The sequence below is a fragment of the Stegodyphus dumicola genome, chromosome X2 (genome assembly GCF_044657685.1).
Source record: "Stegodyphus dumicola isolate Sdum_Otavi_A_Nest chromosome X2, ASM4465768v1".
NCBI lineage: Eukaryota > Metazoa > Arthropoda > Arachnida > Araneae > Eresidae > Stegodyphus > Stegodyphus dumicola.
In genome coordinates this window covers 90,185,328-90,329,506 of record NC_140781.1, presented here as the reverse complement: position 1 = coordinate 90,329,506, position 144,179 = coordinate 90,185,328, and the positions used below count along the sequence as shown (strand labels likewise).

At 32.2% G+C, this 144,179-nt stretch overlaps 3 long non-coding RNA genes across 4 annotated transcripts; 1 reads left to right on the top strand and 2 right to left on the bottom strand.

Moving 5' to 3' along the window:
* Positions 1–28,576: 28,576 nt before the first annotated feature.
* Positions 28,577–62,406, bottom strand: LOC146992819 (uncharacterized). Of its 2 annotated transcripts, XR_015039038.1 has the most exons (6): positions 62,282–62,406; positions 57,896–58,013; positions 53,448–53,565; positions 40,973–41,090; positions 32,935–33,013; positions 28,577–28,694 (listed from the first exon to the last, which is right to left on the bottom strand). It is a non-coding gene; the product is annotated as an uncharacterized LOC146992819 (long non-coding RNA). The 2 variants fall into 2 exon arrangements; XR_015039039.1 differs by lacking the exons at positions 28,577–28,694; positions 32,935–33,013; positions 40,973–41,090 and adding an exon at positions 45,401–45,479.
* A 4,292-nt stretch (positions 62,407–66,698) lies between these two features.
* On the bottom strand, positions 66,699–107,888 carry LOC146992818 (uncharacterized). Its single transcript, XR_015039106.1, has 5 exons — positions 107,746–107,888; positions 86,206–86,323; positions 79,187–79,304; positions 74,740–74,857; positions 66,699–66,777 (listed from the first exon to the last, which is right to left on the bottom strand). It is a non-coding gene; the product is annotated as an uncharacterized LOC146992818 (long non-coding RNA).
* Positions 107,889–125,417: 17,529 nt separating this feature from the next.
* On the top strand, positions 125,418–125,965 carry LOC118195328 (uncharacterized). The gene is made up of 3 exons (XR_015039211.1): positions 125,418–125,601; positions 125,724–125,781; positions 125,888–125,965. It is a non-coding gene; the product is annotated as an uncharacterized LOC118195328 (long non-coding RNA).
* The last annotated feature ends 18,214 nt before the right edge of the window (positions 125,966–144,179 follow it).

The following is a 144,179-nucleotide window of genomic DNA, read 5'->3' as shown; positions in this document are numbered from 1 at the left end:
CAAAGGGGAAAAAAAAACTCGCAGAAAAAATGCAGTGTTAAATTTCACATTAAAATATGATTTCCCTGTATTTAACTTTCATCTTGCTGAATTTTTTGTAAATAATACAAAGATTATACCTTTTCTATAACATATTATATCACACACTTTTATACTTTGTGTAATGCATTTTCTTTAACATATTTATATCACACATTTTTATACTTTGTGTAATGTGAATGCAATTTTAATTCTTTGTCTGTATTTGGTTTCATTTTCATATAAAAAGAGTTAAAAATAGGGTTATCTAATTTTGCTATCTAGGTAACATAATTTAAACACACATTTTCAGTAAAAATTGCAGAATAACAGCTTCTATTTCCCTGAAGACGTAACACCTCGCTATTCCAGCTATGATACATACTGCATACTGTCAGAGAGAAATTCCTTTCTTAAACAGGGAATCCATATACTTTAATGTGTTTTGACAAAAGTACTGTTTATGACTAGTCCATGGTCCAGGAATAAAATACTTCATAGTAAATCCATCTAAATTTTTATTATTTCCAGTCATCTGTATAGACTGTTTATTTATCACGACTAAACTCCCAAACTGCATTCTCCATACCTCATATGATTCTTCAAGTCACGTTTCGTAGCCTATCGTTTTTACCACAGCAGTTAATTGCTGAGGGCAGACCTGTAAAGTGTGATTTCGCGTATAGCAGTACCTTAAAGGATTCCATTTAATTTTTCCACTCCTAGAATTTCATTCATACGTGGTTCAACATTCATCCATCAACACCGGAAAGAATTTATCTCCTACTTTAAACAGTTTCCATCGACTGAAAATGAAGTCCAAAAAATCTTACAAATGTCAAAAGCAAAGGATGCCCAAGAATTTTCACATATGGATGATAGAAAAGTCAAACAATGAATCAGAAAATTACAAAAGAAGAATTAGGTGCTTATAAAACCCCTTGATAATAAAAGCGCTCATTACGAAGAAGAGCTTTTAACTGAAGAGAAGATGAAGGAATTGTTAAACAACAGAAAAACAATGTCTGATCTTCTAGCGGAGATTGACCAAATTAAAGAAAAAAACCGGACACTTTAAAAGAGCTACTGGGAAACATGTGCTCTTTACAGCAACACGGTTACAGTTGCATCAGTCATTCTTATAAGCAAAAGACATCAGCTTTTTCAAAAAAATAATTCTGTCATGTATTGGCCAAGACAACGGAAATTGTCTTGGCAAATACATGACAAGTCCAAAAGAAACTTTCAGAGTGCTTCACAAAACAAAGTTGAAAGTTAATCTGCAGAATCTTACTTCTATAATAATAAAACATCTCTGATTTGATTTCAAGATGAATTTTTATTTATCGAATCAATTTTAAATAGATCTTTGCAAATTGGTCCATAAAACTTCACAATATGTCAAAATAGTTCAGATTAAGGAAAACATATAATAAAGTATGCTTAAAACAACTAAGAAAAAGCACATTTTGAGCATCCCTTAAGAGAAGACAATTCGGTTCCAATAACTTTCTTTAGGAGTACTCATTAAATTTTTATTTACATTTCTTTTTTGTTCAACATTTAACTCTCAATGGTTTTAAGATAAACAGCACTTGACAGAGAGACTCTAAATTCGGGAAAAATTGAAACCAAATTGGTTTATACACAGGCAGTGCAATTACACTGGCCTGTTGGGAACAGAAGACCCCGTTGGACAGGGAAAATATTAGGAAAGAGAGAGAGGAAAATGTTTAGCCTCCTCCTCGTAATGCGAAAGGAGGCCACTTGGGAGAAAATTACACTACAGCAGTAATTCTGAAACAACTACGAAGCAACAAAACTCTAATAATTCTCAGACTTCTGATAATTATAGTGTGATTAACAGTTCAATCTCACTTCGAATATTACAATACAATATAAAGAAAAAACCAATTCAGACACTTCAATATGGAATTCAAAACCTAAGAAATTAATGCATAAATGCTACCCTAAACATTAAAATATAATGTGAAGCGTTTATGTAAAATAAATAACTAGTAAAACGCCAATACAAAGCAACATGTGAAAAGGGACATACAAATTATAACATTAAAGCATTTCTAGTTAAAATAAAGTTGATATAAAACAAGAATTACCAGCCACAGATGTCTTTTTGCTCTCCACTATTTCTCCATTCTTTTCATCATCGTTCTTTTTCTTTCACGGTATCATGTTCTGCAATCCAAGAGTGCACAAAAATGATGACAAATTACAATAGAAGAGGCCAAGGGGGAAAAAAGGAACCATTATATTTTAACTACTTTGATATTAAAGAATAATTATACACAAAGAGAAATATATAATATTGTTTCTTAATATATAAAATTCAAAAGTAGCCTTCTTTGTTTTAAACTCCAGCAATGTGCTACGTTCTTACTAAAATCATGAATGCAGTTGATAGAAAAGCAAATGATTTTCCTAATACGACAGAAGTACAGTAAGCGAAAGGGGTTTTTCATGTATGGGTACAACATGAATAATGAAAGAAAAAAAAAAATTAGACAGTTATTACGGATACACAGAATAAGAGGGATAATGATCTTCGAGAAGAGTAAATAATTTCAGTGCTGGTAGAAAGATGGAACCAAAAGACAATAAGCAGGCAATTTTAAATCACAAATAAACAAAATAAAATTTACTGTTAGCTTTGAAGCAGGTGTTATATATTAAACTACCTTAATTCACACACATAATTAGTCAGATAACAGATCAAAATAGAGTAAGAATCAAACTCACAATATATTAACATTGAAAGAGCTATACATATAGACTTTTAAAAAATTTTTAAAAAAAAAAGGGCACAAAAGCACCATTCTAAAAACAGATTTCGAAGACCATCTTGGAAACAAAAGTCATATACCATAACGAAATATTTCATTCAGAATTTTAACGTGAATACCGTTTCTAAATTTAAGTTCTTTACTTAGGTACTCTCATCCACGAGAGAGGACAGCTTAGTCCGATGTACAAAAAATTACCCTGAAATATTACCAGGTCACTTTAATGAAATTATAGCAATATTTCACTCAGGGAAAGAACATATTGTTTAGCTGCCCGGGTTTGAGCTCAGCTTTAACACAGCACGCCAAAACACATCAAATGCCATTGAATGATAGAGCATTTTGAAATGTTGCAAAAAATTTAAATGCAATTTCGTGGAAGAGCTATTGCAATTACCTACATACTAAAATTTTGACCACAAATTCAAGAAAACTAAGATACTACTTTTTCTTTCGAAGGAATCAAAGTCATATATTAATGTAAGGATGCTCAACTTATTGTACTATAAAACCTAAACATAGGAATGACATTTTGTCAGCTATGTGAGATGTCCAATACTGAGAAATTCCGTTAAATTGCAGAATAGAACCTGCGTCTGAAAACAGACGAAAGGTAAAACATAATCCAAATACTTTACTTTTAGCCTTGATGCAGGTATTCTATATTAAACTGTCTTAATTCACATACAGAATTAGTAATATAATAGCTCAAAATATTGTAAGAACCAAACACGCATTATATAAACATTAAAAAATTGATATACATTTATTAGTATTACGAGGATTTATTCTGAAATATCATAATGTCACTTTCAAAGAAACGATAGAAATTTTCACTCAGGGAAGGGACATTCTGTCTGGCTGCCCGGGTTCCATCCCAGCTTCTCTTACAAAAGTTTCATAGAAGAATTTTAAAAATCCAGAAACAAAACTTATGAAGAAATTTTTGAACATACAGGGTTCTATGATTTAGCCATTCTTACAGACATAATAACTAAATCTTAAACTTCAGGGGGGAGAAGAACTAAACTAAAGTCTTTGAATTAAACGGTATTACAAATTCATTTTAAATCAAAATTAATTTTGTGAAAATATTATACAAATATAAGGAATATACATTTTTACCATAATGTAATGTACGTTTTGCTACTCTGAAAATCTGGAGAACTGAAACACTCATTTGTTAAATCTCATCGAGCTTAAAGTAGTTTCTAAATTAGATGTTTTGAGTGCATTTAAAATTAGGCCAAATACTTCATTCACTTCAGACCCATTACATAATACTAGTATTTAAGAAAAATGGTAAAAGATTGCAAATATGTTAAATAACAATTCTATTGATCTAGTAATCGAAGTAACTTATTTTTATCCTAATTAAGATCAAGAATATCACAAAAAGCCAAGCCATTTGAATAGTCCTAGATAAAAAAAATCATGAACTGTTAAACTTTTAAAAAGAAAAATTCCTCTTTCCAATCTACTTAAAGACGTGAAAGAGGATTTTCAACAATGAACTTGTTAAAATCAATGTTAAGATACAGGATAACAAATCAACATTCTAACGACTGCAAGGATTTAGCCATAACATCGCATGTACCAAAGGGGAAAAAAAAAAACTCGCAGAAAAAATGCAGTGTTAAATTTCACATTAAAATATGATTTCCCTGTATTTAACTTTCATCTTGCTGAATTTTTTGTAAATAATACAAAGATTATACCTTTTCTATAACATATTATATCACACACTTTTATACTTTGTGTAATGCATTTTCTTTAACATATTTATATCACACATTTTTATACTTTGTGTAATGTGAATGCAATTTTAATTCTTTGTCTGTATTTGGTTTCATTTTCATATAAAAAGAGTTAAAAATAGGGTTATCTAATTTTGCTATCTAGGTAACATAATTTAAACACACATTTTCAGTAAAAATTGCAGAATAACAGCTTCTATTTCCCTGAAGACGTAACACCTCGCTATTCCAGCTATGATACATACTGCATACTGTCAGAGAGAAATTCCTTTCTTAAACAGGGAATCCATATACTTTAATGTGTTTTGACAAAAGTACTGTTTATGACTAGTCCATGGTCCAGGAATAAAATACTTCATAGTAAATCCATCTAAATTTTTATTATTTCCAGTCATCTGTATAGACTGTTTATTTATCACGACTAAACTCCCAAACTGCATTCTACATACCTCATATGATTCTTCAAGTCACGTTTCGTAGCCTATCGTTTTTACCACAGCAGTTAATTGCTGAGGGCAGACCTGTAAAGCGTGATTTCGCGTATAGCAGTACCTTAAAGGATTCCATTTAATTTTTCCACTCCTAGAATTTCATTCATACGTGGTTCAACATTCATCCATCAACACCGGAAAGAATTTATCTCCTACTTTAAACAGTTTCCATCGACTGAAAATGAAGTCCAAAAAATCTTACAAATGTCAAAAGCAAAGGATGCCCAAGAATTTTCACATATGGATGATAGAAAAGTCAAACAATGAATCAGAAAATTACAAAAGAAGAATTAGGTGCTTATAAAACCCCTTGATAATAAAAGCGCTCATTACGAAGAAGAGCTTTTAACTGAAGAGAAGATGAAGGAATTGTTAAACAACAGAAAAACAATGTCTGATCTTCTAGCGGAGATTGACCAAATTAAAGAAAAAAACCGGACACTTTAAAAGAGCTACTGGGAAACATGTGCTCTTTACAGCAACACGGTTACAGTTGCATCAGTCATTCTTATAAGCAAAAGACATCAGCTTTTTCAAAAAAATAATTCTGTCATGTATTTGCCAAGACAACGGAAATTGTCTTGGCAAATACATGACAAGTCCAAAAGAAACTTTCAGAGTGCTTCACAAAACAAAGTTGAAAGTTAATCTGCAGAATCTTACTTCTATAATAATAAAACATCTCTGATTTGATTTCAAGATGAATTTTTATTTATCGAATCAATTTTAAATAGATCTTTGCAAATTGGTCCATAAAACTTCACAATATGTCAAAATAGTTCAGATTAAGGAAAACATATAATAAAGTATGCTTAAAACAACTAAGAAAAAGCACATTTTGAGCATCCCTTAAGAGAAGACAATTCGGTTCCAATAACTTTCTTTAGGAGTACTCATTAAATTTTTATTTACATTTCTTTTTTGTTCAACATTTAACTCTCAATGGTTTTAAGATAAACAGCACTTGACAGAGAGACTCTAAATTCGGGAAAAATTGAAACCAAATTGGTTTATACACAGGCAGTGCAATTACACTGGCCTGTTGGGAACAGAAGACCCCGTTGGACAGGGAAAATATTAGGAAAGAGAGAGAAGAAAATGTTTAGCCTCCTCCTCGTAATGCGAAAGGAGGCCACTTGGGAGAAAATTACACTACAGCAGTAATTCTGAAACCACTACGAAGCAACAAAACTCTAATAATTCTCAGACTTCTGATAATTATAGTGTGATTAACAGTTCAACCTCACTTCGAATATTAAAAACAATATAAAGAAAAAACCAATTCAGACACTTCAATATGGAATTCAAAACCTAAGAAATTAATGCATAAATGCTACCCTAAACATTAAAATATAATGTGAAGCGTTTATGTAAAATAAATAACTAGTAAAACGCCAATACAAAGCAACATGTGAAAAGGGACATACAAATTATAACATTAAAGCATTTCTAGTTAAAATAAAGTTGATATAAAACAAGAATTACCAGCCACAGATGTCTTTTTGCTCTCCACTATTTCTCCATTCTTTTCATCATCGTTCTTTTTCTTTCACGGTATCATGTTCTGCAATCCAAGAGTGCACAAAAATGATGACAAATTACACTAGAAGAGGCCAAGGGGGAAAAAAGGAACCATTATATTTTAACTACTTTGATATTAAAGAATAATTATACACAAAGAGAAATATATAATATTGTTTCTTAATATATAAAATTCAAAAGTAGCCTTCTTTGTTTTAAACTCCAGCAATGTGCTACGTTCTTACTAAAATCATGAATGCAGTTGATAGAAAAGCAAATGATTTTCCTAATACGACAGAAGTACAGTAAGCGAAAGGGGTTTTTAATGTATGGGTACAACATGAATAATGAAAGAAAAAAAAAAAATTAGACAGTTATTACGGATACACAGAATAAGAGGGATAATGATCTTCGAGAAGAGTAAATAATTTCAGTGCTGGTAGAAAGATGGAACCAAAAGACAATAAGCAGGCAATTTCAAATCACAAATAAACAAAATAAAATTTACTGTTAGCTTTGAAGCAGGTGTTATATATTAAACTACCTTAATTCACACACATAATTAGTCAGATAACAGATCAAAATAGAGTAAGAATCAAACTCACAATATATTAACATTGAAAGAGCTATACATATAGACTTTTAAAAATTTTTTTAAAAAAAAAGGGCACAAAAGCACCATTCTAAAAACAGATTTCGAAGACCATCTTGGAAACAAAAGTCATATACCATAAACGAAATATTTCATTCAGAATTTTAACGTGAATACCGTTTCTAAATTTAAGTTCTTTACTTAGGTACTCTCATCCACGAGAGAGGACAGCTTAGTCCGATGTACAAAAAATTACCCTGAAATATTACCAGGTCACTTTAATGAAATTATAGCAATATTTCACTCAGGGAAAGAACATATTGTTTAGCTGCCCGGGTTTGAGCTCAGCTTTAACACAGCACGCCAAAACACATCAAATGCCATTGAATGATAGAGCATTTTGAAATGTTGCAAAAAATTTAAATGCAATTTCGTGGAAGAGCTATTGCAATTACCTACGTACTAAAATTTTGACCACAAATTCAAGAAAACTAAGATACTACTTTTTCTTTCGAAGGAATCAAAGTCATATATTAATGTAAGGATGCTCAACTTATTGTACTATAAAACCTAAACATAGGAATGACATTTTGTCAGCTATGTGAGATGTCCAATACCGAGAAATTCCGTTAAATTGCAGAATAGAACCTGCGTCTGAAAACAGACGAAAGGTAAAACATAATCCAAATACTTTACTTTTAGCCTTGATGCAGGTATTCTATATTAAACTGTCTTAATTCACATACAGAATTAGTAATATAATAGCTCAAAATATTGTAAGAACCAAACACGCATTATATAAACATTAAAAAATTGATATACATTTATTAGTATTACGAGGATTTATTCTGAAATATCATAATGTCACTTTCAAAGAAACGATAGAAATTTTCACTCAGGGAAGGGACATTCTGTCTGGCTGCCCGGGTTCCATCCCAGCTTCTCTTACAAAAGTTTCATAGAAGAATTTTAAAAATCCAGAAACAAAACTTATGAAGAAATTTTTGAACATACAGGGTTCTATGATTTAGCCATTCTTACAGACATAATAACTAAATCTTAAACTTCAGGGGGGAGAAGAACTAAACTAAAGTCTTTGAATTAAACGGTATTACAAATTCATTTTAAATCAAAATTAATTTTGTGAAAATATTATACAAATATAAGGAATATACATTTTTACCATAATGTAATGTACGTTTTGCTCCTCTGAAAATCTGGAGAACTGAAACACTCATTTGTTAAATCTCATCGAGCTTAAAGTAGTTTCTAAATTAGATGTTTTGAGTGCATTTAAAATTAGGCCAAATACTTCATTCACTTCAGACCCATTACATAATACTAGTATTTAAGAAAAATGGTAAAAGATTGCAAATATGTTAAATAACAATTCTATTGATCTAGTAATCGAAGTAACTTATTTTTATCCTAATTAAGATCAAGAATATCACAAAAAGCCAAGCCATTTGAATAGTCCTAGATAAAAAAAATCATGAACTGTTAAACTTTTAAAAAGAAAAATTCCTCTTTCCAATCTACTTAAAGACGTGAAAGAGGATTTTCAACAATGAACTTGTTAAAATCAATGTTAAGATACAGGATAACAAATCAACATTCTAACGACTGCAAGGATTTAGCCATAACATCGCATGTACCAAAGGGGAAAAAAAAACTCGCAGAAAAAATGCAGTGTTAAATTTCACATTAAAATATGATTTCCCTGTATTTAACTTTCATCTTGCTGAATTTTTTGTAAATAATACAAAGATTATACCTTTTCTATAACATATTATATCACACACTTTTATACTTTGTGTAATGCATTTTCTTTAACATATTTATATCACACATTTTTATACTTTGTGTAATGTGAATGCAATTTTAATTCTTTGTCTGTATTTGGTTTCATTTTCATATAAAAAGAGTTAAAAATAGGGTTATCTAATTTTGCTATCTAGGTAACATAATTTAAACACACATTTTCAGTAAAAATTGCAGAATAACAGCTTCTATTTCCCTGAAGACGTAACACCTCGCTATTCCAGCTATGATACATACTGCATACTGTCAGAGAGAAATTCCTTTCTTAAACAGGGAATCCATATACTTTAATGTGTTTTGACAAAAGTACTGTTTATGACTAGTCCATGGTCCAGGAATAAAATACTTCATAGTAAATCCATCTAAATTTTTATTATTTCCAGTCATCTGTATAGACTGTTTATTTATCACGACTAAACTCCCAAACTGCATTCTCCATACCTCACATGATTCTTCAAGTCACGTTTCGTAGCCTATCGTTTTTACCACAGCAGTTAATTGCTGAGGGCAGACCTGTAAAGTGTGATTTCGCGTATAGCAGTACCTTAAAGGATTCCATTTAATTTTTCCACTCCTAGAATTTCATTCATACGTGGTTCAACATTCATCCATCAACACCGGAAAGAATTTATCTCCTACTTTAAACAGTTTCCATCGACTGAAAATGAAGTCCAAAAAATCTTACAAATGTCAAAAGCAAAGGATGCCCAAGAATTTTCACATATGGATGATAGAAAAGTCAAACAATGAATCAGAAAATTACAAAAGAAGAATTAGGTGCTTATAAAACCCCTTGATAATAAAAGCGCTCATTACGAAGAAGAGCTTTTAACTGAAGAGAAGATGAAGGAATTGTTAAACAACAGAAAAACAATGTCTGATCTTCTAGCGGAGATTGACCAAATTAAAGAAAAAAACCGGACACTTTAAAAGAGCTACTGGGAAACATGTGCTCTTTACAGCAACACGGTTACAGTTGCATCAGTCATTCTTATAAGCAAAAGACATCAGCTTTTTCAAAAAAATAATTCTGTCATGTATTGGCCAAGACAACGGAAATTGTCTTGGCAAATACATGACAAGTCCAAAAGAAACTTTCAGAGTGCTTCACAAAACAAAGTTGAAAGTTAATCTGCAGAATCTTACTTCTATAATAATAAAACATCTCTGATTTGATTTCAAGATGAATTTTTATTTATCGAATCAATTTTAAATAGATCTTTGCAAATTGGTCCATAAAACTTCACAATATGTCAAAATAGTTCAGATTAAGGAAAACATATAATAAAGTATGCTTAAAACAACTAAGAAAAAGCACATTTTGAGCATCCCTTAAGAGAAGACAATTCGGTTCCAATAACTTTCTTTAGGAGTACTCATTAAATTTTTATTTACATTTCTTTTTTGTTCAACATTTAACTCTCAATGGTTTTAAGATAAACAGCACTTGACAGAGAGACTCTAAATTCGGGAAAAATTGAAACCAAATTGGTTTATACACAGGCAGTGCAATTACACTGGCCTGTTGGGAACAGAAGACCCCGTTGGACAGGGAAAATATTAGGAAAGAGAGAGAGGAAAATGTTTAGCCTCCTCCTCGTAATGCGAAAGGAGGCCACTTGGGAGAAAATTACACTACAGCAGTAATTCTGAAACAACTACGAAGCAACAAAACTCTAATAATTCTCAGACTTCTGATAATTATAGTGTGATTAACAGTTCAACCTCACTTCGAATATTACAATACAATATAAAGAAAAAACCAATTCAGACACTTCAATATGGAATTCAAAACCTAAGAAATTAATGCATAAATGCTACCCTAAACATTAAAATATAATGTGAAGCGTTTATGTAAAATAAATAACTAGTAAAACGCCAATACAAAGCAACATGTGAAAAGGGACATACAAATTATAACATTAAAGCATTTCTAGTTAAAATAAAGTTGATATAAAACAAGAATTACCAGCCACAGATGTCTTTTTGCTCTCCACTATTTCTCCATTCTTTTCATCATCGTTCTTTTTCTTTCACGGTATCATGTTCTGCAATCCAAGAGTGCACAAAAATGATGACAAATTACAATAGAAGAGGCCAAGGGGGAAAAAAGGAACCATTATATTTTAACTACTTTGATATTAAAGAATAATTATACACAAAGAGAAATATATAATATTGTTTCTTAATATATAAAATTCAAAAGTAGCCTTCTTTGTTTTAAACTCCAGCAATGTGCTACGTTCTTACTAAAATCATGAATGCAGTTGATAGAAAAGCAAATGATTTTCCTAATACGACAGAAGTACAGTAAGCGAAAGGGGTTTTTCATGTATGGGTACAACATGAATAATGAAAGAAAAAAAAAAAATTAGACAGTTATTACGGATACACAGAATAAGAGGGATAATGATCTTCGAGAAGAGTAAATAATTTCAGTGCTGGTAGAAAGATGGAACCAAAAGACAATAAGCAGGCAATTTTAAATCACAAATAAACAAAATAAAATTTACTGTTAGCTTTGAAGCAGGTGTTATATATTAAACTACCTTAATTCACACACAGAATTAGTCAGATAACAGATCAAAATAGAGTAAGAATCAAACTCACAATATATTAACATTGAAAGAGCTATACATATAGACTTTTAAAAAATTTTTAAAAAAAAAAGGGCACAAAAGCACCATTCTAAAAACAGATTTCGAAGACCATCTTGGAAACAAAAGTCATATACCATAAACGAAATATTTCATTCAGAATTTTAACGTGAATACCGTTTCTAAATTTAAGTTCTTTACTTAGGTACTCTCATCCACGAGAGAGGACAGCTTAGTCCGATGTACAAAAAATTACCCTGAAATATTACCAGGTCACTTTAATGAAATTATAGCAATATTTCACTCAGGGAAAGAACATATTGTTTAGCTGCCCGGGTTTGAGCTCAGCTTTAACACAGCACGCCAAAACACATCAAATGCCATTGAATGATAGAGCATTTTGAAATGTTGCAAAAAATTTAAATGCAATTTCGTGGAAGAGCTATTGCAATTACCTACATACTAAAATTTTGACCACAAATTCAAGAAAACTAAGATACTACTTTTTCTTTCGAAGGAATCAAAGTCATATATTAATGTAAGGATGCTCAACTTATTGTACTATAAAACCTAAACATAGGAATGACATTTTGTCAGCTATGTGAGATGTCCAATACTGAGAAATTCCGTTAAATTGCAGAATAGAACCTGCGTCTGAAAACAGACGAAAGGTAAAACATAATCCAAATACTTTACTTTTAGCCTTGATGCAGGTATTCTATATTAAACTGTCTTAATTCACATACAGAATTAGTAATATAATAGCTCAAAATATTGTAAGAACCAAACACGCATTATATAAACATTAAAAAATTGATATACATTTATTAGTATTACGAGGATTTATTCTGAAATATCATAATGTCACTTTCAAAGAAACGATAGAAATTTTCACTCAGGGAAGGGACATTCTGTCTGGCTGCCCGGGTTCCATCCCAGCTTCTCTTACAAAAGTTTCATAGAAGAATTTTAAAAATCCAGAAACAAAACTTATGAAGAAATTTTTGAACATACAGGGTTCTATGATTTAGCCATTCTTACAGACATAATAACTAAATCTTAAACTTCAGGGGGGAGAAGAACTAAACTAAAGTCTTTGAATTAAACGGTATTACAAATTCATTTTAAATCAAAATTAATTTTGTGAAAATATTATACAAATATAAGGAATATACATTTTTACCATAATGTAATGTACGTTTTGCTACTCTGAAAATCTGGAGAACTGAAACACTCATTTGTTAAATCTCATCGAGCTTAAAGTAGTTTCTAAATTAGATGTTTTGAGTGCATTTAAAATTAGGCCAAATACTTCATTCACTTCAGACCCATTACATAATACTAGTATTTAAGAAAAATGGTAAAAGATTGCAAATATGTTAAATAACAATTCTATTGATCTAGTAATCGAAGTAACTTATTTTTATCCTAATTAAGATCAAGAATATCACAAAAAGCCAAGCCATTTGAATAGTCCTAGATAAAAAAAATAATGAACTGTTAAACTTTTAAGAAGAAAAATTCCTCTTTCCAATCTACTTAAAGACGTGAAAGAGGATTTTCAACAATGAACTTGTTAAAATCAATGTTAAGATACAGGATAACAAATCAACATTCTAACGACTGCAAGGATTTAGCCATAACATCGCATGTACCAAAGGGGAAAAAAAAAACTCGCAGAAAAAATGCAGTGTTAAATTTCACATTAAAATATGATTTCCCTGTATTTAACTTTCATCTTGCTGAATTTTTTGTAAATAATACAAAGATTATACCTTTTCTATAACATATTATATCACACACTTTTATACTTTGTGTAATGCATTTTCTTTAACATATTTATATCACACATTTTTATACTTTGTGTAATGTGAATGCAATTTTAATTCTTCGTCTGTATTTGGTTTCATTTTCATATAAAAAGAGTTAAAAATAGGGTTATCTAATTTTGCTATCTAGGTAACATAATTTAAACACACATTTTCAGTAAAAATTGCAGAATAACAGCTTCTATTTCCCTGAAGACGTAACACCTCGCTATTCCAGCTATGATACATACTGCATACTGTCAGAGAGAAATTCCTTTCTTAAACAGGGAATCCATATACTTTATTGTGTTTTGACAAAAGTACTGTTTATGACTAATCCATGGTCCAGGAATAAAATACTTCATAGTAAATCCATCTAAATTTTTATTATTTCCAGTCATCTGTATAGACTGTTTATTTATCACGACTAAACTCCCAAACTGCATTCTACATACCTCATATGATTCTTCAAGTCACGTTTCGTAGCCTATCGTTTTTACCACAGCAGTTAATTGCTGAGGGCAGACCTGTAAAGCGTGATTTCGCGTATAGCAGTACCTTAAAGGATTCCATTTAATTTTTCCACTCCTAGAATTTCATTCATACGTGGTTCAACATTCATCCATCAACACCGGAAAGAATTTATCTCCTACTTTAAACAGTTTCCATCGACTGAAAATGAAGTCCAAAAAATCTTACAAATGTCAAAAGCAAAGGATGCCCAAGAATTTTCACATATGGATGATAGAAAAGTCAAACAATGAATCAGAAAATTACAAAAGAAGAATTAGGTGCTTATAAAACCCCTTGATAATAAAAGCGCTCATTACGAAGAAGAGCTTTTAACTGAAGAGAAGATGAAGGAATTGTTAAACAACAGAAAAACAATGTCTGATCTTCTAGCGGAGATTGACCAAATTAAAGAAAAAAACCGGACACTTTAAAAGAGCTACTGGGAAACATGTGCTCTTTACAGCAACACGGTTACAGTTGCATCAGTCATTCTTATAAGCAAAAGACATCAGCTTTTTCAAAAAAATAATTCTGTCATGTATTTGCCAAGACAACGGAAATTGTCTTGGCAAATACATGACAAGTCCAAAAGAAACTTTCAGAGTGCTTCACAAAACAAAGTTGAAAGTTAATCTGCAGAATCTTACTTCTATAATAATAAAACATCTCTGATTTGATTTCAAGATGAATTTTTATTTATCGAATCAATTTTAAATAGATCTTTGCAAATTGGTTCATAAAACTTCACAATATGTCAAAATAGTTCAGATTAAGGAAAACATATAATAAAGTATGCTTAAAACAACTAAGAAAAAGCACATTTTGAGCATCCCTTAAGAGAAGACAATTCGGTTCCAATAACTTTCTTTAGGAGTACTCATTAAATTTTTATTTACATTTCTTTTTTGTTCAACATTTAACTCTCAATGGTTTTAAGATAAACAGCACTTGACAGAGAGACTCTAAATTCGGGAAAAATTGAAACCAAATTGGTTTATACACAGGCAGTGCAATTACACTGGCCTGTTGGGAACAGAAGACCCCGTTGGACAGGGAAAATATTAGGAAAGAGAGAGAGGAAAATGTTTAGCCTCCTCCTCGTAATGCGAAAGGAGGCCACTTGGGAGAAAATTACACTACAGCAGTAATTCTGAAACAACTACGAAGCAACAAAACTCTAATAATTCTCAGACTTCTGATAATTATAGTGTGATTAACAGTTCAACCTCACTTCGAATATTACAATACAATATAAAGAAAAAACCAATTCAGACACTTCAATATGGAATTCAAAACCTAAGAAATTAATGCATAAATGCTACCCTAAACATTAAAATATAATGTGAAGCGTTTATGTAAAATAAATAACTAGTAAAACGCCAATACAAAGCAACATGTGAAAAGGGACATACAAATTATAACATTAAAGCATTTCTAGTTAAAATAAAGTTGATATAAAACAAGAATTACCAGCCACAGATGTCTTTTTGCTCTCCACTATTTCTCCATTCTTTTCATCATCGTTCTTTTTCTTTCACGGTATCATGTTCTGCAATCCAAGAGTGCACAAAAATGATGACAAATTACACTAGAAGAGGCCAAGGGGGAAAAAAGGAACCATTATATTTTAACTACTTTGATATTAAAGAATAATTATACACAAAGAGAAATATATAATATTGTTTCTTAATATATAAAACTTCAAAAGTAGCCTTCTTTGTTTTAAACTCCAGCAATGTGCTACATTCTTACTAAAATCATGAATGCAGTTGATAGAAAAGCAAATGATTTTCCTAATACGACAGAAGTACAGTAAGCGAAAGGGGTTTTTAATGTATGGGTACAACATGAATAATGAAAGAAAAAAAAAATTAGACAGTTATTACGGATACACAGAATAAGAGGGATAATGATCTTCGAGAAGAGTAAATAATTTCAGTGCTGGTAGAAAGATGGAACCAAAAGACAATAAGCAGGCAATTTTAAATCACAAATAAACAAAATAAAATTTACTGTTAGCTTTGAAGCAGGTGTTATATATTAAACTACCTTAATTCACACACAGAATTAGTCAGATAACAGATCAAAATAGAGTAAGAATCAAACTCACAATATATTAACATTGAAAGAGCTATACATATAGACTTTTAAAGATTTTTAAAAAAAAAAGGGTACAAAAGCACCATTCTAAAAACAGATTTCGAAGACCATCTTGGAAACAAAAGTCATATACCATAAACGAAATATTTCATTCAGAATTTTAACGTGAATACCGTTTCTAAATTTAAGTTCTTTACTTAGGTACTCTCATCCACGAGAGAGGACAGCTTAGTCCGATGTACAAAAAATTACCCTGAAATATTACCAGGTCACTTTAATGAAATTATAGCAATATTTCACTCAGGGAAAGAACATATTGTTTAGCTGCCCGGGTTTGAGCTCAGCTTTAACACAGCACGCCAAAACACATCAAATGCCATTGAATGATAGAGCATTTTGAAATGTTGCAAAAAATTTAAATGCAATTTCGTGGAAGAGCTATTGCAATTACCTACATACTAAAATTTTGACCACAAATTCAAGAAAACTAAGATACTACTTTTTCTTTCGAAGGAATCAAAGTCATATATTAATGTAAGGATGCTCAACTTATTGTACTATAAAACCTAAACATAGGAATGACATTTTGTCAGCTATGTGAGATGTCCAATACCGAGAAATTCCGTTAAATTGCAGAATAGAACCTGCGTCTGAAAACAGACGAAAGGTAAAACATAATCCAAATACTTTACTTTTAGCCTTGATGCAGGTATTCAATATTAAACTGTCTTAATTCACATACAGAATTAGTAATATAATAGCTCAAAATATTGTAAGAACCAAACACGCATTATATAAACATTAAAAAATTGATATACATTTATTAATATTACGAGGATTTATTCTGAAATATCATAATGTCACTTTCAAAGAAACGATAGAAATTTTCACTCAGGGAAGGGACATTCTGTCTGGCTGCCCGGGTTCCATCCCAGCTTCTCTTACAAAAGTTTCATAGAAGAATTTTAAAAATCCAGAAACAAAACTTATGAAGAAATTTTTGAACATACAGGGTTCTATGATTTAGCCATTCTTACAGACATAATAACTAAATCTTAAACTTCAGGGGGGAGAAGAACTAAACTAAAGTCTTTGAATTAAACGGTATTACAAATTCATTTTAAATCAAAATTAATTTTGTGAAAATATTATACAAATATAAGGAATATACATTTTTACCATAATGTAATGTACATTTTGCTACTCTGAAAATCTGGAGAACTGAAACACTCATTTGTTAAATCTCATCGAGCTTAAAGTAGTTTCTAAATTAGATGTTTTGAGTGCATTTAAAATTAGGCCAAATACTTCATTCACTTCAGACCCATTACATAATACTAGTATTTAAGAAAAATGGTAAAAGATTGCAAATATGTTAAATAACAATTCTATTGATCTAGTAATCGAAGTAACTTATTTTTATCCTAATTAAGATCAAGAATATCACAAAAAGCCAAGCCATTTGAATAGTCCTAGATAAAAAAAATCATGAACTGTTAAACTTTTAAAAAGAAAAATTCCTCTTTCCAATCTACTTAAAGACGTGAAAGAGGATTTTCAACAATGAACTTGTTAAAATCAATGTTAAGATACAGGATAACAAATCAACATTCTAACGACTGCAAGGATTTAGCCATAACATCGCATGTACCAAAGGGGAAAAAAAAAACTCGCAGAAAAAATGCAGTGTTAAATTTCACATTAAAATATGATTTCCCTGTATTTAACTTTCATCTTGCTGAATTTTTTGTAAATAATACAAAGATTATACCTTTTCTATAACATATTATATCACACACTTTTATACTTTGTGTAATGCATTTTCTTTAACATATTTATATCACACATTTTTATACTTTGTGTAATGTGAATGCAATTTTAATTCTTCGTCTGTATTTGGTTTCATTTTCATATAAAAAGAGTTAAAAATAGGGTTATCTAATTTTGCTATCTAGGTAACATAATTTAAACACACATTTTCAGTAAAAATTGCAGAATAACAGCTTCTATTTCCCTGAAGACGTAACACCTCGCTATTCCAGCTATGATACATACTGCATACTGTCAGAGAGAAATTCCTTTCTTAAACAGGGAATCCATATACTTTATTGTGTTTTGACAAAAGTACTGTTTATGACTAATCCATGGTCCAGGAATAAAATACTTCATAGTAAATCCATCTAAATTTTTATTATTTCCAGTCATCTGTATAGACTGTTTATTTATCACGACTAAACTCCCAAACTGCATTCTACATACCTCATATGATTCTTCAAGTCACGTTTCGTAGCCTATCGTTTTTACCACAGCAGTTAATTGCTGAGGGCAGACCTGTAAAGCGTGATTTCGCGTATAGCAGTACCTTAAAGGATTCCATTTAATTTTTCCACTCCTAGAATTTCATTCATACGTGGTTCAACATTCATCCATCAACACCGGAAAGAATTTATCTCCTACTTTAAACAGTTTCCATCGACTGAAAATGAAGTCCAAAAAATCTTACAAATGTCAAAAGCAAAGGATGCCCAAGAATTTTCACATATGGATGATAGAAAAGTCAAACAATGAATCAGAAAATTACAAAAGAAGAATTAGGTGCTTATAAAACCCCTTGATAATAAAAGCGCTCATTACGAAGAAGAGCTTTTAACTGAAGAGAAGATGAAGGAATTGTTAAACAACAGAAAAACAATGTCTGATCTTCTAGCGGAGATTGACCAAATTAAAGAAAAAAACCGGACACTTTAAAAGAGCTACTGGGAAACATGTGCTCTTTACAGCAACACGGTTACAGTTGCATCAGTCATTCTTATAAGCAAAAGACATCAGCTTTTTCAAAAAAATAATTCTGTCATGTATTTGCCAAGACAACGGAAATTGTCTTGGCAAATACATGACAAGTCCAAAAGAAACTTTCAGAGTGCTTCACAAAACAAAGTTGAAAGTTAATCTGCAGAATCTTACTTCTATAATAATAAAACATCTCTGATTTGATTTCAAGATGAATTTTTATTTATCGAATCAATTTTAAATAGATCTTTGCAAATTGGTTCATAAAACTTCACAATATGTCAAAATAGTTCAGATTAAGGAAAACATATAATAAAGTATGCTTAAAACAACTAAGAAAAAGCACATTTTGAGCATCCCTTAAGAGAAGACAATTCGCTTAAAATAACTTTCTTTACGAGTACTCATTAAATTTTTATTTACATTTCTTTTTTGTTCAACATTTAACTCTCAATGGTTTTAAGATAAACAGCACTTGACAGAGAGACTCTAAATTCGGGAAAAACTGAAACCAAATTGGTTTATACACAGGCAGTGCAATTACACTGGCCTGTTGGACAGGGAAAATATTAGGAAAGAGAGAGAGGAAAATGTTTAGCCTCCTCCTCGTAATGCGAAAGGAGGCCACTTGGGAGAAAATTACACTACAGCAGTAATTCTGAAACCACTACGAAGCAACAAAACTCTAATAATTCTCAGACTTCTGATAATTATAGTGTGATTAACAGTTCAACCTCACTTCGAATATTACAATACAATATAAAGAAAAAACCAATTCAGACACTTCAATATGGAATTCAAAACCTAAGAAATTAATGCATAAATGCTACCCTAAACATTAAAATATAATGTGAAGCGTTTATGTAAAATAAATAACTAGTAAAACGCCAATACAAAGCAACATGTGAAAAGGGACATACAAATTATAACATTAAAGCATTTCTAGTTAAAATAAAGTTGATATAAAACAAGAATTACCAGCCACAGATGTCTTTTTGCTCTCCACTATTTCTCCATTCTTTTCATCATCGTTCTTTTTCTTTCACGGTATCATGTTCTGCAATCCAAGAGTGCACAAAAATGATGACAAATTACACTAGAAGAGGCCAAGGGGGAAAAAAGGAACCATTATATTTTAACTACTTTGATATTAAACAATAATTATACACAAAGAGAAATATATAATATTGTTTCTTAATATATAAAACTTCAAAAGTAGCCTTCTTTGTTTTAAACTCCAGCAATGTGCTACATTCTTACTAAAATCATGAATGCAGTTGATAGAAAAGCAAATGATTTTCCTAATACGACAGAAGTACAGTAAGCGAAAGGGGTTTTTAATGTATGGGTACAACATGAATAATGAAAGAAAAAAAAAATTAGACAGTTATTACGGATACACAGAATAAGAGGGATAATGATCTTCGAGAAGAGTAAATAATTTCAGTGCTGGTAGAAAGATGGAACCAAAAGACAATAAGCAGGCAATTTTAAATCACAAATAAACAAAATAAAATTTACTGTTAGCTTTGAAGCAGGTGTTATATATTAAACTACCTTAATTCACACACAGAATTAGTCAGATAACAGATCAAAATAGAGTAAGAATCAAACTCACAATATATTAACATTGAAAGAGCTATACATATAGACTTTTAAAGATTTTTAAAAAAAAAAGGGTACAAAAGCACCATTCTAAAAACAGATTTCGAAGACCATCTTGGAAACAAAAGTCATATACCATAAACGAAATATTTCATTCAGAATTTTAACGTGAATACCGTTTCTAAATTTAAGTTCTTTACTTAGGTACTCTCAGAGGACAGCTTAGTCCGATGTACAAAAAATTATCCTGAAATATTACCAGGTCACTTTAATGAAATTATAGCAATATTTGACTCAGGGAAAGAACATATTGTTTAGCTGCCCGGGTTTGAGCTCAGCTTTAACACGGCACGCCAAAACACATCAAATGCCATTGAATGATAGAGCATTTTGAAATGTTGCAAAAAATTTAAATGCAATTTCGTGGAAGAGCTATTGCAATTACCTACATACTAAAATTTTGACCACAAATTCAAGAAAACTAAGATACTACTTTTTCTTTCGAAGGAATCAAAGTCATATATTAATGTAAGGATGCTCAACTTATTGTACTATAAAACCTAAACATAGGAATGACATTTTGTCAGCTATGTGAGATGTCCAATACCGAGAAATTCCGTTAAATTGCAGAATAGAACCTGCGTCTGAAAACAGACGAAAGGTAAAACATAATCCAAATACTTTACTTTTAGCCTTGATGCAGGTATTCTATATTAAACTGTCTTAATTCACATACAGAATTAGTAATATAATAGCTCAAAATATTGTAAGAACCAAACACGCATTATATAAACATTAAAAAATTGATATACATTTATTAGTATTACGAGGATTTATTCTGAAATATCATAATGTCACTTTCAAAGAAACGATAGAAATTTTCATTCAGGCAAGGGACATTCTGTCTGGCTGCCCGGGTTCCATCCCAGCTTCTCTTACAAAAGTTTCATAGAAGAATTTTAAAAATCCAGAAACAAAACTTATGAAGAAATTTTTGAACATACAGGGTTCTATGATTTAGCCATTCTTACAGACATAATAACTAAATCTTAAACTTCAGGGGGGAGAAGAACTAAACTAAAGTCTTTGAATTAAACGGTATTACAAATTCATTTTAAATCAAAATTAATTTTGTGAAAATATTATACAAATATAAGGAATATACATTTTTACCATAATGTAATGTACGTTTTGCTACTCTGAAAATCTGGAGAACTGAAACACTCATTTGTTAAATCTCATCGAGCTTAAAGTAGTTTCTAAATTAGATGTTTTGAGTGCATTTAAAATTAGGCCAAATACTTCATTCACTTCAGACCCATTACATAATACTAGTATTTAAGAAAAATGGTAAAAGATTGCAAATATGTTAAATAACAATTCTATTGATCTAGTAATCGAAGTAACTTATTTTTATCCTAATTAAGATCAAGAATATCACAAAAAGCCAAGCCATTTGAATAGTCCTAGATAAAAAAAATCATGAACTGTTAAACTTTTAAAAAGAAAAATTCCTCTTTCCAATCTACTTAAAGACGTGAAAGAGGATTTTCAACAATGAACTTGTTAAAATCAATGTTAAGATACAGGATAACAAATCAACATTCTAACGACTGCAAGGATTTAGCCATAACATCGCATGTACCAAAGGGGAAAAAAAAAACTCGCAGAAAAAATGCAGTGTTAAATTTCACATTAAAATATGATTTCCCTGAATTTAACTTTCATCTTGCTGAATTTTTTGTAAATAATACAAAGATTATACCTTTTCTATAACATATTATATCACACATATATATTTGTGTAATGCATTTTCTTTAACATATTTATATCACACATTTTTATACTTTGTGTAATGTGAATGCAATTTTAATTCTTCGTCTGTATTTGGTTTCATTTTCATATAAAAAGAGTTAAAAATAGGGTTATCTAATTTTGCTATCTAGGTAACATAATTTAAACACACATTTTCAGTAAAAATTGCAGAATAACAGCTTCTATTTCCCTGAAGACGTAACACCTCGCTATTCCAGCTATGATACATACTGCATACTGTCAGAGAGAAATTCCTTTCTTAAACAGGGAATCCATATACTTTAATGTGTTTTGACAAAAGTACTGTTTATGACTAATCCATGGTCCAGGAATAAAATACTTCATAGTAAATCCATCTAAATTTTTATTATTTCCAGTCATCTGTATAGACTGTTTATTTATCACGACTAAACTCCCAAACTGCATTCTACATACCTCATATGATTCTTCAAGTCACGTTTCGTAGCCTATCGTTTTTACCACAGCAGTTAATTGCTGAGGGCAGACCTGTAAAGCGTGATTTCGCGTATAGCAGTACCTTAAAGGATTCCATTTAATTTTTCCACTCCTAGAATTTCATTCATACGTGGTTCAACATTCATCCATCAACACCGGAAAGAATTTATCTCCTACTTTAAACAGTTTCCATCGACTGAAAATGAAGTCCAAAAAATCTTACAAATGTCAAAAGCAAAGGATGCCCAAGAATTTTCACATATGGATGATAGAAAAGTCAAACAATGAATCAGAAAATTACAAAAGAAGAATTAGGTGCTTATAAAACCCCTTGATAATAAAAGCGCTCATTACGAAGAAGAGCTTTTAACTGAAGAGAAGATGAAGGAATTGTTAAACAACAGAAAAACAATGTCTGATCTTCTAGCGGAGATTGACCAAATTAAAGAAAAAAACCGGACACTTTAAAAGAGCTACTGGGAAACATGTGCTCTTTACAGCAACACGGTTACAGTTGCATCAGTCATTCTTATAAGCAAAAGACATCAGCTTTTTCAAAAAAATAATTCTGTCATGTATTTGCCAAGACAACGGAAATTGTCTTGGCAAATACATGACAAGTCCAAAAGAAACTTTCAGAGTGCTTCACAAAACAAAGTTGAAAGTTAATCTGCAGAATCTTACTTCTATAATAATAAAACATCTCTGATTTGATTTCAAGATGAATTTTTATTTATCGAATCAATTTTAAATAGATCTTTGCAAATTGGTTCATAAAACTTCACAATATGTCAAAATAGTTCAGATTAAGGAAAACATATAATAAAGTATGCTTAAAACAACTAAGAAAAAGCACATTTTGAGCATCCCTTAAGAGAAGACAATTCGCTTAAAATAACTTTCTTTACGAGTACTCATTAAATTTTTATTTACATTTCTTTTTTGTTCAACATTTAACTCTCAATGGTTTTAAGATAAACAGCACTTGACAGAGAGACTCTAAATTCGGGAAAAACTGAAACCAAATTGGTTTATACACAGGCAGTGCAATTACACTGGCCTGTTGGACAGGGAAAATATTAGGAAAGAGAGAGAGGAAAATGTTTAGCCTCCTCCTCGTAATGCGAAAGGAGGCCACTTGGGAGAAAATTACACTACAGCAGTAATTCTGAAACCACTACGAAGCAACAAAACTCTAATAATTCTCAGACTTCTGATAATTATAGTGTGATTAACAGTTCAACCTCACTTCGAATATTACAATACAATATAAAGAAAAAACCAATTCAGACACTTCAATATGGAATTCAAAACCTAAGAAATTAATGCATAAATGCTACCCTAAACATTAAAATATAATGTGAAGCGTTTATGTAAAATAAATAACTAGTAAAACGCCAATACAAAGCAACATGTGAAAAGGGACATACAAATTATAACATTAAAGCATTTCTAGTTAAAATAAAGTTGATATAAAACAAGAATTACCAGCCACAGATGTCTTTTTGCTCTCCACTATTTCTCCATTCTTTTCATCATCGTTCTTTTTCTTTCACGGTATCATGTTCTGCAATCCAAGAGTGCACAAAAATGATGACAAATTACACTAGAAGAGGCCAAGGGGGAAAAAAGGAACCATTATATTTTAACTACTTTGATATTAAACAATAATTATACACAAAGAGAAATATATAATATTGTTTCTTAATATATAAAACTTCAAAAGTAGCCTTCTTTGTTTTAAACTCCAGCAATGTGCTACATTCTTACTAAAATCATGAATGCAGTTGATAGAAAAGCAAATGATTTTCCTAATACGACAGAAGTACAGTAAGCGAAAGGGGTTTTTAATGTATGGGTACAACATGAATAATGAAAGAAAAAAAAAATTAGACAGTTATTACGGATACACAGAATAAGAGGGATAATGATCTTCGAGAAGAGTAAATAATTTCAGTGCTGGTAGAAAGATGGAACCAAAAGACAATAAGCAGGCAATTTTAAATCACAAATAAACAAAATAAAATTTACTGTTAGCTTTGAAGCAGGTGTTATATATTAAACTACCTTAATTCACACACAGAATTAGTCAGATAACAGATCAAAATAGAGTAAGAATCAAACTCACAATATATTAACATTGAAAGAGCTATACATATAGACTTTTAAAGATTTTTAAAAAAAAAAGGGTACAAAAGCACCATTCTAAAAACAGATTTCGAAGACCATCTTGGAAACAAAAGTCATATACCATAAACGAAATATTTCATTCAGAATTTTAACGTGAATACCGTTTCTAAATTTAAGTTCTTTACTTAGGTACTCTCAGAGGACAGCTTAGTCCGATGTACAAAAAATTATCCTGAAATATTACCAGGTCACTTTAATGAAATTATAGCAATATTTGACTCAGGGAAAGAACATATTGTTTAGCTGCCCGGGTTTGAGCTCAGCTTTAACACGGCACGCCAAAACACATCAAATGCCATTGAATGATAGAGCATTTTGAAATGTTGCAAAAAATTTAAATGCAATTTCGTGGAAGAGCTATTGCAATTACCTACATACTAAAATTTTGACCACAAATTCAAGAAAACTAAGATACTACTTTTTCTTTCGAAGGAATCAAAGTCATATATTAATGTAAGGATGCTCAACTTATTGTACTATAAAACCTAAACATAGGAATGACATTTTGTCAGCTATGTGAGATGTCCAATACCGAGAAATTCAGTTAAATTGCAGAATAGAACCTGCGTCTGAAAACAGACGAAAGGTAAAACATAATCCAAATACTTTACTTTTAGCCTTGATGCAGGTATTCTATATTAAACTGTCTTAATTCACATACAGAATTAGTAATATAATAGCTCAAAATATTGTAAGAACCAAACACGCATTATATAAACATTAAAAAATTGATATACATTTATTAGTATTACGAGGATTTATTCTGAAATATCATAATGTCACTTTCAAAGAAACGATAGAAATTTTCATTCAGGCAAGGGACATTCTGTCTGGCTGCCCGGGTTCCATCCCAGCTTCTCTTACAAAAGTTTCATAGAAGAATTTTAAAAATCCAGAAACAAAACTTATGAAGAAATTTTTGAACATACAGGGTTCTATGATTTAGCCATTCTTACAGACATAATAACTAAATCTTAAACTTCAGGGGGGAGAAGAACTAAACTAAAGTCTTTGAATTAAACGGTATTACAAATTCATTTTAAATCAAAATTAATTTTGTGAAAATATTATACAAATATAAGGAATATACATTTTTACCATAATGTAATGTACGTTTTGCTACTCTGAAAATCTGGAGAACTGAAACACTCATTTGTTAAATCTCATCGAGCTTAAAGTAGTTTCTAAATTAGATGTTTTGAGTGCATTTAAAATTAGGCCAAATACTTCATTCACTTCAGACCCATTACATAATACTAGTATTTAAGAAAAATGGTAAAAGATTGCAAATATGTTAAATAACAATTCTATTGATCTAGTAATCGAAGTAACTTATTTTTATCCTAATTAAGATCAAGAATATCACAAAAAGCCAAGCCATTTGAATAGTCCTAGATAAAAAAAATCATGAACTGTTAAACTTTTAAAAAGAAAAATTCCTCTTTCCAATCTACTTAAAGACGTGAAAGAGGATTTTCAACAATGAACTTGTTAAAATCAATGTTAAGATACAGGATAACAAATCAACATTCTAACGACTGCAAGGATTTAGCCATAACATCGCATGTACCAAAGGGGAAAAAAAAAACTCGCAGAAAAAATGCAGTGTTAAATTTCACATTAAAATATGATTTCCCTGAATTTAACTTTCATCTTGCTGAATTTTTTGTAAATAATACAAAGATTATACCTTTTCTATAACATATTATATCACACATATATATTTGTGTAATGCATTTTCTTTAACATATTTATATCACACATTTTTATACTTTGTGTAATGTGAATGCAATTTTAATTCTTTGTCTGTATTTGGTTTCATTTTCATATAAAAAGAGTTAAAAATAGGGTTATCTAATTTTGCTATCTAGGTAACATAATTTAAACACACATTTTCAGTAAAAATTGCAGAATAACAGCTTCTATTTCCCTGAAGACGTAACACCTCGCTATTCCAGCTATGATACATACTGCATACTGTCAGAGAGAAATTCCTTTCTTAAACAGGGAATCCATATACTTTAATGTGTTTTGACAAAAGTACTGTTTATGACTAATCCATGGTCCAGGAATAAAATACTTCATAGTAAATCCATCTAAATTTTTATTATTTCCAGTCATCTGTATAGACTGTTTATTTATCACGACTAAACTCCCAAACTGCATTCTACATACCTCATATGATTCTTCAAGTCACGTTTCGTAGCCTATCGTTTTTACCACAGCAGTTAATTGCTGAGGGCAGACGTGTAAAGCGTGATTTCGCGTATAGCAGTACCTTAAAGGATTCCATTTAATTTTTCCACTCCTAGAATTTCATTCATACGTGGTTCAACATTCATCCATCAACACCGGAAAGAATTTATCTCCTACTTTAAACAGTTTCCATCGACTGAAAATGAAGTCCAAAAAATCTTACAAATGTCAAAAGCAAAGGATGCTCAAGAATTTTCACATATGGATGATAGAAAAGTCAAACAATGAATCAGAAAATTACAAAAGAAGAATTCGGTGCTTATAAAACCCCTTGATAATAAAAGCGCTCATTACGAAGAAGAGCTTTTAACTGAAGAGAAGATGAAGGAATTGTTAAACAACAGAAAAACAATGTCTGATCTTCTAGCGGAGATTGACCAAATTAAAGAAAAAAACCGGACACTTTAAAAGAGCTACTGGGAAACGTGCTCTTTACAGGAACACGGTTACAGTTGCATTAGTCATTCTTATAAGCAAAAGACATCAGCTTTTTCAAAAAAATAATTCTGTCATGTATTTGCCAAGACAACGGAAATTGTCTTGGCAAATACATGACAAGTCCAAAAGAAACTTTCAGAGTGCTTCACAAAACAAAGTTGAAAGTTAATCTGCAGAATCTTACTTCTATAATAATAAAACATCTCTGATTTGATTTCAAGATGAATTTTTATTTATCGAATCAATTTTAAATAGATCTTTGCAAATTGGTTCATAAAACTTCACAATATGTCAAAATAGTTCAGATTAAGGAAAACATATAATAAAGTATGCTTAAAACAACTAAGAAAAAGCACATTTTGAGCATCCCTTAAGAGAAGACAATTCGCTTAAAATAACTTTCTTTACGAGTACTCATTAAATTTTTATTTACATTTCTTTTTTGTTCAACATTTAACTCTCAATGGTTTTAAGATAAACAGCACTTGACAGAGAGACTCTAAATTCGGGAAAAACTGAAACCAAATTGGTTTATACACAGGCAGTGCAATTACACTGGCCTGTTGGGAACAGAACACCCCGTTGGACAGGGAAAATATTAGGAAAGAGAGAGAGGAAAATGTTTAGCCTCCTCCTCGTAATGCGAAAGGAGGCCACTTGGGAGAAAATTACACTACAGCAGTAATTCTGAAACCACTACGAAGCAACAAAACTCTAATAATTCTCAGACTTCTGATAATTATAGTGTGATTAACAGTTCAACCTCACTTCGAATATTACAATACAATATAAAGAAAAAACCAATTCAGACACTTCAATATGGAATTCAAAACCTATGAAATTAATGCATAAATGCTACCCTAAACATTAAAATATAATGTGAAGCGTTTATGTAAAATAAATAACTAGTAAAACACCAATACAAAGCAACATGTGTAAAGGGACATACAAATTATAACATTAAAGCATTTCTAGTTAAAATAAAGTTGATATAAAACCAGAATTACCAGCCACAGATGTCTTTTTGCTCTGCACTATTTCTTCATTCTTTTCATCATCGTTCTTTTTCTTTCACGGTATCATGTTCTGCAATCCAAGAGTGCACAAAAATGATGACAAATTACACTAGAAGAGGCCAAGGGGGAAAAAAGGAACCATTATATTTTAACTACTTTGATATTAAAGAATAATTATACACAAAGAGAAATATATAATATTGTTTCTTAATATATAAAACTTCAAAAGTAGCCTTCTTTGTTTTAAACTCCAGCAATGTGCTTCATTCTTACTAAAATCATGAATGCAGTTGATAGAAAAGCAAATGATTTTCCTAATACGACAGAAGTACAGTAAGCGAAAGGGGTTTCTAATGTATGGGTACAACATGAATAATGAAAGAAAAAAAAAAATTAGACAGTTATTACGGATACACAGAATAAGAGGGATAATGATCTTCGAGAAGAGTAAATAATTTCAGTGCTGGTAGAAAGATGGCACCAAAAGACAATAAGCAGGCAATTTTAAATCACAAATAAACAAAATAAACTTTACTGTTAGCTTTGAAGCAGGTGTTATATATTGAACTACCTTAACTCACACACAGAATTAGTCAGATAACAGATCAAAATAGAGTAAGAATCAAACTCACAATATATTAACATTGAAAGAGCTATACATATAGACTTTTAAAGATTTTTTTTAAAAAAAAGGGCAAAAAAGCACCATTCTAAAAACAGATTTCGAAGACCATCTTGGAAACAAAAGTCATTTACCATAAACGAAATATTTCATTCAGAATTTTAACGTGAATACCGTTTCTAAATTTAAGTTCTTTACTTAGGTACTCTCAGAGGACAGCTTAGTCCGATGTACAAAAAATTATCCTGAAATATTACCAGGTCACTTTAATGAAATTATAGCAATATTTGACTCAGGGAAAGAACATATTGTTTAGCTGCCCGGGTTTGAGCTCAGCTTTAACACAGCACGCCAAAACACATCAAATGCCATTGAATGATAGAGCATTTTGAAATGTTGCAAAAAATTTAAATGCAATTTCGTGGAAGAGCTATTGCAATTACCTACATACTAAAATTTTGACCACAAATTCAAGAAAACTAAGATGTACTAATGTAGGGATGCTCAACTTATTGTACTATAAAACCTAAACATAGGAATGACATTTTGTCAGCTATGTGAGATGTACAATACCGAGAAATTCCGTTAAATTGCAGAATAGAACCTGCGTCTGAAAACAGACGAAAGGTAAAACATAATTCAAATACTTTACTTTTAGCCTTGATGCAGGTATTCCATATTAAACTGTCTTAATTCACATACAGAATTAGTAATATAATAGCTCAAAATATTGTAAGAACCAAACACGCATTATATAAACATTAAAAAATTGATATACATTTATTAGTATTACGAGGATTTATTCTGAAATATCATAATGTCACTTTCAAAGAAACGATAGAAATTTTCACTCAGGGAAGGGACATTCTGTCTCGCTGCCCGGGTTCCATCCCAGCTTCTCTTACAAAAGTTTCATAGAAGAATTTTAAAAATCCAGAAACAAAACTTATGAAGAAATTTTTGAACATACAGGGTTCTATGATTTAGCCATTCTTACAGACATAATAACTAAATCTTAAACTTTAGGGGGAAGAAGAACTAAACTAAAGTCTTTGAATTAAACAGTATTATAAATTCATTTTAAATCAAAATTAATTTTGTGAAAATATTATAAAAATATAAGGAATATACATTTTTACCATAATGTAATGTACGTTTTGCTACTCTGAAAATCTGGAGAACTGAAACACTCATTTGTTATATCTCATCGAGCTTAAAGTAGTTTCTAAATTAGATGTTTTGAGTGCATTTAAAATTAGGCTAAATACTTCATTCACTTCAGACCCATTACATAATACTAGTATTTAAGAAAAATGGTAAAAGATTGCAAATATGTTAAATAACAATTCTATTGATCTAGTAATCGAAATAACTTATTTTTATCCTAATTAAGATCAAGAATATCACAAAAAGCCAAGCCATTTGAATAGTCCTAGATAAAAAAAATCATGAACTGTTAAACTTTTAAAAAGATAAATTCCTCTTTCCAATCTACTTAAAGATGTGAAAGAGGATTTTCAACAATGAACTTGTTAAAATTAATGTTAAGATACAGGATAACAAATCAACATTCTAACGACTGCAAGGATTTAGCCATAACATCGCATGTACCAAAGGGGAAAAAAAAAACTCGCAGAAAAAATGCAGTGTTAAATTTCACATTAAAATATGATTTCCCTGTATTTAACTTTCATCTTGCTGAATTTTTTGTAAATAATACAAAGATTATACCTTTTCTATAACATATTATATCACACACTTTTATACTTTGTGAAATGCATTTTCTTTAACATATTTATATCACACATTTTTATACTTTGTGTAATGTGAATGCAATTTTAATTCTTTGTCTGTATTTGGTTTCATTTTCATATAAAAAGAGTTAAAAATAGGGTTATCTAATTTTGCTATCTAGGTAACATAATTTAAACACACATTTTCAGTAAAAATTGCAGAATAACAGCTTCTATTTACCTGAAGACGTAACACCTCGCTATTCCAGCTACGATACATACTGCATACCGTCAGAGAGAAATTCCTTTCTTAAACAGGGAATCCATATACTTTAATGTGTTTTGACAAAAGTACTGTTTATGACTAATCCATGGTCCAGGAATAAAATACTTCATAGTAAATCCATCTAAATTTTTATTATTTCCAGTCATCTGTATAGACTGTTTATTTATCACGACTAAACTCCCAAACTGCATTCTACATACCTCATATGATTCTTCAAGTCACGTTTCGTAGCCTATCGTTTTTACCACAGCAGTTAATTGCTGAGGGCAGACCTGTAAAGCGTGATTTCGCGTATAGCAGTACCTTAAAGGATTCCATTTAATTTTTCCACTCCTAGAATTTCATTCATACGTGGTTCAACATTCATCCATCAACACCGGAAAGAATTTATCTCCTACTTTAAACAGTTTCCATCGACTGAAAATGAAGTCCAAAAAATCTTACAAATGTCAAAAGCAAAGGATGCCCAAGAATTTTCACATATGGATGATAGAAAAGTCAAACAATGAATCAGAAAATTACAAAAGAAGAATTAGGTGCTTATAACACCCCTTGATAATAAAAGCGCTCATTACGAAGAAGAGCTTTTAACTGAAGAGGAGATGAAGGAATTGTTAAACAACAGAAAAACAATGTCTGATCTTCTAGCGGAGATTGACCAAATTAAAGAAAAAAACCGGACACTTTAAAAGAGCTACTGGGAAACATGTGCTCTTTACAGCAACACGGTTACAGTTGCATCAGTCATTCTTATAAGCAAAAGACATCAGCTTTTTCAAAAAAATAATTCTGTCATGTATTTGCCAAGACAACGGAAATTGTCTTGGCAAATACATGACAAGTCCAAAAGAAACTTTCAGAGTGCTTCACAAAACAAAGTTGAAAGTTAATCTGCAGAATCTTACTTCTATAATAATAAAACATCTCTGATTTGATTTCAAGATGAATTTTTATTTATCGAATCAATTTTAAATAGATCTTTGCAAATTGGTTCATAAAACTTCACAATATGTCAAAATAGTTCAGATTAAGGAAAACATATAATAAAGTATGCTTAAAACAACTAAGAAAAAGCACATTTTGAGCATCCCTTAAGAGAAGACAATTCGCTTAAAATAACTTTCTTTACGAGTACTCATTAAATTTTTATTTACATTTCTTTTTTGTTCAACATTTAACTCTCAATGGTTTTAAGATAAACAGCACTTGACAGAGAGACTCTAAATTCGGGAAAAACTGAAACCAAATTGGTTTATACACAGGCAGTGCAATTACACTGGCCTGTTGGACAGGGAAAATATTAGGAAAGAGAGAGAGGAAAATGTTTAGCCTCCCCCTCGTAATGCGAAAGGAGGCCACTTGGGAGAAAATTACACTACAGCAGTAATTCTGAAACCACTACGAAGCAACAAAACTCTAATAATTCTCAGACTTCTGATAATTATAGTGTGATTAACAGTTCAACCTCACTTCGAATATTACAATACAATATAAAGAAAAACCAATTCAGACACTTCAATATGGAATTCAAAACCTAAGAAATTAATGCATAAATGCTACCCTAAACATTAAAATATAATGTGAAGCGTTTATGTAAAATAAATAACTAGTAAAACGCCAATACAAAGCAACATGTGAAAAGGGACATACAAATTATAACATTAAAGCATTTCTAGTTAAAATAAAGTTGATATAAAACAAGAATTACCAGCCACAGATGTCTTTTTGCTCTCCACTATTTCTCCATTCTTTTCATCATCGTTCTTTTTCTTTCACGGTATCATGTTCTGCAATCCAAGAGTGCACAAAAATGATGACAAATTACACTAGAAGAGGCCAAGGGGGAAAAAAGGAACCATTATATTTTAACTACTTTGATATTAAACAATAATTATACACAAAGAGAAATATATAATATTGTTTCTTAATATATAAAACTTCAAAAGTAGCCTTCTTTGTTTTAAACTCCAGCAATGTGCTACATTCTTACTAAAATCATGAATGCAGTTGATAGAAAAGCAAATGATTTTCCTAATACGACAGAAGTACAGTAAGCGAAAGGGGTTTCTAATGTATGGGTACAACATGAATAATGAAAGAAAAAAAAAATTTAGACAGTTATTACGGATACACAGAATAAGAGGAATGATGATCTTCGAGAAGAGTGAATAATTTCAGTGCTGGTAGAAAGATGGCACCAAAAGACAATAAACAGGCAATTTTAAATCACAAATAAACAAAATAAACTTTACTGTTAGCCTTGAAGCAGGTGTTATATATTAAACTACCTTAATTCACACACAGAATTAGTCAGATAACAGATCAAAATAGAGTAAGAATCAAACTCACAATATATTAACATTGAAAGAGCTATACATATAGACTTTTAAAGATTTTTTTAAAAAAAAAGGGCACAAAAGCACCATTCTAAAAACAGATTTCGAAGACCATCTTGGAAACAAAAGTCATATACCATAAACGAAATATTTCATTCAGAATTTTAACGTGAATACCGTTTCTAAATTTAAGTTCTTTACTTAGGTACTCTCATCCACGAGAGAGGACAGCTTAGTCCGATGTACAAAAAATTATCCTGAAATATTACCAGGTCACTTTAATGAAATTATAGCAATATTTGACTCAGGGAAAGAACATATTGTTTAGCTGCCCGGGTTTGAGCTCAGCTTTAACACAGCACGCCAAAACACATCAAATGCCATTGAATGATAGAGCATTTTGAAATGTTGCAAAAAATTTAAATGCAATTTCGTGGAAGAGCTATTGCAATTACCTACATACTAAAATTTTGACCACAAATTCAAGAAAACTAAGATACTACTTTTTCTTTCGAAGGAATCAAAGTCATATATTAATGTAAGGATGCTCAACTTATTGTACTATAAAACCTAAACATAGGAATGACATTTTGTCAGCTATGTGAGATGTCCAATACCGAGAAATTTCCTTAAATTGCAGAATAGAACCTGCGTCTGAAAACAGACGAAAGGTAAAACATAATTCAAATACTTTACTTTTAGCCTTGATGCAGGTATTCTATATTAAACTGTCTTAATTCACATACAGAATTAGTAATATAATGGCTCAAAATATTGTAAGAACCAAACACGCATTATATAAACATTAAAAAATTGATATACGTTTATTAGTATTACGAGGATTTATTCTGAAATATCATAATGTCACTTTCAAAGAAACGATAGAAATTTTCACTCAGGGAAGGGACATTCTGTCTGGCTGCCCGGGTTCCATCCCAGCTTCTCTTACAAAAGTTTCATAGAAGAATTTTAAAAATCCAGAAACAAAACTTATGAAGAAATTTTTGAACATACAGGGTTCTATGATTTAGCCATTCTTACAGACATAATAACTAAATCTTAAACTTCAGGGGGGAGAAGAACTAAACTAAAGTCTTTGAATTAAACAGTATTATAAATTCATTTTAAATCAAAATTAATTTTGTGAAAATATTATACAAATATAAGGAATATACATTTTTACCATAATGTAATGTACGTTTTGCTACTCTGAAAATCTGGAGAACTGAAACACTCATTTGTTAAATCTCATCGAGCTTAAAGTAGTTTCTAAATTAGATGTTTTGAGTGCATTTAAAATTAGGCCAAATACTTCATTCACTTCAGACCCATTACATAATACTAGTATTTAAGAAAAATGGTAAAAGATTGCAAATATGTTAAACAACAATTCTATTGATCTAGTAATCGAAGTAACTTATTTTTATCCTAATTAAGATCAAGAATATCACAAAAAGCCAAGCCATTTGAATAGTAATAGATAAAAAAAATCATGAACTGTTAAACTTTTAAAAAGATAAATTCCTCTTTCCAATCTACTTAAAGATGTGAAAGAGGATTTTCAACAATGAACTTGTTAAAATCAATGTTAAGCTACAGGATAACAAATCAACATTCTAACGACTGCAAGGATTTAGCCATAACATCGCATGTACCAAAGGGGAAAAAAAAAACTCGCAGAAAAAATGCAGTGTTAAATTTCACATTAAAATATGATTTCCCTGTATTTAACTTTCATCTTGCTGAATTTTTTGTAAATAATACAAAGATTATGCCTTTTCTATAACATATATCACACACTTTTATACTTTGTGTAATGCATTTTCTTTAACATATTTATATCACACATTTTTATACTTTGTGTAATGTGAATGCAATTTTAATTCTTTGTCTGTATTTGGTTTCATTTTCATATAAAAAGAGTTAAAAATAGGGTTATCTAATTTTGCTATCTAGGTAACATAATTTAAACACACATTTTCAGTAAAAATTGCAGAATAACAGCTTCTATTTACCTGAAGATGTAACACCTCGCTATTCCAGCTAGGATACATACTGCATACTGTCAGAGAGAAATTCCTTTCTTAAACAGGGAATCCATATACTTTAATGTGTTTTGACAAAAGTACTGTTTATGACTAATCCATGGTCCAGGAATAAAATACTTCATAGTAAATCCATCTAAATTTTTATTATTTCCAGTCATCTGTATAGACTGTTTATTTATCACGACTAAACTCCCAAACTGCATTCTACATACCTCATATGATTCTTCAAGTTACGTTTCGTAGCCTATCGTTTTTACCGCAGCAGTTAATTGCTGAGGGCAGACCTGTAAAGCGTGATTTCGCGTATAGCAGTACCTTAAAGGATTCCATTTAATTTTTCCACTCCTAGAATTTCATTCATACGTGGTTCAACATTCATCCATCAACACCGGAAAGAATTTATCTCCTACTTTAAACAGTTTCCATCGACTGAAAATGAAGTCCAAAAAATCTTACAGATGTCAAAAGCAAAGGATGCCCAAGAATTTTCACATATGGATGATAGAAAAGTCAAACAATGAATCAGAAAATTACAAAAGAAGAATTAGGTGCTTATAAAACCCCTTGATAATAAAAGCGCTCATTACGAAGAAGAGCTTTTAACTGAAGAGAAGATGAAGGAATTGTTAAACAACAGAAAAACAATGTCTGATCTTCTAGCGGAGCAGAGCAACAAACCTGCAACAAAGCAGAGCAGCTTCATACAATTTAGCTGCTCAATTAGGTAAGCAAGGCACTTTTGTTGCCTTAATTCAAGAACCTTGGGTGTACAAGGGTAAAATCCTTGGTAGGCCCATGAACACGCACTTCTTTTCGACAGAGGGACCTGATAAAAGGCCTAGAACTAGCATTTACATTTCTAAAAATATAAAGGCTATGAAATTATCCCAATTTACATCAGAGGACTTAACTGCTATTGTAATTAAGGACATAAACAGTTCACTGAGAGGAAACATTTGTTTTTGCTCGGTTTACATGGCTCATGACCTTAACATTCCGCAAGAATTTATAGATCTTGTGAGCTTCTGTGAAATAAACAATATTCCTATGGTTATTGGTGGTGATGTTAACGCTCACCACCTGTCATGGGGCAGTTCTGATACTAATCCTAGAGGAGAAAAACTCATGGAATTTATAATGAATACCAACCTAACTTGGGTAAATAGGGGAAATCGCCCCACCTTTGTTAACAGAAGAAGAGAAGAAGTCATTGACCTCACATTAACTTCTTCTGATATTTATAACCTTATTGAGAATTGGCATGTAAGTGACAATCCCTCACTTTCTGATTATCGCCTTATACAATTTTGTATTAGAGATGAAATTCCAGCTGAATATTTCAGAAACATTAAAAACACAAATTGGGACCTTTATAAGGATTTCCTGGTTTCTAATGTCATTAACCTTCAGGTTTTAGACAATAATTGTACAGTCGAGGAGCTTGATATTCAAGCAAACAACTTGACAAATATCATTATTGAATCTTATCATGCATCATGCCCTCTCAAACGAAGGAAATACTCTCCTAGCAAGAGAGTTTGGTGGACCAAGGAGCTTGAAAGCCTCCGCTTAGAGGTTCGGAGAGCTCACAGGAAAGCTGTCAGAAATAAATCTGAAGTTAACTGGTCTAACTTCAAAATTCTACAAAGGAAATTTAAAAGGGAAATCAGGAAAACTAAATACAACTCATGGAGATCGTTCTGCACAGATATTCTGTCCTACCATGAGACTGCCAGAGTATATAAGATTCTTAAAAGATCTCAGGAGTCTCAACTCTCATCGGTTATGCGACCTGATGGCAGTTATACTATAAACCCTTTGGATACACTTTCGACCATGTTGAATTTTCATCTGGGGGACAGAAGTGTCACCTCTGACCCCCAGGAAAATCCATTGGAACTACTTCATAATCCATTAGATCTGGATTTTGATAAGACAATTGTGAATTTTGAAAAGGCTAAAGCGGCCCTTGATGTATTTCTTCCCTTTAAATCTCCAGGCAACGATGGCATTTACCCAATTCTGCTTCAGAAAGGCTGGGATATTTTTGGTCACATTCTCGTGGACATATTCAGGTCCAGTTTGATTTTAGGATATGTTCCTAAGGTTTGGAGAACTTCACGAGGTGTGTTTCTTCCTAAACCAGGAAAAGATACATATGAGAAACCAAACTCTTTTAGAATGATCACGCTAACATCCTTCCAGCTTAAGCTGTTGGAGCGATTGATTTTCTGGCACCTCCAGTCAGATAATAATCTGAAACATACCTTTGGCTTAGACCAACACGGTTTTAGGCCTGGCTTCTCCACTGAGTCGGCCTTACACCAACTCATGTGGAGAATAGAAAAAACAATTATAGACACTTTGCCATTGGGATTCTACTGGATATTGTAGGAGCCTTTGATAACATCGGTTTCGAGAAAATACATAAGGCCCTTACTGGAAGTCATATTCACCCTATGATAACTAGATGGGTCATCTTCATGATTAAAAACAGGAATATCTGTGTTAGTCTCGCTGACTATGAAGTAAAGAGAGATATTACTAAAGGGTGTCCGCAGGGTGGTATTCTTTCTCCGTTCCTGTGGAACCTGGTTTTCGACTCACTCTTAGTATTTCTACGGGAGGAACCTGGCATGTCACAGGCTTATGCAGATGACCTTATTGTGTTATTACAGGGTTTCGATATCGGAACCCTACATAATCAAGCTCAGCAGATCTTAAATAAAGTTTCACACTGGGGTGATACAAATGGCCTTTCTTTCTCTGCTGAAAAATCTGAGGTCATAGTTTTCACGTGGAGAAGGAAATGGAAACTGGCAGATTTATATCTGGGTCACCAGATTATTAGGCATAAGGAATGCGTTAAATACCTAAGATGTTACCTGGATAGTAAACTTACATGGATCACCCATATAAAAGAAAAGGCACAAACGGCCACAAATGTTCTAGTACTTTGTAGGCGAACAATGGGGCCTTAACCCAAAATCTACTCTATGGATTTATACTGCCATTGTCCGGCCAATGCTTTCTTACGGATGCGTGGTCTGGATTAATGTTATTAACAAAAGCACGTATTTAAACATTTTACAAAAGGTGCAAAGACTTGCTTGCCTAAGCATTAGTGGGGCTTTAAATAGTACCCCTACTGCTGCATTAGAATTTTTACTGCAAATTCCACCCTTGAAATTATTCTTGAGCAGAGAAGCAATTAAAGCCATGTATAGATTGAATAAAAATGGCACATGGTGCCAAAGGACAGGTTTTGGTCATAAAAGCCACCTGAAAAGCCACATTGACATATGTCTGGACTTGGGCAATGAGATCCCTATAATCTATATGCCCAAAGATGCAATTACTAAAACAATAGTTCCAGATAAACTATTCTCAACTCATATACCAAAAAGGAATGAGATAGAATCTCTAACTGACCTAATTCCAACAGGCTCAATTGAATGTTACACAGATGGATCAAAATCCAACTTCACTGGAGCTGGAGCTATTATAAGGACCAAGGGATCTGAAGAAGATTTCATTAGATTTCATCTATACCTTGGTAAATTTACAACTGTTTTCCAAGCCGAGGTTCTGGCGATCAATATGGTCGCCAGGGAGCTCTTAGCTAAAAATACAGTTGATAAGTATATATATATTCTCTCTGACAGCCAATCAGCCATCCTTGCCCTGGCTAATCGTGTCAAGTTACAAAACTGTGTTTAGAACTGTACTCAAGATCTCAATTCTCTGGCTCAGGCCCATAATACCATTAGTTTAGTCTGGGTCCCAGGTCATTGTGATTTTGCTGGAAATGAACTAGCTGATAAAGTAGCTAAAGATGCTTCGCAACTACCCATGTCTGGCCCAGAACCATTTTACCCAGTTTCATATCAAACGGTTAAAAAAGAAGTAAGAAGCTGGATAAAGAACAAACATGATGATATATGGTCTAAACTTCCAGACTGTGCTCATTCTAAATTGGTGCTCAGTACACTTAACTTTTCAGGTAAACTCATACACCTCAGTAGAACTAACTTACGCCAGGTAATTCAAATTGTTACTGGACATGCTTATCTAGCTAAGCATCTCCACAAATGTGGTCTTGTCGAATCTCCTCTCTGCCCAGCTTGTGGAGAAGAAGAGGAAACACCTTTTCACTTTCTGGGACGATGTCCGGTGTTCTCTGTCCCTAGAAACAAATTCCTTGGGTTTCCCTATATTACCTTTGATCAAGCCCTTTTATACAAAGGGCTCTCTGGCATAATAGGGTTTCTGATGTATACTAAACACCTACAGGTAAGGTGAATATGGAACCACAAGAAACAAGCATTGAGACGCCCTATGAGTTCTTTTTTTTTTTTTTTTTTTTTTTTTGAAAAGAAACTATGCAGGGATTTCCCTCTCATAGCTGTGTTTTGGAATATACTGATATCAAATCTTTATACACTACCTGGCCATTTGGCTTGAGAATGCACCTCTGCCCTCCTTATTTATTTAATTGACTCTCCATCGCACTCTTGTTTGGTCAAGAATTTGCGTTTGGTGGTTTTTGAGGGATTGAATCGGTTTTCCATCCAATAGGCAAGTTTTTACGATCCAGCCGACACCTTGAACTTACAGATGGGATCTTTTGCTGATACTATATATTTGGTGTCAGTTTGAGATCTTATCTATTTACTATTTACCTTTTACGGGAGTTACCATTTAAATCCCTTGATTTAAATGATCAAATGGCGGCAGAGTAATGGGCAATTTTGCCTAAACTCCTTTCCTTCTTTTCATAAGAAGGAAGTGCCCTATTGTTATGTTATGTTATGTTCAATGGTTTTAAGATAAACAGCACTTGACAGAGAGACTCTAAATTCGGGAAAAACTGAAACCAAATTGGTTTATACACAGGCAGTGCAATTACACTGGCCTGTTGGGAACAGAACACCCCGTTGGACAGGGAAAATATTAGGAAAGAGAGAGAGGAAAATGTTTAGCCTCCTCCTCGTAATGCGAAAGGAGGCCACTTGGGAGAAAATTACACTACAGCAGTAATTCTGAAACCACTACGAAGCAACAAAACTCTAATAATTCTCAGACTTCTGATAATTATAGTGTGATTAACAGTTCAACCTCACTTCGAATATTACAATACAATATAAAGAAAAAACCAATTCAGACACTTCAATATGGAATTCAAAAATTAAGAAATTAATGCATAAATGCTACCCTAAACATTAAAATATAATGTGAAGCGTTTATGTAAAATAAATAACTAGTAAAACACCAATACAAAGCAACATGTGAAAAGGGACATACAAATTATAACATTAAAGCATTTCTAGTTAAAATAAAGTTGATATAAAACAAGAATTACCAGCCACAGATGTCTTTTTGCTCTGCACTATTTCTCCATTCTTTTCATCATCGTTCTTTTTCTTTCGCGGTATCATGTTCTGCAATCCAAGAGTGCACAAAAATGATGACAAATTACACTAGAAGAGGCCAAGGGGGAAAAAGGAACCATTATATTTTAACTAATTTGATATTAAAGAATAATTATACACAAAGAGAAATATATAATATTGTTTCTTAATATATAAAACTTCAAAAGTAGCCTTCTTTGTTTTAAACTCCAGCAATGTGCTACATTCTTACTAAAATCATGAATGCAGTTGATAGAAAAGCAAATGATTTTCCTAATACGACAGAAGTACAGTATAAGCGAAAGGGGTTTTTAATGTATGGGTACAACATGAATAATGAAAAAAAAAAATTTAGACAGTTATTACGGATACACAGAATAAAAGGGATAATGATCTTCGAGAAGAGTAAATAATTTTAGTGCTGGTAGAAAGATGGCACCAAAAGACAATAAGCAGGCAATTTTAAATCACAAATAAACAAAATAAACTTTACTGTTAGCTTTGAAGCAGGTGTTATATATTAAACTACCTTAATTCACACACAGAATTAGATAACAGATCAAAATAGAGTAAGAATCAAACTCACAATATATTAACATTGAAAGAGCTATTCATATATACTTTTAAAGATTTTTTTTAAAAAAGGGCACAAAAGCACCATTCTAAAAACAGATTTCGAAGACCATCTTGGAAACAAAAGTCATATACCATAAACAAAATATTTCATTCAGAATTTTAGTTCTTTACTTAGGTACTCTCATCCACGAGAGAGGACAGCTTAGTTCAATGTACAAAAAATTATCCTGAAATATTACCAGGTCACTTTAATGAAATTATAGCAATATTTCACTCAGGGAAAGAACATATTGTTTATCTGCCCGGGTTTGAGCTCAGCTTTAACACAGCACGCCAAAACACATCAAATGCCATTGAATGATACAGCATTTTGAAATGTTGCAAAAAATGTAAATGCAATTTCGTGGAAGAGCTATTGCAATTACCTACATACTAAAATTTTGACCACAAATTCAAGAAAACTAAGATACTACTTTTTCTTTTGAAGGAATTAAAGTCATATATTAATGTAGGGATGCTCAACATATTGTACTATAAAACCTAAACGTAGGAATGACATTTTGTCAGCTATGTGAGATGTCCAATACCGAGAAATTCAGTAAATTGTACAATAGAACCTGCGTCTGAAAACAGACGAAAGGTAAAACATAATTCAAATACTTTACTTTTAGCCTTGAAGCAGGTATTCTATATTAAACTGTCTTAATTCACTTACAGAATTAGTAATATAATAGCTCAAAATATTGTAAGAACCAAACACGCATTATATAAACATTAAAAAATCTATATACATTTATTAGTATTACAAGGGTTTATTCTGAAATATCATAAGGTCACTTTCAAAAAAACGATAGAAATTTTCACTCAGGGAAGGGACATTCTGTCTGGCTGCCCGGGTTCCATCCCAGCTTCTCTTACAAAAGTTTCATAGAAGAATTTTAAAAATCCAGAAACAAAACTTATGAAGAAATTTTTGAACACACAGGGTTCTATGATTTAGCCATTCTTACAGACATAATAACTAAATCTTAAACTTCAGGGGGGAGAAGAACTAAACTAAAGTCTTTGAATTAAACAGTATTATAAATTCATTTTAAATCAAAATTAATTTTGTGAAAATATTATACAAATATAAGGAATATACATTTTTACCATAATGTAATGTACGTTTTGCTACTTTGAAAATCTGGAGAACTGAAACACTCATTTGTTAAATCTCATCGAGCTTAAAGTAGTTTCTAAATTAGATGTTTTGAGTGCATTTAAAATTAGGCCAACTACTTCATTCACTTCAAACCCATTACATAATACTAGTATTTAAGAAAAATGGTAAAACATTGCAAATATGTTAAATAACAATTCTATTCATCTAGTAATCGAAGTAACTTATTTTTATCCTAATTAAGATCAAGAATATCACAAAAAGCCAAGCCATTTGAATAGTCCTAGATAAAAAAAATCATGAACTGTTAAACTTTTAAAAAGATAAATTCCTCTTTCCGATCTACTTAAAGATGTGAAAGAGGATTTTCAACAATGAACTTGTTAAAATCAATGTTAAGATACAGGATAACAAATCAACATTCTAACGACTGCAAGGATTTAGCCATAACATCGCATGTACCAAAAAGGAAAAAAAAAACTCGCAGAAAAAATGCAGTGTTAAATTTCACATTAAAATATGATTTCCCTGTATTTAACTTTCATCTTGCTGAATTTTTTGTAAATAATACAAAGATTATACCTTTTCTTTAACATATTATATCACACATTTTTATACTTTGTGTAATGCATTTAGAACTGAAATATTAAAAGTGCACTAGATAATTGTAGCTAGCTAAAATTTTATAAACTCAAAATTAGCTCTTATTAAGTTAAAGTTGCGCTTATCTGCACTAAGGGAAGGAATGCAATTTTATTTCTTTGTCTGTATTTGGTTTTATTTTCATATAAAAAGAGTCAAAAATAGGGTTATCTAATTTTGCTATCTAGGTAACAAAATTTAAACACACATTTTCAGTAAAAATTGCGGAATAACAGATTTTGTTTCCCTGAAGACGTAACACCTCGCTATTCCAGCTATGATACAGACTGCATACTGTCAGAGAGAAATTCCTTTCTTAAACAGGGAATCCATACACTTTAATGTGTTTTGACAAAAGTACTATTTATGACTAATCCATGGTCCAGGAGTAAAATACTTTATAGTAAATCCATCTAAATTTTTATTATTTCCGGTCATCGGTATACTCTGTTTATTTATCACGACTCAACTCCCAAATTGCATTCTACATACCTCATATGATTCTTCAAGTCACGTTTCGTAGCCTATCATTTTTAACACAGCAGTTAATTGCTGAGCGCAGACCTGCAAATCGTGATTTCGCGTATAGCAGTACCTTAAAGGATTCCATTTAATTTGTCCACTGCTAGAATTTCATTCATACGTGCTTCAGCATTCATCCATCAACACCGGAAAGATTTTATCTCCTACTTTAAACAGTTTCCATCGACTGAATGAAGTCCAAAAAATCTTACAAATGTCAAAAGCAAAGGATGCCCAAGAATTTTCACATATGGAACACAGAGAAGTAAAACAATGAATCAGAAAATTACAAAAGAAGATTTGGGTGCTTATAAAACCCCTTGATAATAAAAGCGCTCATTACGAAGAAGAGCTTTTAACTGAAGAGAAGATTAAAGAATTGTTAAACAACAGAAAAGCAATGCCTGATTTTTTAGCGGAGATTGACCAAATTAAAGAAAAAAAACCGGACACTTTAAAAGAGCTACTGGGAAACATGTGCTTTTTACAGCAACACGGTTACAGTTGCATCAGTCATTCTTATAAGCAAAAGACATCAGCTTTTTCAAAAAAATAATTCTGTCATGTATTTGCCAAGACAACGGAAATTGTCTTGGCAAATACATGACAAGTCCAAAAGAAACTTTCAGAGTGCTTCACAAAACAAAGTTGAAAGTTAATCTGCAGAATCTTACTTCTATAATAATAAAACATCTCTGATTTGATTTCAAGATGAATTTTTATTTATCGAATCAATTTTAAATAGATCTTTGCAAATTGGTTCATAAAACTTCACAATATGCCAAAATAGTTCAGATTAAAGAAAACATATAATAAAGTATGCTTAAAACAACTAAGAAAAAGCACATTTTGAGCATCCCTTAAGAGAAGACAATTCGCTTAAAATAACTTTCTTTACGAGTACTCATTAAATTTTTATTTACATTTCTTTTTTGTTCAACATTTAACTCTCAATGGTTTTAAGATAAACAGCACTTGACAGAGAGACTCTAAATTCGGGAAAAACTGAAACCAAATTGGTTTATACACAGGCAGTGCAATTACACTGGCCTGTTGGACAGGGAAAATATTAGGAAAGAGAGAGAGGAAAATGTTTAGCCTCCCCCTCGTAATGCGAAAGGAGGCCACTTGGGAGAAAATTACACTACAGCAGTAATTCTGAAACCACTACGAAGCAACAAAACTCTAATAATTCTCAGACTTCTGATAATTATAGTGTGATTAACAGTTCAACGTCACTTCGAATATTACAATACAATATAAAGAAAAACCAATTCAGACACTTCAATATGGAATTCAAAACCTAAGAAATTAATGCATAAATGCTACCCTAAACATTAAAATATAATGTGAAGCGTTTATGTAAAATAAATAACTAGTAAAACGCCAATACAAAGCAACATGTGAAAAGGGACATACAAATTATAACATTAAAGCATTTCTAGTTAAAATAAAGTTGATATAAAACAAGAATTACCAGCCACAGATGTCTTTTTGCTCTCCACTATTTCTCCATTCTTTTCATCATCGTTCTTTTTCTTTCACGGTATCATGTTCTGCAATCCAAGAGTGCACAAAAATGATGACAAATTACAATAGAAGAGGCCAAGGGGGAAAAAAGGAACCATTATATTTTAACTACTTTGATATTAAAGAATAATTATACACAAAGAGAAATATATAATATTGTTTCTTAATATATAAAACTTCAAAAGTAGCCTTCTTTGTTTTAAACTCCAGCAATGTGCTACATTCTTACTAAAATCATGAATGCAGTTGATAGAAAAGCAAATGATTTTCCTAATACGACAGAAGTACAGTAAGCGAAAGGGGTTTCTAATGTATGGGTACAACATGAATAATGAAAGAAAAAAAAAATTTAGACAGTTATTACGGATACACAGAATAAGAGGAATGATGATCTTCGAGAAGAGTGAATAATTTCAGTGCTGGTAGAAAGATGGCACCAAAAGACAATAAACAGGCAATTTTAAATCACAAATAAACAAAATAAACTTTACTGTTAGCCTTGAAGCAGGTGTTATATATTAAACTACCTTAATTCACACACAGAATTAGTCAGATAACAGATCAAAATAGAGTAAGAATCAAACTCACAATATATTAACATTGAAAGAGCTATACATATAGACTTTTAAAGATTTTTTTAAAAAAAAAGGGCACAAAAGCACCATTCTAAAAACAGATTTCGAAGACCATCTTGGAAACAAAAGTCATATACCATAAACGAAATATTTCATTCAGAATTTTAACGTGAATACCGTTTCTAAATTTAAGTTCTTTACTTAGGTACTCTCATCCACGAGAGAGGACAGCTTAGTCCGATGTACAAAAAATTATCCTGAAATATTACCAGGTCACTTTAATGAAATTATAGCAATATTTGACTCAGGGAAAGAACATATTGTTTAGCTGCCCGGGTTTGAGCTCAGCTTTAACACAGCACGCCAAAACACATCAAATGCCATTGAATGATAGAGCATTTTGAAATGTTGCAAAAAATTTAAATGCAATTTCGTGGAAGAGCTATTGCAATTACCTACATACTAAAATTTTGACCACAAATTCAAGAAAACTAAGATACTACTTTTTCTTTCGAAGGAATCAAAGTCATATATTAATGTAAGGATGCTCAACTTATTGTACTATAAAACCTAAACATAGGAATGACATTTTGTCAGCTATGTGAGATGTCCAATACCGAGAAATTTCCTTAAATTGCAGAATAGAACCTGCGTCTGAAAACAGACGAAAGGTAAAACATAATTCAAATACTTTACTTTTAGCCTTGATGCAGGTATTCTATATTAAACTGTCTTAATTCACATACAGAATTAGTAATATAATGGCTCAAAATATTGTAAGAACCAAACACGCATTATATAAACATTAAAAAATTGATATACGTTTATTAGTATTACGAGGATTTATTCTGAAATATCATAATGTCACTTTCAAAGAAACGATAGAAATTTTCACTCAGGGAAGGGACATTCTGTCTGGCTGCCCGGGTTCCATCCCAGCTTCTCTTACAAAAGTTTCATAGAAGAATTTTAAAAATCCAGAAACAAAACTTATGAAGAAATTTTTGAACATACAGGGTTCTATGATTTAGCCATTCTTACAGACATAATAACTAAATCTTAAACTTCAGGGGGGAGAAGAACTAAACTAAAGTCTTTGAATTAAACAGTATTATAAATTCATTTTAAATCAAAATTAATTTTGTGAAAATATTATACAAATATAAGGAATATACATTTTTACCATAATGTAATGTACGTTTTGCTACTCTGAAAATCTGGAGAACTGAAACACTCATTTGTTAAATCTCATCGAGCTTAAAGTAGTTTCTAAATTAGATGTTTTGAGTGCATTTAAAATTAGGCCAAATACTTCATTCACTTCAGACCCATTACATAATACTAGTATTTAAGAAAAATGGTAAAAGATTGCAAATATGTTAAACAACAATTCTATTGATCTAGTAATCGAAGTAACTTATTTTTATCCTAATTAAGATCAAGAATATCACAAAAAGCCAAGCCATTTGAATAGTAATAGATAAAAAAAATCATGAACTGTTAAACTTTTAAAAAGATAAATTCCTCTTTCCAATCTACTTAAAGATGTGAAAGAGGATTTTCAACAATGAACTTGTTAAAATCAATGTTAAGCTACAGGATAACAAATCAACATTCTAACGACTGCAAGGATTTAGCCATAACATCGCATGTACCAAAGGGGAAAAAAAAAACTCGCAGAAAAAATGCAGTGTTAAATTTCACATTAAAATATGATTTCCCTGTATTTAACTTTCATCTTGCTGAATTTTTTGTAAATAATACAAAGATTATGCCTTTTCTATAACATATTATATCACACACTTTTATACTTTGTGTAATGCATTTTCTTTAACATATTTATATCACACATTTTTATACTTTGTGTAATGTGAATGCAATTTTAATTCTTTGTCTGTATTTGGTTTCATTTTCATATAAAAAGAGTTAAAAATAGGGTTATCTAATTTTGCTATCTAGGTAACATAATTTAAACACACATTTTCAGTAAAAATTGCAGAATAACAGCTTCTATTTACCTGAAGATGTAACACCTCGCTATTCCAGCTAGGATACATACTGCATACTGTCAGAGAGAAATTCCTTTCTTAAACAGGGAATCCATATACTTTAATGTGTTTTGACAAAAGTACTGTTTATGACTAATCCATGGTCCAGGAATAAAATACTTCATAGTAAATCCATCTAAATTTTTATTATTTCCAGTCATCTGTATAGACTGTTTATTTATCACGACTAAACTCCCAAACTGCATTCTACATACCTCATATGATTCTTCAAGTTACGTTTCGTAGCCTATCGTTTTTACCGCAGCAGTTAATTGCTGAGGGCAGACCTGTAAAGCGTGATTTCGCGTATAGCAGTACCTTAAAGGATTCCATTTAATTTTTCCACTCCTAGAATTTCATTCATACGTGGTTCAACATTCATCCATCAACACCGGAAAGAATTTATCTCCTACTTTAAACAGTTTCCATCGACTGAAAATGAAGTCCAAAAAATCTTACAGATGTCAAAAGCAAAGGATGCCCAAGAATTTTCACATATGGATGATAGAAAAGTCAAACAATGAATCAGAAAATTACAAAAGAAGAATTAGGTGCTTATAAAACCCCTTGATAATAAAAGCGCTCATTACGAAGAAGAGCTTTTAACTGAAGAGAAGATGAAGGAATTGTTAAACAACAGAAAAACAATGTCTGATCTTCTAGCGGAGCAGAGCAACAAACCTGCAACAAAGCAGAGCAGCTTCATACAATTTAGCTGCTCAATTAGGTAAGCAAGGCACTTTTGTTGCCTTATTTCAAGAACCTTGGGTGTACAAGGGTAAAATCCTTGGTAGGCCCATGAACACGCACTTCTTTTCGACAGAGGGACCTGATAAAAGGCCTAGAACTAGCATTTACATTTCTAAAAATATAAAGGCTATGAAATTATCCCAATTTACATCAGAGGACTTAACTGCTATTGTAATTAAGGACATAAACAGTTCACTGAGAGGAAACATTTGTTTTTGCTCGGTTTACATGGCTCATGACCTTAACATTCCGCAAGAATTTATAGATCTTGTGAGCTTCTGTGAAATAAACAATATTCCTATGGTTATTGGTGGTGATGTTAACGCTCACCACCTGTCATGGGGCAGTTCTGATACTAATCCTAGAGGAGAAAAACTCATGGAATTTATAATGAATACCAACCTAACTTGGGTAAATAGGGGAAATCGCCCCACCTTTGTTAACAGAAGAAGAGAAGAAGTCATTGACCTCACATTAACTTCTTCTGATATTTATAACCTTATTGAGAATTGGCATGTAAGTGACAATCCCTCACTTTCTGATTATCGCCTTATACAATTTTGTATTAGAGATGAAATTCCAGCTGAATATTTCAGAAACATTAAAAACACAAATTGGGACCTTTATAAGGATTTCCTGGTTTCTAATGTCATTAACCTTCAGGTTTTAGACAATAATTGTACAGTCGAGGAGCTTGATATTCAAGCAAACAACTTGACAAATATCATTATTGAATCTTATCATGCATCATGCCCTCTCAAACGAAGGAAATACTCTCCTAGCAAGAGAGTTTGGTGGACCAAGGAGCTTGAAAGCCTCCGCTTAGAGGTTCGGAGAGCTCACAGGAAAGCTGTCAGAAATAAATCTGAAGTTAACTGGTCTAACTTCAAAATTCTACAAAGGAAATTTAAAAGGGAAATCAGGAAAACTAAATACAACTCATGGAGATCGTTCTGCACAGATATTCTGTCCTACCATGAGACTGCCAGAGTATATAAGATTCTTAAAAGATCTCAGGAGTCTCAACTCTCATCGGTTATGCGACCTGATGGCAGTTATACTATAAACCCTTTGGATACACTTTCGACCATGTTGAATTTTCATCTGGGGGACAGAAGTGTCACCTCTGACCCCCAGGAAAATCCATTGGAACTACTTCATAATCCATTAGATCTGGATTTTGATAAGACAATTGTGAATTTTGAAAAGGCTAAAGCGGCCCTTGATGTATTTCTTCCCTTTAAATCTCCAGGCAACGATGGCATTTACCCAATTCTGCTTCAGAAAGGCTGGGATATTTTTGGTCACATTCTCGTGGACATATTCAGGTCCAGTTTGATTTTAGGATATGTTCCTAAGGTTTGGAGAACTTCACGAGGTGTGTTTCTTCCTAAACCAGGAAAAGATACATATGAGAAACCAAACTCTTTTAGAATGATCACGCTAACATCCTTCCAGCTTAAGCTGTTGGAGCGATTGATTTTCTGGCACCTCCAGTCAGATAATAATCTGAAACATACCTTTGGCTTAGACCAACACGGTTTTAGGCCTGGCTTCTCCACTGAGTCGGCCTTACACCAACTCATGTGGAGAATAGAAAAAACAATTATAGACACTTTGCCATTGGGATTCTACTGGATATTGTAGGAGCCTTTGATAACATCGGTTTCGAGAAAATACATAAGGCCCTTACTGGAAGTCATATTCACCCTATGATAACTAGATGGGTCATCTTCATGATTAAAAACAGGAATATCTGTGTTAGTCTCGCTGACTATGAAGTAAAGAGAGATATTACTAAAGGGTGTCCGCAGGGTGGTATTCTTTCTCCGTTCCTGTGGAACCTGGTTTTCGACTCACTCTTAGTATTTCTACGGGAGGAACCTGGCATGTCACAGGCTTATGCAGATGACCTTATTGTGTTATTACAGGGTTTCGATATCGGAACCCTACATAATCAAGCTCAGCAGATCTTAAATAAAGTTTCACACTGGGGTGATACAAATGGCCTTTCTTTCTCTGCTGAAAAATCTGAGGTCATAGTTTTCACGTGGAGAAGGAAATGGAAACTGGCAGATTTATATCTGGGTCACCAGATTATTAGGCATAAGGAATGCGTTAAATACCTAAGATGTTACCTGGATAGTAAACTTACATGGATCACCCATATAAAAGAAAAGGCACAAACGGCCACAAATGTTCTAGTACTTTGTAGGCGAACAATGGGGCCTTAACCCAAAATCTACTCTATGGATTTATACTGCCATTGTCCGGCCAATGCTTTCTTACGGATGCGTGGTCTGGATTAATGTTATTAACAAAAGCACGTATTTAAACATTTTACAAAAGGTGCAAAGACTTGCTTGCCTAAGCATTAGTGGGGCTTTAAATAGTACCCCTACTGCTGCATTAGAATTTTTACTGCAAATTCCACCCTTGAAATTATTCTTGAGCAGAGAAGCAATTAAAGCCATGTATAGATTGAATAAAAATGGCACATGGTGCCAAAGGACAGGTTTTGGTCATAAAAGCCACCTGAAAAGCCACATTGACATATGTCTGGACTTGGGCAATGAGATCCCTATAATCTATATGCCCAAAGATGCAATTACTAAAACAATAGTTCCAGATAAACTATTCTCAACTCATATACCAAAAAGGAATGAGATAGAATCTCTAACTGACCTAATTCCAACAGGCTCAATTGAATGTTACACAGATGGATCAAAATCCAACTTCACTGGAGCTGGAGCTATTATAAGGACCAAGGGATCTGAAGAAGATTTCATTAGATTTCATCTATACCTTGGTAAATTTACAACTGTTTTCCAAGCCGAGGTTCTGGCGATCAATATGGTCGCCAGGGAGCTCTTAGCTAAAAATACAGTTGATAAGTATATATATATTCTCTCTGACAGCCAATCAGCCATCCTTGCCCTGGCTAATCGTGTCAAGTTACAAAACTGTGTTTAGAACTGTACTCAAGATCTCAATTCTCTGGCTCAGGCCCATAATACCATTAGTTTAGTCTGGGTCCCAGGTCATTGTGATTTTGCTGGAAATGAACTAGCTGATAAAGTAGCTAAAGATGCTTCGCAACTACCCATGTCTGGCCCAGAACCATTTTACCCAGTTTCATATCAAACGGTTAAAAAAGAAGTAAGAAGCTGGATAAAGAACAAACATGATGATATATGGTCTAAACTTCCAGACTGTGCTCATTCTAAATTGGTGCTCAGTACACTTAACTTTTCAGGTAAACTCATACACCTCAGTAGAACTAACTTACGCCAGGTAATTCAAATTGTTACTGGACATGCTTATCTAGCTAAGCATCTCCACAAATGTGGTCTTGTCGAATCTCCTCTCTGCCCAGCTTGTGGAGAAGAAGAGGAAACACCTTTTCACTTTCTGGGACGATGTCCGGTGTTCTCTGTCCCTAGAAACAAATTCCTTGGGTTTCCCTATATTACCTTTGATCAAGCCCTTTTATACAAAGGGCTCTCTGGCATAATAGGGTTTCTGATGTATACTAAACACCTACAGGTAAGGTGAATATGGAACCACAAGAAACAAGCATTGAGACGCCCTATGAGTTCTTTTTTTTTTTTTTTTTTTTTTTTTTTTTTTGAAAAGAAACTATGCAGGGATTTCCCTCTCATAGCTGTGTTTTGGAATATACTGATATCAAATCTTTATACACTACCTGGCCATTTGGCTTGAGAATGCACCTCTGCCCTCCTTATTTATTTAATTGACTCTCCATCGCACTCTTGTTTGGTCAAGAATTTGCGTTTGGTGGTTTTTGAGGGATTGAATCGGTTTTCCATCCAATAGGCAAGTTTTTACGATCCAGCCGACACCTTGAACTTAGAGATGGGATCTTTTGCTGATACTATATATTTGGTGTCAGTTTGAGATCTTATCTATTTACTATTTACCTTTTACGGTAGTTACCATTTAAATCCCTTGATTTAAATGATCAAATGGCGGCAGAGTAATGGGCAATTTTGCCTAAACTCCTTTCCTTCTTTTCATAAGAAGGAAGTGCCCTATTGTTATGTTATGTTATGTTCAATGGTTTTAAGATAAACAGCACTTGACAGAGAGACTCTAAATTCGGGAAAAACTGAAACCAAATTGGTTTATACACAGGCAGTGCAATTACACTGGCCTGTTGGGAACAGAACACCCCGTTGGACAGGGAAAATATTAGGAAAGAGAGAGAGGAAAATGTTTAGCCTCCTCCTCGTAATGCGAAAGGAGGCCACTTGGGAGAAAATTACACTACAGCAGTAATTCTGAAACCACTACGAAGCAACAAAACTCTAATAATTCTCAGACTTCTGATAATTATAGTGTGATTAACAGTTCAACCTCACTTCGAATATTACAATACAATATAAAGAAAAAACCAATTCAGACACTTCAATATGGAATTCAAAAATTAAGAAATTAATGCATAAATGCTACCCTAAACATTAAAATATAATGTGAAGCGTTTATGTAAAATAAATAACTAGTAAAACGCCAATACAAAGCAACATGTGAAAAGGGACATACAAATTATAACATTAAAGCATTTCTAGTTAAAATAAAGTTGATATAAAACAAGAATTACCAGCCACAGATGTCTTTTTGCTCTGCACTATTTCTCCATTCTTTTCATCATCGTTCTTTTTCTTTCGCGGTATCATGTTCTGCAATCCAAGAGTGCACAAAAATGATGACAAATTACACTAGAAGAGGCCAAGGGGGAAAAAGGAACCATTATATTTTAACTAATTTGATATTAAAGAATAATTATACACAAAGAGAAATATATAATATTGTTTCTTAATATATAAAACTTCAAAAGTAGCCTTCTTTGTTTTAAACTCCAGCAATGTGCTACATTCTTACTAAAATCATGAATGCAGTTGATAGAAAAGCAAATGATTTTCCTAATACGACAGAAGTACAGTATAAGCGAAAGGGGTTTTTAATGTATGGGTACAACATGAATAATGAAAAAAAAAAAATTTAGACAGTTATTACGGATACACAGAATAAAAGGGATAATGATCTTCGAGAAGAGTAAATAATTTCAGTGCTGGTAGAAAGATGGCACCAAAAGACAATAAGCAGGCAATTTTAAATCACAAATAAACAAAATAAACTTTACTGTTAGCTTTGAAGCAGGTGTTATATATTAAACTACCTTAATTCACACACAGAATTAGATAACAGATCAAAATAGAGTAAGAATCAAACTCACAATATATTAACATTGAAAGAGCTATTCATATATACTTTTAAAGATTTTTTTTAAAAAAGGGCACAAAAGCACCATTCTAAAAACAGATTTCGAAGACCATCTTGGAAACAAAAGTCATATACCATAAACAAAATATTTCATTCAGAATTTTAGTTCTTTACTTAGGTACTCTCATCCACGAGAGAGGACAGCTTAGTTCAATGTACAAAAAATTATCCTGAAATATTACCAGGTCACTTTAATGAAATTATAGCAATATTTCACTCAGGGAAAGAACATATTGTTTATCTGCCCGGGTTTGAGCTCAGCTTTAACACAGCACGCCAAAACACATCAAATGCCATTGAATGATACAGCATTTTGAAATGTTGCAAAAAATGTAAATGCAATTTCGTGGAAGAGCTATTGCAATTACCTACATACTAAAATTTTGACCACAAATTCAAGAAAACTAAGATACTACTTTTTCTTTTGAAGGAATTAAAGTCATATATTAATGTAGGGATGCTCAACATATTGTACTATAAAACCTAAACGTAGGAATGACATTTTGTCAGCTATGTGAGATGTCCAATACCGAGAAATTCAGTAAATTGTACAATAGAACCTGCGTCTGAAAACAGACGAAAGGTAAAACATAATTCAAATACTTTACTTTTAGCCTTGAAGCAGGTATTCTATATTAAACTGTCTTAATTCACTTACAGAATTAGTAATATAATAGCTCAAAATATTGTAAGAACCAAACACGCATTATATAAACATTAAAAAATCTATATACATTTATTAGTATTACAAGGGTTTATTCTGAAATATCATAAGGTCACTTTCAAAAAAACGATAGAAATTTTCACTCAGGGAAGGGACATTCTGTCTGGCTGCCCGGGTTCCATCCCAGCTTCTCTTACAAAAGTTTCATAGAAGAATTTTAAAAATCCAGAAACAAAACTTATGAAGAAATTTTTGAACACACAGGGTTCTATGATTTAGCCATTCTTACAGACATAATAACTAAATCTTAAACTTCAGGGGGGAGAAGAACTAAACTAAAGTCTTTGAATTAAACAGTATTATAAATTCATTTTAAATCAAAATTAATTTTGTGAAAATATTATACAAATATAAGGAATATACATTTTTACCATAATGTAATGTACGTTTTGCTACTTTGAAAATCTGGAGAACTGAAACACTCATTTGTTAAATCTCATCGAGCTTAAAGTAGTTTCTAAATTAGATGTTTTGAGTGCATTTAAAATTAGGCCAACTACTTCATTCACTTCAAACCCATTACATAATACTAGTATTTAAGAAAAATGGTAAAACATTGCAAATATGTTAAATAACAATTCTATTCATCTAGTAATCGAAGTAACTTATTTTTATCCTAATTAAGATCAAGAATATCACAAAAAGCCAAGCCATTTGAATAGTCCTAGATAAAAAAAATCATGAACTGTTAAACTTTTAAAAAGATAAATTCCTCTTTCCGATCTACTTAAAGATGTGAAAGAGGATTTTCAACAATGAACTTGTTAAAATCAATGTTAAGATACAGGATAACAAATCAACATTCTAACGACTGCAAGGATTTAGCCATAACATCGCATGTACCAAAAAGGAAAAAAAAAACTCGCAGAAAAAATGCAGTGTTAAATTTCACATTAAAATATGATTTCCCTGTATTTAACTTTCATCTTGCTGAATTTTTTGTAAATAATACAAAGATTATACCTTTTCTTTAACATATTATATCACACATTTTTATACTTTGTGTAATGCATTTAGAACTGAAATATTAAAAGTGCACTAGATAATTGTAGCTAGCTAAAATTTTATAAACTCAAAATTAGCTCTTATTAAGTTAAAGTTGCGCTTATCTGCACTAAGGGAAGGAATGCAATTTTATTTCTTTGTCTGTATTTGGTTTTATTTTCATATAAAAAGAGTCAAAAATAGGGTTATCTAATTTTGCTATCTAGGTAACAAAATTTAAACACACATTTTCAGTAAAAATTGCGGAATAACAGATTTTGTTTCCCTGAAGACGTAACACCTTGCTATTCCAGCTATGATACAGACTGCATACTGTCAGAGAGAAATTCCTTTCTTAAACAGGGAATCCATACACTTTAATGTGTTTTGACAAAAGTACTGTTTATGACTAATCCATGGTCCAGGAGTAAAATACTTTATAGTAAATCCATCTAAATTTTTATTATTTCCGGTCATCGGTATACTCTGTTTATTTATCACGACTCAACTCCCAAATTGCATTCTACATACCTCATATGATTCTTCAAGTCACGTTTCGTAGCCTATCATTTTTAACACAGCAGTTAATTGCTGAGCGCAGACCTGCAAATCGTGATTTCGCGTATAGCAGTACCTTAAAGGATTCCATTTAATTTGTCCACTGCTAGAATTTCATTCATACGTGCTTCAGCATTCATCCATCAACACCGGAAAGATTTTATCTCCTACTTTAAACAGTTTCCATCGACTGAATGAAGTCCAAAAAATCTTACAAATGTCAAAAGCAAAGGATACCCAAGAATTTTCACATATGGAACACAGAGAAGTAAAAAAATGAATCAGAAAATTACAAAAGAAGATTTGGGTGCTTATAAAACCCCTTGATAATAAAAGCGCTCATTACGAAGAAGAGCTTTTAACTGAAGAGAAGATTAAAGAATTGTTAAACAACAGAAAAGCAATGCCTGATTTTTTAGCGGAGATTGACCAAATTAAAGAAAAAAACCGGACACTTTAAAAGAGCTACTGGGAAACATGTGCTTTTTACAGCAACACGGTTACAGTTGCATCAGTCATTCTTATAAGCAAAAGACATCAGCTTTTTCAAAAAAATAATTCTGTCATGTATTTGCCAAGACAACGGAAATTGTCTTGGCAAATACATGACAAGTCCAAAAGAAACTTTCAGAGTGCTTCACAAAACAAAGTTGAAAGTTAATCTGCAGAATCTTACTTCTATAATAATAAAACATCTCTGATTTGATTTCAAGATGAATTTTTATTTATCGAATCAATTTTAAATAGATCTTTGCAAATTGGTTCATAAAACTTCACAATATGCCAAAATAGTTCAGATTAAAGAAAACATATAATAAAGTATGCTTAAAACAACTAAAAAAAAGCACATTTTGAGCATCCCTTAACAGAAGACAATTCGGTTCCACTAACTTTCTTTACGAGTACTCATTAAATTTTTATTTACATTTCTTTTTTGTCCAACATTTAACTTTCAATGGTTTTAAGATAAACAGCACCTGACAGAGAGACTCTAAATTTGGAAAAATCTGAAACCAAATTGGTTTATACACAGGCAGTGCAATTACACTGGCCTGTTGGGAACAGAAGACCCCGTTGGACAGGGAAAATATTAGGAAAGACAGAGAGGAAAATGTTTAGCCTCGTCCTCGTAATGCGAAAGGAGGCCACTTGGGAGAAAATTACACTACAGCAGTAATTCTGAAACAACTACGAAGCAACAAAACTCTAATAATTCTCAGACTTCTGATAATTATAGTGTGATTAACAGTTCAACCTCACTTCGAATATTACAATACAATATAAAGAAAAAACCAATTCAGACACTTCAATATGGAATTCAAAACCTAAGAAATTAATGCATAAATGCTACCCTAAACATTAAAATATAATGTGAAGCGTTTATGTAAAATAAATAACTAGTAAAACGCCAATACAAGGCAACATGTGAAAAGGGACATACAAATTATAACATTAAAGCATTTCTAGTTAAAATAAAGTTGATATAAAACAAGAATTACCAGCCACAGATGTCTTTTTGCTCTGCACTATTTCTTCATTCTTTTCATCATCGTTCTTTTTCTTTCACGGTATCATGTTCTGCAATCCAAGAGTGCACAAAAATGATGACAAATTACACTAGAAGAGGCCAAGGGGGAAAAAAGGAACCATTATATTTTAACTACTTTGATATTAAACAATAATTATACAGAAAGAGAAATATATAATATTGTTTCTTAATATATAAAACTTCAAAAGTAGCCTTCTTTGTTTTAAACTCCAGCAATGTGCTTCATTCTTACTAAAATCATGAATGCAGTTGATAGAAAAGCAAATGATTTTCCTAATACGACAGAAGTACAGTAAGCGAAAGGGGTTTCTAATGTATGGGTACAACATGAATAATGAAAGAAAAAAAAAAATTAGACAGTTATTACGGATACACAGAATAAGAGGGATAATGATCTTCGAGAAGAGTAAATAATTTCAGTGCTGGTAGAAAGATGGCACCAAAAGACAATAAGCAGGCAATTTTAAATCACAAATAAACAAAATAAACTTTACTGTTAGCTTTGAAGCAGGTGTTATATATTAAACTACCTTAACTCACACACAGAATTAGTCAGATAACAGATCAAAATAGAGTAAGAATCAAACTCACAATATATTAACATTGAAAGAGCTATACATATAGACTTTTAAAGATTTTTTTAAAAAAAAAGGGCACAAAAGCACCATTCTAAAAACAGATTTCGAAGACCATCTTGGAAACAAAAGTCATATACCATAAACGAAATATTTCATTCAGAATTTTAACGTGAATACCGTTTCTAAATTTAAGTTCTTTACTTAGGTACTCTCATCCACGAGAGAGGACAGCTTAGTCCGATGTACAAAAAATTATCCTGAAATATTACCAGGTCACTTTAATGAAATTATAGCAATATTTGACTCAGGGAAAGAACATATTGTTTAGCTGCCCGGGTTTGAGCTCAGCTTTAACACAGCACGCCAAAACACATCAAATGCCATTGAATGATAGAGCATTTTGAAATGTTGCAAAAAATTTAAATGCAATTTCGTGGAAGAGCTATTGCAATTACCTACATACTAAAATTTTGACCACAAATTCAAGAAAACTAAGATGTACTAATGTAGGGATGCTCAACTTATTGTACTATAAAACCTAAACATAGGAATGACATTTTGTCAGCTATGTGAGATGTCCAATACCGAGAAATTCCGTTAAATTGCAGAATAGAACCTGCGTCTGAAAACAGACGAAAGGTAAAACATAATTCAAATACTTTACTTTTAGCCTTGATGCAGGTATTCCATATTAAACTGTCTTAATTCACATACAGAATTAGTAATATAATAGCTCAAAATATTGTAAGAACCAAACACGCATTATATAAACATTAAAAAATTGATATACATTTATTAGTATTACGAGGATTTATTCTGAAATATCATAATGTCACTTTCAAAGAAACGATAGAAATTTTCACTCAGGGAAGGGACATTCTGTCTGGCTGCCCGGGTTCCATCCCAGCTTCTCTTACAAAAGTTTCATAGAAGAATTTTAAAAATCCAGAAACAAAACTTATGAAGAAATTTTTGAACATACAGGGTTCTATGATTTAGCCATTCTTACAGACATAATAACTAAATCTTAAACTTTAGGGGGGAGAAGAACTAAACTAAAGTCTTTGAATTAAACAGTATTATAAATTCATTTTAAATCAAAATTAATTTTGTGAAAATATTATACAAATATAAGGAATATACATTTTTACCATAATGTAATGTACGTTTTGCTACTCTGAAAATCTGGAGAACTGAAACACTCATTTGTTATATCTCATCGAGCTTAAAGTAGTTTCTAAATTAGATGTTTTGAGTGCATTTAAAATTAGGCCAAATACTTCATTCACTTCAGACCCATTACATAATACTAGTATTTAAGAAAAATGGTAAAAGATTGCAAATATGTTAAATAACAATTCTATTGATCTAGTAATCGAAGTAACTTATTTTTATCCTAATTAAGATCAAGAATATCACAAAAAGCCAAGCCATTTGAATAGTCCTAGATAAAAAAAATCATGAACTGTTAAACTTTTAAAAAGATAAATTCCTCTTTCCAATCTACTTAAAGATGTGAAAGAGGATTTTCAACAATGAACTTGTTAAAATTAATGTTAAGATACAGGATAACAAATCAACATTCTAACGACTGCAAGGATTTAGCCATAACATCGCATGTACCAAAGGGGAAAAAAAAAACTCGCAGAAAAAATGCAGTGTTAAATTTCACATTAAAATATGATTTCCCTGTATTTAACTTTCATCTTGCTGAATTTTTTGTAAATAATACAAAGATTATACCTTTTCTATAACATATTATATCACACACTTTTATACTTTGTGAAATGCATTTTCTTTAACATATTTATATCACACATTTTTATACTTTGTGTAATGTGAATGCAATTTTAATTCTTTGTCTGCATTTGGTTTCATTTTCATATAAAAAGAGTTAAAAATAGGGTTATCTAATTTTGCTATCTAGGTAACATAATTTAAACACACATTTTCAGTAAAAATTGCAGAATAACAGCTTCTATTTACCTGAAGACGTAACACCTCGCTATTCCAGCTACGATACATACTGCATACCGTCAGAGAGAAATTCCTTTCTTAAACAGGGAATCCATATACTTTAATGTGTTTTGACAAAAGTACTGTTTATGACTAATCCATGGTCCAGGAATAAAATACTTCATAGTAAATCCATCTAAATTTTTATTATTTCCAGTCATCTGTATAGACTGTTTATTTATCACGACTAAACTCCCAAACTGCATTCTACATACCTCATATGATTCTTCAAGTCACGTTTCGTAGCCTATCGTTTTTACCACAGCAGTTAATTGCTGAGGGCAGACCTGTAAAGCGTGATTTCGCGTATAGCAGTACCTTAAAGGATTCCATTTAATTTTTCCACTCCTAGAATTTCATTCATACGTGGTTCAACATTCATCCATCAACACCGGAAAGAATTTATCTCCTACTTTAAACAGTTTCCATCGACTGAAAATGAAGTCCAAAAAATCTTACAAATGTCAAAAGCAAAGGATGCCCAAGAATTTTCACATATGGATGATAGAAAAGTCAAACAATGAATCAGAAAATTACAAAAGAAGAATTAGGTGCTTATAACACCCCTTGATAATAAAAGCGCTCATTACGAAGAAGAGCTTTTAACTGAAGAGAAGATGAAGGAATTGTTAAACAACAGAAAAACAATGTCTGATCTTCTAGCGGAGATTGACCAAATTAAAGAAAAAACCCGGACACTTTAAAAGAGCTACTGGGAAACATGTGCTCTTTACAGCAACACGGTTACAGTTGCACCAGTCATTCTTATAAGCAAAAGACATCAGCTTTTTCAAAAAAATAATTCTGTCATGTATTTGCCAAGACAACGGAAATTGTCTTGGCAAATACATGACAAGTCCAAAAGAAACTTTCAGAGTGCTTCACAAAACAAAGTGTAAAGTTAATCTGCAGAATCTTACTTCTATAATAATAAAACATCTCTGATTTGATTTCAAGATGAATTTTTATTTATCGAATCAATTTTAAATAGATCTTTGCAAATTGGTTCATAAAACTTCACAATATGTCAAAATAGTTCAGATTAAGGAAAACATATAATAAAGTATGCTTAAAACAACTAAGAAAAAGCACATTTTGAGCATCCCTTAAAAGAAGACAATTCGCTTCCAATAACTTTCTTTACGAGTACTCATTAAATTTTTATTTACATTTCTTTTTTGTTCAACATTTAACTCTCAATGGTTTTAAGATAAACAGCACTTGACAGAGAGACTCTAAATTCGGGAAAAATTGAAACCAAATTGGTTTATACACAGGCAGTGCAATTACACTGGCCTGTTGGGAACAGAAGACCCCGTTGGACAGGGAAAATATTAGGAAAGAGAGAGAGGAAAATGTTTAGCCTCTTCCTCGTAATGCGAAAGAGGGCCACTTGGGAGAAAATTACACTACAGCAGTAATTCTGAAACCACTACGAAGCAACAAAACTCTAATAATTCTCAGACTTCTGATAATTATAGTGTGATTAACAGTTCAACCTCACTTCGAATATTACAATACAATATAAAGAAAAACCAATTCAGACACTTCAATATGGAATTCAAAACCTAAGAAATTAATGCATAAATGCTACCCTAAACATTAAAATATAATGTGAAGCGTTTATGTAAAATAAATAACTAGTAAAACGCCAATACAAAGCAACATGTGAAAAGGGACATACAAATTATAACATTAAAGCATTTCTAGTTAAAATAAAGTTGATATAAAACAAGAATTACCAGCCACAGATGTCTTTTTGCTCTCCACTATTTCTCCATTCTTTTCATCATCGTTCTTTTTCTTTCACGGTATCATGTTCTGCAATCCAAGAGTGCACAAAAATGATGACAAATTACAATAGAAGAGGCCAAGGGGGAAAAAAGGAACCATTATATTTTAACTACTTTGATATTAAAGAATAATTATACACAAAGAGAAATATATAATATTGTTTCTTAATATATAAAACTTCAAAAGTAGCCTTCTTTGTTTTAAACTCCAGCAATGTGCTACATTCTTACTAAAATCATGAATGCAGTTGATAGAAAAGCAAATGATTTTCCTAATACGACAGAAGTACAGTAAGCGAAAGGGGTTTCTAATGTATGGGTACAACATGAATAATGAAAGAAAAAAAAATTTAGACAGTTATTACGGATACACAGAATAAGAGGAATGATGATCTTCGAGAAGAGTGAATAATTTCAGTGCTGGTAGAAAGATGGCACCAAAAGACAATAAACAGGCAATTTTAAATCACAAATAAACAAAATAAACTTTACTGTTAGCCTTGAAGCAGGTGTTATATATTAAACTACCTTAATTCACACACAGAATTAGTCAGATAACAGATCAAAATAGAGTAAGAATCAAACTCACAATATATTAACATTGAAAGAGCTATACATATAGACTTTTAAAGATTTTTTTAAAAAAAAAGGGCACAAAAGCACCATTCTAAAAACAGATTTCGAAGACCATCTTGGAAACAAAAGTCATATACCATAAACGAAATATTTCATTCAGAATTTTAACGTGAATACCGTTTCTAAATTTAAGTTCTTTACTTAGGTACTCTCATCCACGAGAGAGGACAGCTTAGTCCGATGTACAAAAAATTATCCTGAAATATTACCAGGTCACTTTAATGAAATTATAGCAATATTTGACTCAGGGAAAGAACATATTGTTTAGCTGCCCGGGTTTGAGCTCAGCTTTAACACAGCACGCCAAAACACATCAAATGCCATTGAATGATAGAGCATTTTGAAATGTTGCAAAAAATTTAAATGCAATTTCGTGGAAGAGCTATTGCAATTACCTACATACTAAAATTTTGACCACAAATTCAAGAAAACTAAGATACTACTTTTTCTTTCGAAGGAATCAAAGTCATATATTAATGTAAGGATGCTCAACTTATTGTACTATAAAACCTAAACATAGGAATGACATTTTGTCAGCTATGTGAGATGTCCAATACCGAGAAATTTCCTTAAATTGCAGAATAGAACCTGCGTCTGAAAACAGACGAAAGGTAAAACATAATTCAAATACTTTACTTTTAGCCTTGATGCAGGTATTCTATATTAAACTGTCTTAATTCACATACAGAATTAGTAATATAATGGCTCAAAATATTGTAAGAACCAAACACGCATTATATAAACATTAAAAAATTGATATACGTTTATTAGTATTACGAGGATTTATTCTGAAATATCATAATGTCACTTTCAAAGAAACGATAGAAATTTTCACTCAGGGAAGGGACATTCTGTCTGGCTGCCCGGGTTCCATCCCAGCTTCTCTTACAAAAGTTTCATAGAAGAATTTTAAAAATCCAGAAACAAAACTTATGAAGAAATTTTTGAACATACAGGGTTCTATGATTTAGCCATTCTTACAGACATAATAACTAAATCTTAAACTTTAGGGGGGAGAAGAACTAAACTAAAGTCTTTGAATTAAACAGTATTATAAATTCATTTTAAATCAAAATTAATTTTGTGAAAATATTATACAAATATAAGGAATATACATTTTTACCATAATGTAATGTACGTTTTGCTACTCTGAAAATCTGGAGAACTGAAACACTCATTTGTTATATCTCATCGAGCTTAAAGTAGTTTCTAAATTAGATGTTTTGAGTGCATTTAAAATTAGGCCAAATACTTCATTCACTTCAGACCCATTACATAATACTAGTATTTAAGAAAAATGGTAAAAGATTGCAAATATGTTAAATAACAATTCTATTGATCTAGTAATCGAAGTAACTTATTTTTATCCTAATTAAGATCAAGAATATCACAAAAAGCCAAGCCATTTGAATAGTCCTAGATAAAAAAAATCATGAACTGTTAAACTTTTAAAAAGATAAATTCCTCTTTCCAATCTACTTAAAGATGTGAAAGAGGATTTTCAACAATGAACTTGTTAAAATTAATGTTAAGATACAGGATAACAAATCAACATTCTAACGACTGCAAGGATTTAGCCATAACATCGCATGTACCAAAGGGGAAAAAAAAAACTCGCAGAAAAAATGCAGTGTTAAATTTCACATTAAAATATGATTTCCCTGTATTTAACTTTCATCTTGCTGAATTTTTTGTAAATAATACAAAGATTATACCTTTTCTATAACATATTATATCACACACTTTTATACTTTGTGAAATGCATTTTCTTTAACATATTTATATCACACATTTTTATACTTTGTGTAATGTGAATGCAATTTTAATTCTTTGTCTGCATTTGGTTTCATTTTCATATAAAAAGAGTTAAAAATAGGGTTATCTAATTTTGCTATCTAGGTAACATAATTTAAACACACATTTTCAGTAAAAATTGCAGAATAACAGCTTCTATTTACCTGAAGACGTAACACCTCGCTATTCCAGCTACGATACATACTGCATACCGTCAGAGAGAAATTCCTTTCTTAAACAGGGAATCCATATACTTTAATGTGTTTTGACAAAAGTACAGTTTATGACTAATCCATGGTCCAGGAATAAAATACTTCATAGTAAATCCATCTAAATTTTTATTATTTCCAGTCATCTGTATAGACTGTTTATTTATCACGACTAAACTCCCAAACTGCATTCTACATACCTCATATGATTCTTCAAGTCACGTTTCGTAGCCTATCGTTTTTACCACAGCAGTTAATTGCTGAGGGCAGACCTGTAAAGCGTGATTTCGCGTATAGCAGTACCTTAAAGGATTCCATTTAATTTTTCCACTCCTAGAATTTCATTCATACGTGGTTCAACATTCATCCATCAACACCGGAAAGAATTTATCTCCTACTTTAAACAGTTTCCATCGACTGAAAATGAAGTCCAAAAAATCTTACAAATGTCAAAAGCAAAGGATGCCCAAGAATTTTCACATATGGATGATAGAAAAGTCAAACAATGAATCAGAAAATTACAAAAGAAGAATTAGGTGCTTATAACACCCCTTGATAATAAAAGCGCTCATTACGAAGAAGAGCTTTTAACTGAAGAGAAGATGAAGGAATTGTTAAACAACAGAAAAACAATGTCTGATCTTCTAGCGGAGATTGACCAAATTAAAGAAAAAACCCGGACACTTTAAAAGAGCTACTGGGAAACATGTGCTCTTTACAGCAACACGGTTACAGTTGCACCAGTCATTCTTATAAGCAAAAGACATCAGCTTTTTCAAAAAAATAATTCTGTCATGTATTTGCCAAGACAACGGAAATTGTCTTGGCAAATACATGACAAGTCCAAAAGAAACTTTCAGAGTGCTTCACAAAACAAAGTTGAAAGTTAATCTGCAGAATCTTACTTCTATAATAATAAAACATCTCTGATTTGATTTCAAGATGAATTTTTATTTATCGAATCAATTTTAAATAGATCTTTGCAAATTGGTTCATAAAACTTCACAATATGTCAAAATAGTTCAGATTAAGGAAAACATATAATAAAGTATGCTTAAAACAACTAAGAAAAAGCACATTTTGAGCATCCCTTAAAAGAAGACAATTCGCTTCCAATAACTTTCTTTACGAGTACTCATTAAATTTTTATTTACATTTCTTTTTTGTTCAACATTTAACTCTCAATGGTTTTAAGATAAACAGCACTTGACAGAGAGACTCTAAATTCGGGAAAAATTGAAACCAAATTGGTTTATACACAGGCAGTGCAATTACACTGGCCTGTTGGGAACAGAAGACCCCGTTGGACAGGGAAAATATTAGGAAAGAGAGAGAGGAAAATGTTTAGCCTCTTCCTCGTAATGCGAAAGAGGGCCACTTGGGAGAAAATTACACTACAGCAGTAATTCTGAAACCACTACGAAGCAACAAAACTCTAATAATTCTCAGACTTCTGATAATTATAGTGTGATTAACAGTTCAACCTCACTTCGAATATTACAATACAATATAAAGAAAAACCAATTCAGACACTTCAATATGGAATTCAAAACCTAAGAAATTAATGCATAAATGCTACCCTAAACATTAAAATATAATGTGAAGCGTTTATGTAAAATAAATAACTAGTAAAACGCCAATACAAAGCAACATGTGAAAAGGGACATACAAATTATAACATTAAAGCATTTCTAGTTAAAATAAAGTTGATATAAAACAAGAATTACCAGCCACAGATGTCTTTTTGCTCTCCACTATTTCTCCATTCTTTTCATCATCGTTCTTTTTCTTTCACGGTATCATGTTCTGCAATCCAAGAGTGCACAAAAATGATGACAAATTACAATAGAAGAGGCCAAGGGGGAAAAAAGGAACCATTATATTTTAACTACTTTGATATTAAAGAATAATTATACACAAAGAGAAATATATAATATTGTTTCTTAATATATAAAACTTCAAAAGTAGCCTTCTTTGTTTTAAACTCCAGCAATGTGCTACATTCTTACTAAAATCATGAATGCAGTTGATAGAAAAGCAAATGATTTTCCTAATACGACAGAAGTACAGTAAGCGAAAGGGGTTTCTAATGTATGGGTACAACATGAATAATGAAAGAAAAAAAAATTTAGACAGTTATTACGGATACACAGAATAAGAGGAATGATGATCTTCGAGAAGAGTGAATAATTTCAGTGCTGGTAGAAAGATGGCACCAAAAGACAATAAACAGGCAATTTTAAATCACAAATAAACAAAATAAACTTTACTGTTAGCCTTGAAGCAGGTGTTATATATTAAACTACCTTAATTCACACACAGAATTAGTCAGATAACAGATCAAAATAGAGTAAGAATCAAACTCACAATATATTAACATTGAAAGAGCTATACATATAGACTTTTAAAGATTTTTTTAAAAAAAAAGGGCACAAAAGCACCATTCTAAAAACAGATTTCGAAGACCATCTTGGAAACAAAAGTCATATACCATAAACGAAATATTTCATTCAGAATTTTAACGTGAATACCGTTTCTAAATTTAAGTTCTTTACTTAGGTACTCTCATCCACGAGAGAGGACAGCTTAGTCCGATGTACAAAAAATTATCCTGAAATATTACCAGGTCACTTTAATGAAATTATAGCAATATTTGACTCAGGGAAAGAACATATTGTTTAGCTGCCCGGGTTTGAGCTCAGCTTTAACACAGCACGCCAAAACACATCAAATGCCATTGAATGATAGAGCATTTTGAAATGTTGCAAAAAATTTAAATGCAATTTCGTGGAAGAGCTATTGCAATTACCTACATACTAAAATTTTGACCACAAATTCAAGAAAACTAAGATACTACTTTTTCTTTCGAAGGAATCAAAGTCATATATTAATGTAAGGATGCTCAACTTATTGTACTATAAAACCTAAACATAGGAATGACATTTTGTCAGCTATGTGAGATGTCCAATACCGAGAAATTTCCTTAAATTGCAGAATAGAACCTGCGTCTGAAAACAGACGAAAGGTAAAACATAATTCAAATACTTTACTTTTAGCCTTGATGCAGGTATTCTATATTAAACTGTCTTAATTCACATACAGAATTAGTAATATAATGGCTCAAAATATTGTAAGAACCAAACACGCATTATATAAACATTAAAAAATTGATATACGTTTATTAGTATTACGAGGATTTATTCTGAAATATCATAATGTCACTTTCAAAGAAACGATAGAAATTTTCACTCAGGGAAGGGACATTCTGTCTGGCTGCCCGGGTTCCATCCCAGCTTCTCTTACAAAAGTTTCATAGAAGAATTTTAAAAATCCAGAAACAAAACTTATGAAGAAATTTTTGAACATACAGGGTTCTATGATTTAGCCATTCTTACAGACATAATAACTAAATCTTAAACTTCAGGGGGGAGAAGAACTAAACTAAAGTCTTTGAATTAAACAGTATTATAAATTCATTTTAAATCAAAATTAATTTTGTGAAAATATTATACAAATATAAGGAATATACATTTTTACCATAATGTAATGTACGTTTTGCTACTCTGAAAATCTGGAGAACTGAAACACTCATTTGTTAAATCTCATCGAGCTTAAAGTAGTTTCTAAATTAGATGTTTTGAGTGCATTTAAAATTAGGCCAAATACTTCATTCACTTCAGACCCATTACATAATACTAGTATTTAAGAAAAATGGTAAAAGATTGCAAATATGTTAAACAACAATTCTATTGATCTAGTAATCGAAGTAACTTATTTTTATCCTAATTAAGATCAAGAATATCACAAAAAGCCAAGCCATTTGAATAGTAATAGATAAAAAAAATCATGAACTGTTAAACTTTTAAAAAGATAAATTCCTCTTTCCAATCTACTTAAAGATGTGAAAGAGGATTTTCAACAATGAACTTGTTAAAATCAATGTTAAGCTACAGGATAACAAATCAACATTCTAACGACTGCAAGGATTTAGCCATAACATCGCATGTACCAAAGGGGAAAAAAAAAACTCGCAGAAAAAATGCAGTGTTAAATTTCACATTAAAATATGATTTCCCTGTATTTAACTTTCATCTTGCTGAATTTTTTGTAAATAATACAAAGATTATGCCTTTTCTATAACATATTATATCACACACTTTTATACTTTGTGTAATGCATTTTCTTTAACATATTTATATCACACATTTTTATACTTTGTGTAATGTGAATGCAATTTTAATTCTTTGTCTGTATTTGGTTTCATTTTCATATAAAAAGAGTTAAAAATAGGGTTATCTAATTTTGCTATCTAGATAACATAATTTAAACACACATTTTCAGTAAAAATTGCAGAATAACAGCTTCTATTTACCTGAAGATGTAACACCTCGCTATTCCAGCTAGGATACATACTGCATACTGTCAGAGAGAAATTCCTTTCTTAAACAGGGAATCCATATACTTTAATGTGTTTTGACAAAAGTACTGTTTATGACTAATCCATGGTCCAGGAATAAAATACTTCATAGTAAATCCATCTAAATTTTTATTATTTCCAGTCATCTGTATAGACTGTTTATTTATCACGACTAAACTCCCAAACTGCATTCTACATACCTCATATGATTCTTCAAGTTACGTTTCGTAGCCTATCGTTTTTACCGCAGCAGTTAATTGCTGAGGGCAGACCTGTAAAGCGTGATTTCGCGTATAGCAGTACCTTAAAGGATTCCATTTAATTTTTCCACTCCTAGAATTTCATTCATACGTGGTTCAACATTCATCCATCAACACCGGAAAGAATTTATCTCCTACTTTAAACAGTTTCCATCGACTGAAAATGAAGTCCAAAAAATCTTACAGATGTCAAAAGCAAAGGATGCCCAAGAATTTTCACATATGGATGATAGAAAAGTCAAACAATGAATCAGAAAATTACAAAAGAAGAATTAGGTGCTTATAAAACCCCTTGATAATAAAAGCGCTCATTACGAAGAAGAGCTTTTAACTGAAGAGAAGATGAAGGAATTGTTAAACAACAGAAAAACAATGTCTGATCTTCTAGCGGAGCAGAGCAACAAACCTGCAACAAAGCAGAGCAGCTTCATACAATTTAGCTGCTCAATTAGGTAAGCAAGGCACTTTTGTTGCCTTAATTCAAGAACCTTGGGTGTACAAGGGTAAAATCCTTGGTAGGCCCATGAACACGCACTTCTTTTCGACAGAGGGACCTGATAAAAGGCCTAGAACTAGCATTTACATTTCTAAAAATATAAAGGCTATGAAATTATCCCAATTTACATCAGAGGACTTAACTGCTATTGTAATTAAGGACATAAACAGTTCACTGAGAGGAAACATTTGTTTTTGCTCGGTTTACATGGCTCATGACCTTAACATTCCGCAAGAATTTATAGATCTTGTGAGCTTCTGTGAAATAAACAATATTCCTATGGTTATTGGTGGTGATGTTAACGCTCACCACCTGTCATGGGGCAGTTCTGATACTAATCCTAGAGGAGAAAAACTCATGGAATTTATAATGAATACCAACCTAACTTGGGTAAATAGGGGAAATCGCCCCACCTTTGTTAACAGAAGAAGAGAAGAAGTCATTGACCTCACATTAACTTCTTCTGATATTTATAACCTTATTGAGAATTGGCATGTAAGTGACAATCCCTCACTTTCTGATTATCGCCTTATACAATTTTGTATTAGAGATGAAATTCCAGCTGAATATTTCAGAAACATTAAAAACACAAATTGGGACCTTTATAAGGATTTCCTGGTTTCTAATGTCATTAACCTTCAGGTTTTAGACAATAATTGTACAGTCGAGGAGCTTGATATTCAAGCAAACAACTTGACAAATATCATTATTGAATCTTATCATGCATCATGCCCTCTCAAACGAAGGAAATACTCTCCTAGCAAGAGAGTTTGGTGGACCAAGGAGCTTGAAAGCCTCCGCTTAGAGGTTCGGAGAGCTCACAGGAAAGCTGTCAGAAATAAATCTGAAGTTAACTGGTCTAACTTCAAAATTCTACAAAGGAAATTTAAAAGGGAAATCAGGAAAACTAAATACAACTCATGGAGATCGTTCTGCACAGATATTCTGTCCTACCATGAGACTGCCAGAGTATATAAGATTCTTAAAAGATCTCAGGAGTCTCAACTCTCATCGGTTATGCGACCTGATGGCAGTTATACTATAAACCCTTTGGATACACTTTCGACCATGTTGAATTTTCATCTGGGGGACAGAAGTGTCACCTCTGACCCCCAGGAAAATCCATTGGAACTACTTCATAATCCATTAGATCTGGATTTTGATAAGACAATTGTGAATTTTGAAAAGGCTAAAGCGGCCCTTGATGTATTTCTTCCCTTTAAATCTCCAGGGAACGATGGCATTTACCCAATTCTGCTTCAGAAAGGCTGGGATTTTTTTGGTCACATTCTCGTGGACATATTCAGGTCCAGTTTGATTTTAGGATATGTTCCTAAGGTTTGGAGAACTTCACGAGGTGTGTTTCTTCCTAAACCAGGAAAAGATACATATGAGAAACCAAACTCTTTTAGAATGATCACGCTAACATCCTTCCAGCTTAAGCTGTTGGAGCGATTGATTTTCTGGCACCTCCAGTCAGATAATAATCTGAAACATACCTTTGGCTTAGACCAACACGGTTTTAGGCCTGGCTTCTCCACTGAGTCGGCCTTACACCAACTCATGTGGAGAATAGAAAAAACAATTATAGACACTTTGCCATTGGGATTCTACTGGATATTGTAGGAGCCTTTGATAACATCGGTTTCGAGAAAATACATAAGGCCCTTACTGGAAGTCATATTCACCCTATGATAACTAGATGGGTCATCTTCATGATTAAAAACAGGAATATCTGTGTTAGTCTCGCTGACTATGAAGTAAAGAGAGATATTACTAAAGGGTGTCCGCAGGGTGGTATTCTTTCTCCGTTCCTGTGGAACCTGGTTTTCGACTCACTCTTAGTATTTCTACGGGAGGAACCTGGCATGTCACAGGCTTATGCAGATGACCTTATTGTGTTATTACAGGGTTTCGATATCGGAACCCTACATAATCAAGCTCAGCAGATCTTAAATAAAGTTTCACACTGGGGTGATACAAATGGCCTTTCTTTCTCTGCTGAAAAATCTGAGGTCATAGTTTTCACGTGGAGAAGGAAATGGAAACTGGCAGATTTATATCTGGGTCACCAGATTATTAGGCATAAGGAATGCGTTAAATACCTAAGATGTTACCTGGATAGTAAACTTACATGGATCACCCATATAAAAGAAAAGGCACAAACGGCCACAAATGTTCTAATACTTTGTAGGCGAACAATGGGGCCTTAACCCAAAATCTACTCTATGGATTTATACTGCCATTGTCCGGCCAATGCTTTCTTACGGATGCGTGGTCTGGATTAATGTTATTAACAAAAGCACGTATTTAAACATTTTACAAAAGGTGCAAAGACTTGCTTGCCTAAGCATTAGTGGGGCTTTAAATAGTACCCCTACTGCTGCATTAGAATTTTTACTGCAAATTCCACCCTTGAAATTATTCTTGAGCGGAGAAGCAATTAAAGCCATGTATAGATTGAATAAAAATGGCACATGGTGCCAAAGGACAGGTTTTGGTCATAAAAGCCACCTGAAAAGCCACATTGACATATGTCTGGACTTGGGCAATGAGATCCCTATAATCTATATGCCCAAAGATGCAATTACTAAAACAATAGTTCCAGATAAACTATTCTCAACTCATATACCAAAAAGGAATGAGATAGAATCTCTAACTGACCTAATTCCAACAGGCTCAATTGAATGTTACACAGATGGATCAAAATCCAACTTCACTGGAGCTGGAGCTATTATAAGGACCAAGGGATCTGAAGAAGATTTCATTAGATTTCATCTATACCTTGGTAAATTTACAACTGTTTTCCAAGCCGAGGTTCTGGCGATCAATATGGTCGCCAGGGAGCTCTTAGCTAAAAATACAGTTGATAAGTATATATATATTCTCTCTGACAGCCAATCAGCCATCCTTGCCCTGGCTAATCGTGTCAAGTTACAAAACTGTGTTTAGAACTGTACTCAAGATCTCAATTCTCTGGCTCAGGCCCATAATACCATTAGTTTAGTCTGGGTCCCAGGTCATTGTGATTTTGCTGGAAATGAACTAGCTGATAAAGTAGCTAAAGATGCTTCGCAACTACCCATGTCTGGCCCAGAACCATTTTACCCAGTTTCATATCAAACGGTTAAAAAAGAAGTAAGAAGCTGGATAAAGAACAAACATGATGATATATGGTCTAAACTTCCAGACTGTGCTCATTCTAAATTGGTGCTCAGTACACTTAACTTTTCAGGTAAACTCATACACCTCAGTAGAACTAACTTACGCCAGGTAATTCAAATTGTTACTGGACATGCTTATCTAGCTAAGCATCTCCACAAATGTGGTCTTGTCGAATCTCCTCTCTGCCCAGCTTGTGGAGAAGAAGAGGAAACACCTTTTCACTTTCTGGGACGATGTCCGGTGTTCTCTGTCCCTAGAAACAAATTCCTTGGGTTTCCCTATATTACCTTTGATCAAGCCCTTTTATACAAAGGGCTCTCTGGCATAATAGGGTTTCTGATGTATACTAAACACCTACAGGTAAGGTGAATATGGAACCACAAGAAACAAGCATTGAGACGCCCTATGAGTTCTTTTTTTTTTTTTTTTTTTTTTTTTTGAAAAGAAACTATGCAGGGATTTCCCTCTCATAGCTGTGTTTTGGAATATACTGATATCAAATCTTTATACACTACCTGGCCATTTGGCTTGAGAATGCACCTCTGCCCTCCTTATTTATTTAATTGACTCTCCATCGCACTCTTGTTTGGTCAAGAATTTGCGTTTGGTGGTTTTTGAGGGATTGAATCGGTTTTCCATCCAATAGGCAAGTTTTTACGATCCAGCCGACACCTTGAACTTAGAGATGGGATCTTTTGCTGATACTATATATTTGGTGTCAGTTTGAGATCTTATCTATTTACTATTTACCTTTTACGGTAGTTACCATTTAAATCCCTTGATTTAAATGATCAAATGGCGGCAGAGTAATGGGCAATTTTGCCTAAACTCCTTTCCTTCTTTTCATAAGAAGGAAGTGCCCTATTGTTATGTTATGTTATGTTCAATGGTTTTAAGATAAACAGCACTTGACAGAGAGACTCTAAATTCGGGAAAAACTGAAACCAAATTGGTTTATACACAGGCAGTGCAATTACACTGGCCTGTTGGGAACAGAACACCCCGTTGGACAGGGAAAATATTAGGAAAGAGAGAGAGGAAAATGTTTAGCCTCCTCCTCGTAATGCGAAAGGAGGCCACTTGGGAGAAAATTACACTACAGCAGTAATTCTGAAACCACTACGAAGCAACAAAACTCTAATAATTCTCAGACTTCTGATAATTATAGTGTGATTAACAGTTCAACCTCACTTCGAATATTACAATACAATATAAAGAAAAAACCAATTCAGACACTTCAATATGGAATTCAAAAATTAAGAAATTAATGCATAAATGCTACCCTAAACATTAAAATATAATGTGAAGCGTTTATGTAAAATAAATAACTAGTAAAACGCCAATACAAAGCAACATGTGAAAAGGGACATACAAATTATAACATTAAAGCATTTCTAGTTAAAATAAAGTTGATATAAAACAAGAATTACCAGCCACAGATGTCTTTTTGCTCTGCACTATTTCTCCATTCTTTTCATCATCGTTCTTTTTCTTTCGCGGTATCATGTTCTGCAATCCAAGAGTGCACAAAAATGATGACAAATTACACTAGAAGAGGCCAAGGGGGAAAAAGGAACCATTATATTTTAACTACTTTGATATTAAAGAATAATTATACACAAAGAGAAATATATAATATTGTTTCTTAATATATAAAACTTCAAAAGTAGCCTTCTTTGTTTTAAACTCCAGCAATGTGCTACATTCTTACTAAAATCATGAATGCAGTTGATAGAAAAGCAAATGATTTTCCTAATACGACAGAAGTACAGTATAAGCGAAAGGGGTTTTTAATGTATGGGTGCAACATGAATAATGAAAAAAAAAAAATTTAGACAGTTATTACGGATACACAGAATAAAAGGGATAATGATCTTCGAGAAGAGTAAATAATTTTAGTGCTGGTAGAAAGATGGCACCAAAAGACAATAAGCAGGCAATTTTAAATCACAAATAAACAAAATAAACTTTACTGTTAGCTTTGAAGCAGGTGTTATATATTAAACTACCTTAATTCACACACAGAATTAGATAACAGATCAAAATAGAGTAAGAATCAAACTCACAATATATTAACATTGAAAGAGCTATTCATATATACTTTTAAAGATTTTTTTTAAAAAAGGGCACAAAAGCACCATTCTAAAAACAGATTTCGAAGACCATCTTGGAAACAAAAGTCATATACCATAAACAAAATATTTCATTCAGAATTTTAGTTCTTTACTTAGGTACTCTCATCCACGAGAGAGGACAGCTTAGTTCAATGTACAAAAAATTATCCTGAAATATTACCAGGTCACTTTAATGAAATTATAGCAATATTTCACTCAGGGAAAGAACATATTGTTTAGCTGCCCGGGTTTGAGCTCAGCTTTAACACAGCACGCCAAAACACATCAAATGCCATTGAATGATACAGCATTTTGAAATGTTGCAAAAAATGTAAATGCAATTTCGTGGAAGAGCTATTGCAATTACCTACATACTAAAATTTTGACCACAAATTCAAGAAAACTAAGATACTACTTTTTCTTTTGAAGGAATTAAAGTCATATATTAATGTAGGGATGCTCAACATATTGTACTATAAAACCTAAACGTAGGAATGACATTTTGTCAGCTATGTGAGATGTCCAATACCGAGAAATTCAGTAAATTGTACAATAGAACCTGCGTCTGAAAACAGACGAAAGGTAAAACATAATTCAAATACTTTACTTTTAGCCTTGAAGCAGGTATTCTATATTAAACTGTCTTAATTCACTTACAGAATTAGTAATATAATAGCTCAAAATATTGTAAAACCAAACACGCATTATATAAACATTAAAAAATCTATATACATTTATTAGTATTACAAGGGTTTATTCTGAAATATCATAAGGTCACTTTCAAAAAAACGATAGAAATTTTCACTCAGGGAAGGGACATTCTGTCTGGCTGCCCGGGTTCCATCCCAGCTTCTCTTACAAAAGTTTCATAGAAGAATTTTAAAAATCCAGAAACAAAACTTATGAAGAAATTTTTGAACATACAGGGTTCTATGATTTAGCCATTCTTACAGACATAATAACTAAATCTTAAACTTCAGGGGGGAGAAGAACTAAACTAAAGTCTTTGAATTAAACAGTATTATAAATTCATTTTAAATCAAAATTAATTTTGTGAAAATATTATACAAATATAAGGAATATACATTTTTACCATAATGTAATGTACGTTTTGCTACTTTGAAAATCTGGAGAACTGAAACACTCATTTGTTAAATCTCATCGAGCTTAAAGTAGTTTCTAAATTAGATGTTTTGAGTGCATTTAAAATTAGGCCAACTACTTCATTCACTTCAAACCCATTACATAATACTAGTATTTAAGAAAAATGGTAAAACATTGCAAATATGTTAAATAACAATTCTATTGATCTAGTAATCGAAGTAACTTATTTTTATCCTAATTAAGATCAAGAATATCACAAAAAGCCAAGCCATTTGAATAGTCCTAGATAAAAAAAATCATGAACTGTTAAACTTTTAAAAAGATAAATTCCTCTTTCCGATCTACTTAAAGATGTGAAAGAGGATTTTCAACAATGAACTTGTTAAAATCAATGTTAAGATACAGGATAACAAATCAACATTCTAACGACTGCAAGGATTTAGCCATAACATCGCATGTACCAAAAAGGAAAAAAAAAACTCGCAGAAAAAATGCAGTGTTAAATTTCACATTAAAATATGATTTCCCTGTATTTAACTTTCATCTTGCTGAATTTTTTGTAAATAATACAAAGATTATACCTTTTCTTTAACATATTATATCACACATTTTTATACTTTGTGTAATGCATTTAGAACTGAAATATTAAAAGTGCACTAGATAATTGTAGCTAGCTAAAATTTTATAAACTCAAAATTAGCTCTTATTAAGTTAAAGTTGCGCTTATCTGCACTAAGGGAAGGAATGCAATTTTATTTCTTTGTCTGTATTTGGTTTTATTTTCATATAAAAAGAGTCAAAAATAGGGTTATCTAATTTTGCTATCTAGGTAACAAAATTTAAACACACATTTTCAGTAAAAATTGCGGAATAACAGATTTTGTTTCCCTGAAGACGTAACACCTCGCTATTCCAGCTATGATACAGACTGCATACTGTCAGAGAGAAATTCCTTTCTTAAACAGGGAATCCATACACTTTAATGTGTTTTGACAAAAGTACTATTTATGACTAATCCATGGTCCAGGAGTAAAATACTTTATAGTAAATCCATCTAAATTTTTATTATTTCCGGTCATCGGTATACTCTGTTTATTTATCACGACTCAACTCCCAAATTGCATTCTACATACCTCATATGATTCTTCAAGTCACGTTTCGTAGCCTATCATTTTTAACACAGCAGTTAATTGCTGAGCGCAGACCTGCAAATCGTGATTTCGCGTATAGCAGTACCTTAAAGGATTCCATTTAATTTGTCCACTGCTAGAATTTCATTCATACGTGCTTCAGCATTCATCCATCAACACCGGAAAGATTTTATCTCCTACTTTAAACAGTTTCCATCGACTGAATGAAGTCCAAAAAATCTTACAAATGTCAAAAGCAAAGGATGCCCAAGAATTTTCACATATGGAACACAGAGAAGTAAAACAATGAATCAGAAAATTACAAAAGAAGATTTGGGTGCTTATAAAACCCCTTGATAATAAAAGCGCTCATTACGAAGAAGAGCTTTTAACTGAAGAGAAGATTAAAGAATTGTTAAACAACAGAAAAGCAATGCCTGATTTTTTAGCGGAGATTGACCAAATTAAAGAAAAAAACCGGACACTTTAAAAGAGCTACTGGGAAACATGTGCTTTTTACAGCAACACGGTTACAGTTGCATCAGTCATTCTTATAAGCAAAAGACATCAGCTTTTTCAAAAAAATAATTCTGTCATGTATTTGCCAAGACAACGGAAATTGTCTTGGCAAATACATGACAAGTCCAAAAGAAACTTTCAGAGTGCTTCACAAAACAAAGTTGAAAGTTAATCTGCAGAATCTTACTTCTATAATAATAAAACATCTCTGATTTGATTTCAAGATGAATTTTTATTTATCGAATCAATTTTAAATAGATCTTTGCAAATTGGTTCATAAAACTTCACAATATGCCAAAATAGTTCAGATTAAAGAAAACATATAATAAAGTATGCTTAAAACAACTAAAAAAAAGCACATTTTGAGCATCCCTTAACAGAAGACAATTCGGTTCCACTAACTTTCTTTACGAGTACTCATTAAATTTTTATTTACATTTCTTTTTTGTCCAACATTTAACTTTCAATGGTTTTAAGATAAACAGCACCTGACAGAGAGACTCTAAATTTGGAAAAATCTGAAACCAAATTGGTTTATACACAGGCAGTGCAATTACACTGGCCTGTTGGGAACAGAAGACCCCGTTGGACAGGGAAAATATTAGGAAAGACAGAGAGGAAAATGTTTAGCCTCCTCCTCGTAATGCGAAAGGAGGCCACTTGGGAGAAAATTACACTACAGCAGTAATTCTGAAACCACTACGAAGCAACAAAACTCTAATAATTCTCAGACTTCTGATAATTATAGTGTGATTAACAGTTCAACCTCACTTCGAATATTACAATACAATATAAAGAAAAAACCAATTCAGACACTTCAATAAGGAATTCAAAACCTAAGAAATGAATGCATAAATGCTACCCTAAACATTAAAATATAATGTGAAGCGTTTATGTAAAATAAATAAGTAGTAAAATGCCAATACAAAGCAACATGTGAAAAGGGACATACAAATTATAACATTAAAGTATTTCTAGTTAAAATAAAGTTGATATAAAACAAGAATTACCAGCCACAGATGTCTTTTTGCTCTGCACTATTTCTCCATTCTTTTCATCATCGTTCTTTTTCTTTCGCGGTATCATGTTCTGCAATCCAAGAGTGCACAAAAATGATGACAAATTACACTAGAAGAGGCCAAGGGGGAAAAAGGAACCATTATATTTTAACTACTTTGATATTAAAGAATAATTATACACAAAGAGAAATATATAGTATTGTTTCTTAATATATAAAACTTCAAAAGTAGCCTTCTTTGTTTTAAACTCCAGTAATGTGCTATATTCTTTCTAAAATCATGAATGCAGTTGATAGAAAAGCAAATGATTTTCCTAATACGACAGAAGTACAGTAAGCGAAAGGGGTTTTTAATGTACGGGTACAACATGAATAATGAAAGAAAAAAAATTTAGACAGTTATTACGGATACACAGAATAAAAGGGATAATGATCTTCGAGAAGAGTAAATAATTTCAGTGCTGGTAGAAAGATGGCACCAAAAGACAATAAGCAGGCAATTTTAAATCACAAATAAACAAAATAAACTTTACTGTTAGCTTTGAAGCAAGTGTTATATATTAAACTACCTTAATTCACACACAGAAATAGTCAGATAACAGATCAAAATAGAGTAAGAATCAAACTCTCAATAGATTAACATTGAAAGAGCTATACATATATACTTTTAAAGATTTTTTTAAAAAAAGGGCACAAAAGCACCATTCTAAAAACAGATTTCGAAGACCATCTTGGAAACAAAAGTCATATATTATAAACGAAATATTTCATTCAGAATTTTAACGTGAATACCATTTCTAAATTTAAGTTCTTTACTTAGGTACTCTCATCCACGAGAGAGGACAGCTTAGTCCGATGTACAAAAAATTATCCTGAAATATTACCAGGTCACTTTAATGAAATTATAGCAATATTTCACCCAGGGAAAGAACATATTGTTTAGCTGCCCGGGTTTGAGCTCAGCTTTAACACAGCACGCCAAAACACATCAAATGCCATTGAATGATACAGCATTTTGAAATGTTGCAAAAAATGTAAATGCAATTTCGTGGAAGAGCTATTGCAATTACCTACATACTAAAATTTTGACCACAAATTCAAGAAAACTAAGATACTACTTTTTCTTTCGAAGGAATCAAAGTCATATATTAATGTAGGGATGCTCAACTTATTGTACTATAAATCCTAAACATAGGAATGACATTTTGTCAGCTATGTGAGATGTCCAATACCGAGAAATTCAGTAAATTGTAGAATAGAACCTGCGTCTGAAAACAGACGAAAGGTAAAACATAATTCAAATACTTTACTTTTAGCCTTGAAGCAGGTATTCTATATTAAACTGTCTTAATTCACTTACAGAATTAGTAATATAATAGCTCAAAATATTGTAAGAACCAAACACGCATTATATAAACATTAAAAAATTGATATACATTTATTAGTATTACAAGGGTTTATTCTGAAATATCATAAGGTCACTTTCAAAAAAACGATAGAAATTTTTACTCAGGGAAGGGACATTCTGTCTGGCTGCCCGGGTTCCATCCCAGCTTCTCTTACAAAAGTGTCATAGAAGAATTTTAAAAATCCAGAAACAAAACTTATGAAGAAATTTTTGAACATACAGGGTTCTATGATTTAGCCATTCTTACAGACATAATAACTAAATCTTAAACTTCAGGGGGGAGAAGAACTAAACTAAAGTCTTTGAATTAAACAGTATTATAAATTCATTTTATATCAAAATTAATTTTGTGAAAATATTATACAAATATAAGGAATATACATTTTTACCATAATGTAATGTACGTTTTGCTACTTTGAAAATCTGGAGAACTGAAACACTCATTTGTTAAATCTCATCGAGCTTAAAGTAGTTTCTAAATTAGATGTTTTGAGTGCATTTAAAATTAGGCCAACTACTTCATTCACTTCAAACCCATTACATAATACTAGTATTTAAGAAAAATGGTAAAACATTGCAAATATGTTAAATAACAATTCTATTGATCTAGTAATCGAAGTAACTTATTTTTATCCTAATTAAGATCAAGAATATCACAAAAAGCCAAGCCATTTGAATAGTGCTAGATAAAAAAAATCATGAACTGTTAAACTTTTAAAAAGATAAATTCCTCTTTCCGATCTACTTAAAGATGTGAAAAAGGATTTTCAACAATGAACTTGTTAAAATCAATGTTAAGATACAGGATAACAAATCAACATTCTAACGACTGCAAGGATTTAGCCATAACATCGCATGTACCAAAAGGGAAAAAAAAAACTCGCAGAAAAAATGCAGTGTTAAATTTCACATTAAAATATGATTTCCCTGTATTTAACTTTCATCTTGCTGAATTTTTTGTAAATAATACAAAGATTATACCTTTTCTTTAACATATTATATCACACATTTTTATACTTTGTGTAATGCATTTATAACTGAAATATTAAAAGTGCACTAGATAATTGTAGCTAGCTAAAATTTTATAAACTCAAAATTAGCTCTTATTAAGTTAAAGTTGCGCTTATCTGCACTAAGGGAAGGAATGCAATTTTATTTCTTTGTCTGTATTTGGTTTTATTTTCATATAAAAAGAGTCAAAAATAGGGTTATCTAATTTTGCTATCTAGGTAACAAAATTTAAACACACATTTTCAGTAAAAATTGCGGAATAACAGATTTTGTTTCCCTGAAGACGTAACACCTCGCTATTCCAGCTATGATACAGACTGCATACTGTCAGAGAGAAATTCCTTTCTTAAACAGGGAATCCATACACTTTAATGTGTTTTGACAAAAGTACTGTTTATGACTAATCCATGGTCCAGGAGTAAAATACTTTATAGTAAATCCATCTAAATTTTTATTATTTCCGGTCATCGGTATAGACTGTTTATTTATCACGACTAAACTCCCAAATTGCATTCTACATACCTCATATGATTCTTCAAGTCACGTTTCGTAGCCTATCATTTTTACCACAGCAGTTAATTGCTGAGGGCAGACCTGCAAAGCGTGATTTCGCGTATAGCAGTACCTTAAAGGATTCCATTTCATTTGTCCACTGCTAGAATTTCATTCATACGTGGTTCAACATTCATCCATCAACACCGGAAAGAATTTATCTCCTACTTTAAACAGTTTCCATCGACTGAAAATGAAGTCCAAAAAATCTTACAAATGTCAAAAGCAAAGGATGCCCAAGAGTTTTCACATATGGAACACAGAGAAGTCAAACAATGATTTAGAAAATTACAAAAGAAGATTTGGGTGCTTATAAAACCCCTTGATAATAAAAGCGCTCATTACGAAGAAGAGCTTTTAACTGAAGAGAAGATGAAGGAATTGTTAAACAACAGAAAAGCAATGCCCGATTTTCTAGCAGAGATTGACCAAATTAAAGAAAAAAACCGGACACTTTAAAAGAGCTACTGACAGACAGACAGACAAAGTAGACAGATGTCTTGTTTTGCACCCGCTAAGTCTTTCTGCACGGATAGGCGAAAAATCAAGCATAGGTGCGAAGGAAAGGTATATAGAAAGGGGACAATTTCGTATTTGAGGAGAGTAAAAAGGGAACTTCGTACATCTTGCACGAGTTCAAAAGGTCAGGAAGAAAAGATGGGACAAAATAAAATTTAAACTAAATGGCTCAAAAATAATAGAGAGAAAAAAAAAGGGGGGGCCTATAGAAAGAAAAGGAAAAGAAGTAGAAAATATCCTAAAATACGATTGTGTCCATGAGTGTAGTTAAAAGGAGGAAAATTTGTCTTCATTTACAATAAATAGTGTCTCACAAGTGTGTGTGTGTGTGTGTGTGGTGAGTGTGTTTGGTAATGATGAATAGATGTGTTACTGGGGGAGAAAAAAAATATTGACGGTGTTAAATTGCTTCGTATCAAGGTATTTAGCATGAAATACAAAGTAATATGTATGCTGAGTATATGTAAAGTAATATGTATTGCATCCTGAGATATCAACAAAAGTCATCATACAAAGTATATATTAATTTAACTAAAGTAACTTGTGCTATTTTCGTACCCAACATTTTCATTCATTTTTGCAAAAAACAGCAGCAGACAAACAAGATAGAACCATATACAATACAAGACCACAACCGTACACACACACAAAAAATATATATATATATATATGTGTATGTGAATTACTGAGTATATGTATTAAAAACACAAATTAAACATAGTATTTATTAATTTATATATCACAATTTATTGCAAGATTTATTATTTTGCTATCATAATTTATTACTACTTAATTAATTAATTACACAATTAATTACACGATGAGGGACACTGTTGTTTATATAAGCTCATAGTTCTATTAATTTATTTAAGGCAGTGACAAATAATCCATCCTTTACATATGGACATTTAACAGATAGCAAGGAACAGTATGAGAAAAAATCGGTGAGGTATAATATTATTTAAAGGCAAAAAATATTTAAGCGATCTAAAAAAAAAAAAAAAAGAATCCAGAGGATCCGAGAGGAAATAGCGCGATGCCGTGAGTCCCCTATTTTCCCTCTCACGAGATTCCTCAAAGCAAGATAAGAGGGCTTTGTAAGTGACGACAGACGTGAACTGATAAGGTTGGCGTCTGTTCGGAATTGTTTAACAAAGGAAGCCACAGGCAATAAGCAATTTCAAGTATTTTTTAATGCTAAAAACTGATTAAAAGTTAAAATTTATTGATTTAAAGGCACATATTTATAGAAATTTGATTGAGTTTAGATGAAAGAAGGGTACTTATCTTAAAATTCCAGCCTTTCGTTGTACTTCCTCACATTGTCCGCTGTTTCATTCTCATCAACATCGCAACTGAAAAACTTTTGAAAACGTGTAGGTATTGTAGAAAAATCAGTATTTCAAAGTAATTTAATTGATAATCCCCAAGGGGAAAGGAATTTTTTTCACTTTTTAACGGAGCGCTTGGAACGTCCAGCCGCTTGCCTCGGTGATCGCAGCGCCTCTCCTTAAAAGAGCTACTGGGAAACATGTGCTTTTTACAGCAACACGGTTACAGTTGCATCAGTCATTCTTATAAGCAAAAGACATCAGCTTTTTCAAAAAAATAATTCTGTCATGTATTTGCCAAGTGAACGGAAAGAAGTCCAAAAGAAATTTTCAGAGTGCTTTTCAAAACAAAGTTGAAAGTTAATCTGCAGAATCTTACTTCTATAATAATAAAACATCTCCGATTTGATTTCAAGACGAATTTTTATTTATCGAATCAATTTTAAATAGATCTTTGCAAACTGGTTCATAAAACTTCACAATATGCCAAAATAGTTCAGATTAAGGAAAACATATAATAAAGTATGCTTAAAACAACTAAGAAAAAGCACATTTTGAGCATCCTTAAGAGAAGAGAATTCGGTTCCACTAACTTGCTTTACGAGTACTCATTAAAATTTTATTTACATTTCTTTTTTGTTCAACATTTAACTTTCAATGGTTTTAAGATAAACAGCACTTGACAGAGAGACTCTAAATTCAGAAAAAACTGAAACCACATTGGTTTATACACAGGCAGTGCAATTACACTGGCCTGTTGGGAAAAGAAGACCCTGTTGGACAGGGAAAATATTAGGCCAGAGAGAGAGGAAAATGTTTAGCCTCTTCCTCGTAATACATAAACATAAACATTACACCACAATGCCACAACTGTCAACGCTTTAACCACTCATCAGAGAATTGCTTCTTTCTACCTAGGTGTTAAATGCGCACAACAACATAAAACCACAGACTGCCGTACAGAAGGAAAAATTGACAATCCCATCTGCGCAAACTGCCACAAAAATTACCCAGCTTCTTATCGTGGTTGCGAGAAATTCCCCCAAAACAGAAACACCAACAGCTCACCAAATTACACTTTCACCCCAAAAAACACCACTTCACACACACCTACATATACACAAGGCAGAACATACGCACAAGTTACATCAAACAACACACAAAGCACTAGAAACCAGAATACCAACACTACACCCAACACCAACACTTTCACAGACATATTTTCCACATTAAAAGAACTAAACAACATTTTCGGAAACAGCAACATATTTAAATTCTTCTCCATTCTTAAAAATAATATAGACCAACTCAAATCAGCCGATACAACCATGGAAAAACTACTCACATTATTCAACATGTGTGAAGAAGCAAATATCTTTAATTAATTGAAAAATATATATATATATATATATCTTAACATTGAAAATATATACACTGTTTGCATGAGACCCCTCAGCTCTCTTACAAAAAAATCACTTTCTCAACCATTGGCTACTCCATACCACCTGACCTGATGATTCTCCACCACTCCAGCCTTCTCTCCGCCCACCGACGCCACCTTCAACTTTGTTTCTCATCGCATCGACCTGATTCCTGGGAAATAGCCTCCGGTTACTTCTCCCCAAGTGCAAGTATCGCCACCTCATCATCGACTGGACTCTATGCCATATTTTTTGCTTACTGACATATTTTCTGCTTATTGACACTCTGCCGGAATTCACTTATGCTCCCAACGTTCGAAAAGTGATTCAGCATCGACAGGGATAGGACTCTTCAGTCCGGGAGCCCTTCGAAAGAAACCTAAAGGTTCACGGATGATACTAATGTGAAAGGAGGCAAGTTGCGAAACAATTACACCACAGCAGTACTTTTGAAACCACTACGAAGAAACAGAACTCTAACAAATCTCGGATTTCTGATAATTATAGTGTGGTGAACAGTTCAACCTCACTTTGAATATTACAATACAATATAAAGAAAGCACCAATTCAAACACTTAAATATGTAATTCAAAACCTATGAAATTAATGCATAAATGCTACCCTAAACATCAAAACATAATGTGATGCGTTCATGTAAAATAAATAACTATTAAAGCTTCAATACAAAGCAACATGTGAAAAGGGACGTACAAATTATAACTTTCAAGCATTTCTAGTGGAAATAAAGTTGATATAAAACAAGAATTACCAGCCACAGATGTCTCTTTGCTCTGCATTATTTCTCCGTTCTTTTCATCATCGTTCTTTCTCTTTAACGATATCATGTTCTGCATTCCAACACTGTACAAAAATGATGACAAATTACACTAGAAGAGGCCAAAAGGGGGAAAAGGAATCATTAGATTTCAACTACTTTGATATTAAAGAATAATTATACACAAACAGAAATATCTAATATTGTTTCTGAATATATAAAACTTCAAAAGTAGCCTTGTTTGTTTTAAACTCCAGCAATGTGCTACATTCTTACTAAAATCATCACTGCAGTAGATAGAAAAGCAAATGATTTTCCTAATACGACAAAAGTACAGTAAGAGTAAGGAGTTTTTAATGTAGGGGTACAACATGAATAATGAAAGAAAAAAATGTAGACATTTATTACGGATACACAGAATAAAAGGGATAATGATCTTCGAGAAGAGTAAATAATTTCAGTGCTGGTAGAAAGATGGCACCAAAAGACAATAAGCAGGCAATTTTAAATCACAAATAAACAAAATAAACTTTACTGTTAGCTTTGAGGCAGGTGTTATATATTAAACTATCTTAATTCACACACAGAATTAGTGACATAACAGATCAAAATAGAGTAAGAGTCAAAATCGCAATGTATTAACATTAAAAGAGCTATACATATATACTTTTAAAGTTTTTTTTTAAAAAAAGGGCACAAAAACACCACTCTAAAAACAGATTTTGAAGAACATCTTGGAAACAAAAGTTATATACCATGAAAGAAATATTTCATTCAGAATTTTAACGTAAGAACCGTTTCTAATTTTAAGTTCTTTACTTAGGTACTCTCATCCATGAGAGAGGACAGCTTAGTCAAATGTATAAGAAAATTACCCTGAAATATTACCAGGTCACTTTAATGAAATTATAGCAATATTTCACTCAGGGAAAGAACACTGTTTAGCTGCCCGGGTTCGAGCCCAGCTTTAATACAGCAAGCCAAAACACATCAAATGCCATTGAATGATACAACATTTTAAAACCTTGCAAAAATTCTAAATGCAGTTTCATGCAAGAGTTATTGCAATTAACGAAATCTGTAAATGTTGACCAAAAATTGAAGATAACTAAGTTACACTTTTTTCTTTCAAATGAATCAAAGTTACATGCCAGTGTAGGAATGCTCAACCTATTGTACTATAGAACCTAAAAATTAGAATGAAATTGTATCTGCTATCTAAGATGTCCAATATTGAGAAATTCCGCAAATGGTAGAATAGAAGCGGTGTCTGAATATTGACAACAGGTAAAACACGATTTACAAAAATTGTTTCCTTAAGCTTACAGTAGTTTGCACCTCCAGATATATCCAATGTAGCTCAAGTTTATATTTATAACAATAGGCCAGCCAACTATCATTTTTATCACATCACGCAAGAAAAATGCTGACTTCGCAAACAATTTTAATGAACCATGTATCTTACCCAGAAGCTATCACGCATAAAAATCGAAAACTCTCGCACCATACCATTTCATAATAGTATGTTCAATGTACCGACATATGAACTTTATGCTGACTATGGAACTGTAATGCTACATTCTGAAGTTAGCTGGTTTTGTAATGTATCAATGATGCTGAAATCTTCTGTTACAGACTCTTCATAAAATTTTTAGAATCTCAAAATGAGAAATTATTGGCCATACCTGGTTGTATGGTTTAGCAATTGTTACATACCACGGAGTATAAAGCATTATACTCTGTGTTACATACATAATAACCAAAACAAATAAATAATCTTAAATTTCAGTAGGGCGGGTAATTTATTACTGAATTTTTTTAAAAAGTGGTAAATGCAATTTAAATAAAAATTAATTTTGTAGAAAATATGACATAATTTCGACAAATGAGAGGAATGTTAAGTTTTAACTATGAAGGAATGCAATTTTTTCCATTTCAGAAATTTGGAGAACTATATCAAGAAATATAAGAAAACTGAAACATTCTTAAAATCTTGTCGAGCTTAAAAATAATTCAGCAATTAGATTTTTGAGTGTCCTGAAATTAAGGCAACTGCTTCATTTATTTCAAATTCATTTGATAATACTAATATTTTCAAAATATGGCAACAAATTGCAAAGGGGTGTTAAAAGTTCTTCTGATCTAGAAATAGAAGTAATTAATTTTCAGTCTGATATACAATTAGAAACAAACATCACAAATTGCGTTTCTGCTACTTGTAGATCAGAAAAAATATCCACTGTTAAAGGAAACTTTTGAATCGATAAAACTTCTCTATATAAATTCAACATTCTGAAACTGGTTTTTCAACAATGAACTTGTTAAAATCAAAGTTCAGATACAGCATAATAAGCTGGATAACAAAGAAGATAAGCCTTTTCATTTTTTTTAATGATTCAAAATTATACATTAATGTAAGGATACCCAACCCATAGTTCTGGAGACACAGGCACCTCTGGTCGGTACCTAAATGGGGGGACACATTATTAACCGGACCTCTTCTCGCTCCTCCCACTAAATGGCACCCTCTCATTTGTTATAATGAATGTCAATCACGCATGATGTTCTGATGAAGAGATTTGGCTCTGGGTTACTAGAAGAACTTTATGTTTGTCATAGTAATGAAGAGCAACTCAAATGTCGCCAATTTGTCGTGATTTTGGGATCTTCGCGCATTTTCTTTGTTCTTTACTGAAATTTTTTGTTCGTTGTTCGTATGCAGACAGAAATTTTCCATAAGCTAATCACTAATTTTAATGCTTTAACGTATTAAACGCTATTTTATAAGGAGAAGCATTTACAGTATACTCTGAAATATTATTTAATCACTTAATACTATAACAATAATTCGTATCACTGAAATAATTTTTCAGTATTTCCTGAATTAAGTTTTTATCAGGATCATCAAAAGTCTTTCGATATGAAGCATGGTTTATTAATCTTTGAACAAATGTTGTTTCAAAATATTAGTCCTAATTTTATTTTCTAACATCTCATAGTTAGATTGTTCTTTTATAATTTTGAACTTACGTTATCTTTTCTCAAATAAAATTCGTAAATTGTGAATGATCAGAATATCTATTACTCTACACCGATTTCAGCAGGTTTTTATAACACAAAACAAGTATAGTAATAAATGTTTAATAATTTTAATTTGATCCTGTGTTTATATAGTAACAGATATGCAACAACAAAATATCCTTGATTCAACTTACTTATGTAAACTTGTCATTGTGATATATAAATTATACTTTATAATTGAGATTTTCATCAAATTTCTATGCACCTCATACAATTAGTTAAAAATAAGTAAATGGTGTATCATGTTGTATATGGTTAAACTTTGTAAAAAATTAAGAAATCACATTGCATGGTTTCAAATTATAAATAAACTGTTTAAATCTCCTTTAATTAGCAAATTAAAATGGTTTGGATAAATTTATGTTACTTTTGTTTTGGATAAGAAATTATCGTTTCTTTTAGAATTTTCTGTTCAATAGCTCATTTTAATAATTAAACATATGTTTGATTTGGATCCCATCAGTGGCCAAGCACTAAAGTTACTGAATACTAATAGTTTGACCTGAGTTGGATTCCAATCGAAAGGGTTGGCTACATAAGCATTTTTGCAAATTTCCAATGTGTAACTTGGATACCAACCAGTTTCCTCTAGAAAGTCCTCCACAAAAGCACTCCTCCCTTTTGACAAATAGCACTCACATGCTTTGCTGAAGAATTTTCTGTTGAATACCTAGCTTCATTTATAAAGCAAACTGAACTATGTTTGATTTGAGATTAATTAAAAAATGAAAGGCAACTAAAAGCTAATTATCATTTATTTTATTTTTTTAATTTTTCTCTTCAAGTTAAACAGCAAAATACAACTAATAAGTTAATATAGTATAGAAACTAATACATAATGATCATACTGGATATTTTCTGGGCACTTGATATAAGAAATACAAAAATAAACTGTTGATTGACTCCATAAAAATAAACAGATTTAAAGATTTTATTCCAGTTATTGAAAAATTAGTATATATATTGATTAAATCTGTGCAAATTAAAGATTAAAACTTAAATGTGCAACTGATTTAATAGCAGAGTAGGCAACACTGATTTCTTGAATTTATGGGTTCCTGTGCTAGGCGAGAAAATGCTGACATCTTTAGCTATTTATAATTCATTCTAAGGAAGCTTTAGATTTCTGTATAGTTAATTTTCTTTTTAAAAAATGTACATTAAGATGGTAAATAATGATTTAATGTTTCTACTGGGTTACTAGAACTTGTATTTTAAGGTTATTTTAGTAATGAAGATCAACTCAAATATTACCAGTTTGTCCTGATATATTCTTTGTAGATGTATTCTGTTCCTTTCAAAATGTTTGTTGATGATTTACTTGTAAGATAGTTATAAAGCATTTTCTCCTGTCCTTCCACATGTCTTCATGGTGTAATTGAAAACAGACTCGATGTATATTCGAGAATTCCAGGGTTCCTGTGAGAACATTGCACATTTTTCACACCTCCTGCTTCAAAATAATCTAATGACGTCACATAGTACTTAATTGTTCAAAAACTAGTCAATAATTTTAATGCTTTTGCCATTTTTTAGGGAGAAACATTTATATTATAGTGTGAAATATTTTTATAATCACTTTAAATTATTGAAAAATTAGTAATTATATTTGTTATTTAATAGCTGATTTAATAACAGAATTGTTAGTGCTGTGGTTTCGTTAATTTTGGTTCCATTTCCAGCTGAGGAAATGCTGATGTCCTTAATTATTTATAATTCATTCTAAAAAAGCATTAGATTTGTGTATAATCAAGTTTCTTATTCAAAAATGTACATTAAAATGCTAAATAATGATTTAATGTTTCTGAGTTAAATTATAAAAATAATCCAATTTCTTTGTGATGATCTTGCATTTCATTATTAGCTTAAAATGTATTATGACATGGATATGTCTTAGTTTACTACTGACACATTTAAAAAATAAATACCTTAAAACTTCCAAAGACTGATATAATTAAAATTTCAAGATAGTGTGGTATCTTGATATTGTGCTTAAATCAAAATTTTAACTAAGCTTTACACATTTGAGCAATATAATCACAAATTAGATAACTGACCTAAATTTCTGTAACATAACATTTAATGATTATGAAAAAGCACACAATGACTTAACTATCTAAAGATAAAAATTACCTTTATGGCTGGTATTCTATTTAGGATCCAGAAAAACCACAAAACCACCTTTACGGCTAGCCCATTTCTAATGATTTCAATGTGCTTTGAACTATTAATGTGTGGATGGAGAACCCCAACATACTGTTTTTTTTACCCAAAAGACTTCTCCTTATCTAAGAAATTAAAATTTTTCTAAAAGACATATATTTCATGCATAAAGTATCAGTAAATGAAACATTTAATTTTTTTTTTTTTTTTTATTTTTATATATATATATTAGATTTACCTAAAACATTTTAATGAACACTATATATTATACTTAGGTTCAAGTCATAGAATATCTAAATATTAATTCTGATTATTGATTTAGTCCCACACGTAGCTGAGTAGTTAAGACTGCTGAATGCTGGAAGTTTGATCATAGATGAAAGTACTGGCTGTATGGTTTTTCCTGTGTGTAACGTAAATGTGAGCCATTTTTCCTTAGGGAAGGCAGATAGCCCTCGTGTTCTTTGCAGTATTCAAATATCCTAATCTAAACTTTTATTCATTTTTTCCATTTAGTGAATATTGCAGAGATAGTTATAATTCTTATGTATTACAGTGCAAGGATAAATTGTTGTTAATAAAAATAAACAAATAAGTTTCATCTTTACCCTCCCCCCTGTGTGTGTATGCATGCATAAAAATTTGATTTTTCCATCTAAATTTGTTTTTGCGTTTAATTATTAAACTTGAAATGTCAGTTTAATGCCGCATATGTAACTCAAGTGCATTTTTATCCAACCACAACTTTTTTTTTAACTGCAGTGTGTGTACAAAACTTATTTCATTTTACTTTGGATTCACTAGAATTTTTAATTTGATACTGCCATTTTACCTCTGCAAGAAGATTGTTTTCAGAGATAATCAAATCTTGAGCTTATGAGAAAACAAATCACTTGCGGTAGTTCTAAATTTTTTTTAGCTTAAGGAACAATGTAATAAAAAACATGAGCATTTCTTAATCTTTTTCTTGAATCTTCATTAGGCTACATTTTGTTATTCTATTGAAGTATTTATCATCCTTGCTGCATAATACAGTCAAAAGTCGTTAATCTGGATTTGTCGGGACTTCGGCGATTCCGAATTATCGATTTTTCCGGATTATAGATCATCAGTTTAAATCTGGTAAGATGGCATGCAGAAATTATAAAATTAAAAATATGAAACCGTAATTTATGAAATAAAGCGCAATTATGATCTAAAGGGTATCAAAATTTAGAAAAAGAAAAAGCTAAATATTTATTTGTTTACTTTATTAAACATTTCTTTCAATGTAAGTTGTTTAATTTGTTTCTTTTCATGTGATAATACTTTCTCTTTAATTCTATTAAACAGACATAATTTCTTGTTTAGTTACAAAGTTCCGCTGTTCAAGTCCTATAATTGCTGTGTCGAGAATACTGACTAATTTATCAATCGAAATTTTTTTGTTTTCAATAACCTCTGAGACACTATCGGAAGCGAATTATAATGACGAGGAACTTGATTTAAATCATATCAAAGACCGAGTACATCGAGATGAAATACTACATTTAGTAAAGAATTATAAGCCAAATAAAACAAAAAAATCTGCTTTGAAGATAAGGATAGTGCTGACAGATCAACTTCCAATTTATTGCGCGCCGTGTCATTTCCCTTCCCCCGCAGAGCAGCGTGAAATTGATAAACATATTTCGGAATGATTAGAAAATCAAAGGATATGCCTTTATCCATTTTTTTTTTTTTTTTTTTTTTTTTTTTTTTGCAGCAATTCCACTTTCTGTTTAATGGACTTCGAAACATACTTTCCCTTTGTAGATCCTTTACATATTAGTAAATATATATCGGAAATTCTATTTGACATAATCGAAAGTTCAAGCTTACTTTTATAAAATTGCTCTAACAGTCTGCAAAAAATAATAAGCCGGATCCAATTCGAAGATTAAAGAACAACGCAATCTGCAACATTAACTGAAATAGATAATTAGGTAATTTTAGCTTATACATTAAACGCGCATGCGTAAACGTATTATGCGCATGCGCACATGTATATTCGCAGCCGTAAAGGTCTTACGCGCACGCGTAAACGCCTATGCGCATGCGCAGAAAGTTTTTAGTCTTGAGGTCCGAATTAACAACTTTTGACTGTAATTGCCAGTTTTCAGAAGTTATAATTCAGTGTAGTGTAATATTTAATTTATCTTTCACATTAAAACTTCAAAAATAATGAGTATCCTTTTTATATCTTTATTTCATTTTGATTTTTATAATAATTAAGAGATAGAAGTCTTCAAAGGAATATAACTGAAATTTGTTTTAAAATTTATTAAGATCTATAAAGAAGGCAATACAAGAACATGTCATATATGCATAAGAATTTTGGTCCTTGTTCAGTAGCAAGAGGTTTAAAAAAGGAAGAGAACGTTCTGACTAGCTTCCCACCGCGATTCCAGCGCTCTGATACGCCATCTAGTGGCTAAAAGGTGGAAACATTAAAGCTCGGTATTTACGTTTGACAATGCTATCTAGTTTGTGAAGCGTGTTGTGATCGAAAAGTAATTAAACGTTTTATTTTTTATTGTTGTGGCCATATGTATAACTTAAAAAGAAGTACAGACCGCATCAGTGTAAATCACGAGCTTGCAAGGAACCTGAGTTATGCTTCAATCGCATTCTTGGTTCGAAAAATATCGAACGAGATAGAAAAACGAAGAGGGTGGATTCGCGTATTTCGAATTGGAAAGAAAGTGGGACATTATATGAACGTGCGTTCTAAGCATTTAAAAAAAAAAAAAAAAACTGATTACATTTTTTCTTGTAAGAAAAGTTTTCTTTATATATGCAAAATTTCTTTCTCGTGTATCATACATATAAACGTGTATGTGTATTCTTCGAAAGTAAACATGCATATTAGTGTATTGAAGTATAAATCATTATAGCTCATTAATCTCTTAAATATTATTAATATACATATACAATTATGCTTTCATGCATATTTTACCTGCAGAAATTTAAATTGTGTTTCAGTTTATGTTAGCAATGATTTAAATGAAAATTTATAGAATGACACATATAAAAGTAAAAGTTAATTATTTTAACATTAATGATGAACTTTGAATTTCATATTCTAGTAATGTTGAAATTTCTGTGTGTGAGTCATTTCCTGTTAAACTATTTAGAACTGTTTACAGTGGTTCAGGATAGTTAGCATAAAAAATTTCTAGTTCAGAAAATAGGTATGATGATCTAGTATGAGTAATAGTATAAAAAGTATTACAGATATCAAATCTTTTCCACTATAGAATAGCATGCACCAAACAATTTCTTATAAAATGATATACATACCATTGTTACTCGCTGAGCACAGTTAAATGTTTTTTCTTATCTTTTATAGCAGTGTTCGTTTTGAAGTAAGTATTAGTAATAAAAAGTTTTTAAAGTAGCTTAAAAAAATTTATCCATGGTGAAAATTAGCTAATGATGAAAGTATTTTTTCTCACTTGAAGTATCAAACGGCCACATGTATCTTTTTCGAGAAAATCTGTTGTTCTGTAATGTAAAACACCCAAGTATTTGTTCAGTGATAAGTATTGATAGGGGAGAGACTTTTAAGTAATTTCATTTCTCAGCCATTATTCAAAATATGATTGCATATAACTAAATAACTTTGGAGTAAATTAAACAGCGTACACAGACATGTGTATACAGATATACAGGTTAGCAAATAAAAGCAAGGACAGTGGATTTGGATCAGTTCAGTAATTTATTAGATTGTTTATGTACTCCTATTTTATTTATAACAAGCTTTTATTTAGTAGAATAAGAATGTGTAGAACATTTAGTAGAATAAGAATAATACATGAATACACAGCCTTTTAGTTGCAAGAAATAAGATTTTGCATAGTTATTTAAAGATGCAACCATATTTATTATCTCAAACATATTCTATCTTAATTGTATTTCTGGGGCAAATATGCATTAATTCTCTTACCTCTTGTCATTATAAAAATTTGATTTTATCGTGTTGCTTATATGTTCGTAACTAGAATTGGTGTCGATTCTATGCAGTGTTGATACCTGTAACTATAAGCCTCATCGAAAATATATGCATATTGGATGCCTCATCAATGCTAAGAAGATTTAGCGATTTTTTTTTTTTTTTTACTGGCACAATCTCAAAATTTTCATTGCCAGTATGTAATTGTTTGTATACAGCACTTTTACTAAGAAAATTATAGTACATATAAAAAATGCTAAAGATAATAAAACCTTTGGTGACACCAGATATACATATTGATTTGATATTATCTGATAAACATTGTAAATGAATGAATAAATATGTCATTAAAATATTTCGGAGGAGTAAAAATACATTAAATCATTAAATGAAGAGGCTAGATGAAATATTCAAATTGTCCAGCTTCTACATTTAGTGCGACAGTAAAAAGTCTGAAAATAATATTAATTCTTTGGTAAAAATATCTTTATTTATACAAAATGTTGCAAATCAATCTTAACTTATTTTTTAAAATGATATATAAAAATCTGCATGTGTATCGTGTATGCAGTGTCTTCTGGATGCATATTCGTGCAAAACTGATGAACACTGGTAGTTCGGTCCAACTTTCGATCCCGGCGAACGGGCTGACTCCATGGGTGTTTTCTTGATTTTACACATGTGTATCGTTTAAGCACTATCTTCTGTATGCATACGTGAATAAAGCGCTAACTTTGGTAGTTCGGTCCATTTTTGAATCCCAGCAAGCGGGGTGACTGCATAGATGTTTTCGTGATTTTCCGCATGTGTAACATGTTGGCAGTATCTTGTGAATGCATAACGTCAATAAAGCGGGTGCAGCCTGGGTAAAATCACTGAATACTGGTAGTTCGGTCCAACTTTCGAATCCCGGCGTACTGTCCAGAAATTGTGGATGCATATGTGAATACAGCGGGCGCAGCCCAGGAAAAAAAATCGCTGAACACTGGTAGTTTGCTTCAAATTTTAAATCCCGTCGAATGAAAGCGGGCTTCACTAGTAGTTCGGTCCAACTTTCGAATAAAGGCCAATGAAAGCAGGCTTCAGGCCGTTCAAATGGTGGGCCTACCCGCTAGCAATCATGCGAGCTAGCGTATATCTTGTGATTGCATACGTAAATCAAGTGACCTAACGTGAATAAAGCGGGTGCTCCACGAAAGCATCCCTTCCCTCATGTAGCGGGCTTGCCCGCTAGTGATATACAAAACTGTCCCTCTCTAGCTACATCCCTGAAAGTAAGCATTCATTCAAATATTTAACAAATAGATTTAATCATATTTTATGCATCATGCAGACTATATTTCCAGCTCTTTCATTTAAGTGCAATTTATTTCTAATGTATGAACATGAATACTGTACAAGCTTAGTCACTTATTTGTAATTTAATTCAGTTTTTATATAAAAGTTAAAATTTACCAGGCAATTGCTTAAAAAAATAGTTTAATAGATGTTGCTGTAATTTAACACTTTTGATTTTAATGTTTTCAGAAATTTGCTAAATCAAGTTTATCTTCGTGTGACCTTGCATCAAAGGCACCGATAATAAATTTGTTTTGGCATTTAATGCTAAATTTTTTAAAGAAAAACTTATTATTGATGTAAAAGAAGGAACAAATTATATTTATCTTGGTAATATGTCTTGTGATATGCTTATTTACGGTGTCATGATATTGCAGTAACTTAACAGGCATTTCATATAACTTGTTTCTTAAGTTGCATAACCTGTTTTCATAACATTTTGTTATCAAATATATATAAAAGGTAAATTTCTAATGAAATATTCTTCATTTCACAGCAGTGTTATTTACCGTGATATAACGTGTGTTCACATTTATTATACGGTTATGATCATTATTCATTATAGAGCTTTATATATTTGTTATATACATTTAATTTATATCATTATGTTTTACATGATTTTGCTTTTAGAATATATCACAATATATATTTCGAGTTGCTAATAGAACTACAGTGGTTCCCAAAGTGTTCGTACACTTATCATTTTCATTGAAATAGGGCTCTATCCATTAATTAAAAGTAAACTCTCTGATTGAGACTTTAATAATAAGATCTATAATCTATTTGTAACAAAATTATATAAAATATTTTTTAAATGTAGTGAAACTTTATTTTTAAGAAATTAATAATTAAAAAATGACAAACATTTTATCTCAAAAAAATGAAGATCTTCATTCTAAGAACTTAATTGGAGGCTATATGCCTTAAGGGAGGGATGCCTTTGTGGAGGACTTTATAAGGGAAACTGGCTCGTATACAAGTTACACATGGGGAAAACCACGAAAACACCCATGCAGCCAGCCTGTTCGCAGGATTCGAACCTCGGACCGAACTACCAGTGTTCAGCGGCGTTACCGCTCGGCCGCTGGTGGTCTTCGCGGGCAGTAATTATGTGAATTAGGATGCTATCATACCGCTCACCCGATGGCAAAAATATAGAAAAGGCAAAGTCAAAGGTTAAATTCATTAATTCTAATCAGTATGCACTAGCAAAGTAAAGCACTGTGGTTTTACATAATTTCTGATTAAGCTATTGAAATCGTACAAACTGAAATAATTCTTGCATTTAAACTTGTATTCCAAATTAAGATTTAACTTGAAATTAATGTAGATAATTACTGAGAGAATTGAATTTTTGTAGTGTACTTTTCGTGAAATGAGATCACTTGGGGTCACGTGATGTGAACCGGCGAATCAGGATGTTTTACCATGAAAGCATAGTAAATTCTTAAATTAATGTCTTTTTGAAAATTTATTGGCTTTTTTACAAAATTTTAAATGACATTTAAATGTTTATACCTTTAAAATAAAAAATTCTTAGAACTAATATTTGTCTATATTTTTATGTGTATACTGTGTGTTGTCGCTAATAAAGTCTGCTTGGCGAGATTTGCGCTGGCGAAACGGAAAAGTACCAAAATTTGCATTCTATGAAATTGTACTTTTTAAATGATAAAATTTTAAAATCTACAATCTGAATATTAGAATATGGTTGGAAAATTACCATAAAATTTCTTGTTTCTACCAAAACGCTTTTAATATTCTGCGATGGAATGGGATAGTTCTTATGAAAATTATATTATGGTACTGGAAATGGCTTCTTGTTTGCTTAAGAATTATAACCAGATAGTGAAGCTCTTACAAAAAATTTTATCTGATTAATATAATTTATGCCTTTTTTATAATGAAATGGCTGTTGTATATAATGATTGTAGTTGTTTAAGAGGTATGTTATATTTTCCCATAAAACCATTATGGCATACTAAAATTCATTTGATAAGTTTAATTTATTTTTGGCTGTTGGGTATTATATTTCTATGCAAATACATTATGGTATACTGATGATTATCGTCAAACTCCTAATATTTTTACTCTACTTTCGACCATTTTTGGCTAACATAAACTGATAGCACTGCTCAAAAAAAAAAAAAAAAAATGAGACAGTCCTATATCTCCCGATCTACTGGGCCGATTGACAAAATTCAAATTGCGTTCTTCATTTCTCGAAAGCGCGACTTAGGATATATATTAGATTTATATATAGCACTATTCTAACATAGGTATTTTGACACAAAATCGGACTTTTTCTGAAATAACATACCAATTTTTTTACATATTTCGATTCTACAACTCAAATTACGCCTAAATATGAAATTTTGTAAAATTTGGAGCGAAATTTACGGAGAAATTCACAAATTTATGTTGGCACTTTTTTGTCAGTTTGCGCCAAGAATACTTTACTTGGCGAACTTCTTAATATATGGCAACCTAGTTTCCTTAGGAAAAAAAGTCACCATCGTTCCTTTTTTCCAAATAATATTCTTTATATTATATTTTTAATTATAACTTATTATTTTAAGTAATTTTTTCTTTTCGAATTTCATTTTAATTGTTTAAGTTGCACGTTTTTTTTTTTTTTTTTTTTTTTTTTCCGTTTCGAATAACTGTTTTAAAAATTTCTATTTACCTATTCGAACTGCGTAAATAAAGGTGCAGCGTTTATTATTTTTTTTTTTTTTCAAATAGTTTTCTTTATATATATTTTTTGTCATAGCTATTATTTTAGGTCATTTTTAAATTTTTATACTTTTATTTTAATTGTTTGTATAGCATTGTCTCTTCAGATAATTGTTTTAAAATTCTCTATTTATTCCTTCGAACTGAGCATTTTAAATATATTTATTAATATCAATTTTCCAGAATTTGATTTTATTTATTTGAACTGCGTTTTTTTCGGAAGAATACTTTGTAACCCAGACTACGATGCGTTTGAAAACTGCATACTATATTAAAAGAGAAAATACAGTAAAGTACAGTTTTACACGCCTTTCAATGTTCCGTTCAGAAAAAATATATATAAATAAGAGAGATGTATAACCGATATTTTAACTTAGGATGACTTGCATACACTGCTTTAAACAGTTTTATCATTGTGCCCATTGCTTTACACAATTTTATCATTTGGTTTCTTAAAACGTTATTCATATTTTAGTCAAATATTTTATTTTTGAAATCGCAAGAATCAAATATCATAAGATTGAAAAGTTTTAAATTTAAAAAAATACAAATACTAAATTTTACGAAAAAATTTATTTTTCTTCTCTGTTTCTTAAAGCATTCTGAAAGTATATTGAAAAGTATCCAACTTTTCGAAACATTTTGGTATTTCTGACAATCATTTTAAATAAAGTTATCGCCTTCCATTTTATAAAGGCCCACAAACGGCCAAGCGGTAAAGTTGCTGAACACTGGTAGTTCACTCCGGGGTTCGAACCCCGGTAAACGGGCTGGTTGCATGGGCGTTTTCGTGGATTTTCTCATGTGTACGGCGTATGACAGCTGGTTTCCCTTAGAAAGTTCTTCACGAAGTATTTCGTCAGAGCCTTTATCGGTCTTTAGAGGCTAAACATTTTGAAGCTATGAGATGAAATGAAAGACTGGTTTCATCAAAAGGTTTTGGTTTATTTTATTATGACAAAGCACACTACGGCTATCTGCCTAAGGGGAGGGATGCCTTCCTGGAGGACTTTCTAAGGGAAACTGGCTCGCATATACGTTACACATGGGGAAAACCACGAAAACGGCCATGCAGCCAGCCCGTTCACGGGATTCGAACCTCGGACCGAACTACCAGTGCTCAGCGACTTTACCGCTCGGCCGCTAGTTCATCAGGAAGGGAAAAAAACATCTTTAAGTGACATCCACATACATCACTGGATAAACTCCTGAATCTTCAAATAATTCGACTGAGGAAATCATGGGATTCACCATTTATGATACGATATGATGTTCTATAACGTAATTTACACAACCATATAGTTTAAAACCAGTCGCTCTTCACTTTAATCTGCAATGATATCGTTTTGTCTTTTCTGTTAACACAAGCTCAATTGATGGTATTTGCTGGTGTACTCGTCCAAGTGTTTTCTCTTTGAACACCTAAATTCTTTGAAGTATTCTGAAAGTATATTCGAAAGCGTCCAACTTTTTGGAACATCTTGGTACATCTGACAGCCAAATTTCCCTGCAAATTTTTGCTTACTTTTCTCCCTAATTTTCTTCTTTCCTTCTACAGTTATTTTCAGTGCTCACACAAGAAAATTACGATTTTTTGACTGCTAGGCTTCCATACATTTTGCATTCTTGTCAATTTTTTAAAATATCAATTATATGAATTGTGTTTCAGCTAAAGACAGCTTTTCATTTTCTAGTCATTTTAGCTATAAATAAAGTTTAAAGCGAAGTCCAAAGGATAAATAATTTAATTAAAAGATTTTTGCTAAATGACAAAGAAATAAAACAGTCCAGTAGGGTTTATTCTGTACCACAGAGTAACCCGATTCTTATATCGGCTGAAACAATCTAAATCATATTAAAGATCATGTTTTTTTATACAATCTATAATGCGAGAGAAAAAATTAGCTTCTTAAAACATGCTTTCTAAGAGAATTAATATAAAAATTTATATTTATATATATATTTTTTAAAGTTGGGACTTGAACCAAACTGTCAGACTTTTAAAGCTTATTTTACATGGTGGTTATTATTAAAGTTCCACTTTGAAATGGTCATAAAAGGAAAACTACCGGACCAAATGTTATCAAACTTGGGAATCGTGTAAAGGAGGTTATGAGAATTTATTTTCGGCGGAAAAAAAAAAAAGAGTTCAAAACTCACCATCAGGGCAAAAATGGTGCTGTATACAATATTGTTAAATGAAATAAGACACGAAAACCTCTGTTTAAAATGTGTTTAATATTTTCCGAAACGTGTTACAAAGCATGTTCAATGTAGCGTCCAGCATTTTCCGAAAGCAAGTTAAATCATGTTACTGCATTCTCAACAGCAGCTCTTAGCATATCAGGTTTGGTTTTGGTTTGGTTTATTAGATTACGACAAAGCACTCGAGTGCTATCTGCCTTAAGGGAGGGATGACTTCGTGGAGGACTTTTTAAGGGAAACTGGTTCGTATACACGTTACACATAGCATATCAGGAGGAATGTTATCAGTGTATCACATTTTTCATTTCTGCCAAATTGTTTAGATTATCACCATAAACAGTGCTTTTGAGATAACCTCATAGACAAAAGTCACAGAGGTTGAGGTCTGGTGGGAAGAGGGGAAGTGTTGGCCTATAAGACGTTCATTTGTGAAATGTTGCCTAAGTAACTATGCGACACTCTTGAGGTGGTGCCCAGCCCTCATAAAAATCGTAGTATCTAAAATGCCACGTTACTGCAGTTCATGTATCACGAAACATTTTAATATTGGCTCTAAGGAACTGCAATCGCAGTGGTCCAGCTGTCGACTGCTCTTCAGAAAAAAATGGTTCAGTTATAAAACTAGCTGTCATTCAACAGTAAACGGTGTGAAATGACTGTTATGCAATCGAATGCAGTAGGAGAATGCAATGGAACTAGATAGATAACATGAGAGATTTCTTTGGCCCAAATCGATTAAAAGCGTTTTGAATCAGTATCTTCATGTTTTAGTGCCGAATTCAGGCTTAAAAAATTACAAATTAGCGATCTGTAAAAAAACGATTTCCAGACTGTACGCACTTATGAGAGTGATTTGCGATCTCACATTTTCTAATCGCTAATTCGTGGTTTTCACGGACGAAATTCTCACTTACAGGGATGGCGCACTCGACATTTATCGAATTTAACGTCTTTAAATAATAATTTGCCTACTTCAAAGTTTCTTAAGGGTATACAACATATTAAACCCGTTTAACAAAAGGTTAAGTTAGATTCCGACCCATATTTCGTTTAACAATATTGCATACAGCGCCATTTCCCTCCCTGGTGGTGAGGTTTCGAACTTCCTTTTTTTCACGGAAAATAAATTCCCATGACCTCCTTTACACGATTTCCAAGTTTGATAACATTTGATCCAGTAGTTTTCCTTTTATGACCGTTTCAATGTGGAACTTTAATTATAATCACTCTGTATATTATTAAATTTTAATTTGAAGCTATGCGTTATATGTATACCATGCGTTAAATTTTCGCTTTTATGGAAAAATAAAAATCGAAGCAAATATACTTAGTATAATGGACCAAAACTGAAAACATTTCCCCTCCCTCCGAAAATAAAATATTGAAATTTCGAACTTGAATTTACTGGGTTATCAAAATATTTAATTTGACTTATCTTCTAAGTCCTAGTTCCGACAAAATTCCGTCAAAAATTCCGAATTACTCAAGCTAAAGTAAAAGATTTAGTATATATTCACTGTATGTTAATAAAGTAATCAGAGTATAATAAAAATAGATTATAGAATTTACGCTGATGTAACTTTTTGTCTGACTGCACAACATGTAATGGAAGAGAAGGTTTGTAGAGATCTGTTTTTCACATGCCTCTAAAAGTAGATGTCATATTAATTTTGTCTCTTCAATGTCAAAAAACATTCCTTTGAGAGGCAACTTTAGTTTTTGAGAAAGAAAAAAAATCACAAGAAGACAAATTTGAAGAACATGCAGGACGATTGAATATACATACTTATTTTCCGAACACAAGCGGTTCTCCTACTGGTTATTGAATAATGAAAAGATGCATTGTCATGCAATACAAAACATTTGGAATACGTTTTCTGGCTGAATAACATAAGATTAAAAGTCATCTGCTTAATTCACATCCATTTACAAGTCAACTGCTCGGGCAATTGCAGAATCGTTTTGATCCTGAGCTTGTAAGACAAACCTAATATCACTGGATTTAAACACTTCTTTAATCTTCCGAGAACGTTCCTTCTTTAGCTCATATTCCAAGAATATTAAGTGAATACAATTATTGCCAAAGAAATTGAATATTCATTTGCACTACGGCTTGGTAGTTTACTAACGAGTTAACAAAACTTAAATTCTGCTTTTTGTGTCAAAGAATACAACAATATTTTAAATATTTACAAATAAAATATTAAATTGGAGATTTAATGGGAGCCTCATCAGTTGCCTATCATTTGAAAAAGAAAATATTGTTAAATACTAATTGTTTGCTGCTCAGTCTAACCCAGGCTGCATGGTTGGTTTTCGTAGTTTTTTAGGTTCTCTTTACAAAGATTCTCTATGAAAGCATCTTAATCAGATAGCTCCCATGTTCTTTCTATGTTCAAATAACCAACTAACCTAGTTTAAGCGCGATTTCCAAGTGAAGTTACTAGTAAAATCCAAATACTCATTAAAAATCCTGTAGCTAGCCAATCGGGAGTAACATGAAAGATACGGAACCAATAATTGAAATGTTGTTACGGTACGCCTTTTCTTAACTTAGATGGTCATTTCTTAATTAAATAGCCCACCAACAGCCGAACGGTAAAGACACTGAACACTGGTAGTTCGGTTCGAGTTTCGAATCCCGCGAACGGGCTGGCCGCATGGGCGGTTTCGTGGTTTTCCCCATGTGTAATGTGTATACGAGCCAGTTCCCCTTAGAAAGTCCTCCACGAAAGGCATCCCTCCCCTTAGGCAGATAGCCCTAGTGTGCTTTGCCATAATTAAATAATCCAATTCAATCCTTAATTAAATATAATTGATTTGTAAATTCTACTAGAACTGACGGTAAGAATTGAAGTGGAAATAAGTAATATGGTGTGCAATCTTGATTAATAAAAAATTAAAAATATTTGCATAGAAAAATGTTTGCATTCAGACAAAGTTTTTTGAAATATTTGCAATTACTTTATAAGAAGGATTTATTAATAACAGCAATAATTACTTATTATATTACTAATGATTAGGATTCAGTTCTTGACAATTACATTCTAAATTAGAATTTTAAGGATATAATGAAAATACTCTACGCACAAAAATACATTTTAGGAAAAAAATTAGTTGATTTTTTATGTTTTAAAACTTCTTAATTCATTTAGTAAACATTGTATCCTCGTTGTTTATTGAATCCAGAATGTTGGTGTCGTTTATATAATTATTCTTACTTGTCCACAGAATCTGCTGACTTATCCAGCCATTAAGTAGGTGCAGATCATTTCTACATAACCATTGAACTTCCATTAATTCAGTCTCTAGAGGGTTGTATGTTTATATCATAATTTGACATAATGTAATTCATATCATCTATGTTGCTACAATTCTGTTTCAATACAAGACCATCATATCAGTGTAAGATTTCCCATGTGGAGACTTGGTTTCTAATCTTTGTGTAATATAATACAGAGAAGCTCATACTGTGAATTCGTAAGTATAATTTATTCTTCTATTAGATTGGAATGGATTCGGTGTTTTCATATAGAATGTTTCATATTCAAAGTGTTAGTTCGGTGTTTCATATTCAAAGATGTTGAAGTTCATACAATGTAATTAATTAATAGACTTATCACATAGACTTTTTTAATAGACTTATTCTTGAATTTTTGGCTCAGATATAAAGTTATTAATTAAAAGCAGCATTAGAATAACACATTTCTAAATAATAAGATTATTAAGAAAATTTGGAACATTTATAAAGGTTTGCAAGGACAACATGATCGATTTTGTTATAAATCACATGGTTTTGAGTATGCTCCTGCCAGATTGGTAGAAGCCTGGTGATCCTGTTATGAACAAATCTTAACAGATAAAGATATAACATGTGAATATAGAATCTAAAGAAAAGGTAAGGTTAGATTAGGCTATTTGAATATGGCTAAGCACATTGGTTATCAGCCTGAAGAAGAATGCTTTTATGAAGAACTTTATAGGGAAAACTGGTTCGTATTCACAAAACACATGCAAAAAAATAAAAACTGCACATCCAGCTTGTTCACCAGGATTTGAGCTGAGATTAAACTACCAGTATTGAGTTGTTTAAACCACTTGTAGGACAAAACTAAAGAAAATGCTTGTAATATCATGTAATCAAAAGTTAACTGCATGTTATATGCCACAATTGCTTTCTCAAGTACTGAGGTAGGTAATACTTAATCTGCTTTTTTTTTTTTTTTTCTTTTGAAATGTTTGGTCATGGTATTATTCGTTGCATGTGTTTTCTATAATACATACAGAATATTAATAGTTCTATAACAAGTGTCTTTTTTTCATTTTTAAGTGCTTTGCTTGTTGATATTCTCAAAATTGCATTTGATGATTAGTGGGTTGATCTTTACATTATGGTAACTTGACGTTTTTTTGGCGAAAATTTGGCGACCAACTCTCCTACAGGAACCCTCTATTTCTTTTTCCCACCGCCATTTTGTCTTCACGAAGTAAAGACATGTTTCTTTTCTTTTTATCTACTGAACACTTCTTCCAACGATCTACTAGCCGAATTACACTTATGCTAGAAATTTTACCTAACAAAACTGCTTAATCATGACAAATATTCACTGCAAAATTGGGAAAAAGTGCACAATACCATACTCCTTACATGTTTTTCGAAATAACACATACACATAAACCATGTACACGCCGACTTATTTTTACTTAAAAAAACATCCCAGAATTGCACAAAAATGGCATTGCTCACACTCTTCACTATATCCATGTACACTGCTTTTTTCTCATAAATTAGAAAAATTTCACGAAAATACATGACAATTTTCTCAATCTTTAAACCCGGTAAAAAGAACATATATGAAATTACCTGATCGCGAAAAAGTATTTACCCTTTCCAAATATGAACATTTCCACATATAAAATAAATAAAATATCCAAAAACTTTTACCTCTAAATCATCTATTACATTATACACGTCACCAACGAATTCATACCGCAAGCATTACAAATACTTAGTATCAAATATTTAAATTATTTCCATGCACGTTTACTTCATCTTAAACGTATACCAAATTCCTACAAACATAAAATTCACAAAATAATTATCATTTAATTAAAATATCACTAAACCATGTACACGCCGACTTATTTTTACTTAAAAAAACATCCCAGAATTGCACAAAAATGGCATTGCGCACACTCTTCACTATATCCATGTACACTGCTTTTTTCTCATAAATTAGAAAAACTTCACGAAAATACATGACAATTTTCTCAATCTTTAAACCCGGTAAAAAGAACATATATGAAATTACCTGATCGCGAAAAAGTATTTACCCTTTCCAAATATGAACATTTCCACATATAAAATAAATAAAATATCCAAAAACTTTTACCTCTAAATCATCTATTACATTATACACATCACCAACGAATTCATACCGCAACCATTACAAATACTTAGTGTCAGATATTTAAATTATTTCCATGCACGTTTACTTCAACTAAAACGTATACCAAATTCCTACAAACATAAAATTCACAAAATAACTATCATTTAATTAAAATATAATTAAATTCAAAAACACTACTTAAAATATAAATGAGCACATACATTAAATTAATACATACATAAATACCCATTTCGAATTCACTTTAGTTACGGCCATGGGATCCAAAAATTCACGAACACTGTTTGGCGCCTATCGCTCAAGTAGGTGAACGCGATTTCTGGAAGTTCGCCAAGTGCCGGTTATCTGAGTATAACCTTCACTCCCATTATACATGGGCAAAACCAATGTTGTGTAATATAATAATCTATTAGTACAGTAAATACATTTAATTTCTTTGCATTTATTTATGTCATGCTGCTTTTCGTGTAATTTAGTATGATAACCTTATAAATTTATTTAATTCTGATCATGGTCTACGGAAGTAAGGTAAGTCACCTGTTGCGAGAATATCAAGTTATAAATATTTATGTCAAAGTCTGCAATAACTTTTCATATCATAAGAGATTTACGAATGTGTATATAACTTACATGTGTAGTTATTATGCAAGATCTATAGAAAGTATCCAAAATTCCCATGACATTTATCACACTGTACGAACAGGCAAGACATTATACATTAGGAGAAAATTAACTAATATTTTGGAGAATGAAATACTATTTTACACATGGACGGACAGACAGACAGACAAAGTAGACAGATGTCTTGTTTTGCACCCGCTAAGTCTTTCTGCACCGATGGGCGAAAAATCAAGCATAGGTGCGAAGGAAAGGTATATAGAAAGAGGGGCAATTTCGTATTTGAGGAGAGTAAAAAGGAACTTCGTACATCTTGTACGAGTTCAAAAGGCCAGGAAGAAAAGATGGGACAAAATAAAATTTAAAATAAATGGCCCAAAAATAATAGAGGGAAAAAGAAAAAAAAAAAGGGCCTATAGAAAGAAAAGGAAATGAAGTAGAAAATATCCTAAAATACGATTGTGTCCATGAGTGTAGTTAAAAGGAGAAGAAACTGTCTTCATTTACAATAAATAGTGTCTCACAGGTGTGTTTGTGTAGTGAGTGTGTTTGGTAATGGTGAATAGATGTGTTACTGGGGAAAAAACAAATATTGACGGTATTAAAATGCTTCGTATCAAGGTATTTAGCATGGAATATAAAGTAATATGTACGCTTGCACCCTGAGATATCAACAAAGGTCATCAAACAAAAGTATATATTAATTTAACCAAAGTAACTTATGCTACTTTCATTCTCAACATTTTCATACATTTTTTCAAAAAGCAGCAGCAGATTAACAACATAGAGCCATATACAATACAAGACCACAACCGCATACACCCAAAAAAAAAAATAAATAAATAAATAAATAAAATAAAATATATATATATATATTTATGTGTGTAAATAACTGAGTATATGTATTAAAAACACAAATTAAACAGTATTTATTAATTTAACTATCATAATTTATTACAAGATTAATTATTTTACTATCATAATTTATTACTAGTTAAATAATGTTAATATAACACAATGAGGCACACTGTTATTCATATAAGCTCATAGTTCTAAAAATTCATTTAAGGCGGTGAAGAATAAACCATCCCTTACATATGGACATTTAACAGATAGCAAAGAACAGTATGAGAAAAAATCGGTGAGGTATAATATTATTTAAAGGCGAAACTATATTCAAGCGATCTAGAAAGAAAAGAAAATCCAGAAGATCCGAGAGGGAAATAGCGCGATGCCCAAATTATCCCTCTCATCCCCAAATTTTCCCTCTCTCGAGATTCCTTAAGGGCTTTGTAAGTGTTTACAGACGTTAACTGATAACGCTGGCGTCTGTTTCGAGTTGATACACAAAGGAAGCCACAAGCAATGGCAATTTCAAGTATTTTTTAATGCTTTAAACTGATGAAAAATTAAGATTTATTGATTTAAAGGCACTTATTTATAGAAATTTGATTTAGTTTAGATGAAAGAAAAGTACTTATCTTAAAATTCCAGGCTTTTGGAGTATATCCTTACATTGTCCGCTGTTTTATTCTCGTCAACATCGGAGCCGAAATTCATTGGAATGATATAGGTTTTGTAGGGGAAAAATAAACATTTTTCAAAGAAATTTAATTGATAATCACCAAGAGGAAAGGAAAAATTTTCACTTTTTTACGGAGCACAGCGATCGTGCTGCCGCTTGCCTCGGTGATCACACAGCCAGTTTTTACACATGGGACAGACAGACAGACAGACAAAGTAGACAGATGTCTTGTTTTGCACCCGCTAAGTCTTTCTGCACCGATGGGCGAAAAATCAAGCATAGGTGCGAAGGAAAGGTATATAGAAAGAGGGGCAATTTCGTATTTGAGGAGAGTAAAAAGGAACTTCGTACATCTTGTACGAGTTCAAAAGGCCAGGAAGAAAAGATGGGACAAAATAAAATTTAAAATAAATGGCCCAAAAATAATAGAGGGAAAAAGAAAAAAAAAGGGCCTATAGAAAGAAAAGGAAATGAAGTAGAAAATATCCTAAAATACGATTGTGTCCATGAGTGTAGTTAAAAGGAGAAGAAACTGTCTTCATTTACAATAAATAGTGTCTCACAGGTGTGTTTGTGTAGTGAGTGTGTTTGGTAATGGTGAATAGATGTGTTACTGGGGAAAAAACAAATATTGACGGTATTAAAATGCTTCGTATCAAGGTATTTAGCATGGAATATAAAGTAATATGTACGCTTGCACCCTGAGATATCAACAAAGGTCATCAAACAAAAGTATATATTAATTTAACCAAAGTAACTTATGCTACTTTCATTCTCAACATTTTCATACATTTTTTCAAAAAGCAGCAGCAGATTAACAACATAGAGCCATATACAATACAAGACCACAACCGCATACACCCAAAAAAAAAAAAATAAATAAATAAATAAAATAATATATATATATATATATTTATGTGTGTAAATAACTGAGTATATGTATTAAAAACACAAATTAAACAGTATTTATTAATTTAACTATCATAATTTATTACAAGATTAATTATTTTACTATCATAATTTATTACTAGTTAAATAATGTTAATATAACACAATGAGGCACACTGTTATTTATATAAGCTCATAGTTCTAAAAATTCATTTAAGGCGGTGAAGAATAAACCATCCCTTACATATGGACATTTAACAGATAGCAAAGAACAGTATGAGAAAAAATCGGTGAGGTATAATATTATTTAAAGGCGAAACTATATTCAAGCGATCTAGAAAGAAAAGAGAATCCAGAAGATCCGAGAGGGAAATAGCGCGATGCCCAAATTATCCCTCTCATCCCCAAATTTTCCCTCTCTCGAGATTCCTTAAGGGCTTTGTAAGTGTTAACAGACGTGAACTGATAACGCTGGCGTCTGTTTCGAGTTGATACACAAAGGAAGCCACAAGCAATGGCAATTTCAAGTATTTTTAATGCTTTAAACTGATGAAAAATTAAGATTTATTGATTTAAAGGCACTTATTTATAGAAATTTGATTTAGTTTAGATGAAAGAAAAGTACTTATCTTAAAATTCCAGGCTTTTGGAGTATATCCTTACATTGTCCGCTGTTTTATTCTCGTCAACATCGGAGCCGAAATTCATTGGAATGATATAGGTTTTGTAGGGGAAACATAAACATTTTTCAAAGAAATTTAATTGATAATCACCAAGAGGAAAGGAAAAATTTTCACTTTTTTACGGAGCGCAGCGATCGTGCTGCCGCTTGCATCCTTCGTTTTCCGCGCTTCTCTTTTACACATGGGAACAGAAAAATTGGTGCTTTTTCCCCTACAGTTACAGAATATATATATATATTGTTTCATAAGAATAAAAAGTAAAGTTAAATTTAAATAATTCTCATGCGCCATTGCTGCAAAGAATGAAATTTGAATTTAACAAATATTCTCTTTCATATAAAGTTAATTTAAATTATGAAATTTTAATTGCATACATATCAAAGATTAATTATTGCTGCGAACTAATTTACTATATCACTGAAATTCTGAGAGCATATGTAAATTAAATGCACGTATCTAAAACCATGAAAAAATATATAATATTCCAAAAAACTAATCCCAAATATATACATACACCTCAAAGACGGGCATATGCATAATTTCTGTTAGAAAAACAATTTCTCCGAGATTACGTTTTAGAGTAATTAAAACATAAAATTAATGGTGACATTATTACTGCATTCCAAAATTCGCAGTAATTAACGATTTCGATCATTACTACGAAAAAAAAAAGAAAAGAAAAGGGATGAAAAAGAAAGAATCCTGATACAATAACATTAAAAATTTGTGTGTTTACGTATAAAAATATATAATATTCTCAAATAGGTCATTTAAGCATAGTCTTTGATTCGGAAACATTTCCAGAAGTATTTCAGTTTTCATAATCTAAAGTAAAAACAAACCTGCTTTTGCAGAGAATATCCATTGGCAGTTGCCTTCAGAAAAGGTTTCAATTCATTGAAGCAAACCGATTTAATCTGAATCAACTGATGAATTCACGCTCCGACATTTCAAAAGCATTACGACTGTCTCTTAAATGCCAAGGAATTCGATCAGCATTTCTCCGATTTCTTTAACGACTGAGCAAAATCACTTTAGCCATCTTGTTTACAGTCGCTGTTAAGAGTTTGCGGCAGGTCAGGAGTAGCCGCAAAATTCCTCTATGGTAGTGACGTATTTTCAGTAGGCGTGTCCGAAAAGCGTAGCACTTGAATTCGGTTTTGCAATGCAAGTGCGATTACCATGACAAGCGCTGCACTTGAATTCGCCCCTAAGACGGAGCGTTCAGATAAGTAGAACTTCTTTTCTCTAAGCTAAATCAAATATCTGTCACTAAAGTACCTTTAAATTCATTTATTTATTATGATCATTATTATTATTATGCTCATTTATTATGTTCTGGCATTAAATACTTAGTAATTGCTTTAAATCATGTGGTTCTTTTTTGGTTACCATCTCGTAGGGACGCTATCCTTATCAGTTGTGTTAGCCCTACCCATTTGGGCCCCTTTGAGGAATTTCTCGAGAGGGAAAAAAAAACATGATCTGGGGCCTCAATGAATGTATAGAGTTGTAGTTTTTGCTCCTTTCATCTATATTTCCTATCTATTTAAATTAAAAGCATATATTAATACAGTGTGCCTCAAATTGATAAAATAGTACACATATAATAAATTATGACCATTAACTTAATAAATAAATAAAATGCTTATTTTTTAAAAAAATTAATTAATATTAAAAAAACTCCGTAATTTATTTACTTATTTATTTTTGCTGATATGTTCTCGCCTTGTTTTGGATTTATGATTTTATCTGATGGTGTTTTCTGAGTATATAAATATGTTGGAAACCGCAATAGATGATGTTACTTAGTTTAATGTATAACTTTGCATGATATTATATGTATCTTGATCTTTTGTGTCTTCTGTTACTGTGTCTCAAGGTAGAGGCTAATATTGGTTTCCATGTTAAAAAATAAAAGTTTAAATTTAAAAATTTTTAAATTTTAGTTTCCCTGTTATAGCAAAAGTTAGCTTCTAAACTTGACTTATACTGTTATGTGACTGGACCCCCAATATTTATTATTTTATTATTAATTTTCCCCCATCTTTACATCTATTCAGCTTTACAAAACACACTCATTACACACGCCTGGAAGACTCTATTTAATGTAAATGATAACAACTTTGACTACACTCATGAACACAATCGTGTTTTTTTTTTAAACAAAATTCTTTTACTTCCTTTCCTTTTCTTTCTATAGGCCCTTTTTTTTTTAATTATAAATAAAAAAATTTTTTTCCTCTCCATTACTTTTGGGCCATTTATTTTTTACTTTATTTTGTTCCATCTTTTCTTCCTGGCCTTTCGAACTCGTATAAAATATACGAAGTTCCTTTTTACTCTCTTCTGAAATACGAAATTGCCCCCCTTTCTATATAACTTTCCTTCGCACCTATGCTTGATTTTTCGCCCATCGGTGCAGAAAGACTTAGCGGGTGCAACAAAAGACCTCTGTCTACTTTGTCTGTCTGTCTGTCTGTCGCTGCTTAGAAATTCCAAAATTCATAAAATTTTGCTTGGATTACCATATTCAGCTTTTTATCAATTACTTGGCAAATAAAAAAATCCAAACCAAATTAATCGTGTTGCTCATTATCAGTCTAATAGTTGAGTCTAAGATTATTTTGAACTAAAATGATATAAACGTAACTTACAAAGCATAAAAGAGGTAATAAAATAAAGTAAACGAAAATTAAGGTTTAAGCAAGCAAATAACGAAAAATTGCATTCAAGTGTAATTAATTTTCAAAAATCTTATTGTTTTTTCACATTTACATAAAATAACGGTTCTTTTTTTTAAGAAGTACATCTAGTAAAATATTCAAGTAGAATCTTATTTATCCAAATTATTGGGACAAAACCAATTCAGATAAAACATTTTGCCAAATCAACTATTATTAATATTATTTTCATAAAAATAAATATGCAAATAAATTATTGAATATGCTATTTTTGAATTTACTGACATTTCGAGTACATTTTTCGCAAATTAAATTTCAAATTTTTAAGCAACATTATCTTTGATAGCACTATAGGAAATTTTAATTATTCTAATTTCAATTATTTTTAAATTTATGAAAAAAAGATGCCACATATATGATGAACAAAATGAAGTTAAGACTGCTCAATTAAAATGCATTAATACTTAGAAAAGAGTGCATTTTATAAAGGTGTGCTTAACAAAAGTCGTTAAAATTTTCAATGACCAATTTCTGAAAACCTCTTCTTAACATATTGTTAACAGATACCTGAGAAGTATGCACAGTTGATTTCCGGATTTAAACAAACAAACAAAAAAAAAAAAAAAAAACTCCAAATAATAAACAACTGGTTTCACTTATGAATTTTAACAATTAAAGGGGGTTGTTAGAACAATGTTCACTTCATTATCTCACCACCAGATGGCTGCACTATGCAGGAAGCAGTTTATTCACAGTTTTAAAGATGGCTTGCCTGCTAGTGTGGAAATGTAGAAAATAATAATAAATTATATAAAGGATTGATTAATTATAAAGTAAAAAATATTGTTTGATTGTAAATATTACAAATTAATGTGTAAAGTGTTTTTTGTAATTTTTCAGTTTGTTTAATGGTTTCAAGTTCCTAATTTTTTACTCTGTGTTTTCAACTGCAACTTTGAACTGAAGTAAGAGAGTGTCTCTGAGTGTGGAGTTTGAGGGCGTTGCGATAACTGACACAGGTGGTCGCACTTTTGTAGCGCTTCGGAAAAAACGTAAATTTTTGCAATAAATTCATATCACAAGGAGTAAATATACTTTCATTCAACCGCGTCTGGCATGAGAAGCTTATTTATAAACTTATAAATCTCCCTATGGATAGAGAGCTGATTCAGCTAATTATGTCTTTCATCACTAATAGGAAATTCACTGTGGCTATTGGAAAGGACATCTCCAGTTTACGCACCATGAATGCAGGCGTCCCACAGGGGTCCATTTTAGGGCCCGTCCTGTATTTATTTTATGTTCATGACTTCCCTAGGGCTCACATTGGCAGAAATTTCTTTCTTGGGTACTATGCCGACGATACGGCATTAGCCGTAAAGTCCGCAAACGCACACCATGCAACAAGAAATTACAGGAGCTTCTACCAGTGGTAGAAAAGTGGTGTACGACTTGGAGAATTGCTATTAATGCCAGCAAGTCGCAATTATTATTGATAAGGAGGAAAAATACACAGTTGACTATTAATAGCAAGCTCTTCTGATTCTCTGAAGAGATTCCTAGAGTTAGTAAGGCGAAATATTTAGGAGTAATGCTAAATGAAAGATTAAAATGGGGAGATCATATAACAGAGGTCATAAGAAAACTTTTCACTGTTGTAAATAGTCTCATCCCTATATTGGGTAATTATTTTAGCTTAGACCTCAGGAAAAAGAGGCTAGTATATATCACGCCAATTAGGCCATTGATGACTTATGCGTCGCCGGCCTGGTGCACGGCTACCAAAGAGGATATAAAAGGACTTCAAATCATGCAAAACAAAGTCTTAAGGCTTATCACCCATGCTCACTTTTTTGTGAGCAATGCTACACTGCACTGTGACTTAAAACTAGACACTCTAGAACAGCACCTGAATAAGATCAACAGGAAATTCTTCACGAAAGCTCTGAACTGTGACCATATGAGTAATTTTGATATCTTTACCTACGAAATATTGAATGAGGACGCCAAACTGCGCCCACTTGCGGCCCAACTTATCAGGGACCTGAACTTTTCCACCTAGTGCCCACCTGTAAATTATGTACCCAATGTGTTTATTAGCATTCTTAATTTTTTATCTTACTCATTTATTGTACTGTGTATTTCTTAAATTCACTAGTTTTATTCACATTCTACACTCATTTTATGACTCCCAGTTAGTCACGCCTTTACCGGGCCGGGTACTTGCTAGTGAGCTCTTGCGTTGCTGGTCTTCCTATTCTTTATCCGTCTTTGCTCCTCCTTACTGCGGACATTATGTGAAGATAGTTCTATGTTATCGTGCCCATCTGGCATAAATTTGATTGGGCCAGATAAACTACTGATCTCAGTGGTATTCTGCCTATAAGTTATCAGTCAGTTAAATATACTTTTTTCCTTTTCAGGATTGTCTTTTGCGCGGCAGGGAAGGTTTTAACCCCGATGATTGTTGGCTAATATACCTTACAACAGTGGATTTCATAGCTGATATCGAAACTAAGGGCCAGTAAGTTGCTATTCTTTCAAACCAAATTAATTGCTCTACTAAATTAGTGGTTGTTATACCACCCTGACCAGTATTTGTAGAATTTTTTTTCCGTTTTTCGGCTTTTTTAGATTATTTTATCCTGTTATTTGTGTAGATTTCTAAATATGCCACACCCAAACAACGGGACCTGCTTATCAGTAACGCATCATTCATCAGCTCCCCTTCCAGGCCCCTCTAAATGTCTCACACTAGAAGAGAGGAATTTCTTGTGCAATTCTGGGATTTTTTAAGTGAAAATAGGGAGACGTGTACATGGATACCGTGTATGTGCAAATCTTAAAAACGCCGCAAGCAGTGGGCGATTCTGCACTTTCTCCCAATTTCGCATCTAATCTTCGTCATGATTAAGCACTTTTGTTCCATAAAAGTTCTAGCATAAGCGTAATTCGGCTAGCATATTGTTGGAAAAAAATGTTGAGTAATAAAAAAAAACATGCCTTTACTTCGTGAAAACAAAATGGCGTCTAAAACAAAACTAGCAGGTTGCTGTAGCACGGTTGGTCGCCAAATTTTAACCATAAAATCGCCAAGTTACCATAATCCAATGATTAACCAAAAATTGTTCTCTAAGTGTCCTAAAGGCACTTATTTCCAGAAAGCTATTTAAAAACAGACAATCTCGGAAACAAGGGCCATTGGGACTTAATAACAGGTCCAATTTTAAAATCAAATCAATATATTTGCTCTTATGTGAATAATTTTTAAACATAGAATATCACTACTTATAAATCACCTCCATATGAACGATCAAAATCCGAATGAATATTGACAGCTTCACAATCAGAAGACTGGAGACCATTCAGTTATCAATTGCTTTTCTGTACAATAGTACAAAACCTACCGGTTTTGTAATATTTTATACATGTTTCTGTAATTTAACTTTTTTGTTTGGTGGTTTTTCTTTTTTTACAAGTTTTGATACAGACAGAAACACACTTCCTTGTAATAGAATTAAAAAATAATCGGAGTGCACTGTAATCAATTGTATTTGTTACACAAAATGCAACAGAACATCCAGAATCAAATTCATCTATGATTAATAATGTGATTAAATGAAAATCATAAGCGTTCGTACCTGTTCCATGAGTGCTGTTCTGGTTTGACTAGAAACTTTCACTATGCCGATGTTCCGGTTTGATTAGAAACAAACTTTTCTCTGCCTCAGAATGGCAACAGTGAGAACTTGACTTTCGATTTGTTATGACGCAGCTAGAACGCTGCTCATGAGATGTAACATTAGATTCGATTCTAGATTAGATTAATTTTAGTATTTTAATAAATCTTTTAAGCTAGATTGGGCAGTTTTCGGATAACCGGCTCTTGGCGACCTCGCTACGGCGGCCGGTGGTGGCGATTTCCGCCAAACCCGGCTACCTACCCCGACAACTTTCTGCTGACGTTTAGGTTACTGTAGAATCCGGAGTATCGGGAGGGATTTAGGGAAAACTTCTGTGTGCTCATGTTGAAGGTCACGTGACCATTTTTCTTCGCTTCTGCTGCGTGGTTAGAAGTTGAGAAGTTTGTCTCCTACTTGATCGGAGCGTAGGTAAATAAATAATAGTGTTAAATGCGAATTAAAACCGATAATTATAAATAAATAATAATGTTAAATGCGAATTAAAACCGATAATTATAAATAAATAATAATGTTAAATGCGAATTAAAACCGATAATTATAAATAAATAATAATGTTAAATGCGAATTAAAACCGATAATTATAAATAAATAATAATGTTAAATGCGAATTAAAACCGATAATTATAAATAAATAATAATGCATAAATGCGAATTAAAACCGATAATTATAAATAAATAATAATGGTAAATACGAATTAAAACCGATAATTATAAATAAATAATAATGTTAAATGCGAATTAAAACCGATAATTATAAATAAATAATAATGCATAAATGCGAATTAATGCGAATTAAAACCGATAATTATAAATAAATAATAATGGTAAATACGAATTAAAACCGATAATTATAAATAAATAATAATGTTAAATGCGAATTAAAACCGATAATTATAAATAAATAATAATGCATAAATGCGAATTAATGCGAATTAAAACCGATAATTATAAATAAATAATAATGGTAAATATGAATTAAAACCGATAATTATAAATAAATAATAATGTTAAATGCGAATTAAAACCGATAATAATGTTAAATGGGAATTAAAACCGATAATTATAAATAAATAATAATGTAATTAATTATTATTTTTATATGTTTTTTTCCCTTTTGCTTTTCATTTCTTACATATATACGGATAATTAAATATAATAAGAAGATTAATTATTATTTTTATGTTTTTCCCTTTTGCTTTTCATTTTTTACATATATTGTTCGTAATTGGAGTTTCAATAAAAAAAATTTAAATTCCCTTTTGCTTTTCATTTTTATTTTTAGAATTAAAACGGATAATTAAATAAATGATAAATTATTAATGTAAATAATAAATTAATGTATGTAAATTCGGTGTCTCCTACTTGATCGGAGCGTACGCAAATAAAAAGGCGACCCACCCTTTAAGGAAATGTTCCTCTTTTTGCAATCACAACTCGAAAATTATAAATCAGAGAAGTAACTAGGCAGGATTCTGATACTTAATTTGGAATGAACTTTGCAAGTCATTCCGTAGCGTTTAATTTTTTTCATATCTTGAATCTCTTACTATCATTAAATAAGGAAGAAATTGCAGGTTTAAATGTATAGTTCTCACAATGTAATAAACGACAGTTTTTGCAACCTGTGCAGTCGCACGAAGAGGCATGGTTAGGGACAGAAAAAGTTTGGATTTAGAAGTACGATTGACATTACCAAATGGCAAAGTTAAAGGCAGATAGATTTTTTCTCTGTTATTTACACTAATAAGCGGGAGGGCAAGAACGCCTTTCTAATTGTTATTTGAAATTAAATTTTACAATTTACTTTACTTTTGCTTTTAATTTACTTTCTACAGCATTCAGTACGTGAAACCGTCAATAATAATATAATAATGATAATAAAAATGGTATCACACAACTAAAAGTATATACTACTTCGTAAATTTCGATAAATTAATTACTGAAAATATTAAGCATATCAGTGGCAGCGTTGGACCTAATAGTTTTAAGTTGCATTTCAACATTTGAAAGAACGCGAATTACATTGCTATTTTCACCACACAAACGAATGGAATATTTCAGAAAAGAATTCTCCCCCGTTATTACAATATTTCAATAATTTTCGCAAATTAAAAAATTTATTTAATACGTTTTAATAATAAATGAAGCGATTTTCACTCATATAATCCCTTTGTACATTACTATCTTTCATTTCAGAACCACTGCATAACTTTTCTAAGACATAAATAGCTTCCGTTAATATATGTTCCCATACATTATATTTATTTTTTTTATATTTTTGTCTTTAATAAATTAATGATAGATAGATAAAAAAATTGATACTGCTTAATTTATAAGCAGCGTAAAAACTGGAAATCTGAGGTCATTAATTTCCGAGACATTAATAGTTTTTCAAGATGCAAATAAAGCAGATAACAATAATCATAAATATTAATGCTCCTAAAATATATCCGCATTTCCTAACTGATTTTTGCTTTTTGATCCACCACAAACCTATTTTCATTAAATGAAGTTTTGCGCATTTCTCTGCAAAGTACGCAAAACTTGTTTCATACAACTTTATTTTAACTAAACGTTATACTTGTTTAGGAAAGTATAAAACAAGTATTTATGTGTACTACTTTTAAAATCCATGTGACAGAGTGTGCGTTCTCATCTTGAAATATACGTTGTGTCGATGAGCTTAACTACAAATTATTAAACATTTTTGGCAAAATGCCAAAAATTAAAAACAAAATTTTTTAAACACGTCCTGCGCTCTATCTGCAGGATCTATCAATCAATCAATCGACACGACAATCGAAAATCAATCGACTTGAATGGAGCTCACCAACATGTAAAAAGCCGTTCTATTAATATGCAAGATATGAGAAAGAAGTTTGAAGACATTATGAAAGAAGCAGAGTTTTGAATATACAATTCTTGTATATTCACAAAAATACAAATATACAAATTTATATACAAATTTTTGTGTATAAAATAAATGGGACATAGAAACTAAATTTGAAAAATAGAAGAAAATAAAAACAAGAAAATATTGATGAGTTATGTGAGGATAACAGGCTTGAAAATTCCGAAATGTCTTTTAAAGTAACAGTTTTTTATGCTGCTCTCGACATTTTAAATACTCAGTTAAAATACAGAATGACTGGAATAACAAAAATCGCAATGATGTTTTCATTTTTGGAACTTAAATTTCCGTATTTGTCATTGTTAACAAATACGGAAATTATTAATAACTAGCGGGCAAGCCCGCCCGCTTTTAATTGTTGACGTGTATAAGAGTTCCTATGTTAAATATCACCGTTATGCCATAGTTGGACCGAACTACCAGGGTTCAGCGGTTTTGCGCGAGTTCCCCCTGCTTTATTCCCGTGCGCATCCAGAAGATACTGCATACACGTCACACATGCGTAAAATCACGAAAACACCTAAGCAGGCAGCCCGCTCGCCGGGATTCGAACTTTGGACCGAACTACCTGTGTTCAGCGGATTTGCGCGGTCTGCGCCCGCTTTATTCACTTGTGCATCCAGAAGATACTGCATTCCCAATACACATGCGGAAAATCACTGAAACACATATAGAGTCAGCCTGTTGGCCGGGATTCAAAAGTTGGACCGAACTACCAACGTTTAACGGTTTTGACCGGGTTACGCCTGCTTTATTCACGTATTCATCCAGAAGATACTCCGCACACAATACACATGCGTAAAATCACGAAAACACCCATGCAGCCAACCCGCTAGCCGGTATTCGTAAGTTGGACCGAATAACCAGCGTTCAACGGTTTTTCGCGGGATTCACCCGCTTTATTCACCTATGCATCCAGAAGATACTGCATACACGGTACACATACGTAAAATCACCCAAACACCCATGGACCCAGTCTGTTTTCCGGGATTCGAAAGTTGGACCGAACTACCAGCGTTAAACGGTTTTGCGCGAGCTGCACCCGCTTTATTCACGTATGCATCCAGAAGATACTGCAAACATCACACACATGCGGAAAATCAAGAAAACACGCATTCAGCCAGCCCGTTAGCCGGGATTTGAACGTTGGACCGAATTACCAGTGTTCAGCGGTATAAGCGGGCTGTGCCCGCTTTATTCACATATGCATCCACAACATACTTCATAAACGTTACACATGCGGAAAATCACGAATATTTGTCATTGTTAACAAATACGGAAATTATTAATAATGTTTCAAAAATACAGAAAAAAATATAAAGAAGACTTTGCTAATGTACTGGAAGTACAACTTTTATTATTTATAAATACTTTCAGAACAGATATCCAAAATTTGAAATCCGTTAAGGATTTAGCTAAATTAGCAATGGTAAAATACTATGACATGACAAGCAGTTAATCGGGAGTGCAATTAACTTATATTGTATTTATCATTCATTATCTATAACCAAAGCCACGAGCGAGAGGTCATTTTCAATAATAAAAACATATTTAAGAAACACTATGATACAAGATCGGTTGTTAAACCTATCACTATTGAGCGTTGAAGTTGACATGGCTGTGAAAATGGACGTCCAGGTATTGATAAATAATTTTGCGGAAATGAAGGTTAGGAGATGCAAATTTTAATAAAAAAGATTTTTGTCTTTATGATGAATTTCGGTCACCAGTGCTTTAATTACACTTATTGAGGGGGGGGAATTAGAGAAGAACAGCAGTACGGGCTGAGGGAAAATTAAAAAGAAACAGGAAAAATCTTTAGCATTCATGTTTTTTTATAAAAATGTATTCAAGTAGTTAAGTGTACCAAAAGGATTTTTAAAAGGACAGCAAAAATATTACATATTTTCTACTAAAATTGTATATTCAAATAGTTTTCTTTATGAAGTTTATGATAAATATGTTTTATATTTAACAAATGTACTTGTATATTATTGCATAAATTATGTTCGTAAGTTGAGTAAAATCACAGAGTACTATCTATTGATGTAATATTTTTTCTGTAAGTTTATCAATTATCTTGTCTGTCAATATCAATTATCTATCACTCACACGCACGCACACAAAAAGTCTTAAATTACAGAATTAAAATCATCTGACGTCAAATACCCAGACTAAAGCAAATTTGCATTTCACCAGTTAGCAAAGGAAAAAAATATTTTCCTTTTTATTCTTTCTTCATATTACATAACTTTCAAATGGTTCCCTGAGAACGTGCTTTTATTTTTTAACAATTAATCCAGATGTGATAAAAATCATGAAAACATTGGCTCCAGGAATACTTGATTTTTTTTTTTTTTTTTTTTTTTTACTTTTCACGTTTTTTTTCTTTAGTTTAATTTTTATTTTTAAGCACATTAAATTTATTGGTTTAGGGACCCAGGAAATTATTTTGCATACGGGACCAAGAATTCTAGTTACATCAATGTCTATAATGTATATATGCGTAGCTAGTATATGTGTAATGAGATGAACTACCAGTGCTCACACACTTTACCGCCAGGTCGCTGCTGAACCCTTCATTAATTAATGACATAATCACACAAAGCCACGCATTTACACACAACTCGTGAACATAACAAGCAACCAGCGCATTAGCGGGATTCGAACTTCGACAGAACTACCAGTGCTCACACACTTTACCGCCAGGCCGCTGCTGAAATCTTCATTAATTAATGACATAATCACACAAAGCCACGCATTTACACACAACTCGTGAACATAACAAGCAACCAGCGCATTAGCGGGATTCGAACTTCGACAGAACTACCAGTGCTCACACACTTTACCGCCAGGCCGCTGCTGAAATCTTCATTAATTAATTACATAATCACACAAAGCCACGCATTTACACACAACTCGTGAACATAACAAGCAACCTAATTATTCTACACTTATATAATAATTCTATAATTATTCACATTATTTAAGTGATATGATTCATTAGTGTAATTGTACTGGCTCGTATACACACGAGGAAAACCACGAAATTTCCAATGCAGCCAGGGCAATATGAAAGACAAAAAAATGTAACAAATAACCAACAATTAAAGGTTACCAATAATAGTGTACAACAGAGATGTATACCTCTCGCCAACTGAAAACAATTGTTAAATTCAATGGAAATGAATTTTCAAAATCAACAGACATGCGGTCTTTAAATTTTGTACATCCGAATTGTCTTCTCTCTTAAGCAGCAATATGACAAAACATTTAAAAGAAGAGCACATCTTTAGAATTTCCGATAGACAGTCTTGCGCCGAACAGTGTTGCCATTGCTCGCTTAGAAATCGAGTTTCTTAATCAAAAACACATAAATGCTTTACAAAATGTTAAATAGTTAATAAAACAAATTACAAATTTGAGCTTTCAGATGCCCATATTCGGGTGGTGACGTACATATTCAAAATTTCATAGCTGTAGGTACCGTTGTTTTATCACAGTATCTGCATAAATGTTATGTACGTTAAACATATGTATATTTATGCTGATTCTTTATTATTAAATATCTTTAAATATAACACACAGCGATAATATTCGGTAGAAACAGTTCAACGCAAAATGCGATCATTTTTTAGTTCATCACGCACGCATATCTGCACACAAAAATAACAATACCTATTATTCTTCTGCATCTCTGTTTAAAAATGTTTTAAAAAAACATATGTACCGAAAAACATTTATTTGTAAAGTAAAATATTTTTTTTTCCGAAAATATTTTAAATAAATTTAAAAAAGAAGATTTTTCGCGATCATATTTTGCCGCGGTTAAGCCCGTGCAGCTGTCTGTCTGTCAGGTACTGAAAAAAATCAGTACCTCGGTACTTACGTGAAAACGTGGTTTGGACTTTGCCAAAGCTAAGTTTACTTTTAATCTATTTTCATCCATTACATTTTTAATATTATTTTTCACTTGAAATTTGTTTTAATACTTTGTTTTCATAGATACATATCATTACTATTATTTTTATTTTCCTTTTTTTTTTTTTTTTTTTTTTTTTGTAACAGTACTTTCTAGTTTGAACTTTTCACTTCTCTATCTTCCTATAATGAACTAATATTGTTTAATTAAACTTATAATTACTTTTCATCTTTATTAAACTTTTTTATTTCTGATAATTTTGACTTTTGCATAATTGCCAAGTTTCTGAAATTTCTAACAATAAATTTCATTAAACTATTTCTGTCACTGTACTGACTTTTTTGAATATGGCTTCTTTGCATGAAAAACTGAAATATTTCTGTTTAATTACTGACATGCATTTAATTAATACAGAGGCAGCTGCACTCGAGTTTGCCACCGATGCTGGACTTCTTCCCAGAGAGGATGAGGCACCACCTTGCCCCAAGTGCCAGGCACCAATGAGAAGCAACAATAGAAAGGAATCAAAGCTGGGATGGCGTTGGGTCTGCAGCCTGAGAAATCGCAACAACTGCTCTGGCATGATTAACCCCATTGAAAACACCTTTTTTGAAGGTACAAAAATCCCAATAAGGGAAGCTTTAGTCATAACTGTGTACTTTGTTCTAGATCACAGTTTTAGCTACATAAATCAGCAGCTAAAGCTATGGAGGGAAAAGCAAAAATTACCAGTAATTGCAAATGAGACTATTGTTGACTTTTTATCATATTGTCGTGAGGTATGCGAAATTTTTGCCTCTCATCATAGCAGAATGTTAGGTGGTAAAGGAAAATCTATATTAATTGAAACATTTTTGACCCGCCGCAAGTACAACCGCGGCAGGGTAACCAAAAATATGACCATCGTAGTTTTAGGCATCTACTGTCGAGAAGACAAAGAAGGATTATTTTTCAAGGTTAAAGGAAAAAGCAAAAGGCATTTGTGGCCTTACATTAAACGTCATGTTCACCCAGAAACCACCTTCATATACACTGACTCTGCTCCACAATATAAAAGGATAGAAAATTTATTTCCGGCAGCAACACATAAAACTACCAATCACAAGAAAGGTAAATATGTGTCTTTTTTTTTTTTTTAATGAGTGAAATTTTGTTTTTCATCCTTAACATTCATTAATCCTTTATTTACAGGCGTATTCGTAGATCCCGATGATAAACAGAACACTATAAATGATCTTGAGGGTGAAAACAAACTTTTTAAGAGGTCTATAAAGAGCAAGAGAACAGATGATATTTGCACGCAGTACATGGCTGTACATTATTACAGGCGGTTCTGCTTGAAGCTCTTTACTTATGATGGAGAAAGACTTGCTCAGTTTCTACAGGACATTAAAGCTGTGTATCCAGGCCATGGAAAAGTCGGCCTTGAACTTAAAATGTTGGACGAACCAACATCAGAAAGCGAAGGAATTGAGGACCTGATGCCTCCAAAGAAATCAGCCCGACAAGATGATGATATACCATTCATTCAGGAAGATGATGATAAATGGGGTAAAACCAACAAATATAACTTTATTTTTGACATAATTTATTTATTTACATATATATACATACAAAAATTGCATTTAAATATTAAATTACATACCATTATAATCTATGTGCTTATTTTTCAGAGTAAGGGAACACAGACCAAGTTTTAAAACTGGAATAAATGATAAGAAAAGCATACAAGTAAATTGTTTACTATAATTTGTGTAAATGTTCAGATGGTCCACAAATTTTGATTTAATACCTTTTTGTTTTTCACATGAAATTGTTATTTTTTATTTCCTTTTAGAATTCAACCAAAAAAACAGAGCCCAGAAAACAAAAGGATGGAAATGTTGCGAAAATGTTGCATATCTTTTACAGAAAGAGGTAAATGTGTATTTCAGTTATTCTCAACTTTTATTTTGACGTGAGAGCTATTCTTTATATATTTTGTTATTCCTTCATTAAAATAAACTTTCTTTCACAGCTGCAGATACAAAATGTCATGAAATACTATGACAGAGGTAAGACAAAATTTTAACCATTCACAGCTTATGTTTCAAATTATTGCTTCACTTTATTTTAATACTACTTCTTCAGTAAAAGCAACTGTAAAATTTATTTAGTTATTATTAGTATAAGTTTACCTACTTATTTTTCAGTAAAAAAAACTTTATTGCAAATTAGGTAATCCAAAAAAATAAATAAAAGAAAGAAGAAAATTAATTTTGACAGATAAATTGACAAACATAGAGGTGAGTTGATTAATTTAAAGGTTTCCAGCCTACTTCTTACCAGAAAACATTTTATTGTTAAGGATAATTTATCACCCCTTTCAGGTAAAGAATATTGCAGAAATGAGAAATGAATCATGGAAAGAAATGAATCTTCAGTCAGAAAATATACAGGTGAATTCATAACTTTTAATGTTTCCAGCCTGTTTATTTTAATTATGTATTTTCATACTACGTTTATTATTTTAATTTTACCACTTATTTATTATTTTAAATATAAGGATTCAATCTTACATTATTAACTTCTTAAACTTGCCACCCTTTTGTGGTAATTGTGTATTTTTGTACTATGTTCAATTATTATTTTCTAGTTAAAAAGAGTATGTAGTTAACAAAAGATTAAAACTAAACAACAGAAAGAACACTTTTAGAAAAAATATTAAAACATTTAATAAAAGTGTTTATATATACGCTAACTTATGTTTTCATTATCGTAACCTTGTTTAGTTATCTTGTATTATGAATATGCATAATATGGATATTTTGTTTAGGGACTTCAAAAATAACATTTTGCTGCCACTTAGACGAGGGAAGAAGCAGATGGAGAAATCAACTCGGATGACAAACCCAGTACCTGGGGGTATAGCCAGGTTTTTCTTTCAAGAAACACATCCAAGTTGAAACGACTGATGCGGGCCACACCTGAAAGCGAAGGAACTGAGCAACTGCTGCCACCGCAGGAAATCTCGACGATCATGAAATTTAAAATCTTGTTTACTTATCTTGTATTTTGAATATGCATAATATGGATATTTTGTTTAGGGACTTCAAAAATAACATTTTGCTGCTACTTAGACGAGGGAAGAAGCAGATGGAGAAATCAACTCGGATGACAAACCCAGTGCCTGGGGGTATAGCCAGGTTTTTCTTTCAAGAAACACATCCGAGTTGAAACGACTGATGCGGGCCACACCTGAAAGCGAAGGAACTGAGCAACTGCTGCCACCGCAGGAAATCTCGACAATCATGAAATTTAAAATCTTGTTTACTTATCTTGTATTTTGAATATGCATAATATGGATATTTTGTTTAGGGACTTCAAAAATAACATTTTGCTGCCACTTAGACGAGGGAAGAAGCAGATGGAGAAATCAACTCGGATGACAAACCCAGTACCTGGGGGGTATAGCCAGGTTTTTCTTTCAAGAAACACATCCGAGTTGAAACGACTGATGCGGGCCACACCTGAAAGCAAAGGAACTGAGCAACTGCTGCCACCGCAGGAAATCTCGACGATCATGAAATTTAAAATCTTGTTTACTTATCTTGTATTTTGAATATGCATAATATGGATATTTTGTTTAGGGACTTCAAAAATAACATTTTGCTGCTACTTAGACGAGGGAAGAAGCAGATGGAGAAATCAACTCGGATGACAAACCCAGTGCCTGGGGGTATAGCCAGGTTTTTCTTTCAAGAAACACATCCGAGTTGAAACGACTGATGCGGGCCACACCTGAAAGCGAAGGAACTGAGCAACTGCTGCCACCACAGGAAATCTCGACGATCATGAAATTTAAAATCTTGTTTATTTATCTTGTATTCTGAACATATACAACATGGATATTTTCTCTACAAAAAACTCCAAATAGTGAATTGCCAAGTAATACTGCTGAAAACTGCAAAATGTGGTGCTGAATGGTAAGTAATATAAAATATATGTGTACACATTAAAATTAGAGGATTATGGCTCCTGGCGAAACCTCGTAAAAAAAAAACGCATCAGGATTCCTACCTCCTAGTCTTACACGTACTAGCTTAAAAATTGGGATTATTTGTAACTATTTTGTTTCACTAATATCATTAATCACATTTCTTACTGTTTCTATTTTTTTATCAAATTTAGATTTAATTAAAAATCACTTTAACCTGCATGTAACGTCATGTAATGTGAAAATAGTGCCTATTTTTTAAATGAAATTATATGATAATACCCGCATAAATATTTTTTATAAATAATTGATTTAAATATAATTATAAAAACTCTTAATTTACAAAATTTGGTAATGCTTCAATTAAAATGAATAGTCAAAAAGCAGAAGAAAAGATTTTTCTTTTTTTAAGTACGTGTAAGTCTTAAGGTGATGTGGAAATGAATCATTTCTAATTTCAAAATGCAAAATGCTTGTAAAAATTGTTCTTTTTCAGATCTGATGAACAGGCCTCGGTCTATAAGAGTGGAGTTCAGTGAAACGAAGTATTGGATTTTAACAAGGAATGAATCTATAACAGTTTTTCTTGTGAAAAAATGAAATTTTATAAGTTATCAGCAGAGTCATAGTTACTGTTTTCAGCGCCCAGGGAAAACTGAAGATTTTGTGCCCCTCCCGACTACTGGCCAAAAATGGAAAACATTCAACTCTAAAAATCCGTAACATCATTTTGGCCTTCCTTGGATGATGTGCCCACGGACATATGCCCCCTTTCTAGCCCTGGTTATCATATACACAGTTTCTAGTGAACTTGTTGACTGTGAGAACCTGGATACATATTTTCTTGCAAAACTGTAAGAAACTAGATAAAAATTTTCTTGTGAAAAGATGAAACTGTGAGAACCTGGATAAAAATATTCTTGTGAAAAGGTGAAACTGTGAGAACCTGGATAAAAATTTTCTTGTGAAAAAGTAAAATTTTTATATAAATATAAATAACATAATTTAAGAAGACAAAGATTGTACAAGCAATGTCATCTAGGGGTAAGTACCTTCATTTTGCAATATATGTTTATATTGATAAATTAAAAAATATGAAATTCTAGCATATTGAAACATAAGTTAAGAAATATTTGTTTAAATTTATTAATTAAAAAAGGTGAAATTCTTACATATTGAAACAAAAGTTAAGAAATATATGTTTAAATTGATTAATTAAAAAGAGTTGAAATTCTTGCATATTGAAAAATAAGTTAAGAAATGTATGTTTAAATTGATTAATTAAAAAAAAGTTGAAATTCTAACACAGGGAAAAATAGAAAATATATGTTCAAATTGATTAATTAATAAAAAAAAAATGAGTGCTATATACTGAAAAATAAGTTTCTTAAAAAGAACTTAGCATATATTACAAATACCTTAATAAATGTTCTAATTTTTCATTTCTCATCCATATATATCATGTTTAACTATCATACACTTACCTGCATAACATAATTAATTTAAATATAAATTCATTATTAATTTAAATGCCAAATAATATAATGCCGAAATTACATGCAAGTCAAATTTTTAGGTTGGAAGCTTTCTTTTAAATCGATTGTTTACAGTTTGAGCGTAAGTACTTCTTCGCCCTATAGCGTTTCATGCAAAACATTTCACTCGTTAAAGTACACGTTAATTAAAATTTCTTGTTCTATTACTTTAGACTGAATTACAATTAGTAAGTTATCATATCATGCTTAGTAATATAACATTAACTATGTTGTACAACATTGAAGAAATAGGGAATGTCAGGCGTCATCATGTCAACATTTTCGCATTTCTGAAATCCAAGATGGCGGCCAAAAACTCGCCAAATTCAGCCAAGAGCCGGGTATCCGAAATGAGCCCTAGATTGATTATTTAATCATAGAATTGTAGCTGAACCACCGCTTCCAGAAATTTAGACGTGGCATTTAGATACGTCATTAGATTCATAGTTAGATGCGTAGGCAGCGACATTCGTGATTCGAATAGTGTACATTAGTGCGTACATAAACATTTTTTGGTGCTATATGCCAGGAAGTCGGCTAAAATTCGAAAATATGGATTCGTATGTATGGATTAGCACGGTGTGAAGTGTGCGAAGCCTGCAAAAAACAGGTAGGATAAGTTTTCTATTTTAAAGTAATTATGGAAGATCCTGTGGCTAAGCTTAAATCGAAACGCAAAGTATTAAGGACAGCAGTGTCCAAGGTACTAAAGAAAATTGAGACAGAATTAAGCAAAGATGACGTTAGTATAAATGTAATAGAAGAAACTTTAGACATATTAAACGAAAAGGCAAACACTCTGAGTGATTTAAACACTCAAATAGACCAGGAGTTGAAGGTCCCAGAGGATGAATTTGAAGTTTCATCCGCTCTAGAATATGAAGAAAAAATCCAACTGTGGCAATTTAGAGCAAGAAAACAATTGAGAAAATTACACAAACTCGAAAATTCGGATCCTAATGAAACTGCTATAGATTCCAAACTTGAAAATAATAAAATTATTCGCCTTCCAAAATTGACTATCGCTAAATTTTTTGGTGATTCTAGCAATTGGCAGGAATTTTGGAGTCAATTCGAGGCAGCTATCCATAACAATGACTCATTATCGAAAGTAAGTAAGTTCAGTTACTTAAAGTCAGTACTAGGTGGGGTAGCTTATAATGCCGTTTCCGGACTCTCGCTTACAAATGAGAACTTCGATTCAGCTATACAACTGTTAATTAACAGGTTTGGGAGAAAAAATTTGGTAATAAATGCTCACATGAATAAACTGTTAAATCTTTCCCCTGTTAGAAATGTAAGGGATATAGAAAATCTTAGGAATTTATATGATTAGTGTGAAACTCAAATTAGATGCTTAAAGTCAATGAACGTCGTATCAGAAACTTACGGTAGTTTACTTTGCCCATTATTGCTAAAATTAATTCCATCAGAGATATCATTAGAATACGGTCGCAGTAGAAACAGTGACCAAACATGGAACGTTAACGAATTAATGGAATTTATTCGTAAAGAAATAGAAAGCCGCGAAAGAGCTACGCAGTTAAATGAAAGTAGAAAAACAAAACACTGAGCGGAAATGATTCATAACTGGAGGCATAAATCAAACGATCGTCTCCACTCCGCTCACGATAATGTAAACAACAAGCTCAGTAAACAGTTTGAAAGAAGTTCGCCTAAAACGTATGAATATGTTGCTCCAGTCGCTAGCAGTAAATGCATATATTGTGACGAACTACACGATTAGGAGCGCTGCGAAATTAAAACCGTGGAGGAGCAAAGAAATATTTTAAAATCTCAAGCCCGATGTTTTTTGTGTTTAAAATCTCAGCATAAAATTAAGCAGTGTAAGGAAAGAAAAATGTGCGAAATATGTAATAAAAAACACAATAGGTCTATTTGTTTCCAACTCGAAAGCAAATCGGAGAAAAACAAGGTCATGTCGACAATTCCATCCAGTAAAGAAGATGTTCAGATTAGTCAATTAAAAACCGAAACTTTCCGCAGTGCTTTGCTACAAACGTGTACTGTGATGATACGTCCATTTTCTGAGAAGGATAATTTAGAACCAGTTCGTATTCTATTGGACAATGGATCGATGAGAAGTTTTATAATTCGGGACATTTCAGAGACGTGTAAATTACCTGTTATTCGAAAGAAGACTTTGTCCACATTTGCCTTTGGGGTTAACCAGGCAACAGAACAAACTTACAATATTGTGAAAGTTAAACTAGAAAACAGAAGTAAACCATCCCTAAGTATATAAATTGAAGCTTTGGAAACTAACCAAAATATGTGCAACTAATTTGCCTTTCCCTGATATCCCAGTTTCCAAAATTAACAAAGAGTTAATAGGATTACAATTAGCTGATTCTTGTCAATTCAGTGATAAAAATATTGCTGTTTTGATCGGAGCAGATTACTATCATGAAGTAATAACTGGTAGACTTAAATGTTTTAAAAATAAACTTATAGCTTCCGAAACAATATTTGGATGGTGCCTTCAAGGCCGGACTTATTCTAACGGTAAATTGTTAAACATGGACATTATTATTGACGACAAATTGGTCTCAACACAGTTAAAGCAGTTTTGGGAATTAGAAACATTGGGAATAGAACAAGGGAAGGAAATTAGTAAAATAGATAATGACATTTTAGAGAAATTTAACAGAACTATCAAATTTAAAGAAAAGCGATATGAGGTTAAACTCCCTTGGAATGAACATTCGTCTGAATTAAAAACGAGTTACGTAAATGCAGAAGTTCGCTTTAATAAACTGGTTAAAAGGTTAAGAAATGATCCACTGCTTCATCAGCAGTATCACTCAGTTATAGAACAGCATTTAAAAATGGTATAGCTGAGGAAATTGATCCAAGTTCTGAAGAAACAGGAAGAATTTATTACATGCCTCACCAGCCAGTTATTCGACCTGATAAACCCGTAGGAGTTGTATTTGATGCATCCAGGCATTCGAAAAATGAATATTCTTTAAACGATTGTCTCTATTACGGTCCTAATTTAAATCTACCATTGTTAGAGATATTAATACAATTTTGTATACATAGCATAGCATTTACTGCCGACATTGAACAAGCCTTTCTCCAGATTTCTCTGTCACCTCAAGATAGGGATGCTGTAAGATTTTTGTGGGCAAATAACTTTACAGATAAGGATGGGAAACCTAACACGAAAATACTTAGGATGACCCGCGTTTTGTTTGGAGCTACATCCAGCCCATTTTTGCTTGCCGCTACTATCAAACATCACATAAATACCTTTAAAGAAACAAATCAGAAAGCAGTTAAACTATTGAACGAATGTTTATACGTAGACGATTTGATAGGTGGGGTTGAAGACGAAAATGAAGCTAAACTCATATATGAAGATACATGATATATATTGAAGGCTGCTGGTTTCAACATGCGAAAATGGAAAACAAATTGTGGGAATCTGCAGGAAGTTTTCGACGAATACGAAAATGGCGAATTCCAGAAAGTTCTGGAACAGAAGGTATTGGGATATAAATGGAATTACAAGGAAGACCTTCTGAAGATAGAATCACAAAATCTAACTAATCAAACTCAAGGGGAAACAAATCTAATGACAAAAAGAGAAGTTCTTAAAACCATTGGAAAGCTTTACGATCCCATTGGATTTATAAGTCCATTCACTATTAGGGCAAAAATACTAATGCAGGAAATTTGGCAACTTGGAGTAGATTGGGATGATCCGTTACCATTGATTGACTTTGAAAACAGAATGAAAAAAATGGATTAATGAACTGTCAGCTATTCAGGATGTAAAAATTCCGCGACATTACTTCCGAAAGACTAACAAGTCTGAATTGAGAGATATTCAAATGCATTGCTTTACCGACGCAAGTCAGAAGGTGTAGCCTTGGCTACTAATGTTTAAAATTAATTTATGACTAGGAACAGCATGAATTATAAACAAATAGCTAAGTTATTGCATTTTATTTTTCGGCTATCGAAATGCGACGCTACGAGCAACGTTTTGAAACCAAAACCTAGCAATCATGAATCAGAACTAGAACTAGTTGCCATTCAGCATAAAGAAATTTAAATATAAATATGAATTACGAGGGCCATCCAGGAAGTAGATTACGTTTCCGTCTGTGTCCGCTAGGGGCAGGGCTAGCGCGGCCATCTTGGGGTCAGAGCGTTGCGCAGCTCAGTCTGCATCTAGCCGTGCTAGTGAGAGGTTCGTGCTGTGCTCCGTTCAGATACTGTGACGGTTTGAAATGTCTGCATTAATTGAAAATCCCGCGAGCTGCGCTCAGTAATAAGGTTTCTGACTGCAAAAAACTGTAAACCGATAGAAATCTATCGGCAGCTTCGTGAAGTGTATGGGGACAACATTATCACTGAAGGTGGAGTGCGTCAGTGGGTCATAAGATTTCAAAATGGCCGAACCAATGTTCACGACGAAGATCGAAGTGGGAGACCCAGCATAGTGACCGCCGAACTTCTCGAAAAAGTCGATGCTAAAGTCCGTGAAAATCGAAATTTCGCAATAACGGAACTTTCTTTAAGTTTTCCACAAATTTCGCGAAGTTTGTTGCACGAAATCATCAGCGAAAAGCTCGGTTACCACAAGTTTTGTGCAAGATGGAAGGCAAGAAGAGGTAACGAAGTGGTTGAAGGCGCAGGCGGCCGAATTTTTCGACGAAGGAATTTCCAAGCTCGTACATCGCGACGATAAATGCCTTAATTTGTATGGTGACTATGTAGAAAAGTAGTATTTGAGTGTGGCTTTCATCTGTATATAATAAAATTTGTTTCCTATACTTTGTTTATTTTTTTATTCCAAAACGTAATCTACTTTCTGGATAGCCCTCGTACTTATTGCCATTCAGCATAAAAGAAATATAAATATGAATATTAACAAAATATTAAAGTTAATTTTATAAAATAATTAAACACATGAACAAATATATGAAATAAAAAATAATTATTTCTCATGCAATAACTGGGCCACTACAAAGGCATATGGAGCTGTGATATACCTGCAATACGTCACGACGGACAGTGAAATAGGAAGTAGTTTTGTCATTTTCAAAACCAGAGTAGCTCCACTGAAGAAGCTGTCCCTTCCAAGATTAGAGCTGATGGGGGCGCTCATCGGAGCAAGATTAGCCTCGAATGTGAAAGAACAGTTAGAGAAAAGAGTCCAGATGAGTGTATATTTTTGGTCAGACTCTTCTGTTACGTTACATTGGATAAAGGGCGATTTAAATAAATGGAAGCCATTCATCCAACATGGAGTAATGGAAATACGAGAGAAAACATCCCCTGAGTCCTGGAATTATTGCTCTGGAGATGAAAATCCGGCTGATATGCTGACCAGAGAAACAAAGACAAATTCCACGAAAGGAATAACGTTGTCTGAACTACGAAATAGTGACATGTGGTGGCATGGACCTAAGTGGCTATTACAGAGCATCGATTCGTGGCCTAAACTTGCAGAATCAGTAAGAGATTTCAAGGATCATGAAGAGCTTGAACTTCTAAGGGGAGTTGTAGCGAACGCAACAGTCACAGGTGAAAATTCCATTGAGAACGAATTCATTAAAAGGTATTCGTCATTCAGCAAATTGATTAGAACTACTGCGTGGTGTTTAAGGTTTGCGAACAACTGTAGAACCAATCCATCATTAAGAAAAGAAAGTTTTTTAGTGATTCTGAACTACAGAATGCAACAAAAGTGCTAGTCAAATGTGTACAACATTCTGAATTTCAACCTGAAATTAAGTGCCTGCAGTCAAAACGAGTTGGTGGCAGACTACGTTTCTCCAATCTTTCAGAAGACCAGAAATATCAACTTCTTTTACACAAAAGACATTATTTCACTGAATTACTCATAGATTATTATCACAAAAAATCTCTTCATTCGGGCGTTCAAACAACACTTTCTCTTATTAAACAATTATACTGGATACCTTCCGGACAAGATAGAGTTAGACGCATTATAAGTAAATGCATGACGTGCTTTCGAACAAGGAACCAAACCATAAACCAAACGATGGGAGACTTACCTAGAGATAGAGTTGTAATAACTAGACCATTCGAAAAAATAGGACTGGACTTTGCAGGTCCAGTTATCACCAAGCCTAATTTGAAAAGATCTGGAGTTACGTTTAAATCATACATCGCGATATTTATTTGCTTTAGTACAAAGGCTATTCATCTAGAAGTAGTATCGGATTTGTCTACTAAAGCATTTCTAGCATGCCTCAGAAGGTTTATTGCCAGACGATCTAAACCATCCATTGTTTGGAGTGATAACGCTACAAACTTCAAGGGAACGAAGAATGCTCTTGATAAACTCTTTAGAATTTGTAGATCGGATCCTATTCAGCGCTTTAGTTCCGAAGAAGGTATAACATGGAGATTTATTCCTCCTTCTTTCCCCGCATTTTGGCGGATTATGGGAGGCTAATATAAAATCAATGAAGAGAATTTTGACAAAGGTCGCGAAAATGACAATTTTAAACTTTGAAGAGCTGTATACATTAATTACACAAATAGAAGCCTGCTTGAGCTCTCGACCTCTGTCACCTATTTCGGCTGATCCAACAGATCTTCAGCCTTTGACTCCAGGTCATTTCCTAAGAGGAGCTCCAATTTTGTCGATACCAGAACCGAATGATTCTGTAGATTCTTTGACCTTGTCTTCTAGATGGACTTTAATTCAAAAACTTAAGAGCTAATTTCTGGAACCGTTGGAGCGTGGAATATCTTAATCATTTGCAGAACCGCTCAGAATGGAATCAAGTGAGATCCAATCTCAAGGCAGGACAACTAGTCTTGTTAAAGGATAAAAAAAAGACACCCATGAAGTGGACACTAGCTCGCATCGAGGAAACCTTTCCTGGTTCAGATGGCCTAGTACGAGTCGTAGACGTCAGAACTTCAGATGGAATCTTTCGTCGAGCCGTCTCCAATATCAGTCCACTCCCATTTCCAAATGATGTTGGACAATTGTCCAACGGGGGCCGGGATGTTCCGGTTTGACTAGAAACTTTCACTATGCCGATGTTCCGGTTTGATTAGAAACAAACTTTTCTTTGCCTCAGAATGGCAACAGTGAGAACTTGACTTTCGATTTGTTATGACGCAGCTAGAACGCTGCTCATGAGATGTAACATTAGATTCGATTCTAGATTAGATTAATTTTAGTATTTTAATAAATCTTTTAAGCTAGATTGATTATTTAATCATAGAATTGTAGCTGAACCACCGCTTCCAGAAATTTAGACGTGGCATTTAGATACGTCATTAGATTCATAGTTAGATGCGTAGGCAGCGACATTCGTGATTCGAATAGTGTACATTAGTGTGTACATAAACAAGTGCTATCAACACATATGCTCAATTTTATTACTATTATACGTTTAAATGCATCCTATTCATTCTTCAAATCTAGTGATGAAATAAGTTTTAGAAATTATGATATTTCGGCTAAATTTCTATTAAGAGAAGTAAATTTTGTCTCTTCCAAGAGACACGGCATGTACATTTCACTGATGAAAGAAATTACAGCGAAACACGATTTTGCACAAAGTTTGTTCTATAAACGATAAGCACAATTAACGTACATTGCAATCAGTACGCTATTTCATTATTATAATTATTTTTCATGTTTAACTAAATCTTATTTCCTTAATCCAGTGTTGCAAATGGTTTAAAAAAAAATAAACTACAGATTTTCTTGCCTTCGAAGTTGGAAAATGTAAGTTCATCACATTCAAGTACAATATCGTGCATATCCCCAATATGTTCTCTTAATTGTTGATTAGGTTAATGAATTTATGCCGTAAGATGAACCAATTAAACTACTTCCGACTGATTCAGGACGTACATCATGCACATTACATAATTGGCGAAATAAATTAGAACGAAATTAAAAATATCTTTTCGCAAAAAGTGCAAATTTCATTTTTAAGAGTAATCTAACCAGAATGAAATAACTTTGTACACAATGCTAGAATATTATGCAAGAGCAACGGCTGGCATGCAACACTGTCAAAAAACTAAAATGGTGGTGGTAAAATTTTGCTACACGAATTCGCCAAGAAGTTTTCGCCAATTCCTACGACAACCCGAGAGGTTTTTGGTTAGAATTGAGACCCTCCTAAAAAAAGAAAAAAAAAAAAAAAAAAAAAACTTTTTATCTCCAGCGCTCGGAAGGGCCCATCAGCGGCCGAGCGGTAAAGTCGCTGAACACTGGTAGTTCGGTCCGAGTTTCGAATCCAGCAAACGGGCTGGCTGCATGGGCGTTTTCGTGGTTTTCCCCATGTGTAACGTGTATACGAGCCAGTTTCCCTTAGAAAGTCCTCCACGAAGGCATCCCACCCCTTAGGCAGATAGCCCTCGATGCTTTGCCATAATCACACACACCAGCGCGCGGAATTGTGTATTGAAAATATTAAAGAAATGCTCATTTTAAAATTATTTTGCGACCAAGGACGTTCTCCGAATAATATCTCGTAATTGTCAACAGGATTTCAGTGTATGTTTACAATTCAATCTTAAGGTTATTATATATTTAGATAATCATTATAAATTATTTAAATATTATATTATACTATTTATTATATTATTTAAATAAAATTTAGATATTCATTATAAACTGACCACACATGGTACTTCCGCCGAATTCGCAAATACATCCGTCTTCTGTTCCACACATTTGTGTAAAACTGTATATAATTTTAGACAAATGTGTGGTTACAAATCAAGGAAAAGTTAACTTATTGGCATATCTGTGTGTATATTTATAAATTTTGGCAAGGATTGCAGCATTTTTTGGTAATTTTATTTTTATTAACTCAAATAAGTAAAACGTGCGAGCCCAAAGTGATTATTTTTCAGATATATAAAAGTAAAATTAGCAACAATAAATCCTCTCATCTAAAAAATTTCGGAGAACAGCCTTGGTTGCGCCAACTTGGCTGCTTTAAGGATATGGGCGACATTTCATTATGCCAATGGAAGTAAATATCATGTGGGGAATAGGTGCTAGAGAGAAAAGGAAAATACATGGGGAAAACGGGATTAAGATGTGTTTATATTATATTTGTTTGGTATGTGATTGCTAATTTGGTTCTGCTATGTTGCTAAATTAGCATTAAAAGTTGAGTAATGTGCGTCTATTGCGAGAACGCAGGGCAATTACTTTTCGATCCGATTTTATATATGTATTAATATATCACATTCCTGCTCATATGATCTACATATGTATCAGATAACTAGCTACTTTTGACACTTATTTCTGGATGTGTATTATTTTACAACTTTTTCTGCTTTGAAAACCCAAGTATTGAAACATTATGTGTATGCTTGTGAAAATATTATTTCAGATATTCTCCTATACAAACTATACTATAATCTCATATTATTCAGTTCTCGTATAACTACGATAGAAATATGCTTCTATTATTTACTTTAAAAATACAGTATTTGATAGCCTTCCACATAGTAGCCATTCTAGAACTAGTTATGTAATGTTATATAATGTTAATTGTCTTATGCATTATTTTGTCTAAATATTCATTTTCATAATGAATATACCTTATCCAAAATTTCAAAAAGTACATGTTACAATAATATGTGGATGTGAAAAAAGTTTACTTTGTTTAAAACATTTCTGCGTTTGGAAAATAAAATAAAAGTCATCGTCGAAGATCGTCATTTAAATTGAAGCATCCAGCGAATACTCCACCAATGGTATCGAAAGATGTATACAATTTTAAAGGTACCGTAAGATATTTTTTTTTTTTCATTCCTTAAGCATAACATTTTTGCTAAAATCTATATTTTTGTAGTTCAACAGCTTAGAATTTTATAAAACAAATTCATAATCAAAATAGCTGTTGTTAGTTATCGAAAAATAATCAAGATGTGATTTTTGTGTAAATGTCACTAAACTATACATATTGCTATTATCCATCACACAATGAATGTTTCTTTTATGCGGAAGTATCCCGTTTTTCGATTTGTATTGAATTGTCGTTTGTCGAAATACTATCAGAGCGCTGTCAAGCGAGCTTCTGAATGTAAACGAAAAACACCCCACCTGGTGACCGAAGCTTTGGAGCAGTGTATCGGTTCTAGTGCCGGTTTGGCCACTCGCTTCCTTTCTTACCTCCATGTTGTCTCCGGACCTACTGAAGCATTCGAGCACTTGCAAGCAACTACATTTCATGACAGCAGGCAAAAGCTAGAGTTTCTAGCCAAGCACGGCGAACAGCGATAAGCGAACCTCTACTCGTGATGAGAATTTCCACCTCCAAATTGAGGAACATGTAAGAAGAAACGTTCGTTGAGAAACATTTCTTCTTTTACTTTTCGTAATAATTTAGACTCGGATTTTTGCACCTTTTTTTGGGGGGGGGCTCAAAATAACTAACCCATTAATTTAATTTACTTGCGCAAAAAAAATATTTTCTTTTCCTTCAAAGCTTAAAGAAAATTAAAACGATATCCGTTTTATGGACTCTTGATAAACGTGACCTTCGAACATTGAAGGCGCTTTGAAGATAGATATTTCGCTCATGGGCAGCCGTTTCCCTCCACGTTGGGAAGGAGCCACTTTTGTTGCGGAGAAGTTTTCCTTCTTAACCAAGGAGCATAGAATAGCCTCCTCCTTGTTCGATTCTAACCACCTTGCTCTTAACAATACATATTCTTTGCCAGTACCTTCGAGAGTAAAGTCATTTAATTATTTTTTCCAGTCCCTTGAGAAAGCATTTAAACCCCAAAATGAGTCAGATGAGCTAAAATCAGAAATTATTTTAAATATTCTGGGTGAGAGAGAATAATTTAATAGTTTATTTGATTGAAGAAGACATGCACAATTATGATAAGCTTAGAACAATAGTGTATAGTGTTGAAAGAATTTCAGACAACGCCACAAGAGTGTTTAAACAGTTTTCAAAAATCGCAAAAATTACATTCAGAAAGCTATGTTTAATTTACGTCAGGATGAAATACTACGTTTGAGTATTATTGTCAGATGCGCTAAGTGAGTGTTTTTAAATTATTGTATGAATTAATTGTATCAGATGAAATATTCGATTTACTCGATTTCAAATTGATGGCACATATTGCAATTAAACAAGGAGAATCATATTTTAAACCACAAAAGCTAGGTCGAGATTGTGACATTTATTTAACTTCAAAGGGTAAAAGTGAATATAATGTATTTATGAAACCATCTAGTGGAAACGAAATTGTAGATTCTCACTCAATTGTAATTCTAAATTCTCTATAAAGGCAAGAAAAATTATCTAACCTTTTTTATCTTCCGGATGGCCGAGGAAACATCATTCTGATCGCTGAAATATCTAAATTCCAAGATTCTTCAAAATATTGACACTTCTGTGAAACACAAATAAATTATATTTATACACAATTAATAGATTACGTTTAGATGAACATTACGCTCTTTCCTTCATACAATCTTTCTAGTTCTTGTTCTGGTTCTAGTTCAATGCAAATCAGAGTTCTATATACGTTTTTATTTTGATTATTCTAGATTTTATAGATATAACGGCGCTGATAGTCCAGAGTTTAGATGTAACACCTCCTCCCACCATTAAGGAGGACCTCAATACACACAGGTCCTGTCGATCAGGGAGACCAACTCTTCCAGCTCTGGTTATCACGTGAGGACTTGAAGCAGGTTTTGAAACACAAACAGACTTGAAACAGGTTCTGAAACACAATAAGCCTGACCAGTCGTAGGGTTGTTTCTATCTCGAGATGTTCTGTTGTGGAACAGAGGACCAGCAGATTCGGGAGTAGAGATCTCCAACGGGAAAAGCCGGGCCACTGGGGGAAGCAGAGCTCATTTCTTGTCTTGACCTCGTTAGTCTAACTTTTCCGTCTATACTGGGTAAAAACTCTACTATCTTGGCTAAACACTAATGAGTGCGTCGTCTCTGGCTGTCTTCCAACAGAACGACATCGCCTACTTTTATAAATATAAGAGAAGCTCAAATGAAGCTGTAATCGACTAAAATTGCACATAAAACAATTGTTACATTGTAAGATCAATATTTAAACTAACAATGACTGTTGCCATTCAATGTAGTATAATTTTAGTGCTGCCAACAATATTAAATATTATACCACACCTACTTGCAACTGTTGATATTTTTCCTTCTTTATTGCATGTTGGCTCAACTGACCAAGATATTCACTATGAAATCTGTTTCTTAGATCACGCCTTATTCTCTGTCAATATTTGGCTCGGCGGTATAGTTCTTGGTAGTCTACGCAGTGAATTTCAGGAACTCCTGATGACGCCAATTCATGGAGGAACATCACAGGGGTCAATGGTGAAGGATCTTGATTATCCTCTGGTACGTATGTGATATGTCGTGTATTAATCATTTGCTCACAGTCATTAATTTAAGAAAGTTCGGCCTAATATTGTTCTTAAAATTTTCTTTCACCATTCGCACAAGCCTCTCCCACCAGGTAGCAGTCGGAGGTTTGAATATCCGTCGTGTCCTTTAAATAGAAACAGCTGAACATATGGCGTTCTACTTCACTTTCTTAAGAACACTGTTAGTCCGTACCAAATTAGTTCCGTTGTCGGAATAAATTACATAAGGTCTACCTCTTCTAGCAATGAATCTAGACTATCCAAGCTTTAGATCCATTACGGAGATAGAGAGGATCCGCTAGATCTACACCGACGACTTCAAAAACGGCTCTTTCTCTAAGTCTGAATTTGGGTGGAAATCCTGGCTCCTCTTAGTGTAGCAAATCTTTTACATCTTACACATTTCCTGATAATATTTGATAATATTTCGAAATTTTTTCTGGATTTTATATCCAAAAATTTTCTCTAAAATTTGTCATTAAAATGCTGACAACAGCATGCTGGAGTTCTACATGTGTCTCATAAATTAGTCTCTGAACAAGAGGGTGTTTTGAAGGTAAAATGAGAGGGATATTGGAAATTTTCTTCATCTTGACGCTGTAGGACGTTCGTTTTGGCTCTGAGAATTCCATTTCGTCTACGATTAGTCTCATCGCACGACTAGTGGGGTCTTTTATGCATGTAAATGATCTTTTCTGTTCCAAACATACAAAGTGTGTTCTCAGCATTCTTAAATTCATCAACTGAGATATCATTGATTAGGTCTTTGACGGCTGTCTTTTGATAGCTTTACTGTCGAAAACGACGTATTTTGGGACAACTCGATTTGATATTCCCGATTTCTCCAACTGCGCTAGTTTGATTTTACCTAACTCTACCTTTGTTTCGTTGTCGCCAATTTTTTGTAACACAATTTTTGACTTGTTTTCGACTTTGAGTTTTTTCTCCTTGCTTAAGCGCGTAATCAACTACGCTTTTACTAACTCTTGATCAGTTTTCAAAACTTTATTATTTCTTTATAAAAGTTTTTAAATCAACAATTTTCACATCTTCCGCAACGGTTAGATCTAACTCCGTAGCGATGGGTTTAAACTCTTCTTTCCTTAATTTAGCTCCGATGTTAATGACAGAGACAGAGTGGACACTGCGAGGATACACGACGAAAGCATGGAATTTTGAGATAAGTATCCTTCTTTCATCTAAACTAAATTAAATTTCTATTAGTAAAGTGCTTCTAAATTAACTAATATATTTTTTCACCAGTTTTTAGTGTTAAACAATGCTTGAAATTGCTCACACTGCTTGCAGCTCTTTTTGTCGTAACAATTCCAAACAGACGCTAACTTCGTTATCACTTCCCGTCTGTCAACAATTCTCCCTTCTGAGCCCGCCCTATTTTAAAGGTTAAGCCCTATCTATAAGGCCTTAGCTCTGTCTTGTTTTGAGGAATTTCCAGATAGGGGGAATGGGGATTTTGCGAAACGACGTGTATATTAGGTTGCGCTATGCGCTACTTCGCTCTTTTTTTTCCCCCTCGGATCTCTTAAATATTTTTTTCCCTTTAAAAATTATACCTCATCGATTTTTTTTCTCATACTGTTGTTTCCTATCTGTTTAATGTCTAAATGTGAGGGATCTATTCTTCTTCATTGCTTTACATAAATTCTTTGAATTACGAGATAATATAAGTACTGTTTTCTTCAATGTGTTAAACTAGCATTAATTAACAAGTGATAAATTATGATAGCAAACTGACAATAAATAAACTTGTAGTAAATTATAATAAATATATTACTAAATACCACGGATCTATGTTTATTGTCTTTAGTTATTTTAGTTAAAGTAATACAGTCAAAAGTCTTTAATCCGGATGTCCATAATCCGGAATGATCAATAATCCGGACCCCAAAGCTACAAACCTTCTGCACATGCGTCAACGCATAATGAGTTAACGCATGCACATAATACCTTTACGCATGCGCATAATACGTTTACGCATGCGCGTTAAATGTATAACGGACGGTATAAGCTAAGCTAAAATTATCTAATTATCTATTTCAGTTAATGTTGCAGATTGCGTTGTTCCTTAATCTTCTATTTGAATCCGGCTTATTATTTTTTGCAGACAGTTAGAGCAATTTTATAAAAGTAAGCTTGAACTTTCGATTATGTCAAAAAGAATTTCCGATTCTGGAGCTACCAA